Raw genomic sequence first — 144,179 nt, forward strand, 5'->3', positions numbered from 1 at the left:
AGTTACTGGCCAGGTCCACCTAACCATGGACACGTGGACAAGTGCTTGCGGGCAGGGAAGGTACATCTCGCTGACGTCACACTGGGTTAATATAGTGGAAGCCGGGACCCAGTCAGACCTTGGGACAGAAAATGTCTTTCAGATGCCGAGGGTTGCGGCCCCTGGGCCAATCAGGGTTGCCCTCACATTCTACAGCTCCTGCACCTCCTCCTCAGCCTCCATCTCCGAAATGCCCACATCAGTCAGAAGCTGGAAGCACTGCCTCGGCCAAGCGGCAACAGGCTATGCTGAAGCTAATATGCATAGGTGACAAACCCCACACTGCTGAAGAGTTGTGGACAGCTCTGAAAGAGCAGGCAGATCTGTGGCTGTCACCGCTGAATCTACAGCCAGGCATAGTCGTGTGTGACAATGGCTGGAACCTGGTGGCGGCTCTAAAGCGAGGCAGGCTCACACACTTACCATGCCTGACCCATGTGCTTAACCTAGTGGTTCAGCGGTTTCTCAAAACCTACCCAGATCAGCCTGTCAAAGAACGACACGTGTGCCCACTTTAGAAAGTCTGCTCCAGCTTCCGCCGCCCTTGCCGTGATTCAGCAGTGTTTGCAGCTTCCAGCTCACCGACTGGTGTGCGATGTCCCCACACGTTGGAACTCAACCTTGCAAATATTGGGAAAGATTTGTGAACAGCACAGGGCAGTTGTTCAGTACCAGCTTCAAAACTTCCGTCAGGATTCAGGTCAGCCTCCGCACATAAGAGCTGAGGATTGGGCATGGATGTCAGACATCTGTGCCATCCTCCAAATCTTTGAGGACTCCACCAATATGGTGAGCGGCGATGACGCCATAATTAGCGTCACCATCCCGCTTCTCTGTCTTCTGAAATGATCGCTGCTCACAATTAAAGAGGAAGGTGGAGCACGATGATATGGAGCAAGAAACCATACATAGTGATTACACACAACACAGCCTCATCTCATCCCAATGTGGATTGGGTGACAATGAGGAAGAGGAACAACAGGAGCTAATTTCCTGCGCTATAGTTGGTACTACCAGCAGAACTGTTATACCGTCTGTTCAGTGTGGATGGCCTGAGGAGAGGGAGGAGGAGAGCATGGTTAGTCGTCTTGGTGAAGACGCGGAAGTCTTGCCTGTTAGAAGTCTGACACACATGGCTGAGTTTATGTTACGCTGCCTTTCCCAAGTCATTACTGGTTGGTGACACTTCTAAATCCACGCTACAAGGAGAACTTTCTATCTCTTATTCCCGCGACAGACAGGTCTATTAAAATGGGGCAGTACCAGAAGGCCCTTACTGTGGAATTATTAGAAAAATTCCCATCTGAAAACGCTGGCGGCAGAGGGCACACTTCCTTCGACAACTAAGGAGTACAGGCGAGAGAGAGACATGAATACGATCCAGCAGAGGCAGGGGAACACTGTCAAAGTTCTGGAACAGTTTTTGCAGACCCTCCCTTCACACAGGCCCTGATGCGCAGGGTAGTCTCAAAAGGAGGGATAATGTTATGAAGATGGTGAAGGAGTACCTTGCCAACCGTACCAACGTCCTCCGTGATTCCTGTGTGCCTTATAATTATTGGGTATCCAAGCTGGATACGTGGAATGAACTGGCTCTCTACGCCTTGGAGGTCCTGGCTGCCCTGCCACTTGCATTTTGTCAGAGCGGGATTTTAGTGCCGCTGGTGGAATTATAACTGATAGGCGCATCCACCTGTCAACTGAAAATGCTGACAGGCTGACTCTTATAAAAATGAACAAGGGCTGGATTGGGCCAGACATCTCAACACATCCAAATGATAGCAGCATAACAAACTCAAATCCAGTGTCTTTTTTTTGGGAGGTGTATTCCCATGCACCTCTTCACACCCACACATGGGTATACACTTCCTGATTTTGTCTATTTGCTCTTGTCCTCCTCCTTCTCCAGCACCATATCACCATGTCTACGTCTCTTGCAAGCGGAATTGGAGTGCCTCCAAAGTTTTAGCAGCCATTGCTTCACTGCATAGGCAATAACAGTATGGGAGACCCACTTCCTATTAATGGCAACATTTTTTTAATAAGGCCCTCCTGTGCGTCTCTTCCAAGGGGCATTGGAATGTGTCCAAATCTTTGGCAGCCGTTGCAGTCACTGCATACACAAGAACAGCATGGAAGACCCACTCCTTTATAATGGGAACATGTTGTTACGGAGGCCCACCTCTATGTGCCTTCAAATTACTATTGGGGTATTTCCTGAATTTAGGCAGCAATTGTACTCACTGCATACGCATTAACTGTGTAGCAGACCCGCTCCTTTTTAATGGGAACATGTTGTTACTGAGGCAAACCTCTATGTGTCTTTAAATCGGTATTGGGGTTTTTCTCAAATTTTGGCAGCCCTTGCATGGGCATTACCACTATAGGAGACCAGCTCCTTTATAATGGGAACATTTTTTTTACTGAGACCCTCCTCTAGGTCTCTTCAAAGGGGTATTGGGGTGCGTCCAAATTTTTGGTAGCCCTTGCAGTCACTGCATACGCAATAATAGTATAGGAGACCCACTCGTTAATAATGGGAACAAAGCATAGCTGATGGCCCTCTAACAATAGTGAGGGCCGACTGCTGGACCTTTAAGAATAGTAAGGGCCGCCTGATAGCCCTACAAAAATAGGCTTTGTGACTTTCAGAGTCCCTCCACCATAAATGAAACCGGATGTGTCTAATCATGTCTCACACACCACATGGATAGCTAAGGTAGTAAAATGTTAAAATTACATTTACTGGTGAATGTATTTTTCACCGTTGAAAGCAATGCAAAAGTGGAAAAACGCTACGTGTGAACATAGCCCAAGGTATGTAGGAGCGTTTTTGTTTTTGGTTATTTATTTTGCCTTATATACAGTGGGGGGGGGGGGGGGGGGAGTATTTAGTCAGCCACCAATTGTGCAAGTTTTTCCACTTAAAAAGATGAGGTCGGCCTGTAATTGACATCATAGGTCGACCTCAACTATGAGAGACAAAATGAGAAAACAAATCCTGAAAATCACATTGTCTCATTTGTAAAGAATTTTTTTTCAAATTTTGGTGTAAAATAAGTATTTGGTCAATTACAAAAGTTCATCTGAATACTTTGTTATATATCATTTGTTGGCAATGACAGAGGTGAAACGTTTTCTGTAAGTCTTCAGAAGATTGGCACACAGTGTTGCTGGTATGTTGGCCCATTCCTCCAAGCAGATCTCTTCTAGAGCAGTGATGTTTCTGGAGACTGTCTAGGCCACTCCAGGACCTTGAAATGCCTCTTAAGAAGCCACTCCTTCAATGCCCTGGCGATGCGCTTGGGATCATTGTTATGCTGAAAGACCCAGCCACATTTCATCTTCAATGCCCTTGCTGATGGAAGGAGGTTTGCACTCAAAATCTCCTGACACATGGCCCCATTCATTCTTTCATGTGCACGGATCAGTCGTCCCCCTTCTCTGCGTGGGGGGAGTGAACAGATGGAGGGCTTACTCAGGAGTTAGGGCGAGGGTGGAGGCCCGGCACCCTCACAGGTATCCTGGGGAATAGGGCAAGCTGGGGTGCCCCCTAGTGTTAGGGACAGAGTAGGAGCCCCTGGTCACCCGATAGGTGTGTCGTGACACTTACATTGGACTCGTTACTCGGGTTGAGCATTCCAATTTGCTCGACTCGAGCAATGAGTGCTTGCTCATCACTAATTTTCAGCCATTTTTCCTTGGAGAATTCTTCCAGTTCTGTGAGATTCTTGGATCGTCTTGCATGCTCTGCTATTTTGAGGCCTAGTCACAGATTTTCAATGACGTTCAGATCAGTGGACTGTGAGGGCCATTGTAAAACCTTCAGCTTGCACCTTTTGAGGTCGTCTATTGTGGATTTTGACCTGTGTTTAGGATCATTATCCATTTGTAGAAGCCATCCTCTTCAGCTTTTTTACAGATGGTGTTATGGTTGCATCAAGAATGTGTTGAAATTTCATTGAATCCATTCTTCCCTCTACCCGTGAAATGTTCCCCGTGCCATTGGCAGCAAGACAACCCCAAAGCATGATTGATCCTCCCCCATGCTTAATGGTTGGCGAGCTGTTCTTTTCCTGAAATTCTGTGCCCTTTTTTCTCCACACATACCTTTCATCATTGTTTCCTCAATGCATCAGGCTTGTTTAGATGATCTGTTGCTACTTCTGATGCTGAATTTTATTGTGAGGACGCAGGAGAGGTTTTCTTCTGATGACTCTTCCATGAAGATCATATTTGTGCAGGTGTCTCTGAACAGAACAATGTACCAAAACTCCAGAGTCTGCTACTTCTTTCTGAAGGTCTTTTGCATTCAAGCGGCAGTTCTGATTTGCCTTTCTAGTAGTGATGAGCAAGCGTGTTCTGTTAACCCTTTCTGCGAGCATGCTCAGGTGTTTTTTTCGAGTATCTTCGGCGTGCTCGAATGCTAAATGTTTCCCACTCCCCACGACAGCACCCATGGAGAGAGGGATCCGCCCCGAGGACAGGAAAATACTACGGATTTAAAAGGCGGAGCCCTCTACTATGCCTCAGTGGTTTCCTGTCCTCAAGGAGACCCTACAGCTCCTCAGGCGCTGCCAGGGGAGTGAAGATTTACCTGGGCAATGCAGCTCCCTTGTCAGTCCGGGTGTCCATGCTCCTGTGGGGCATGCGGCGTTGTTCCGGATACCAGCCGGCAAGTTGCACGTCGCTTGGGAGAAGCATCTCCGGCCGGCGTGACGTCAGTTCCGGGGGCACGGCCTATCGTGGCAGAGTGCTTCCCCGGAATCCCCGCCGGCGTCTTGCGTCACATACGGTGGCACGATGCTTTGCTGGGAGCCGGCCAGTATTGGGTCCCGACTTGAGTGGTTGGTGCGTCCCCGGGCAGGAGCGTCATCTGGGGGCACGGCCCGAGGGGCATAGTGCTTCTCCAGAGGACATCATGGGGCGTATCACTAGGGGGGGAGGGGGGGAGCAGGAAGAGGATATAAGCGCCCCCCCTACCTCCATTCAGTGTTGCATCCCAGGAATGGAGGACACAGCTCAACCTGTAGAACCCATGGAAGCAGCCCCTCCGACCTCAGTAGTCCTGCGTCAGGTGGGGTAAGTCAGGGGTGAAACCCTGGGAAAAACTTTGTTAAAAGTACACTTTTTCTATGCATTTCCTTTAGGGAAGGCCTAGGAAGACTCAAGCCAAATTGAAACATAAGGAATGTGGATTACGCAAATGTAAACTAGAGTCAGCTTACACCAAAAGACTAAGTAAGGATTGTATAGAAAGAACTTTGTCAGAGGAGTCTGCCTCACTAATGGATAACATGCGGAGCATAATTAGGAGTTGAGTTAAAAAATCGTTCAAAGGGTTAAAAACTGGTTCAACAGCAAGAGAGGCCAGTGGAAACTCTAGTGCAGAGGACGAGGGGGAAAGAGACCAGATAGGGAGTTCCAAGTTAAGTCCCTCACCGTCATCATCCTCTTCAGATAACGAGGGGGACTACTCATGTTTCCCGCCTGAAGAGATTAGTAGGCTAGTGAAAGCCGTGAGGACTACCATGAGAGTGGAAGAAGTGAAGGAGCCCAGATCCGTACAGGATCAGATGTTTGGGGTTCTAAAGAGTAAAAATCATAAAATGCTTTCCAGTCCACAAAACCATCTTCCAGCTGATCCAAAGGGAATGGGAAAAAAACAGACAGGAAGGCTTATATTCCAAAGCTGATGAAGAGAAAATACCCTTTCGGAGCAGAGTTCTCAGAGACCTGGGACAAAGCACCCAAGATAGATGTGGCAGTCTGCAAAGTCTCCAGGAACTCCTCCCTCCCACTGGATGATGCTGGACTCCTAAAAGACCCTCTTGATTGGAAAGTAGAGAGTTTTCTAAAAAGAGCTTGGGAGACAGGGGCCGCAGCATTTAAAGTGAACATAGCGGCAACATACACTGCGAGATCTTAAAGCATGTGGCTGGCTCAATTACAAGACCAGATCCGGAATAAGTGACCCAAAGACGAGATACTAGCCTGTATACCCAATTTAGCCAAAGCGGCAGACTCCCTTGCGGACGCCTCGGCAGACACAGTACGTCTAACAGCCTGAACCTGTGCCCTGTCAAATTCAGCTAGAAGAGCCCTCTGGTTCAAAAACTGGAAGGGCGACTTCAACTCAAGGTCCAGGCTTTGTGGTATTCCCTTCGAGGGGAAGTACGTTTTTGGGTCCTCTCTTGACAAAATTCTGGACAAAGAAGGAGACTCTAACAAAGGGTTTCCCCAGTTAAGCACACCAAAATTTAAGAGGCCTTTCCGCACGTTCAGAAAAGGTGGGGTGGGCGAAGCCGAAAGACTCGAAATGGAAGGAACCAGAAATAAACAGGGGAAAAACTTCACAAGGGGATCGTTTTTTGTCCAGGTTCCCAAAAAGAGCAAGAAGACAATGACACCCTTCTCCTCAAATGGCCAGTAGGCCTGCTCTGTGCCTTTCCCCCTCTACATCTAATTCCTGCGATTCTCAGGAAAGCAGGTATGGAGAGGGCCGAGAGAATTCTAGTGGCACCTTTTTGGCCCAGGAGAAAATGGTTTTCCTGGGTTCGTCACCTATCGGTGGCAACTCCGTGGGTACTCCCAGAGATTCCAGATCTCCTTTCCCAGGGTCCCATTCACCACCCTGACGTAAAGAAGCTGCATTTGACGGCTTGGCGCTTGAGCGACAACTTCTGAAAGCTAAAGGGTGCTCAGGGAGAATGATTTCCACATTAGTTAAAGCAAGGAAAAAAACAACATCAACTATATATTATAGAATATGGAGTAAATTTCTATTTTTTTCAGGAATAAAGCCTTTAAAAAAACAAGGGGTACCATATGTGGAGATTTTGGAATTCCTGCAAAAAGGTTTGGAGATGGGGCTAAAAAAGAGCACCCTTAAGGTTCACTCTGCAGCTTTAGGGGCCCTTTTTGGAGGAGACATCTAGTCCCACCGCACAGTAGTAAAATTCTTTAGAGCACTTAGCGGATCGGAATCTGTTCCAAAACCGAGAGCAGCCCCCTTGCGACTTAAACCTAGTCCTCAAAGCTCTTACTAAGACTCCCTTTGAGCCCATATCAGATTGTTCTCTTAAAAATTTGTCCCTTAAAACGGCACTCCTGGTGGGTATTACATCAGCTAGACGGGTAGGAGAGATTCAGGCCCGATTAGTAAATCAGCCCTTCACTCAAATCCTATCAGATAGGGTTATGCTTTCCCCGGACCCTGCCTTCCTTCCAAAGGTAGTGTCCTTTTTTCATAGATCACAGGATATAGTTTTACCGTCATTCTGCGAGAGCCCTAAAAATGAGGGAGAAAGGGAGTTCCACACCCTAGATGTCAGATGCCTACTGCAATACTTGGAATCAACCTAGATTTGGAAAACTACCTCCCTTTTTGCTCTCTTCCAGGGTTCCTGGAAGGGCCAGGCTGCGTCCAAAGGGTCCATAGCGAGATGGGTCAGGAGGTGGATTGCTCTGGCATATACCTCGGGGGTGGGGGGGGGTTTCCCCTCCTGATAAGATTAATGCACACTGCACAAGGGCTGTCTCTACTTCATGGGCGAAAAGAGCAAATGCTTCTCTGGAGCAGATTTGTAGGGCTGCCACGTGGTTTTCACCCTCCACTTTCTTCAAGCACTACAGGGTGGATCTGGGTGTTGGTGATCTATCCTTCGGTAGGAAAGTCCTACAACCGGTGGTCCCTCCCTAGGTGGATTCCTTTGTATTCTCTCCATGGGTGCTGTCGTGGGGAGTGGGAAAAATGATTACTTACCGGTAATCGGATTTTCCATGACCCACGACAGCACCCTCACTTATTCCCTCTTCTTTTCACCCTCATTATGGTGGAGGATGCACGTGTTAATCACAAGGTGTCGCAGTAGTAGAATGCATGCATTTATTATCTGTTTATACCTTCCATTCTGGAGTTGCCATAATTGGTGGACTCCACTCTGAAGGTGAAAGTTATATGTATGTATTGTCTAAACTAACCAACGGAGTTCCTCTGATGCCCGGAAAACCACTGAGGCATAGTAGAGGGCTCCGCCTTTTAAACCTGTAGTGGTTTTCTGTCCTCGGGGCGGATCCATCTCTCCATAGGTGCGGTCGTGGGTCATTGAAAATCTGATTACCGGTAAGCAATCATCATTTTTTAGTCACTCCGTGTGCATGATTTGCAACTGTTTGACAGCTTTAATACATGTGAGGAATGCCTATCTGTGAGTTCGGGGTCCCTGCCGGTCCGCACTGTGAGTTCGGGGTCCCCGCCGGTCCGCGCTGTGAGTTCGGGGTCCCCGCCGGTCCGCGCTGTGAGTTCGGGGCCCCTGCTGGTCCGCACTGTGAGTTCGGGGTCCCCGCTGTGAGTTTGGGGCCCCTGCCGGTCCGCGCTGTGAGTTTGGGGTCCCTGCCGGTCCGCGCTGTGAGTTCGGGGCCCCTTCCGGTCCGCGCTGTGAGTTTGGGGTCCCTGCCGGTCCGCACTGTGAGTTCGGGGTCCCCGCCGGTCCGCACTGTGAGTTTGGGGCCCACAGCCATCTGACCCTTGTGATGGCCCCTCCGGTTCAGTGCCTTTACCTCACAGCACCGCAGCCCGTACACTACACGCACCCCTACGTGTGACTTGGACTGTGCCGCGCCCCCTCTCCTCGCAGTGGTAAAGGCCGCACATCACGTGCTCCGCCTCACTTTGCTCCCAGGCGATGGGGCGGCACAGTAGTAGAGCAGGAGGAGCCTGTGTTGTCAGTCACATGACCGTGACGTCATCAAGATGCTTCTCTGAAAGCTCGGTGCGACAGTGAGGTGAGGAGCGGTAATCACCCGGGCAGTCCCCGGGGTGGGGCGGTGTCTGCCCGACACAGCAACCCGTGTAATGCCGGACTGTGCTGGAGGGAAGGGGCGCTGCACTCATACCGAGGCACAGTATGGGAAAAACCACCCCCCGCACTACACATGGTTTCATCCAGACACATCACCCAATCATATCCCTGCATTCATAATGTGGGACTTCTATAAACTGCCTCCTGATTGGCTGCAGCACTGTGTAATGTAAAGTGACCAGGCGGCTGCTTCTGTGGTCATGTGACTCCCGTCATGGCGGTGCTCACGCTCTGTATTACTTCCCCTCTATCGCTGTGGTCATGTGACTCCCGTCATGGCGGTGCTCACGCTCTGTATTACTTCCCCTCTATCGCTGTGGTCATGTGACGCCCGTCATGGCGGTGCTCACGCTCTGTATTACTTCCCCTCTATCGCTGTGGTCATGTGACGCCCGTCATGGCGGTGCTCGCGCTCTGTATTACTTCCTCTCTGTCGCTGTGGTCATGTGACGCCCGTCATGGCGGTGCTCGCGCTCTGTATTACTTCCTCTCTGTCGCTGTGGTCATGTGACGCCCGTCATGGCGGTGCTCACGCTCTGTATTGCTCTCTCTCTGTCGCTGTGGTCATGTGACTCCCGTCATGGCGGTGCTCGCGCTCTGTATTACTTCCTCTCTGTCGCTGTGGTCATGTGACGCCCGTCATGGCGGTGCTCACGCTCTGTATTACTTCCCCTCTATCGCTGTGGTCATGTGACGCCCGTCATGGCGGTGCTCGCGCTCTGTATTACTTCCTCTCTGTCGCTGTGGTCATGTGACGCCCGTCATGGCGGTGCTCACGCTCTGTATTGCTCTCTCTCTGTCGCTGTGGTCATGTGACGCCCGTCATGGCGGTGCTCGCGCTCTGTATTGCTCTCTCTCTGTCGCTGTGGTCATGTGACGCCCGTCATGGCGGTGCTCGCTCTCTGTATTGCTCTCTCTCTCTGTCGCTGTGGTCATGTGACTCCCATCATGGCGGTGCTCGTGCTCTGTATTGCTCTCTCTCTGTCGCTGTGGTCATGTGACTCCCGTCATGGCGGTGCTCGTGCTCTGTATTGCTCTCTCTCTGTCACTGTGGTCATGTGACGCCCGTCATGGCGGTGCTCGCGCTCTGTATTGCTCTCTCTCTGTCGCTGTGGTAATGTGACGCCCGTCATGGCGGAATTCGCGCTCTGTATTGCTCTCTCTCTGTCGCTGTGGTCATGTGACGCCCATCATGGCGGTGCTCGCGCTGTGTATTACTTCCTCTCTGTCGCTGTGGTCATGTGACGCCCGTCATGGCGGTGCTCGCGCTCTGTATTGCTCTCTCTCTGTCGCTATGGTCATGTGACGCCCGTCATGGCGGTACTCGCGCTCTGTATTACTTCCTCTCTGTCGCTGTGGTCATGTGACGCCCGTCATGGCGGTGCTCGCGCTTTGTATTACTTCCTCTCTGTCGCTGTGGTCATGTGACGCCCGTCATGGCGGTGCTTGCGCTCTGTATTACTTCCTATCTGCTCGCACTCTGTATTACTTCCTCTCTGTCGCTGTGGTCATGTGACGCCCGTCATGGCGGTGCTCGCGCTCTGTATTGCTTCCTCTCTGTCGCTGTGGTCATGTGACTCCCGTCATGGCGGTGCTCGCGCTCTATATTACTTCCTCTCTGTCGCTGTGGTCATGTGACGCCCGTCATGGCTGTGCTCACGCTCTGTATTACTTCCCCTCTATCGCTGTGGTCATGTGACGCCCCTCATGGCGGTGCTCACGCTCTGTATTGCTCTCTCTCTGTCGCTGTGGTCATGTGACGCCCGTCATGGCGGTGCTCGCGCTCTGTATTACTTCCTCTCTGTCGCTGTGGTCATGTGACTCCCGTCATGGCGGTGCTCGCACTCTGTATTACTTCCTCTCTGTCGCTGTGGTCATGTGACGCCCGTCATGGTGGTGCTCACGCTCTGTATTACTTCCTCTCTGTCGCTGTGGTCATGTGACGCCCGTCATGGCGGTGCTCGCGCTCTGTATTACTTCCTCTCTGTCGCTGTGGTCATGTGACGCCCGTCATGGCGGTGCTTGCGCTCTGTATTACTTCCTATCTGCTCGCGCTCTGTATTACTTCCTCTCTGTCGCTGTGGTCATGTGACGCCCATCATGGCGGTGCTCGCGCTCTGTATTGCTCTCTCTATCGCTGTGGTCATGTGACGCCCGTCATGGCGGTGCTTGCGCTCTGTATTACTTCCTATTTCCTCGCGCTCTGTATTACTTCCTCTCTGTCGCTGTGGTCATGTGACTCCCGTCATGGCGGTGCTCGCGCTCTATATTACTTCCTCTCTGTCGCTGTGGTCATGTGACGCCCGTCATGGCGGTGCTCACGCTCTGTATTGCTCTCTCTCTGTCGCTGTGGTCATGTGACGCCCGTCATGGCGGTGCTCGCTCTCTGTATTGCTCTCTCTCTGTCGCTGTGGTCATGTGACTCCCGTCATGGCGGTGCTCGCGCTCTGTATTGCTCTCTCTCTGTCGCTGTGGTCATGTGACGCCCGTCATGGCTGTGCTCGCGCTCTGTATTGCTCTCTCTCTGTCGCTGTGGTCATGTGACGCCCGTCATGGCGGTGCTCGCGCTCTGTATTGCTCTCTCTCTGTCGTTGTGGTCATGTGACGCCCATCATGGCGGTGCTCGCGCTCTGTATTGCTCTCTCTCTGTTGCTGTGGTCATGTGACGCCCATCATGGCGGTGCTCGCGCTCTGTATTGCTCTCTCTCTGTAGCTGTGGTCATGTGACGCCCGTCATGGCGGTGCTCGCTCTCTGTATTGCTCTCTCTCTGTCGCTGTGGTCATGTGACTCCCGTCATGGCGGTGCTCGCGCTGTGTATTACTTCCTCTCTGTCGCTGTGGTCATGTGACGCCCGTCATGGCGGTGCTCGCGCTCTGTATTGCTCTTTCTCTGTCGCTGTGGTCATGTGACGCCCGTCATGGCGGTGCTCGCGCTCTGTATTACTTCCTCTCTGTCGCTGTGGTCATGTGACGCCCGTCATGGCGGTGCTCGCGCTCTGTATTACTTCCTCTCTGTCGCTGTGGTCATGTGACGCCCGTCATGGCGGTGCTCGCGCTCTGTATTACTTCCTCTCTGTTGCTGTGGTCATGTGACGCCCGTCATGGCGGTGCTCGCTCTCTGTATTACTTCCTCTCTGTCGCTGTGGTCATGTGACGCCCATCATGGCGGTGCTCGCGCTCTGTATTACTTCCTCTCTGTCGCTGTGGTCATGTGACGCCCATCATGGCGGTGCTCGCGCTCTGTATTACTTCCTCTCTGTTGCTGTGGTCATGTGACTCCCGTCATGGCGGTGCTCGCGCTCTGTATTGCTTCCTCTCTGTCGCTGTGGTCATGTGACGCCCGTCATGGCGGTGCTCGCGCTCTGTATTACTTCCTCTCTGTCGCTGTGGTCATGTGACGCCCGTCATGGCGGTGCTCTCTCTCTGTCGCTGTGGTCATGTGACGCCCGTCATGGCGGTGCTCGCGCTCTGTATTACTTCCTCTCTGTCGCTGTGGTCATGTGACGCCCGTCATGGCGGTGTTCGCGCTCTGTATTACTTCCTCTCTGTTGCTGTGGTCATCTGACACCCATCATGGCGGTGCTCGCGCTCTGTATTGCTCTCTCTCTGTCGCTGTGGTCATGTGACACCCATCATGGCGGTGCTCCCTCTCTGTATTTCTCTCTCTCTGTCGCTGTGGTCATGTGACGCCCGTCATGGCGGTGCTCGCGCTCTGTATTACTTCCTCTCTGTTGCTGTGGTCATGTCACTCCCGTCATGGCGGTGCTCGCGCTCTGTTTTGCTTCCTCTCTGTCGCTGTGGTCATGTGACGCCCGTCATGGCGGTGCTCGCGCTCTGTATTGCTCTCTCTCTGCTGTGTGGTCATGTGACGCCCGTCATGGCGGTGCTCGCGCTCTGTATTACTTCCTCTCTGTCGCTGTGGTCATGTGACGCCCATCATGGCGGTGCTCGCGCTCTGTATTACTTCCTCTCTGTCGCTGTGGTCATGTGACGCCCGTCATGGCGGTGCTCGCGCTCTGTATTGCTCTCTCTCTGTCGCTGTGGTCATGTGACGCCCGTCATGGCGGTGCTCGCGCTCTGTATTACTTCCTCTCTGTCACTGTGGTCATGTGACGCCCATCATGGCGGTGCTCGCGCTCTGTATTACTTTCTCTCTGTCGCTGTGGTCATGTGACTCCCGTCATGGCGGTGCTCGCGCTCTGTATTGTTGCCTCGTCTTGGTCACCGCTTCCTTCTTCTCCACAGATGTGCCGGCCGCTGGTTGCCCGCCTGTAACCGGCCGTCTCGGCAGGATGGAGGCGGCGGGCAGTGCGTTGTGCTGTCCGGACTGTGGGAGGAGATTCAGTCAGCGCTCCGGCCTGAATCGTCATCAGAGATCGCGCTGTAAGCTCAGCGGCAATTCTGTGTCCTCCAGGGCTGCGCCCGCTAGAGCCCCACCGCCCCACAAGTGCAGCGCCTGCCAGGAAACGTACGAGAGCGTCAGCGAGCTGCGGAGACACATGAGGAGCCACAGCGCGGAGGAGGAGCGCTACATGTGCTGCCAGTGCAGCCGGACATTCAACAGTAACCTGTCCCTGGCGCGGCACCAGAGGACGCACAGTGCCGAGCGACCCTTCACCTGTCCGCAGTGCGGCAAGAGCTTCAAGACCAGCGCCGTCCTGCTCCGCCACCAGAGCGTGCACACCGGTGAGCAGCCGTACCAGTGCGACGTGTGCACCAAGGGCTTCTCCCAGAAGAACAGCCTCATCGTCCACCTCCGCACACACGCCGGCCAGCACCCCTACACCTGCTCCTCCTGCGAGCGGAGGTTCTGCTCCAAATCTGACCTGATCGACCACGAGCGAAGTCACCGAGAGCCGTTGTCCCATGAAGGTGCTGCCCGTCACTACGTCTCGTGTTATGTGCACAGCTGCCCGGAGTGTAATACATTATAATCTTCTCCTACCGCAGGCTCCAACTCCACCGAGGAGGATGACGAGGATTTCATCAAGCTGAAGATCATGGATGTCTCATCCGATGACCTCAAAGGGCCTTTGACCTCGTCGTCCTCCGAAGATGATGATGATGAGGAGAAGAGGAAGGAGCTGCCGGAAGCGGCAGACAGGATGATGGGGGTGAAGGAGGAGAAGGACAAGGACATAGGTAACGGTAAAATGCATGATGGGGGTTATGCGGGCTGGACCATGGAGGGCGGTGGCTGCCGGCTTTACAATATCTGACCTATGGTCTCTGCTTCTGTGTCCTCAGCGCAGGGATCTGAGCCACCGCCACCACCGCACAGTGAGGATTTGGGGACGAAGAGGTCGGGGACAGACGGCTCCACCTCAGATGAGAAGAAGCCACCGTGGATAAAGCAGCAGATGGACTCCGGGAACATGCAAGGAAATCTGCTACTAGATCAAGATGGCAGCGGCCCCGGCAGTGAGGGGGTTAGTGGTAAGTGGTACGGTGTCCTGAGCATCCAAACACATTGCAGCTGTGGATGTAGTGCTGTATTACAGTGTAAGTGCAGAATAGTGACCGCAGCTCTGGAGGATAAGACACTATGTAACAGCAGAATAGTGACTGCAGCTCTGGAGGTGACTGCAGGATAAGACATGATGTAACAGCAGAAATAGTGACTGCAGCTCTGGAGGTGACTGGAGGATAAGACACGATGTAACAGCAGAATAGTGACTGCAGCTCTGGAGGTGACTGGAGGATAAGACCTGATGTAACAGCAGAATAGTGACTGCAGCTCTGGGGGTGACTGGAGGATAAGACCTGATGTAACAGCAGAATAGTGACTGCAGCTTTTGAGGTGACTGCAGGATAAGACACGATGTAACAGCAGAATAGTGAGTGCAGCTCTAGAGGTGACTGGAGGATAAGAAATGATGTAACAGCAGAATAGTGACTGCAGCTCTGGAGGTGACTGGAGGATATGACATGATGTAACAGCAGAATAGTGACTGCAGCTCTGGAGGTGACTGGAGGAAAAGACACGATGTAACAGCAGAAATAGTGACTGCAGCTCTGGAGGTGACTGGAGGATAATACATGATGTAACAGCTTTTGAGGTGACTGCAGCTTTTGAGGTGACTGCAGGATAAGACACGATGTAACAGCAGAATAGTGACTGCAGCTCTGGAGGTGACTGGAGGATGAGACATGATGTAACAGCAGAATAGTGAATGCAGCTCTGGAGGTGGCTGGAGTATAAGACACGATGTAACAGCAGAATAGTGACCGCAGCTCTGGAGGATAAGACACGATGTAACAGCAGAATAGTGACCGCAGCTCTGGAGGTAACTGGAGGATATGACATGATGTAACAGTAGAATAGTGACTGCAGCTCTGGAGGTAACTGGAGGATAAGACATGATGTAACAGCAGAATAGTGACCGCAGCTCTGGAGGATAAGACACGATGTAACAGCAGAATAGTGACTGCAGCTCTGGAGGTGACTGGAGGATAAGACATGATGTAACAGCAGAATAGTGACTGCAGCTCTGGAGGTGACTGGAGGATAACACACGATGTAACAGCAGAATAGTGACTTCAGTTCTGGAGGTGACTGGAGGGTAAGACACAAGGTAACAGCAGAATAGTGACCGCAGCTCTGGAGGTGACTGGAGGATAAGACACGATGTAACAGCAGAATAGTGAGTGCAGCTCTGGAGGTGACTGAAGGATAAGACACAAGGTAACTGCAGAATAGTGACTGCAGCTCTGGAGGTGACGGGAGGCTAAGACACAAGGTAACAGCAGAATAGTGACTGCAGCTCTGGAGGTGACTGGAGGATAAGACATGATGTAACAGCAGAATAGTGACTGCATCTCTGGAGGTGACTGGAGGATAAGACACGATGTAACAGCAGAATAGTGACTGCAGCTCTGGAGGTGACGGGAGGATAAGACACGATGTAACAGCAGAAATAGTGACTGCAGCTCTAGAGGTGACTGGAGGATAAGACATGATGTAACAGCAGAATAGTGACCGCAGCTCTGGAGGTGACTGGAGGATAAGACATGATGTAACAGCAGAATAGTGACTGCAGCTCTGGAGGTGACTGGAGGATAAGACATGATGTAACAGCAGAATAGTGACCGCAGCTCTGGAGGATAAGACACGATGTAACAGCAGAATAGTGACTGCAGCTCTGTAGGTGACTGGAGGATAAGACATGATGTAACAGCAGAATAGTGACTGCAGCTCTGGAGGTGACTGGAGGATAAGACACGATGTAACAGCAGAATAGTGACTGCTACTCTGGAGGTGACTGGAGGACAAGACATGATGTAACAGCAGAATAGTGACTGCAGCTCTGGAGGTGACTGGAGGATAAGACACAATGTAACAGCAGAATAGTGACTGCAGCTCTGGAGGTGACTGGAGGATAAGACACGATGTAACAGCAGAATAGTGACTGCAGCTCTGGAGGTGACTGGAGGATAAGACATGATGTAACAGCAGAATAGTGACTGCAGCTCTGGAGGTGACTGGAGGATAAGACATGATGTAACAGCAGAATAGTGACTGCAGCTCTGGAGGTGACTGGAGGATAAGACATGATGTAACAGCAGAATAGTGACTGCAGCTCTGCAGGTGACTGGAGGATAAGACACGATGTAACAGCAGAATAGTGACTGCAGCTCTGGAGGATAAGACACGATGTAACAGCAGAATAGTGATTGCAGCTCTGGAGGTGACTTGAGAATAAGACACGATGTAACAGCATAATAGTGACTTCAGTTCTAGAGGTGACTGGAGGATAAGACACAATGTAACAGCAGAATAGTGACTGCAGCTCTGGAGGTGACTGGAGGATAAGACATGATGTAACAGCAGAATAGTGACTTCAGTTCTGGAGGTGACTGGAGGGTAAGACACAAGGTAACAGCAGAATAGTGACCGCAGCTCTGGAGGTGACTGGAGGATAAGACACGATGTAATAGCAGAATAGTGAGTGCAGCTCTGGAGGTGACTGGAGGATAAGACACGATGTAATAGCAGAATAGTGAGTGCAGCTCTGGAGGTGACGGGAGGCTAAGACACAAGGTAACAGCAGAATAGTGACCGCAGCTCTGGAGGTGACTGGAGGATAAGACACGATGTAACAGCAGAATAGTGACTGCAGCTCTGGAGGTGACGGGAGGATAAGACATGATGTAACAGCAGAATAGTGACTGCAGCTCTGGAGGATAAGACACGATGTAACAGCAGAATAGTGATTGCAGCTCTGGAGGTGACTTGAGAATAAGACACGATGTAACAGCAGAATAGTGACTGCAGCTCTGGGGGTGACTGGAGGATAAGACACGATGTAACAGCAGAATAGTGACCGCAGCTCTGGAGGTGACTGGAGGATAAGACACGATGTAACAGCAGAATAGTGACCGCAGCTCTGGAGGTGACTGGAGGATAAGACAGGATGTAACAGCAGAATAGTGAGTGCAGCTGTGGAGGTGACTGGAGGATAAGACACAATGTAACAGCAGAATAGTGAGTGCAGCTGTGGAGGTGACTGGAGGATAAGACACAATGTAACAGCAGAATAGTGAGTGCAGCTCTGGAGGATAAGACACGATGTAACAGCAGAATAGTGACCGCAGCTCTGGAGGTGACTGGAGGATAAGACACAATGTAACAGCAGAATAGTGAGTGCAGCTCTGGAGGATAAGGGATGGCCGATCAGTGGTTAACCCCCTTCATCTTGCAGGGACGTCTCCATCTGCACATTGTCTAGTAAAGCCTGAAGCTGTCTCCGGAGATCCTCAGCACGGCGAGTGGAAGCCGCCTTTACCGGGAAATAAAGGACCTTGGAAGGTGGAGAGTCAGGACCCCAAGGACGATGGGGGCATCATCTGCCCGGACTGCGGTAAGACCTTCCGGTCTGCACTACTGTTCACGGAGCACCAGAGGATGCACGCCGGGGGGCAGCCCTTCCCCTGCATTGAATGTGGCAAGAGCTTCAGCTACCGCTCCACCCTCCTCCGTCACCAGAAGTCTCGCTGCATGAACGAGAACATGAAGGTCCCCAGTGTGAGCCGGGTCCTCACCGACACCTCCGAGCTGGTCCAGAAATGTGGCATCTGCACCCAGAAGTTCCGGGGCCTGAGCGAGCTGAGGAAGCATCTGGCGAGTCACATGAACGCCGGCCGGTACACCTGCCAGGACTGCGGCCGCGACTTCAACTGTAACTACTTCTTAGTGAGACACCAGAGGACACACACGGGAGAGCAGCCCTTTAAGTGCAAGCTCTGCTGGCGAGGCTTCTCCCAGAGGGCGAGCCTGGTCATCCACATCAGGACCCATACTGGGGAGCGGCCGTACATCTGCTTCGTCTGCGGCAGAGCCTTCTATTCCCGCTCGGGTATGCTACGGCACCAGCGCAGCCGCCACGACATCATGAAGAACTGGAAAGGTAAGTGCTGGCGGAGAGATGCCGCTGCTGCCCGAGTGCTGGACGGGGTGTAGTGGTACGCGGGGATCGGCCTGTGGGGAATGTTGGTCATTTGTTGATGGCGGGGGTCATTATTTTGCTCAATAGTAATATCGGCGCAGGCTTCTGGTTGTAGGTTAATCGATAGATGGCGACAGTGACTCAGTATTTTTATTTTGCAGGTGATAAAAAAAGGACACCAGCGAGTAACAAGATCGCTCAGGCGGGCGACGCGCACCCTGCGAGGACGGACCACTTACCCGACAAGACCCTCCCGGTGACCCCTGCTGTAGAAGGTCCTGTTCTGGATAAGAAACCTGACCTTCAGGACGATGGGAAGGATATGAACGGTGGCGGTGATGCTCAGGGGTCACGGGAGACTGGTTACGACTATCGCACCTTCCTCGCAGCGCAGGAAAGTCTGCTCTATAACGTCAGCATTCGTTCCTTAGAGTCCCGGCCCGGCTACAGATGTGGCGTCTGTCAGGTGCTCTGCCAAGACTCTGGAGAGATGAAGAGGCACCTGAAGAGTCATGGCGGGGATCAGCGCTACTTGTGTCGCCAGTGTGGCCGCACCTTCACCAGTAACTTTTACCTGGTGCGGCACCAGAGGACACACACCGGCGAGCGCCCCTTCACTTGTGTGCAGTGTCACAAGAGCTTCAAGTGCAGCTCCGTCCTTCTCCGCCACCAGAGGATCCACTCCCCCGATCAGCCCTATCAGTGTGAAGTGTGCACCAAGGGCTTCTCCCAGAAGACCAGTCTCATCATCCACCTGAGGACCCACACCGGTGAGCGCCCCTATAGCTGCTGGATCTGTGGACGGAGCTTCTGCTCCCGCTCTGCACTGATGCGTCATGAGCAAAACCACCTTCTCCAAGGACAAGGTGCGTGTGATACCAGGGTCATAAGCACGCGTTCATTCCACGCAACCTCATTCATAACACGCCTGGATCCCTGGCCCAGCTAGCAGGTGCACCAGCTCCCTGGCCCGGCTGGCGGGTGCTCCGGCTCCCTGGCCCAGCTAGCAGGTGCACCGGCTCCCTGGCCCGGCTGGCGGGTGCACCGGCTCCCTGGCCCGGCTGGCGGGTGCGCCGGCTCCCTGGCCCGGCTGGCGGGTGCTCGGGCTCCCCGGCCCGGCTGGCGGGTGCTCGGGCTCCCCGGCCCGGCTGGCGGGTGCTCGGGCTCCCCGGCCCGGCTGGCGGGTGCACGGGGCTCCCCGGCCCGGCTGGCGGATGCACGGGGCTCCCTGGCCCGGCTGGCGGATGCACGGGGCTCCCTGGCCCGGCTGGCGGATGCACGGGGCTCCCTGGCCCGGCTGGCGGATGCACGGGGCTCCCTGGCCCGGCTGGCGGATGCACGGGGCTCCCTGGCCCGGCTGGCGGATGCACGGGGCTCCCTGGCCCGGCTGGCGGATGCACGGGGCTCCCTGGCCCGGCTGGCGGGTGCACGGGGCTCCCTGGCCCGGCTGGCGGGTGCACGGGGCTCCCTGGCTCGGCTGGCGGGTGCACAGGGCTCCCTGGCCCGGCTGGCGGGCTTCAGTATTTACTATTTTACTTTTTAGCGTAGTTTTAGCATCTTTAGACTGTTGACACCAACAGATGAGGTCGGGGGGTGAGAAGGATTGGGCAGTTTATTCTCATTGCTCGCTCCTTTTGATTCCTGGGTGATGAGCTTTCTTGAGATGTCGGGCAGTTTCTTCTCGCCTCATTAATAGGACTCGGACAAGCTGAGGGCTCGTGTCTATGTGGAGGAGGGGGATGATATTGTGGTCTCGTGAGTATTTTTGTAATTACTAACACCTAATGGTGGTCTAATATAAAACTAGTCCTGGTGGTCTAATGGGTTAATTTAATACCATCCCTGGGTCTAGTAGGATAATGTAATCACGCCCCTGGTGGTCTGCTGTGTTAGTATCCAGTACCAGCGCTTGGTCCATTAACACCCTTGGTGGGATCGTGGGTTAGTATAGCAGCCTGGGGGTCCAGTAGGTAATGTAAGTCCAGCCCTGTTGGGTTAGTGGAGTTTTAGCTTCGCGCCATATTTTCGGTGCTGTGGTTTGTATGTCAGTCCGTTATGTCATTCCCGCTGGGCCGTATCATGGTGACTGCTGCGTCATGGTTTTCTTTTACCCTTCTCAGGTTCAGCGAAAACCGGCAAGAAACGCGACAAACGGGAAAAGGAGAAACCACCTGTGAAGCAGGAGCCCGAGTACCTGGAGCGCGATGGGCAGCCGTCACATACCGATGAAGGCAACGGGCCCCAGGAAACACATGGGGGAGAACAGAATAGTGATGGCAATCATGGAGACGTTAAAACTGAAGCCGCGAGCGAGGAGAAGTCGCCGCAGAGGGAGCGGGAAGGGTGCAGCAATTGCATCTGTCCAGTCTGTGGGAAGTTCTTCCGTTCTGAGTCTCTTCTCCATGAGCACCAGAAGATACACGAGGACAGCCCCTGCTTCGTCTGCGCCGACTGCGGGAATCGCTTCGGGCACCGTTCGTCTCTCCTCCGCCACCGAAACTTGCACTGCAGACAGCAGCCGGGAATCGTCTACCCCGAGCCGGTGATCTCCGTCTCTCCCGGGCAGCAAGTCCATAAGTGCGGCATCTGTCACCTGAACTTCTCCAGCTCCAAGGATCTGAGGCGACACCTGAGGAGCCACAAAGGAGACGGGACGTTCATGTGCCGCGAATGCGGCCAGACCTTCAACTGCAACTTCTCGCTGGTGCGTCACCAGAGGACACACACCGGTGAGCGACCCTTCACCTGTCTACAGTGCAACAAGAGCTTCAAGTGCAGCTCCGTCCTGCTCCGCCACCAAAGGATCCACACCGGAGAGCAGCCGTACCAGTGCGACGTGTGCCTGCGCTGCTTCTCCCAGAAGCCTAGCCTCATCAACCACCTGCGGACACACACGGGAGAGCGCCCCTTCAGCTGCCAGGTCTGTGGCCGGAGCTTCTGCTCTAGGTCCGCCCGCATGCGACACGAGCACACAAATCACCAACATGACTCTAAGAACAAGGAGGTTGCGGGGTCTGAGGCATCAGGCGGAGGGGTCGGAGAGCCGCCGCCCCCGCTGTGATGTCATTCGACATGAACTCCACTTTTAGATCTAGGTTATACTTTTATTTAAGACTTTTTTTTTTTCTGTTGTTTCAAAAAATGTAAACCTGAATTGTCTCATTCTGAGGGGTGGGTGGTCCCTCTCCTCGTACAAAGCAGCCCTATTTCAGAACAGTCATCCTAAAACTGCTCCGCAGCACAGGATGGGGGGAGCTGCTGCTGCTGCCGCACATGCTCCTTGCTTCAGCCTCGGAGTGCACAAATCTCCACATCACATCGAGTAACTGTGCAACTCTCAACTCCGGATGTATTGATCCAATGACATCAAGTCCACTCCGCTCACATCCAGAGCTGCTGTTGTCACAGTGCAATGCATTTGAAAGCTCAGATGAACTAGCAGCTCTGGAGTATAAGACTTTAGGTAACAGCAGAATAGTGACTGCAGCGCTGGATGTGACTGGAGAATACAACTTAAGGTAACAGCAGAATAGTGACTGCAGCGCTGGATGTGACTGGAGGATAAGACACGATGTAACAGCAGAATAGTGACTGCAGCGCTGGATGTGACTGGAGAATACAACTTAAGGTAACAGCAGAATAGTGACTGCAGCGCTGGATGTGACTGGAGGATAAGACACGATGTAACAGCAGAATAGTGACTGCAGCGCTGGATGTGACTGGAGTATAAGACTTAAGGTAACAGCAGAATAGTGACTGCAGCGCTGGATGTGACTGGACTATAAGACTTAAGGTAACAGCAGAATAGTGACTGCAGCGCTGGATGTGACTGGAGTATAATATTTAAGGTAACAGCAGAATAGTGACTGCAGCGCTGGATGTGACTGGAGTATAATATTTAAGGTAACAGCAGAATAGTGACTGCAGCGCTGGATATGACTGGAGTATAATATTTAAGGTAACAGCAGAATAGTGACTGCAGCGCTGGATGTGACTGGAGTATAAGACTTAAGGTAACAGCAGAATAGTGACTGCAGCGCTGGATGTGACTGGAGTATAAGACTTAAGGTAACAGCAGAATAGTGACTGCAGCGCTGGATGTGACTGGAGTATAAGACTTAAGGTAACAGAAGAATAGTGACTGCAGCTCTGGATGTGACTGGAGTATAATATTTAAGGTAGCAGCAGAATAGGGACTGCAGCGCTGGATGTGACTGGAGTATAAGACTTAAGGTAACAGAAGAATAGTGACTGCAGCTCTGGATGTGACTGGAGTAGACGACTTAAGGTAACAGCAGAATAGTGACTGCAGCTCTGGATGTGAGTGGAGATAAAGACCAGATGGAACTTTGGAATAATAAAGGGAAGGGTGTCCAGACTTCTGAAATATTTTCAGTATTCCTACTTTTTCGGTGAAACACTCAGTCTAGAAGAGTGGCCTGAGCCTCGACTCCGTGGTATCATTTGCATTAAGATGAATGTGCTCCATTTCCCAGCATGTTACTTTAATGGCTGCCATGTGTCACCATGCACATGATGGGGTCTGAAGCTCTGCCCCCTGTGGGGGATGGGCTCTGTGCTAGACGCTGGTTCACACACAGGAATTAGTTCGTTGGTTCAAAACAAACAGGCGGTTTATTAAAAATCATAAACCGTCAACGTTAACAAAATCAAAGGTGCAAAAAAGTATAACGGCACAAAAAGGGAACAAAACATCCAGTCCATATAACGCACGGCCTCGGTCGTTTAAATGCCAGTCCTTTTCTCTCAGCCTGCGGCAGGGTCGGAGCAGCACATACAAGGCTCCCCACCTTGCAGAGAGACAGCACCATCTGCCTTAAATCAGACATTTCAAGACCAGGACTGGAGGTAAGTGAGCAGCCGATCCCACCCAGCTGCTCTTAAAACGCGGGCCCGTTAAACACCTCTGAGCACTATGTGTGCTGGAGCCTGCTTCTCCAGCTTCTCCATTACTGAGGCTTGGCAATTCGGGGACATATACCTCCTGTCCAGCTGCCACCTTACACCCCATAGCGATATGTCAATCAGCACAACGTATTCTCTGATCATTATAGTGGTCAGTGGCGACACAAAGACCAGAAGAAGGTCGGCTCCTTGGTGCAGGCTACATGCACCTACTGGCCCAGAATTAACACCAGATGACCTTAAGGTCCACATCGGAGGCAGACACCGATCCCAGTTTTCCAGACCTTGTTTTTGTTAATTTTGGCCACTTTATGACCCCCTGTGTGAGACAAGTGAACAGTGCGGAATCTATTACCTTGTCTCGCCTCTCTCCCTGATATCAGGACCACCCTACGTTAAGTCCTCAGATCTGCTGGTGGTCAGTTCGTGTCCTGTACTGCTGCCTGCACGTCTCCACCGTCCCAGCACATTAGAGGCCCTCGAAAGATGCGTCTTAGGTTGAGTCACGGTCATCTTCTACCCAGATGGTTCTGACTGAACCCCGCCAGGATTGGCAATAACCTCTTCCTTGGCCACCATTCTCCCTTCGAACCCAGACGCATGACAAAGACAAGTAGAGGCAGCTGTGAACGATGGAGAAAAGTGACATTCTAGAGAAACTATCCACCACAACTTACTGTAAGTAGTGGTAAACTCTTCTGGCACCTGAAGGTCGGTTACAAAGCTCCATGGATTTTTTGCATGAGGGTTCTTGTTCAAAAGGCAATGACTGCCAAGAATGAAGACATGAACTTAACATTAAGACTTGAATGAGGTGTATTTAGAAAAAGATGCAAAAAACGAGAGAAATGAAAGAAAATTTCAGTTATTTGACTCCTAGGCGGCCCGAGCGGAGTGAAGAAGGGACTCGAAAGCAGTGTTTTTTTTAGACCTGAGATCTTACCTTAGGAGGAAAATCAAGAGACATAGAGATGGCTACCAAAAAAAACCATTCAGGTTTGATAGTATGAATGGAGGTATTCTTTGTAATGTCTAATGTGTTGTTGAAAGATCCAGAGGCGATGCGAGTCCAGCAGTTTTTTCCTGCTAGATGGTAGGTGAGTACAACCCCTGGCAAAAATTATGGAATCACCGGGCTCGGAGGATGTTTATTCAGTTGTTTAATGTTGTTGGAAAAAAAGCAGATCACAGACATGGCACAAAACTAAAGTCATTTCAAATGGCAACTTTAGGGCTTTAAGAAACACTAAAAGAAATCAAGATTAAAAATGTGGTACTCAGTAAGGGTAATTTTTTTTAGACCAAGCAGAGGAAAAAAATTATGGAATCACCCTGTAAATTTTAATTTCCAAAACTAACACCTGCATCAAATTAGATCTGCTTGTTAGTCTGCATCTAAATAGGAGTGATCACACGTTGGAGAGCTGTTGCACCAAGTGGACTGACATGAATCATGGCTCCAACATCAGAGATGTCAATTGAAACAAAGGAGAGGATTATCAAACTCTTAAAAGAAGGTAAATCATCATGCAATGTTGCAAAAGATGTTGGTTGTTCACAGTCAGCTGTGTCTAAAATCTGGACCAAATACAAACAACATGGGAATGTTGTTAAAGGCAAACATACTGGTAGACCAAGGAAGACATCAAAGCGTCAAGACCGGAAACTTAAAGCAATATGTCTCCAAAACAGGAAATGCACAACAAAACAAATGAGGAACGAATGGGAGGAAACAGGGGTCAATGTCTGTGACCGAACTTTAAGAAACCGCCTAGAGGAAATGGGATTTACATACAGAAAAGCTAAACATAAGCCATCATTAACCCCTAAACAGAAAAAAACAAGGTTACAATGGGCTGAGGAAAAGCAATCGTGGACTGTGGATGACTGGATGAAAGTCCTATTCAGTGATGAATCGTGAACCTGCATTGGGCAAGGTGATGATGCTGGAACTTGTGTTTGGTGCCGTTCCAATGAGATTTATAAAGATGACTGCATGAAGAGAACATGCAAATTTCCACAGTCATTGATGATATGGGGCTGCATGTCAGGTAAAGGCACTGGGGAGATGGCTGTCATTACATCTGCAATAAATGCCCAAGTTTACATTGATATTTTGGACAGTTTTCTTATCCCATCAATTGAAAGGATGTTTGGGGATGATGACATCATTTTTCAAGATGATAATGCATCCTGCCATAGAGCAAAAACTGTGAAAACATTCCTTGAAAGAAGACACATAAGGTCAATGTCATGGGCTGCAAATAGTCCGGATCTCAATCCAATTGAAAATCTTTGGAAGTTGAAGAAAATGGTCTATGACAAGGCTCCAACCTGCAAAGCTGATCTGGCAACAGCAATCAGAGAAAGTTGGAGCCAGATTGATGAAGAGTCACTCATTAAGTCCATGCCTCAGAGACTGCGAGCTGTTATTAAAGCCAGAGGTGGTGCAACAAAATATTAGTGATGTATTGGAGTGTTCTTTTGTGTGGTTTTTTTCATAATTCCATAATTTTTTCCTCAGAATTGAGTGATTCCATAATTTTTTTCCCTCTGCTTGGTCTGCAAAAAATTACCCTTACTGAGTACCACATTTTTATCTTGATTTCTTTAAGTGTTTCTTAAAGCCATAAAGTTGCCATTTGAAATGACTTTAGTTTTGTGCCATGTCTGTGATCTGATTTTTTTTCAACAACATTAAACAACTGAATGAACATCCTCCGACCCCGGTGATTCCATCATTTTTGCCCGGGGGTTGTATAAAGCAGAACAAATAGATGAAAAGCAACTATTTTACCAGATGAGGATTCAGTTTGGGAATGGATTGAATATATTCCAGGTATTTCGTCAGTAAAAATAATCACTGGAAACGTAGTACCTTCCAGAAGATGCGGCCACTCATCTAAGGCGGATATTAGGGCCAGATATGAATAATGTCCGAAAGAACAATTTGCTATGCTATGGCATAAGGTTTTTAGTCTCATGAAGTGTAAAATAGAACAAATCCAACATCTATGGAGGAAGCATCAACCTCAAGAAAGAACAGCTTGTAGGCATCTGGCGATGTAGCACCAGAGCAGAGGAGAAACAAGACTGGTATTGCGGATTCTGGTCACTTTCTAGGATTCATGCCTTTTTGAGTAAGAACCATATGAGGAGAAACTATTTGGGAATAGAAGCCTCCAGGGATGATAATGTAACCGTCCGGCGCTCAAACTGGCACTTTACAAGTTTGGCTTTTTAAATTATTTAGTTTGCAAAACTGAACAACGTAATGGACGAGTCCAGATCTTTAGAGAAAATTAAAACGTCATACAGACATCATACAAGGGTCCATCGATTCAGAACATTCTGGAAAAACTTTTGTCTCCAAAGTCCTGAAACACAGCAGGAGCAAGAGGCGTAGACTAAAGGGCATGACCAGATATTTGTAGTGCTTGTCACCTCCATAATACAAGTCAATTTTTTGAAGATTCCGTTTAGTAAAGATGAAGGCTCCCTTCATCCGGTGAAAGAGGTCAGGTATGAAGGGCAAAGTATAGCTACCTCTCCCTGTGATCTTGCTCAGCTCCCAGTAATAAATACATGGTGTGAGGGATCCATCCTTCTTTATGAAGAAGGACCCCGCTCCAGCAGTTGATGTCGATTTCTGAATAAAGCTGCTCCCTAGATTCTTATTTCCCTAAGCCTTGGTGTCTAGCAAAGACAATGGATACACTCTTCCTTGATGAGTTCTTGCCCAGGAAGAAGAGAAATTGCATAGTCCTAAGGGCCAGGAGGTAGCAACTTCTCTGCTGTTTGCTTAAAAAAAATAATCTACAACGTCCTGGTATAGCGATGGAGCATTGGACACCAAGGAAACAGAACTAAGAAATGCAACAGGAGGTCAAGGAATATCCTTGATGTAATGCTGATCACAAGAAGAATCCCTTCTGGTAATCAGACTAGTAGACCAGTCGAAGGTAGGAGAACGTTGTTGTCACTGCAGTCCCAAGATTACAATAGTCTCCATGAGGAGAGTAGCCAAAAAAAGAAATGTCTTCAACATGAAGAAGTCCCACTTGGAGAGTCACCCTCTCGGTGTAGGAATGTAGAAGGCCGCCTGGTATATTGAAACCACTTGTTAGGAGTTTTAATGGAAATTGTAGCGGGGGGGGGGGGGGGAAGGAAAAATTCAGCTGTGTAGAAAAATAAATGAAATCTTCGACAGCGCTTGAGTTCACAAAAGTCTGTGTAGGGAAAATAAAAGACTTAGAAGGGGAACTTGACGCTTTTCTTGGGCAGACGACATGGTAAGGTTCCATAGGTTTGGGTAAAACCTCCATGGGACAATACTTGAGAGAGGCTGTTAATAGCCAGTGATCCTGCTACTTTTCACTGCATCTATCTTGGATATGAAAATCTACACTGGTGGCAAGAGTAATCAGATGATCAAAAGAAGGCGGCAGATTCATCCTGGCTATTTCATCCTGTATGAGTGAGTGAAGGCTGCAGAGGCGGGATGGCAGCGGAGCAAGGAGGGCTGTAGGGGCTAGATAGCAGCAGGAGCAGCAAAGCTTGTAGAGGGGATGGCAGCTGAAAGAATGAAGGCTGTAGAGGAGGGATGATAGCTGGAGCAAGGAAGGCTGTAGAGGAGGGATGATAGCTGGAGCCAGGAAGGCTGTAGAGGCTGGATGATAGCTGGAGCAAGGAAGGCTGTAGAGGCTAGATGATAGCTGGAGCAAGGAAGGCTGTAGAGGAGGGATGATAGCTGGAGCCAGGAAGGCTGTAGAGGAGGGATGATAGCTGGAGCCAGGAAGGCTGTAGAGGCTGGATGATAGCGGGAGCAAGGAAGGCTGTAGAGGGGATGGCACCTGAAACAATGAAGGCTGTAGAGGAGGGATGATAGCTGGAGCAAGGAAGGCTGTAGAGGGGATGGCACCTGAAACAATGAAGGCTGTAGAGGAGGGATGATAGCTGGAGCAAGGAAGGCTGTAGAGGAGGGATGATAGCTGGAGCAAGAAAGGCTGTAGAGGAGGGATGATAGCTGGAGCCAGGAAGGCTGTAGAGGCGGGATTATAGCTGGAGCAAGGAAGGCTGTAGAGGAGGGATGATAGCTGGAGCAAGGAAGGCTGTAGAGGCGGGATGATAGCTGGAGCAAGGAAGGCTGTAGAGGAGAGATGATAGCTGGAGCAAGGAAGGCTGTAGAGGTGGGATGGCAGCTGGAACAAGGAAGGCTGTAGAGGAGGGATGATAGCTGGAGCAAGGAAGGCTGTAGAGAAGGGAGGATAGCTGGAGCAAGGAAGGCTGTAGAGGAGGGATGATAGCTGGAGCAAGGAAGGCTGTAGAGGAGGGATGATAGCTGGAGCAAGGAAGGCTGTAGAGGTGGGATGGCAGCTGGAACAAGGAAGGCTGTAGAGGAGGGATGATAGCTGGAGCAAGGAAGGCTGTAGAGAAGGGAGGATAGCTGGAGCAAGGAAGGCTGTAGAGAAGGGAGGATAGCTGGAGCAAGGAAGGCTGTAGAGGCGGGATGATAGCTGGAGCAAGGAAGGCTGTAGAGGCGGGATGATAGCTGGAGCAAGGAAGGCTGTAGAGAAGGGAGGATAGCTGGAGCAAGGAAGGCTGTAGAGAAGGGAGGATAGCTGGAGCAAGGAAGGCTGTAGAGGCGGGATGATAGCTGGAGCAAGGAAGGCTGTAGAGGCGGGATGATAGCTGGAGCAAGGAAGGCTGTAGAGGAGGGATGATAGCTGGAGCAAGGAAGGCTGTAGAGGAGGGATGATAGCAGGAGCAAGGAAGGCTGTAGAGGCTGGATGATAGCTGGAGCAAGGAAGGCTGTAGAGGAGGGATGATAGCTGGAGCAAGGAAGGCTGTAGAGGTGGGATGGCAGCTGGAACAAGGAAGGCTGTAGAGGCGGGATGGCAGCTGGAGCAAGGAAGGCTGTAGAGGCTGGATGATAGCTGGAGCAAGGAAGGCTGTAGAGGAGGGATGATAGCTGGAGCAAGGAAGGCTGTACAGGAGGGATGATAGCTGAAGCAAGGAAGGCTGTAGAGGCTGGATGATAGCTGGAGCAAGGAAGGCTGTAGAGGCGGGGTGGCGGCTGGAGCAAGGAAGGCTGTAGAGGCTGAATGATAGCTGGAGCAAGGAAGGCTGTAGAGGCGCGATGGCAGCTGAAGCAAAGAAGGCTGTAGAGGCGGGGTGGCAGCTGGAGCAAGAAAGGCTGTAGAGGCTGAATGATACCTGGAGCCAGGAAGGCTGTAGAGGCTGGATGATAGCTGGAGCCAGGAAGGCTGTAGAGGCTGGATGATAGCTGGAGCCAGGAAGGCTGTAGAGGCTGGATGATAGCTGGAGCAAGGAAGGCTTTAGAGGCGGGATGATAGCTGGAGCAAGGAAGGCTAGAGGAGGGATGATAGCTGGAGCAAGGAAGGCTAGAGGAGGGATGATAGCTGGAGCAAGGAAGGCTATATGTTATGCACACGCCCGGGCTAAGCGGCGTGTGCGTGTGATTGGTAGTGATTCCACTGGACCGTGCCGGAGAGTGAATGCCTGGAGGGGCGTGACTAAGTATTCACCCGATCCGACCAGGGTCGCACGACGGCATACGACGCCAGTGCACCAAGGAGGAACCGAGCAGAGGGACCAGGTGCTACTCCAGGACAGACCCCGGACACGGCTGTTGACCCACACAGGGAAATACAGGAACAGGCTGGTAGGGTGGCACACAGACTGGAGGGTATAGGCAGGCACGACTGGTATGCAGGCAGGGGGGTAAAGGCAAGCACAGCTAGAGTGCAGACAGGGAGGCACTAGCAGGTAGGAACACAGGCGGGATAGAACCCAGTACACACCGGGACTCAGGAACAATACAGGCAGAGGGTTACAGGCAAGCACAGCTAGAGTGCAGACAAGGCTGAGCAGGGAGGACAGGGCTCTGTTCACACGGAACAGACAGGAAGGGAAAGACAGAGCCAGATACTCACACAGTACTTGCAGAGACAACAAGCAGGAGTTAGGTACGAGTTCAGACTCTGCAGAAAAAGGAAGGGAACGGACATAGAGGCAAAACAGGTAAAGGACAGGAGAGAGTTCAGACTGGAACTGAGTGTACGGAGGAGACCGACACTGCAGAGGGATACAGGAGCGGGTCTGGGAATACGGCCCCCAGAGAGGCGGAACGAACAGGCAAGGAGCGTGTTCAGACAGGACAGACCAGACACAGGAGCGGGTCTAGGAAATCGGCCACTAGAAGGCGAGAGGAACAGGCTAGGAGCGTGTTCAGACAGGACAGACAAGAGAACACAGAAAGGAGTCAGTTCAGACACGGGAGCTGATACCGCAAAGCAGGAGACATACAGGACTCAGTTCAGACACGGGAGCTGATACCGCAAAGCAGGAGACATACAGGACTCAGTTCAGACACGGGAACTGATACAAAAAGCAGGAGACAAGAGACGGGACCTGGCACCTTCAGAGTGCAAGCACACACTGAAGGAAACACTATGCTCAGGCAGGGATAGAAGGGAGCTGCTGAGCTATATACCAAGTGACAGACAGCAATAGGCTGAGGACGCACAAGGGGTGTGACCCACAGCAGGTACAAAAGGCAGGAAGTGATCGGGCGCCGCCCTTAAGCAGCAGAAACAGACACAAACAGACAGCATGGAGGGAAGCCAGAGAGACATTCTGGACAGGAGATCAAGTGCGCCCTCTTGCACAGTGGGAGATGGACCACCATGCAAGGACGCCGCCAGGTATGTTACAGTACCTCCCCCCTTACGCCCCCTCTTCTTCAGGCCTGCCAGAATCTTCCGCAGGGAATTCGAGGGCCAGTCGTTCACTGGGTTGGAGGGGGACAGAGACTTAAGGGTAATCTCTGCTTCGAGGTACATCTTGTCAAGCTCACAGGAAGAAATAGATGGGTTATCACGTACATAATGAGGAAAAGTCACTGTCTCTTTGTTATCTGGTGGTATCCCGGAGGATTCAGGAAACAACTGGAGGTCCTCCGCCGGGTCAGAAGAGTGCAGAGGCTCAGAGAAAACAACTGCTTCAGAGTACACTAGGTCGGACTCACTGGAGGAAGCAGGCGAGGTATCGGGTACCGAGTATAGGAAAGTCTCTGTCCATTCACCACCAGGTGGCACCCCGAAGGGTTCTGGAGACAGCTGGCGGTCCTCCGCCTGGTCAGAGGGGTGTAGAGACTCACGGGTAACCTCTGCTTCAGAGTACACTAGGTCGGACTCACTGGAGGAAGCAGGTGAGGTATCGGGTACCGAGTATAGGAAAGTCTCTGTCCATTCACCACCAGGTGGCACCCCGAAGGGTTCTGAACACAACTGGAGGTCCTCCGCCTGGTCGGAGGGGTGTAGAGACTCAGGAGTAACCTCTGCTTCGGAGTACACTAAGTTGGACTCACTGGACGAAGCGAGCGAGGTATCAGGTACAGAGTATAGGAGAGTCTCTGTCCTTTCGCTACCAGGTAGCACCCCGAAGGGTTCAGGAGACAACTGGAAATCCTCCGCCTGGTCGGAGGGGTGTAGAGACTCGGAGGTAACTACCACTTTGGAGCATCCTTGGACATGCACACCGGTTAAAGAGAAAGAAGCATCTGATGCCGGGTGCAGGAAGTTCTCCTGTGTGGAGTCTGGATGGGCAGAAGTCTCTTCGGCCAGGAGAACTGGTGCACTACCCACACACATTACCCATTGGGGTTTCTCCGGGATACAGGGAGATGAAGCTTCAGTAGGGACTTCAAGGTTGGGGTCAGGAGGTCTCAGGGAGGACAGACCCTGGCGTGACGGCTTGCCTCTAAGTCTAGCACGTCTGGACTGCCTCTTGAGGTTGAGAGAAGTATTCCGGAAAGCGTAGTCACCCTGTGAGGATTCTGGGTGGGCAGTAGTCTCATTGGGCTGGAGGACTATTGCGCTACCCACACACATTACCCGTCGGGGCTGCTCCGGGATATTGGGAAGTGAAGCTTCAGCAGGGGCTTCAGAGTTAGGGTCCTCGAAGACCATACGAAAAGCCACCAGGAAGGCCTGCAGGTCAAGGATGACAGGATCCCATGCTTCCCATAGGGGGGTGACCCATTTCAAGGCATCACCCGCTAGGTAATCAATCATAAAGGCCACTTTAGCCCAATCGGAAGGAAAATAGAGAGGGTAGGCCTTAAAGTGTAGCATGCATTGCTCCACAAATGCACGACACTGTCTTGGATCCCCATAGTAACGTGGCGGATCCGCAGGAACGAGGGCTGATAGATCCATCTGGACGGGTGCGTAACTCGCCTGGAACTCAGCTAAAGGGGGGAAAAAATTTATTTATTTTATTTTAATGCATGTATTCGCTGGAAAAACTTCTCAAAGAGCGAAGGCCGTGGGGCTCAACGGGAACCATGGCCTGAGCATGCTGTTATGCACACGCCCGGGCTAAGCGGCGTGTGCGTGTGATTGGTAGTGATTCCACTGGACCGTGCCGGAGAGTGAATGCCTGGAGGGGCGTGACTAAGTATTCACCCGATCCGACCAGGGTCGCACGACGGCATACGACGCCAGTGCACCAAGGAGGAACCGAGCAGAGGGACCAGGTGCTACTCCAGGACAGACCCCGGACACGGCTGTTGACCCACACAGGGAAATACAGGAACAGGCTGGTAGGCTGGCACACAGACTGGAGGGTATAGGCAGGCACGACTGGTATGCAGGCAGGGGGGTAAAGGCAAGCACAGCTAGAGTGCAGACAGGGAGGCACTAGCAGGTAGGAACACAGGCGGGATAGAACCCAGTACACACCGGGACTCAGGAACAATACAGGCAGAGGGTTACAGGCAAGCACAGCTAGAGTGCAGACAAGGCTGAGCAGGGAGGACAGGGCTCTGTTCACACGGAACAGACAGGAAGGGAAAGACAGAGCCAGATACTCACACAGTACTTGCAGAGACAACAAGCAGGAGTTAGGTACGAGTTCAGACTCTGCAGAAAAAGGAAGGGAACGGACATAGAGGCAAAACAGGTAAAGGACAGGAGAGAGTTCAGACTGGAACTGAGTGTACGGAGGAGACCGACACTGCAGAGGGATACAGGAGCGGGTCTGGGAATACGGCCCCCAGAGAGGCGGAACGAACAGGCAAGGAGCGTGTTCAGACAGGACAGACCAGACACAGGAGCGGGTCTAGGAAATCGGCCACTAGAAGGCGAGAGGAACAGGCTAGGAGCGTGTTCAGACAGGACAGACAAGAGAACACAGAAAGGAGTCAGTTCAGACACGGGAGCTGATACCGCAAAGCAGGAGACATACAGGACTCAGTTCAGACACGGGAGCTGATACCGCAAAGCAGGAGACATACAGGACTCAGTTCAGACACGGGAACTGATACAAAAAGCAGGAGACAAGAGACGGGACCTGGCACCTTCAGAGTGCAAGCACACACTGAAGGAAACACTATGCTCAGGCAGGGATAGAAGGGAGCTGCTGAGCTATATACCAAGTGACAGACAGCAATAGGCTGAGGACGCACAAGGGGTGTGACCCACAGCAGGTACAAAAGGCAGGAAGTGATCGGGCGCCGCCCTTAAGCAGCAGAAACAGACACAAACAGACAGCATGGAGGGAAGCCAGAGAGACATTCTGGACAGGAGATCAAGTGCGCCCTCTTGCACAGTGGGAGATGGACCACCATGCAAGGACGCCGCCAGGTATGTTACACTATAGAGGCTGGATAATAGCTGTAGCAAGGAAGGCTGTAGAGGCGGGGTGGCGGCTGGAGCAAGGAAGGCTGTAGAGGCTGGATGATAGCTGGAGCAAGGAAGGCTGTAGAGGAGGGATGATAGCTGGAGCAAGGAAGGCTGTAGAGGAGGGACGATAGCTGGAGCAAGGAAGGCTGTAGAGGCTGGATGATAGCTGGAGCAAGGAAGGCTGTAGAGGCGGGGTGGCGGCTGGAGCAAGGAAGGCTGTAGAGGCTGAATGATAGCTGGAGCAAGGAAGGCTGTAGAGGCTGGATGATAGCTGGAGCAAGGAAGGCTGTAGAGGCGGGATGGCAGCTGGAGCAAGGAAGGCTGTAGAGGCGGGATCGCAGCTGGAGGAAGGAAGGCTGTAGAGGCGGGATGGCTGCTGGAGCAAGGAAGGCTGTAGAGGCGGGATGGCTGCTTGAGCAAGGAAGGCTGTAGAGGCTGGATGGCAGCTGGAGCAAGGAAGGCTGTAGAGGCTGGATGATAGCTGGAGCAAGGAAGTCTGTAGAGGCGGGATGGCAGCTGGAGCAAGGAAGGCTGTAAAGGTGGGATGATAGCAGGAGCAAGGAAGGCTGTAGAGGCGGGGTGATAGCTGGAGTAAGGAAGGCTGTAGAGGAGGGATGATAGCTGGAGCAAGAAAGGCTGTAGAGGCTGGATGATAGCTGGAGCAAGGAATTCTGTAGAGGAGGGATGATAGCTGGAGCAAGGAAGGCTGTAGAGGCGGGATGGCAGCTGGAGCAAGGAAGGCTGTAGAGGCGGGATGGCAGCTGGAGCAAAGAAGGCTGTAGAGGCTGGATGATAGCTGGAGCAAGGAAGGCTGTAGAGGCTGGATGATAGCTGGAGCAAGGAAGGCTGGATGATAGCTGGAGCATGGAAGGCTGTAGAGGAGGGATGATAGCTGGAGCAAGGAAGGCTGTAGAGGAGGGATGATAGCTGGAGCAAAGAAGGCTGTAGAGGCGGGATGATAGCTGGAGCAAGGAAGGCTGTAGAGGCGGATTGACGGCTGGAGAAAGGAAGGCTGTAGAGGAGGGATGATAGCTGGAGCAAGGAAGGCTTTAGAGGCTGAATGATAGCTGGAGCAAGGAAGGCTGTAGAGGCGGTGGGATGGCAGCTGGAGCAAGGAAGGCTGTAGAGGTGGGATGGCAGCACAGGTAAGGTGGCCAGAGTATAGTCGTGGATACCAACAAAATGCGCAGGTGGCCTATAAGATATGTGGACACTGCATTAGATGTTTCTACGTTAACTTGGTGCAGTAAAAAGCAGATGTTATGAGCGTGTTCACACAGTTAACAGAGGAGGGAAAGAACTACCAAGGAGAGATGCCGTTCTTGCACCCAACTGGTCCCTGTACAAACTAAAAAAGGCCCTAGCCCCTCAACTAAAGACACCTCCTCGGACATGGCTCCCTAATGGGCCGTTGTGGGGTTTCTCTTACCTCCTGAGGAACTACAGGTGAGGCCACAACACAAATCCAACAAAGGTAGAGGAAAGCGTGAGAGACGTGAGAACCCAGAGTAAGAAACTAAACACGTTCACACAGAAAAGACCGGGATAAATACAGAGAATTTAAAAAAACAAATAGAATAAAAGCTCCCCGACCCCCAAACGTGGAGACGAGGGAAAGGTCCTGGGGAGAGAAACTCAGATGTGCAGCAGGAAAAACAACTGGGGCTACCGGACAAGATCAACCCCTAGCTGAAGAGCTGGAAACCCAAACACCAATATATATGGAATTGTAGTCAGCATGTGAGGTAAGTGATAGAACAGAGCCAAAGGGTAAAATGGAAAACCCGTGGAGAGAAGCCAACCAAGAAAGGAAAACTAAGTCAAAAGAAACCATCAGCATTTAGACTGAGAAGAAAAGGACTGTAGGCCAGCAAAGAGCAAAACCAACCACGTAACAAAGGTCACCGGATTGAGTCCCTTTTGTCTCCGGTACTTCTGCAGTGTCACTCCTTCCTTCCCCTTCAGTGGCAGGTCCTGACCTCCGATGTCGGCCTCCTCGATGGTGGAGGATGATTTCTCAGTACACAGTCCAGGGCCGCCGGAGTCACAAGAAGGCTGATCTACCCATTAACAGGTCAGATTTTTTTCTCTTTTTATGGATGGATGGAACAGCAGCGCAGAAAGGATGTGGGAGCATATACCAGGAAGGGGGACCAGGATTGGGGAGCACATACCAGGATGGGGGGGGCATATATCAGACTGGTGAACCAGGATGGGGGGGCATATACCAGGATGCGGGACCAGGATGGGGGGGCATATATCAGACTGGTGAACCAGGATGGGGGGGGCATATACCAGGATGCGGGACCAGGATTGGGGAGCATATACCAGGATGGGGGGGCATATATCAGACTGGTGAACCAGGATGGGGGGGCATATACCAGGATTGGGGAGCATATACCAGGATGGGGGGGCATATACCAGGATGGGGGGGGCATATACCAGACTGGTGAACCAGGATGGGGGGGCATATACTAGGATGGGGGAGCCGGATTGGCGAGCATATACCAGGATGGGGGGGCATATATCAGATTGGTGAACCAGGATGGGGGTGGGGCATATATCAGGTTGGGGGACCAGGATTGGGGAGCATATACCAGGATGGGGGGGCATATATCATATTGGTGAACCAGGATGGGGGGGCATATACCAGGATGGGGAACCAGGATTGGGGAGCATATACCAAGATGGCAGAGCAGGATTGGGGAGCATATACCAGGATAGGGGGGCATATATCAGATTGGTGAACCAGGATGGGGGGGCATATACCAGGTTGGGGGACCAGGATTGGGGAGCATATACCAGGATGGGGGGGCATATACCAGGTTGGGGGACCAGGATTGGGGAGCATATACCAGGATGGGGGGGCATATATCAGATTGGTGAACCAGGATGGGGGGGCATATACCAGGTTGGGGGACCAGGATTGGGGAGCATATACCAAGATAGAAGAGGAGGATTTGGTTGCATATACCAGGATGGGGGGGGGGACTAGGATGGGGACCAGAATGGGGGAGCATATACCAGGCTGGGGGGGCATATACCATTTCCGGTGACTACCTCTTGAAGCTCATCAAGAGAATGCCAAGTCATGAAAATACAGAAAAATATTTAAATGAGAAGGTGTGTCCAAACTTTTGGTCTGTACTGTACCTCGATAAGGTCACTGCCAGCTCCACAATAACCAGTACAAGTTACACTCACACACCTCCCCTCTGGTGACTCATAACAGGGCTGGACTTCAGAGAACTATAGGATGTGTCTTAGTCTTATTAAATTATGGGATTCTCAACTTTTACGATATCCAGGACTGTGGAGTTGGTAAGCCAAATCTCCATTTCCATGACACTGACTCCGACTCCACCACTCCCTCATACACGGCTCATGTGTAAGTGATAAATTTACTGTAGCACAGATTCATCTCAGCTAAAAGTCTACACTGTGTGCCGAATTATTAGGCAAATGCGTATTTTGCTCACATGATACTTTTTCTACATGTCGTCCTACTCCAAGCTGCATAGGCTTGAGAGCCAACTACCAATTAAGTAAATCTGGTGATCTGCATCTCTGTAATGAGGAGAGGTGTTGACTAATGACATCAACACCCTCTATAAGGTGTGCTTAATTATTAGGCAACTTCCTTTCCTTTGGCAAAATGGGTCAGAAGAGAGATTTGACGGCTCTGAAAAGTCCAAAATTGTGAGTTGTCTTGTCGAGGGATGCAGCAGTCTTGAAATTTCCAAACTTTTGAAGCGTGATCACCGAACAATCAAGCGTTTCATGGCAAATAGCCAACAGGGTCGCAAGAAGCGTGTTGGCCAAAAAAGGCGCAAAATAACTGCCCATGAATTGAGGAAAATCAAGCGTGAAGCTGCCAAGATGCCATTCGCCACCAGTTTTGCCATATTTCAAAGCTGCAACGTTACTGGAGTATCAAAAAGCACAAGGTGTGCGATACTCAGGGACATGGCCAAGGTAAGGAAGGCTGAAAAACCACCACCTATGAACAAGAAACATAAGATAAAACGTCAAGAATGGGCCAAGAAATATCTTAAGACTGATTTTTCAAAGGTTTTATGGACTGATGAAATGAGAGTGACTCTTGATGGGCCAGATGGATGGGCCAGAGGCTGGATCAGTAAAGGGCAGAGAGCTCCACTCCGATTCAGATGCCAGCAAGGTGGAGGTGGGGTACTGGTATGGGCTGGTATCATCAAAGATGAACTTGTGGGACCTTTTCGGGTTGAGGATGGAGTGAAGCTCAACTCCCAGACCTACTGCCAGTTTCTGGAAGACAACTTCTTCAAGCAGTGGTACAAGAAGAAGTCAGTATCGTTCAAGAAAAACATGATTTTCATGCAGGACAATGCTCCATCACATGCATCCAACTACTCCACAGCGTGGCTGGCCAGTAAAGGTCTAAAAGAAGAAAAAATAATGACATGGCCCCCTTGTTCACCTGATCTGAACCCCATAGAGAACCTGTGGTCCATGATAAAAAGTGAGATCTACAGGGAGGGAAAACAGTACACCTCTGGGAGCAGTGTCTGGGAGGCTGTGGTGAGATCTACAGGGAGGGAAAACAGTACACCTCTGGGAGCAGTGTCTGGGAGGCTGTGGTGAGATCTACAGAGAGGGAAAACAGTACACCTCTGGGAGCAGTGTCTGGGAGGCTGTGGTGGCTGCTGCACGCAATGTTGATAGAAAACAGATCAAGCAACTGACAGAATCTATGGATGGAGGCTGCTGAGTGTTATCATAAAGAAAGGTGGCTATATTCATCACTAATTTTTTTGTTTTTGCATATCAGAAATGTTTATTTCTAAATTTTGTGCACTGATATTGGTTTACCTGGTGAAAATAAACACGTGAGATGGGATTATATTTGGTTTTTATTAAGTTGCCTAATAATTCTGCACAGTAATAGTTACCTGCACAAATAGATATCCTCCTAAGATAGCCAAATCTAAAAAAACACTCCAACTTCCAAAAATATTAAGCTTGGAGATTTATGAGTCTTTTGGGTTGATTGAGAACATAGTTGTTGATCAATAATAAAAATAATCCTCTAAAATACAACTTGCCTAATAATTCTGAACACAGTGTAGACCCTGACATCAGGAATAGGACAGACATTTATAGGACATTTCATAACTTTCCAAATTCTTATGAAAAAATATTCCCCACAAACTGCATTGAAAGACTGGACCCAATTTATTATATATTTTAGGAGTTGGTCCATTTTATAACGACTCCACCAAAATGGGCTCTGACTCCACAGCCCTGACTATATCTCCACTCCTGAAGGTCACAGGCGGGAGATAATGTAATTTTTTTATCTTGTTTTTATCTGTTAATACAGTGGTTTGCAAAAGTATTCACTCCCTTGGCTTTTTACCTATTTTGGTACATTAAAACCTGTGTTTAAATATTTTTGTAATCTGATTTGTGTGTGATGCATCAGCGCTAAATAGTCTAAGTTGGGAAAGTGAAGTGAGAAAAATATAGGTGTGAAGACCGAGGGTCTTCCGTGGGCGTAATACTACTCAGACAACACACGGTGAGGGTAATACAGTGTCAATACTTTATTGAACCACAAAATGGACAATAAACACAGAACAGTCCCAGCAAATACCCAAGATGGTGAAAAATTAGAATCTCACCATTCTGCTGGCCATCCTGGGAACAGAACTGCGAATTTGGGTTTTCCAGGGCCAACTACCTCAACCAGTGACCCACCCCCCCCCCCTGCTTTTGGCGGGCCCCCACAGAGAGGAGGTAAGCGGCAAACTTAGGAAGCTGACAGTCCGTTGAGTTACAAGGCCAGTAGACTCGAGGGTCCCACCATGGCCTGTCCAAGGGTTTCCATTTGGCCAGATGACCGACTGGTGCCAATCTGGCTTCTACGAATGTCTCTAGGGTTCCAGGTGACCGGAGGGTCCTACCTGGCAACCCCAAACAACATATCCATGGGGTCAGGTGACTTCATCTTCCCAACCTGGTCTTTCCAAATGTATCTGTGATGAAACAGCTTCTTATCTTAATCAGCCAGATGTCTAGATTTATTAAGCCAAGAGAAATACACTATTGTGTTTGTGTTGACTTGTGAATGTATGTGTTTTTCTGTGGCTGGTCAAGAAGGACATACTATTGTGTATAAACCTGAATGTTGACTTCTCTTGGTTGTGAAACAATGATGTTTGATACTATGCTAATTGCATATTGTACTAAAGCCAGCTAGATGTTGATTTAAAGAGCCCCAGCTGTACCAACTATGTAAATTGATTAAATGCTCAAACAATGAGACCTGAGCCCTGTGGAATAATATCATCCCTAATCCTTCCCCTGTGGATGTGTACTTGAAAGAATAAATGTGAACTATTTAAGGAACAAGGCCTCTGTAGCAGGCAGACTTTACAAAGAGAATCAGAGAGACATTCTTCAGGACAGCAGATGGATAGCATGGCTTTACCCAGAGAGACACAGATTTGGATTCTACATGATTCCAGCCTAAGGGTACACGACCCTGACTGGAAGGATACAGATCTGCTCCATTGACCATCCGAGAACCCATGGATACCTTTGGGGAGACCAGGTTGGGACGATGAAGTCACCTGGCCCCATGGATATGTTGTTTGGGGTTGCCAGGTGGGACCCTCCGGTTGCCTGGAACCCATGGAGACATTCAGAGAAGCCAGATTGGGACCATTCGGTCATCTGGCCCCATGAAAACTCTCGGAGAGGCCAGGATGGGACACTCGGGTCTCCTGGCTTTGTACCTCGATGGCCTGTCAACTTCCTAAGCTTGCCGCTATCTCTGTGGGGGCCCGCCAAAAGCAAGGGGGCCACTGGTTGAGGTAGTTGGCCCTGGAAGTCCCAAAGTTGCAGTTGCTCTATTCCCAGCAGGCGAGCAGAAGAGTGAGACTGTGTAATGTTCCACCATCTTGGGCACTTGCTGGGACTGTTCTATGTGTTTATTGTCCATTTGGTGGTTCAATAAAATATTGCCACACTGTTTTAGCATCACCCTGTGTTGTCTGAGTAGTATCATGCCCATGGAAGACCCCGGGTCTTCACATTTTGGTGATAACAGTGGGATACAACTCAGCCCTGCGGATCTGGGGGAGCTACAAGGGGACTGGTGTTAGCACACACAGTCCAAAGGGCTCCACAACCAGGGAGGCATGTAGACAGACGCAGCACACCATACACAGTGGTTTTCGGATGCTACCATATCCAACCTTGAGAGGAGGACCGGAGAGGATATACAGCAGCAACAAGAAAACAGCAACTACAGCTGTGCCAGCTTCAACGGATTGAATACCAGGCCACTGACATGCATCGGATTTAATTCAGGAACCTCAGGTTGCCGAGGACAGGATGTGTGGGCGCAATGGATAAGAGTTGGTTGTCGTTAATTACAAGTGTTTTTTTTCGCAAGGAAGACATTGAATATGCTCTGAGGAAACTGGATGATGCAAAATTTTATTCTCATGAAGGTGAGACCTCTTACATTTGTGTTTGTGCTTAAAGACATGCTGATGGACTGTCTCCAGTAAGTGGAGAAGGGTGATTGGGATCCTATCATGTCTGGCTAATTAAGATGGGGGAGCAATGTGACGAAACAGCTTCTTATCTTAATCAGCCAGACATCTATATTTGTTAAGCCAAGAGAAATACACTATTGTGTTTGTGTTGACTTGTGAATGTATGTATTTTTCTGTGGCTGGTCAAGAAGGACATACTATTGTGTATAAACCAGAATGTTGACTTCTCTTGGTCGTGAAACAATGATGTTTGCTACTATGCTAATTGCATATTTTACTAAAGCCAGCTAGATGTTGATTTAAAGAGCCCCTGCTGTACCAACTATGTAAATTGATTAAATGCTCAAACAATGAGACCTGGGCCCTGTGGAATAATATCATCCCTAATCCTTCCCATGTGGATGTGTACTTGAAAGAACAAATGTGAACTATTTAAGGAACAAGGCCTCTGTAGCAGGCAGACTTTACATAGAGAATCAGAAAGACATTCTTCAGGACAGCAGACGGATAGCATGGCTTTATCCAGAGAGACACAGATTTGGATTCTACATGATTCCGGCCTACGAGTACATAGCCCTGACTGGAAGGATACAGATCTGCTCCATTGACCATAAGAGAACCCATGGATATTTTTGGGGAGACCAGGTTGGGACGATGAGGTCACCTGGCCCCAAGGATAAGTTGTTTGGGGTTGCCAGGTGGGACCCTCCGGTCGCCTGGAACCCATGGAGACATTTGGAGAAGCCAGATTGGGACCCGCCGGTCATCTGGCCCCATGGAAGCTCTCGGAGAGGGCAGGGTGGGACCCTTGAATCTCCAGGCCTTGTACCTCGATGGACTGTCAGCTTTCTAATCTTGCCGCTATCTCCTCTCTTTAGGGGCCCGCCAGAATCGGGGGGCCACTGGTTGAGGTAGTTGGCCCTGGAAGTCCAAAAGTTGAAGTTGCTCTATTCCCAGTGGGCCAGCAGAAGGGTGAGACTGTAGTGTACCATCTTGGGTATTTGCTGGGACTGTTCTATGTGTTTATTATCCATTTGGTGGTTCAATAAAATATTGCCACACTGTTTTACCATCACCCTGTGTTGTCTGAGTAGTGTTCTGCCCACGGAAGACCCCAGGTCTTCACAGTATCTATGGGTTCTCTGATGGTCAATGGAGCAGATCTGTATTCCTCCAGTCAGGGCCATGTACCGTTAGGCCGGAATCATGCAGAATTAAAATCTGTGTCTCTCTGGATGAAGCCATGCTGATGTCCAGAAGAGTCTGACTGATCTTTGATTCTCTCTCAATTCTCACTGCTACAGAGGTATATGTCCCTTAAGTAGTTACAACTGTTCTTTCAAGCACACATCCACAAGTCAAAGATTAGGAAGGGTATTCTTCCACAGGGCTCAGGTCTCATCGTTTGAGCATTTAATCAATTTACATAGTTGCTATAGCAGAGAGCTCTGGTAAATCAATATCTAGCTGGCTTTAGTATAATATGCAATTAGCATATTATCAAAAAGTATTGTTTCCAGACTAAGAGAAGCCAACATTCAGGTTCAAACACAATAGTATGTCCTTCTTGACCAGCCCCAGAAAATCACATACATTCACAAGTCAAAAAACCTACCTCTTGAAGCTCATCAAGAGAATGCCAAGAGTGTGCAAAGCAGTCATCAAAGCAAAAGGTGGCTACTTTGAAGAACCTAGAATATAAGACATATTTTCAGTTGTTTCACACTTTTTTGTTAAGTATATAATTCCACATGTGGTAATTCATAGTTTTGATGCCTTCAGTGTGAATGTACAATTTTCATAGTCATGAAAATACAGAAAAATCTTTAAATGAGAAGGTGTGTCCAAACTTTTGGTCTGTACTGTACATGTCTGCTTTACATCAGCACAATTTTGGAAGCAAAATTTTTTCTTTAGTAGGGAGCTATTAGGGTTAAAAGTTGACCAGCGATTTCTCATTTTTCCAACAAAATTTTCAAAACCATTTTTTTTAGGGACCACATCACATTTGAAGTCACTTTGAGGGCCCCTGATGTGCCTAAATAGTGGAAACCCCCCACAATTAACTCCATTTTGGAAACTAAATCCCTCAAGGATTTTATTAAGGTGTACAGTGAACATTTTGAACCCAGAGGTACGGCACAGAATTTGATAACATTAGGTCATCATATTGAATAAGTTGTCATTAGTCTTGAGCGCAAGTGCTCGCTACTTGAGTTTGCATCGGGTACTCAGGTATGCACCATGTATCGCGGGTACTCGAGTGATATGTTAGAATTCCCGCCCCGCATGTTTCACGGTTGTTAGACACCCAAAAAAAACCACGCAGGTATCACTCGTGCATGGCAGGCAATCCCAGCAAAGTTTTTTTTGGCCACGAAGCATATGCGGCGGAGACCTGAGCATGTCACTCGAGCACCCGAGATAGTCAGTGCATACCCCGAGCACCCGATGCAAACTCAAGTAGCGAGCACTTGCGCTCAACACTGGTCGCCATATTGTCATCATTTTTTTTTTCTCTACTTTTGAAAAAATCCTAACCCAACCCTAACCCTAGCTCCACCCTAGCCCAACCCTAACCCTATCCCAACCCTAACCCTAGCTCCACCCTAGCCCAACCCTAACCCTATCCCAACCCTAACCCTAGCTCCACCCTTGCCCAACCCTAACCCTATCCCAACCCTAACCCCATCCCCAACCCTAACCCCATCCCTAACCCCATCCCCAACCCCAACCCTAACTCCAACCCTAACCCTAGCGCAACCCTAACCCTAGTCCGAATCCTAACCCTACCATAAGCCTAGCACAACCCTAACCCCAACCCTAATACAACCCTAACCCTAGTACAACCATAACCCTAGAGTTTATTTTTTTTACGCTGTTCCTTGTGCGGTATAAGTGATGAGATTACTTTATTCTTCGGGTCGGTGCGATTACAGTGATTCCAGATTCATATGGGGTTTTTATGATTGACAGCTGTCACACACTAAAAGACGCTTTTTTTTGCAAAGACTAGTTTTTGCATCACCATATTTTGAGAGCTATAATTTTTCCATATTTTGGCCGACAGTCATGTGACGGCTTGTTTTTTGGTGCCATTGTTGGGCATGTGACATTTTTTGATCGCTTTCTATTCCGATTTTTGGGAGGCAGAATAACCAAAAAACAGCAATTCCGGAATTGTTTTTTTTTTTATGCCCTTCTGCGTGTGGTAAAATTGATAAGGCAGCGTTATTCTTCGGGTCAGTACGTTTACAGCGGTACCACATTTATATCTTTTTTAATGTTTTGCCGCTTTTACACAATAAAAACTATAGAAAAAAGAATTTGTTTGCATCGCTTTATTCTGAGAGCTTCATTTTTTGGCTGATGGAGCTGTATCGCGGCTTTTTTTTTGCGGGACAAGATGACGCTTTCAGCGGTACCATTTTTATGTACATTTGTCTTTTCGATCGTGTGTTATTCCATTTTTTGTTTGGCGGTATGATGATAAAGCACCGTTTTTTGCTTCGATTTTTTTTTTACCGTTTTCACTTATGGGGTTAACTAGTGGGACAGTTTTATAGGTCAGGTCGTTCTGGATGCGGGGATACCAAATATGTGTACTTTTATTGTTTTTTTGTTTTTTTTCATAATAAATAAATATTATGGGGATTATTTTTTTCATTTTTTTATATTTTTACAGTTAGTATTTTTTTTTACTTTTACACATTGTCCCACTATGGGACTTTCACTTTTTGCAGCCTGATCGGCTGTATAGCATAGAGATGCAGCAGCTTCCTGTTCCATGCGGCCTGTCAGCGCTGCACACAGAGAGACATTACTTTGGTCGCGCACTGAGCATGACCAAAGTAACGTCCTGCCTTCTGGTGACCCGGATGTGTCCCACTTGTTGTTGATTCTTCCCCCAAAAAATTGAATTTTATATCTTTATGTTTGAAGCCAGAAATGTGGCAAAAGGTAGAAAAGTTCAAGGGGGCCAAATACTTTCACAATGCACTGTATATTTACCTTTTTTGCGATGAAGCCCCTAAAAATTTCTGGTGCAAGCTATTACCTTCAAAAGCCCCTTGCTTAGAGAAAGGAAGTCCACCTGTGTGCAATTTAACCCCTTTACCCCCAGGGTGGTTTGCACGTTAATGACCAGGCCAATTTTTACAATTCTGACCACTGTCACTTTATGAGGTAATTACTCTGGAACGCTTCAACGGATCCCCCTGATTCTTAGATTATTTTTTCGTGACATATTGTACTTCATGATTGTGGTAACATTTCTTTGATATCACTTGCGTTTGTGAAAAAAAATGGAAATTTGGCGAAAATGTTGAAAATTTTGCAATTTTCAAAATTTGAATTTTTATGCCCTTAAATCAGAGAGATAAGTCACACAAAATACTTAATAAATAACATTTCCCACATGTCTACTTTACATCAGCACAATTTTGGAACCAATTTTTTTTTTTCTATTAGGGAGCTATAAGGGTTAAAAGTTGACCAGCGATTTCTCATTTTTCCAACAAAATTTACAAAACCATTTTTTTTTTAGGGACCACATCACATTTGAAGTGACTTTGAGGGGTCTAAGTGACAGAAAATACCCAAAAGTGACACCATTCTAAAACCTGCACCCCTCAAGGTGCTCAAAACCACATTCAAGAACTTTATTAACCCTTCAGGTGCTTCACAGGAATTTTTGGAATGTGGAAGAAAAAAAATTAACATTCAACTTTTTTCACAAAAATGTTACTTTAGACCCAATTTTTTTTATTTTCACAGGAGTAACAGGAAAAAATAGACCCCAAAATTTGTTGTGCAATTTCCCCTGGGCTCGCAGATACCCCATATGTGGGGAAAAAACACTGTTTGGGCGCGCGGCAGGGCTAAGAAGGGGAGGAGCGCCATTTGACTTTTTGAATGTAAAATTTGCTTGAATAATTAGCGGATGTGCCCCTGATGTGCCCCTGATGTGCCTAAACAGTGGAAACCCCCCACAAGTGACACCATTTTGGAAACTAGACCCCTCAGGGAACTTATCTAGATGTGTGGTGATCACCTTGAACCCCCAGGTGCTTCACAGAAGTTTATAACATTGAGCCGTAAAAATAAAATTTTCACATTTTTCCCACCAAAATGTTTTTCAGCCCCCACTTTTGCATTTTCATAAGGGTAACAGGAGAAATTACACTATGCAGTTTGTTGTGCAATTTCTCCTGAGTTAGCAGATACCCCATATGTGTGGGAAAACCACTGTTTTGGCGTGCGGCAGAGTTCGGAAGGGAAGGAGCGCCATTTGACTTTTTGATTGTAAAATTTGCTTGAATAATTAGCGGATGTGCCCCTGATGTGCCTAAACAGTGGAAACCCCCCACAAGTGACACCATTTTGGAAACTAGACCCCTCAGGGAACTTATCTAGATGTGTGGTGAGAACCCTGAACCCCCAGGTGCTTCACAGAAGTTTATAACATGGAGCCGTGAAAATAAAAATCATCAAACTGTTTCCCACAAAAATGATCTTTTACCCCCAATTTTTTTTATTTTCACAAGGGTAAAAGGAGAAAATGGAACCTAAAAACTTTTGTGCAATTTCTCCTGAGTACGTCAAAACCCCATATGTGGGGAAAATACAGTGTTTGGGCGCACAGCAGAGTTCAGAAGGGAAGGAGCACTGTGTGACTTTTTGAACGCAAAATTGGCTGGAATCAAGAGCAGACGCCATGTCGCGTTTGGAGAGCCCCTGATGTGCCTAAATAGTGGAAACCCCCGACAAGTGACCCCATTTTGGAAACTACACCCCTCAAGGATTTTATTAAGGTGTACAGTGAACATTTTGAACCCAGAGGTACGACAGAATTTGATAACATTAGGTCATCATATTGAATAAGTTGTCATTAGTCTTGAGTGCTCGCTACTTGAGTTTGCATCGGATACTCGGGTATGCACCAAGTATCGCGGGTGCTGGAGTGACATGCTCAAGTCCCGACCCCCATGTTTCACGGTTATTAGACACCCAAAAAAAAACACGCAGGGATCACTCGTGCATGGCAGGCGATCCCAGCAAAGTTTTTTTTGGCCGCGAAGCATATGGGGCGGAGACTCGAGCATGTCACTCGAGCACCCGAGATAGTCAGTGCATACCCCGAGCACCCGATGCAAACTCAAGTAGCGAGCACTTGCGCTCAGCACTGGTCGCCATATTGTCATCATTTTTTTTTCTCTACTTTTGAAAAAATCCCAACCCTAATACAGCCCCAACCCTAATACAACCCCAACCCTAGCTCCACCCTAGCCCAACCCTAACTCTATCCCAACCCTAACCCTATCCCAACCCTAACCCCATCCCCAACCCTAACCCTAGCGCAACCCTAACCCTAACCAAATCCTAACCCTACCATAACCCTAGCACAACCATAACCCCAACCCTAATACAACCCCAACCCTAGCTCCACCCTAGCCCAACCCTAACCCTATCCCAACCCTAACCCCATCCCCAACCCTAACCCTAGCGCAACCCTAACCCTAACCAAATCCTAACCCTACCATAACCCTAGCACAACCCTAACCCCAACCCTAATACAACCCCAACCCTAATACAACCCCAACCCTAGCTCCACCCTAGCCCAACCCTAACCCTATCCCAACCCTAACCCTATCCCAACCCTAACCCCATCCCCAACCCTAATCCTAGCGCAACCCTAACCCTAACCAAATCCTAACCCTACCATAACCCTAGCACAACCCTAACCCCAACCCTAATACAACCCTAACCCTAACCAAATCCTAACCCTACCATAACCCTAGCCCTTCCCTAACCCTAGCACAACCAAAACCCTAGAGTTTATTTTTTTTACACCGTTCCTCGCGTGGTATAAGTGATTGGACGACTTTATTCTTCGGGTCGGTGCGATTACAGTGATACCAGAATCATATCGGGTTTTTATGACTGACAGCTGTCACACACTAAAAGACGCTTTTTTTTGCGAAGACTAGTTTTTGCATCGCCATATTTTGAGAGCTATAATTTTTCCATATTTTGGCCGACAGTCATGTGACGGCTTGTTTTTTGCGGGACAAGTTGACGTTTTTATTGGTACCATTTTTGGGCATGTGACATTTTTTGATCGCTTTCTATTCCGATTTTTGGGAGGCAGAATAAACAAAAAACAGCAATTCCGGAATTGTTTTTTTTTTTTCTATGCCGTTCCGCGTGTGGTAAAATTGATAATGTAGTTTTATTCTTCGGGTCAGTACGTTTACAGCGGTACCACATTTATATCTTTTTTTATGTTTTGGCGCTTTTACACAATAAAAACTATAGAAAAAAGAATTTGCTTGTATCGCTTTATTCTGAGAGCTATAACTTTTTTATTTTTTGGCTGATGGAGCTGTATGGCGGCTTGTTTTTTGCGGGACAAGATGACGTTTTCAGCGGTACCATTTTTATTTATATTCGTGCTTTTGATCGCGTGTTATTCCATTTTTTGTTTGGCGGTATGATGATAAAGCATTGTTTTTTGCTTTGTTTTTTTTTTACCGTGTTCACTTATGGGGTTAACTAGTGGGACAGTTTCAGGTCGTTCTGGATGCGGCGATACCAAATATGTGTACTTTTTATTGGTTTATTTTTTTTTTTTTTCATAATAAATAAATATTATGGTTACAATATATTTTTAGTTTTTGGGGATTATTTTTTTTATTTTTTATATTTTTACAATTATTTTTTTTTTTTTCACTTTCCTACCCTTTTTTTTTACTCTTACACTTTGTCCCACTATGGGACTTTCACTTTTTGCAGCCTGATCGGCTGTATAGCATAGAGATGCAGCAGCTCCCTATTCCATGCAGCCTGTCAGCGCTGCACACAGAGAGACATTGCTTTGGTCGCGCACTGCGCATGACCAAGGTAACGTCCTGCCTTCTAGTGACCCGGATGTTGTCATGACGACCTCGGGTCATCATGACAACATCCGGGAGCCACTGTAGACATCGCTGGAGGCCGGAGAGGCGGTAAGTACCGGCGCTTACCTCCTCCCTTGCCCCCCCAATGCTGCGATCAACTTCAATCGCAGGGGTTAATGTGCGGGACTGCTCCCGGCACATAGCACTGGGTGTCAGCTGTGACAATCAGCTGACAGCCGGCAGCGATCGCCCCGCACCGCTTGTGTGCGGGACCGATCACATTATGCGTAATAGTACGTAGCTGGTCCGTAAGTCCCAGGGCGCAGATACGTACTATTACTGATATCGTCGGAAAGGGGTTAAAGGAACATGCCTCCTGTTTGCCTCTCATCACACCTGAGTGAGATCTGTGGGTCCCAACAGGGAACGAAGGCCCAAAAGGGAGTGGGGTGTTCAAGGTCCAAAGGGGCGGTGGAGGTGGTGCCCAAGGTCCCTACGGGTAATGTGATCTGCTGGAGGTGCCACGGCCCAGGCCATATAGCCGCCCATTTTCCCCTGAACCCCGAGCAGATAGACTGCAGCATAGGACGCCGCTGTTCATATTACGCGTATCCGGCCTGCAGTGTGCACTGTCTATCCAGTGATGGGCACAAGCGTGTCCCATGAAGGTGATGGGGCGGCAGGTAACGGCGCTGCTAGACTCTGGGAGTCTGGTGATCCTTGTGAGGGCCACTCTTCCTCACCAACTGATCCCGGGAAAAAAGGTCGGCACACGGTACATTCATGGCGATGCTAAGGACTATCCGATGGCCAGAGTGGATATTGAAACGGCCCACGGTACTGAGCCCCACGAGGTCGGCGTCGTTCAGGACTTATTGCACCCTATAATTATAGGCCGAGACTTTTGTTTATTTTGGGATCTGTGGGGGAAGGGTTCAGGGTTCGCTGGCGCGGTTAAAAAACCAGGTAACCCTGAAGAGGTATCACTACACCCAGAGTCAGACGGATTTTCTTTTTGTGTCCTTGTGGGGGATGAGGAGGTAGTGTCCCCTGAGGCCGACATTCCAGGGTTAGGGGTGACCAGCGGGAATTTTGGGTCTGCCCAACATAGGGACCTAACTCTGAAGGAAGCCTTCAGTAATGTCACGGTCATAAATGGGGTGGCACAGGAGCCAGGGGCTGACACAAAGTTTCCCTATTTTATGATAAGTGGTAAATTGTTGTACCAGGTGTGACAAAGTCATTGGTAAAGTGCTGGAGGAGAGATATGTTTCGCTGAGGCTGTTGGCGTCAGTGAACTAAAACCATTAAGTTTCCTCCAGCATGTTATTTGTTGAGAGGGGTTAATTCTATAGTAAAAGGGAGTGTTTTTTTGTGAATGACTATTGTGAAGGGTGGGAGGTCATTCATCATATCTCCCTGCTCAGGGTGTGGTCTGGGGGAGTTTAAATACTTGACCAGCTGAGGCAGAGTTCAAGGTCTGGAGAAGTAAGCTTCAGAAGGGGGCTTGTGTCTGAACCATGTGGAGTTGCTGAACTCTCAGCAGGCGAATCCCTGCTACTCCAAGGACTGTGTTTTATGTGTTACCATTTTTGCTTTGTTTTCCTGTTTTGCCCAGCGGGCTGTGTTTATTTTTATGGACTAAAGGTTGGTTTATGCAGCATTATAATAAATCAACCAAAGATTTAAAGAGACGGCATGCCTGTGTCTACCTCCGTGTGCAGCCGAGTGAGCGATCTACCACACAGGTCACGAAAGTGAGGGAAGAGCTGGTGGAACAGTTAATAGTGCCGGGTCCCTATAGACGGAAGGTGTTGGACATGTCCCATTCGCATATCTTGGGGGGACATGTAGGGGTGAAAAAAACGCAGGAACAGATTATGCAGAGGTTCTATTGGCCCATGTGTCACCGGGAAATATTAAAGTATTGCAGGTCCTGCCCTACGTGCCAGTTAACCGCCCCCACCTCTCACTTTCAAAGTCCCCTTGTGCCATTGCTCATTATTGAAGTGCCGTTCGAGAGAATTGCCATGGGCTTGGTTGGTCCCCTGGTTAAATCTGCTCGTGGGCATCAATACATATTGGTCGTCCTGGACTATGCCACACGCTATCCGGAAGCAATTCCCCTAAGAAACTCCTCCGCCAAGAGTATAGCCCGCGAGTTGGTCCACGTTTTTTTCCGGACAAGTTTACCAAAGGAGATCCTGACTGACCAGGGATCTCCCTTTTATGAGTAAGGTGATGAGGGAGTTGTGCAAGGTCCTGCAAATCTCCCAATTGAGGACTTCAGTATACCATCCTCAGACAGATGGCCTTGTGGAAAGGTTTAATAAAACTCTGAAGAGCATGCTGAGGAAGGCTATAGAAAAAGACGGTAGAGACTGGGACTGTCTCCTACCGTATCTGTTGTTCTCCATCCAAGAGGTTCCACAGGCCTCTACGGGGTTCTCGCCGTTCGAACTCCTGTATGGCCAACATCCACGGGGTCTCCTGGATGTAGCAAAGGAAACCTGAGAAGCTGAGGTCACACTCCACAAGAGCGTCATCGAGCACGTCGTTATGATGCAGGAGAGGATTGCGAAGGTGATGCCCATCATAAAAGAACATCTCCTCCAGGGAGAAGGGGCGCAGGCCAGGATCTACAACCGCTCAGCCAGAGTGAGGCGATTCAATCCTGGTGACAGAGTCCTCCCAGTTATTTCATATTCCCAGTTATTTCATATTCCCAGTTATGAAGGTCTCCGCAGGAATGCTAGTCTGTCTGACTTCAAAAGATGCTATTGCCCAGGATGGCGTTCACAGGGTGACAAGCCAGGAGAGAATTGAATACAGGTCAGCTAGGATATATACCTTTGTAGTGCAAACGCCTATTCCTGACGAGAGTATAGGGGAGCTAATTGAATCATGGCAATGAAGAATAGCTAATTGAATACCTCTGAAGTCAGGGGAAGCTCCTGTGTTAGATCAATTGCTATGCGCACCTTACAATGAGAATATTGCTGGGAAATGGATTATGAAATGTCTGATAGAAGGGAAGAGGAGATTACATGTAAATCGCCTATTTTCTGCCCTGCCCAAGTTACGAATAAATGTGTCCCTCTGAGAGAGAGAAGGAGTCTTCTGTTGAGGGTCACCTGTCGCTGCAGATGTGCAGAAAGACCAAGGAACCGCTCTGGACCCATGACAGCACCCTTCCTGCCGTGTCCAGAGACCTTTGATGAAAGTGTGGTATATTCACTTTTATTCCTTTTTATTTTAATGTATCGTATTACTGCTTCCTTACTGTATTTGTCTGACTACTGTATATATATATATCTTGTAACTGCTTGTATATATTGTACCTAGCATCGCTCTTTTGAGTTTTGTGACAATTGGTGGCAGCGGTGGGATATTGTATGATCCTGCCGGTGTCACCCTGACAAATTGGTGGCAGCCGGTGGGATTTGGATATCTGTGAACTGAGCTCGGTGCTAGTTAGTAGATCAGACATAGTATACAGTGAAAGCGTGTGTGCGATACTATACCCTTCCCCCTCTTAGTTTTCTGTCCTATCTTTTATTTGGCTACGGTCTCTGGTGGATGGCATACTGCCTCAGAAGCAAAGGTTCCCAGATGAGTGCTACCAGAGGGTACGCTGAGCAGATGGAAGGTGGCAGTATGGTGCCAGTCGCTGACCAGACTGAGGTGTCAGAGGAGGGTGGAAGTGCCCCTGACACCCACGAAAATCCTGGACATTCTGTTATGCAATCCACAGCTCCAGCTGGAGGGGCCAGTAACCCGGCCCTGGACGCTCTTATGCAGGCCTACCTCCAGGCTCTGAGAGATGGACAGCAGGAGCAGAGCCAGGCCGTGCTCCACATGTGGCAAGCTGAGCGAGATGCCCAGGAAAGAAAGGAGGAGAGGCAGTACCAGCTAGTTAGCCCAGCTGCGGAGCCGGCAGGACCCACCGGCTCAAACAGCACAGACTCCAGCAGCCCCAAAAGCTAAGCTGCGCTCAGAGGATCTATCTGTCCTGGAATAGGACGGAGACCTGGACCTTTTCCTGAAAGGGTTTGAACAGGAGTGTCTCCAGTACCAGGTACCCAAGGCAGACTGGGCACGCACCCTGTCCACCAGGCTAAGAGGGAGAGCCCTGGACGCTTTCTCGTCTCTCCCTGCAGCCCAGCACCAGGACTATGACCTCATTAAAGCTGCGCAGATCCTGAGGTACCGTCTCACGCCTGAGGTGTACAGAGTGAAATTCCGCAGCCTGAGGAAATGACCGACCGAGAGCCACCTAGAGACTCTGCTCCAGATGAGTGTCCAGCTTCACAGATGGGCAGAGGGAGAGATAGACAATCCCGACGAAGCAACCATGGATCTGTTCCTCAAGGAGCAATTCTTAAACATTTGCTCGGAGGAAGTGCAACAATATGTCCTGGACCGGAAACCCCAAGATGCCAGAACTGCTGCGGAGCTAGCGGATGAGTACGTCGCCAAAAGGACGTCGTAGAGACCCGTCAGCACCGGCTGGAGGGGGGGTAAGACCAATCCTGTTGCGGGTAACCCTGCAGTTCCCCCTGAGACTACCCCCGCCCGAAAACCCATGGGCCCCATTGTTCCCCCTTCAAAGCCCCAGGGAGGACCCCCTCGATGTCACGCCTGCAACCAGCCGGGACATTACAGGGCGAACTGCCCTAGCCGGAAGAGGAACCCCCCTACTTCCCAAACCCCAGCAGCGGGTCCAACGGTTTATGTGGTGGGGAGAGGTGGGGCCAGGCCCAATGACAATCTCCAGCAAGTGACTGTGTGGAATAGTGGTTATGGGACTAAGGGACACGTGGGCCGATGTGACCCTAGTACAGCCTGAACTGGTACCCCCGGAGAGTATCATCCCTGGAAACACGCTGACCGTCAGCGGGGTTGGTATGGAGAAGATAACTCTACCCATGACTTGTGTGCATCTGGATTGGGGTGTGGACAAGGGGCTGGTAGAGGTCGGGGTTACATCTCGTCTCCCTGCTAATGTCTTGTTGGGTACAGACTTGGGGCCTCTCACCTCTCAGTATGGGAAGAGAGCAACCCCACTGCCCCGTGGTAATGTATCTGTAAGTGATATTATACTTTGTGGTACCATACATGCTGATCCTTGTAGTGACGTGCCAGCTGACAGGAGTGCAGCTGGGGGGGATTTAGCCCCCCTTTCCGGCTCTCTCAGCTGACATGTCCAGCTCTGAACTTTTCAGTGAGAATGCCAATGTAATTCATTGTCGTGCTAATGAACTCTCTGGCTTGGCTGAGGAGCTGGTGGGGGCCTTGCCTGCCCCTCCCAACTGTCAGCTTGCACATGATCCCTCCAGCAGCTCAAAACCTAGTGAACCTGTCAAGTGTGTATCACCTGTTGGGGCAACCCACAGTGACCCCACAACCCATCCAGGTGAGGGAAGGGGACCGGGACTCCCTGAGGAGACCCCGGGCATTGCTGTGGTCACCCGCAGCAGGAGGGCTCAGGAGACAGAGGCCGCTTTGCACCCTGACTCCTCCACCCCATCACCTGGGTCTGGGACTGGGCCCACTGGTGTTAATCCCCCAGCGCCGTTCCCTGAGGGGTCCGGCGAGAGTGCGGCCTTCAGGTCCCTGTTAGCGGGCTCCAGCCAGGAGTTCCAGGCGGCTGTCCAAGCCGACAGCAGCCTGGAAGCCTTGAAGGAACGCGCAGGTAAGCCCCCCTTGGAGACAGACAAGGACCGCTTGTTCTGGGACCAAGGGAGGCTGTATAGGGAAACACTGCCCACAGATGGACAGGAAGGTTGGCGTGGCGAGAGGCACCTAGTGGTACCTCAGCCGTACCGGGCTGAGTTGTTACGGCTCGCGCATGAAATTCCGTTGGCTGGTCACCTAGGGGTCGCTAAGACCAAGGCTCGGCTAGCCCACTTGTTTAATTGGCCTAAGATGGGGACAGCAGTAGCTGCCTACTGCCGTGCGTGTGTCACCTGTCAGAGGATGGGGAAGGCATGGCCAGGCCCTAAAGCCCCATTGATACCTCTGCCCATAATAGGTGAGCTTTTCAAGCGGATCGCTGTGGACCTCATAGGGCCGCTGCCCATTCCCAGCAGCTCCGGGAAACGCTACATACTAACGGTAGTAGACTACGCTACTAGGTACCCAGAAGCTGTTACGCTGTCCTCCATCCGGGCAAACGTAGTGGCCAAAGCCCTGGAAATCTTCACCCGTGTTGGTTTCCCCCAGGAGATGCTCACGGACCGAGGGACCCAGTTCATGTCTGACTTGATGCAGAGCCTGTGTAAGCAAACAGGGGTGCAACATCTGGTGTCCAGCCCATATCACCCCCAGACTAATGGCCTGTGTGAACGGTTCAATGGCACGTTGAAACAGATAATCCGAATGTTGGTCGAGTCCCAGGGACGCGACTGGGAGCGACACCTCCCACATCTGTTGTTTGCTTACCGGGAAGTGCCTCAAGCCTCGACGGGGTTCTCCCCCTTCGAGCTCCTGTATGGAAGACGGGTACGGGGACCCCTCGCTCTCGTGAGGGAATCCTGGGAGGAAGAAGTAGCCACCCAGGGCGTTTCAGTCGAGGAATTTGTCTTGCGATTCTGTGACAGAATGCAGGCTCTGACGCAGCTGGTGCATGACAACATGGTCCAGGCCCAGGCAGAGCAGAAGCGCTGGTATGACCAGAATGCTCGAGAGAGGACATACCAGGAAGGGCAGAAAGTATGGGTCCTAGTCCCTGTGCCCAAGGACAAGCTTCAGGCAAGATGGGAGGGCCCTTATGACGTGCATCAGCAGCTCAGCAAGGTCAATTACCTGGTCACAATTGACCCGGTCCGGAACAGGCAGAAGGTCTTCCATGTCAACATGATGAAAGCGCATCATGACAGGGAAGCCTGTGCCTTTCCGGTATGCAGTGTGCCGGAGGAAGGGGAGGAGGAGGACCTCATGGATCTGCTCGCACATGCCCGTGCGGGAGGATCCATGGAGGATGCCCCCATGAACATCCTTCTGTCTGAGGACCAACGGTCCCAGCTGAAGGAGGTCATGCGCCCATTCCCTGGCCTCCTCTCGGGAAAGCCCGGGCGGACCAAGCTGGCAGTCCACAGAGACACGGGGAATCACGCCCCTATCCGGCGAACGGCATATCGCGTCTCCTTGGAGGTACAGGAGCAAATGCGGAAGGAGATTGCCGAGATGCTGGAGCTGGGGGTGATCCGCCTGTCCACCAGCGCATGGGCCTCACCTGTAGTCCTCGTACCCAAAAAGGACCGGACGACCCGGTTCTGTGTGGATTACAGGGGGCTCAATGCCATTACCGCCGATGACGCGTTCCCCATGCCGCACATCGACGACCTGCTTGACCGGTTGGGCAAGGCTCAGTACTTGACCATCATGGACTTGAGCCGAGGATACTGGCAGATTCCCCTGTCCCCAGAGGCACAGGAGAAATCAGCCTTTATCACTCCTTTTGGACTGTATGAGCCCACCGTCATGCCATTTGGCATGAAGAATGCCCCCGCCACTTTCCAGCGGATGGTCAACACATTGCTGTCAGGATGCGTACCTGGATGACATTGCCGTATTCAGCCCCACTTGGGAGGAACACCTTCGGCACCTGTCAGAGGTGCTGGGGCGGATCCACCGTGCAGGCTTGACCATCAAGCCGGGAAAGTGTCAGATGGGCATGACCGAGGTCCAATACCTGGGACACCGGGTAGGTGGGGGGAAACAGAGACCAGAACCCGGGAAGGTGGATGCAATCACGACCTGGCCCACCCCAAGGACCAAGAAACAGGTGGTGTCTTTCTTGGGTACGGCCTGGTACTATAGGAAGTTCGTACAGGACTATAGTGCCCTGGCCAAGCCCCTGACAGACCTCACCAAGAAGAAGCTGCCGCAAGCTGTCAACTGGACAGCGGACTGCGAGCGCTCCTTCCAGGCCTTGAAAGCTGCCCTGGCGGCAGCCCCTGTACTCCAGGCGTACGATGACTCCCGGCCGCTTGTAGTACAGACTGACGCCAGCACCTACGGACTCGGTGCGGTGCTGAGCCAACCTGACTCGACAGGTCAAGAGCACCCTGTTCAATACCTCAGTCGGAAACTTCTGCCGAGGGAAGTGGCCTACTCTACGGTGGAGAAGGAATGCCTGGCGATCGTGTGGGCTCTGCAGCATCTGCAGCCATACGTGTAAGGGCACCATTTCACCGTGGTGACGGACCACAACCCCCTCACTTGGCTATCTCGAGTAGCCGGTGAGAACGGAAGGTTGTTGCGTTGGAGCCTAGCTCTCCAACACTACAACTTTGATGTTCGGTATAAGTCCGGCCGGGCCCACGGTAACGCAGATGGGTTATCTAGGCAAGGGGAGGCAGCTGAAGTGCTTGCGGATGATGACCAACGAGGTCTTCCTCCGAACGCACTCTAAAAGGGGGAGGTGTGGTGAGGCCAGGGACTAGAAATTCATATTCCCAGTTATTTCATATTCCCAGTTATTTCATATTCCCAGTTATGAAGGTCTCAGCAGGAATGCTAGTCTGTCTGACTTCAAAGGATGCTATTGCCCAGGATGGCGTTCACAGGGTGACAAGCCAGGAGAGAATTGAATACAGGTCAGCTAGGATATATACCTTTGTAGTGCAAACGCCTATTCCTGACGAGAGTATGGGGGAGCTAATTGAATCATGGCAATGAAGAATAGCTAATTGAATACCTCTGAAGTCAGGGGACGCTCCTGTGTTAGATCAATTACTATGCGCACCTTACAATGAGAATATTGCTGGGAAATGGATTATGAAATGTCTGATAGAAGGGAAGAGGAGATTACATGTAAATCGCCTATTTTCTGCCCTGCCCAAGTTACGTATAAATGTGTCCCTCTGAGAGAGAGGAGGGGTCGTCTGTTGAGGGTCACCTGTCGCTGCAGATGTGCAGAAAGACCAAGGAACCGCTCTGGACCCATGACAGCACCCTTCCTGCCGTGTCCAGAGACCTTTGATGAAAGTGTGGTATATTCACTTTTATTCCTTTTTGTTTTACTGTATAATATTACTGCTTCCTTACTGTATTTGTCTGACTACTGTATATATATATATCTTGTAACCGCTTGTATATATTGTACCTAGCATCGCTCTTTTGAGTAAATAAATATATAACATTTATAAGCTTGCTTCACATTATCCTAAACCCGGAACTCACGGAAGTTGTGAGGAAAGATCAGGGGCACGTGGCTCCGATTGGTTTTGTGACAGTAAGGTGATGAGGGAGTTGTGCAAGGTCCTGCAAATTGAGGGCGTCAGTATACCATCCTCAGACAGATGGCCTTGTGGAAAGGTTTAATAAAACTCTGAAGAGCATGCTGAGGAAGGCTATAGAAAAAGACGGTAGAGACTGGGACTGTCTCCTACCGTATCTGTTGTTCTCCATCCAAGAGGTTCCACAGGCCTCTACGGGGTTCTCGCCGTTCGAACTCCTGTATGGCCAACATCCACGGGGTCTCCTGGATGTAGCAAAGGAAACCTGAGAAGCTGAGGTCACACTCCACAAGAGCGTCATCGAGCACGTCGTTATGATGCAGGAGAGGATTGCGAAGGTGATGCCCATCATAAAAGAACATCTCCTCCAGGGAGAAGGGGCGCAGGCCAGGATCTACAACCGCTCAGCCAGAGTGAGGCGATTCAATCCTGGTGACAGAGTCCTCGTTCTGATTCCTACCGTGGAAAGCAAATTCTTGGCCAAGTGGCAAGGGCCGTATGAGGTGGTGGAAAAAGTTGGTGAGGTGAACTACAAGGTTCATCAACCGGGATGACGTAAGCCGTACCAGATATACCACGTCAACCTCATCAAGCCATGGCAAGACAGAGAGGCTGTGGAAGCCCCATGCTTGCTAGGCAAGCCAGAAGGTGACGTTGGAGGAGTCGAAATAGCGGAAACGCTCATGAAGGCTCAAAAACAGCAGTGTCGGGAGTTGCTGCAGAAGAACAGGGACCTGTTCTCAGAATTGCCGGGCTGCACAAGGGTCATAGAACATGAGGTTCAGACGGAGTCACATGTGCGGGTGAACTTGAAGCCCTATCGGATACCTGAGGCCTGTCGAGAGGTAATCTCCAAAAGAGGTGGCTCATATGCTGAAACTCGGGAGTCATTGAAGAATCCAAGAGCGGTTGGTCGAGCCGACTGTCTTGGTCCCAAAGCCCGATGGTGAATGGAGGTTCTGCAAGGACTATTGAAAGTTGATCGGAGTCTCCAAATTCGACGCATATCCCATGCCACGCGTTGATGAGCTGATCAAGCGACTTGGGCCTGCAAGGTACATAACCACCTTGGATTTGATGAAGGGATATTGGCATATCCCCATGGCACAGGGAGCCAAGGAAATGACTGCGTTTTCTACACCAGACAGATGCTTCCAGTATGTCCGGATGCCGTTTAGACTGCAGGGGCCCTGCCACCTTCCAAAGAGCAATGGATCGAATCCTTGCACCTCATAAGAAATACGCCGCGGCATACCTGGACGATGATATCTTCAGCCCAGACTGGGAGAGTCATCTGGAAAAGGTCCAGGCCATGTTTGATGCCCTAAGGAAGGCGGGGTTTTCAATAAACCCGAAGAAATGTGCCATGGGGAAAGAAGAGGCCAAATATCTCGGATATGTATTGGGTAGAGGCGAGATTAAACCACAGATCAGTAAAGTGGAGGCAATCCAAACCTGGCCAAGACAGCAGTAGAAAAAGCAAGTTAGAGCCTTCCTGGGAATTGTGGGATACTACAGGAGGTTCATCCCAAACTTCGCCATGATGGCAGCACCCCTGACTGACCTTCTTAAGGGGACAAAATCAGCAATGGCCAAGTGGACTGCAGAGGCGGAGACGGCCTTACAAGAGATGAAAGTGGCTCCGTGTAGGCAACCGGTTCTTGTTGCCCCCGACTTCAAGAAAGAGTTTGTACTCCAGACACATGCTTCAGATGTCGGTTTAGGAGCTGTCCTTTCCCAGGAGATACACAGGGAGGAGCACCCTGTCCTCTACCTGAGTAGTAAGCTGTCCTCATGCGAGAAAAATTATTCCATCATAGAGAAGGAGTGCTTGGCCATAAAGTGGACAGTGGACATCTTATGGTACTATCTGTTAGGCCGACTATGCCCCACTCAGATGGATGAGGGAAAAAAAGGGGAAAAATGCCAGGGTCACCTGCTTGTTTTTAGCCCTACAGGATTTTAACTTACATGTAGAACATAGAGCAGGGAAGCTACATGGTAATACCGATGCTCTATCGAGAATCCCCTGTCTGGTAGTAGAAAGTGCCAAGCCCCATGGCTTTAGGCAGGGGGGGTATGTAAGGTGGCTAATGGTCGCATAGTCGATGGGAGGTATGTGTCACAGAGATGGTTGGTCTCTGTGAAGTGACCCAGAGTGTTTCTCTAGTGCATGTAGCACTAAGAGGATGGTTTGGTGCACCTGGGAGCCGGGTTACGGGTAGTTTAGAGAAATAGGCGGGTCTAGCTACCCACATACCTCACCTCTGGGTGTGGTTACTAGCCTATATAGTGGAGGCTGTTGTTTGGCACATGGTCTGTGTTTGGAGGGAGAAGACCTCCTGTGTGTTGTCTCCAGACCGAGCTGTGTGCTGGATGCTATCCAGCCTGTGTGCCCACAGGTTTGGTTTACCAGACACTTTGCTTAAAGGACTGTTTTCTTTTGCTTTTGCCTGGACTAAAGGCTGTTTTGTTTGCATTTTGCTTTTGACATTTATGAAGCCAAAAAAAGCTATGAATATTTAAAGGAACATGCCTCCTGCTTGCTTATCGCACCTGAGTGAGTACAATCCCTACAACTTTATTATTCAAGGTAAGCTTAATCAGTGCTTATATCCATGGCGAATGTCCATCAAGCCACAAAATAAATTTAGGCCTTCTTGTCCAATACCTAAAAGTCGAAAAACAAACACAATGCCTTGTGAATAATTGGCAAGAAATCGATGGGAACGTCATTACAGCAGCACTTGATGTTAATTTCAATTCCTCCACTTCGATGTGGCGTCCGGGAGACTTTTACATTCCTTCTCAGTTTTGCATATTACGAGTGATTGCCATTGTCGAAACTGTGAAAAAATTCAGAATACAGTAATCAAATTCTCTCGAAACGGGCAACTCAGTATTTTTCGAAGTTCTGCCGACTTTCTCGCAAACTGTGATTCCTGCGCGCTTGTGTGTTGGTTGCCTCGAAATATATCCGTTTTTTTAGAATTATATGGACACGCTATAACCTCTCGACCCTTTTATATCCATTTCCATTAAAACTGTATACATTCACCACTAGATCTCTGATCGGTGTGAGATGATTACTAAGGGTCATAACACTGAGGACTGGAAGCACAGACGCACACAAGGCCGACGCAATGCTCCACTGTGCCCCGCGGGGTCCGAGCGCGCGCCGGACATCGCTCCCTATAAGGAGCTAGAACTTTTTTAATATTGAGAATCGAGTTAAATCGTTTTGCAGCTATATTCTCCACATTAAAAAAAAAAAAATCAATTTTTCTGATCCACTAAATTACAAGACCCCCTTAAGGCACTCTCCCCTGTAGGGAGGTGCCTAGGTAACTTCTGTATCTAGATAGTCTTCAACCTACTGGTCTATTGTCCGGTCTCTATTCCTGAACCCGTTCTGTGATCCGGTACTAGTACCTGTCCAGTGACCCTGAGCCCGTCCTGTCTGAACTAGTTGTTCTGTCCCAACCTAAACCTGTTCTGTCTGAACCGGCACCAGTATCCATACTGCCAGTGATCCGGTCCTGCCTGACACTCCGAGTCCGTACCCGTGTCCTGACCCCTGGGTTCAGCAGCTGCAGCGCCGGGGACTGCCCTGGAGTGGTACCTGGTGGCTACCTGCAGCTCAAGCCTTTCTCCACCAGAGGCTCCAGTGAAGAGCAGGTAGCCACCTAGCTACAACCCTCCAGGGTGAGCCCGGCCTGGGGGGTCGGGGGCCACACCACCAGCGTGACATACGAGAACATCTGAGGTGATCACAAGCTGTTAAGGGGACATCTAAGCAGGACGCACACTGTTACGGGGACATCTGAGGAGGACGCACACTCTTACAGTGATATCTGAGAAGGACGCACAATTACAGGGACATCTGAGGAGGTCGCACACTGTTACGGGGACATCTGAGGAAGACGCACACTCTTTCGGGGACATCTGAGGAGGACGCACACTGCTATGGGGACATCTGGAGCAATTGCACGCTGTTACCGGGGACATCTGAGGAGGATGCACAGTTACAGGGACATCTAAGGAGGACACACACTGTTACGGGGACATCTGGGGCAATAGCACGCTGTTACCGGGGACATCTGAGAAGGACGCACAGTTACAGGGACATCTGAGAAGGACGCACAGTTACAGGGACATCTGAGAAGGACGCACAGTTACAGGGACATCTGAGGAGGACGCACACTGTTACGGGGACATCTGAGGAGGACGCACACTGCTATGGGGACATCTGGGGCAATTGCACGCTGTTACCGAGGACATCTGAGAAGGACGCACAGTTACAGGGACATCTGAGGAGGACGCACAGTTACAGGGACATCTGAGAAGGACGCACAGTTACAGGGACATCTGAGGAGGACGCACAGTTACGGGGACATCTGAGGAGGACGCACAGTTACGGGGACATCTGAGGAGGACGCACTGTTACGGGGACATCTGAGGAGGACGCACTGTTACGGGGACATCTGAGGAGGACGCACTGTTACGGGGACATCTGAGGAGGACGCACAGTTACGGGGACATGTGAGGAGGACGCACAGTTACAGGGACATGTGAGGAGGACGCACAGTTACAGGGACATCTGAGGAGGACGCACAGTTACGGGGACATCTGAGGAGGACACACTGTTACGGGGACATCTGAGGAGGACGCACACTGCTATGGGGACATCTGAGGAGGACGCACACTGCTATGGGGACATCTGGGGCAATTGCACGCTGTTACGGGGACATCTGGGGCAATTGCACGCTGTTACGGGGACATCTGAGATGGTTGCGCTCTGATATTTTTCTATCTACTGGCTTACATAGTACATAGATATATTTTTCCTCCACAGAGGCATGAATTGTCTGCCTCAGGCCCCGGCCTGCGATCTGGTCCTCTGTGCTGCTGTGGCTGAGGATCAGCTTCAATCACCTCCACAGTCACGTGTGTGGCGTAGTCAAGCGCCCCCTGCCGTCACCTCAGCTAACTGCCAGCGGAACCATAAATCCGAGCTCAGTTGTCCGGGGTAATGCATTCACAGAACACCTCTGACGCTAGGCATGCCGGACATTGTAGTCTCACGGCTAAGAGCTGCCGCAGTTCGCCGGAAGTAGGCGGGGCGGTTCGGCCGGTGAGGCCGCAGCAGGAGGAGGGAACGGCAGCCACTGTCACTGCCAGGATCCCGAGACTCCGGCGCCCGGAGCTTGGTAGGAGGAGGAGGGATGTGAGGAGCGGCCGAACAGGTAACTGCAGCGGGGAGGAGGCACAGGGTCCTAAGAACGCGGGAAGCCGCTGCCCATAGCAACCAATCAGATTATTGCTTATATTCTCAGACCCGCCCCAGGAAATGAGCGCTGTGATCTGATTGGTTGTCGATTGCCAGTCTGAACTATTGATTCCTTTTTCCATAGGGGAGGACGGAGTACAGGAGACACAGCAGGACGGGTGAGAAGGATCCCCCTAGCGCCCCCTGCAGGCGTCGAACACGGGGGAGAAGTCTGCAAGTAAATGGTCGCTATGGGCAACAAAGGACGAATCACAGCTCAGCTTTCATTGCTCTAGCACAGAATAGGGAATGAAAGCTGAGCTGTGATTGGTTGCTATGGGCAACACTAAGGAATAATCGACCTGTGACTGGAGTATAACGGTGTATTGAGGGAGCTGTACCTGCAGCTTTGGCTGTGACTGGAGTATAATAGTGTAATGATGGACCTGTGCCTGCAGCTCTGGCTGTGACTGGAGTATAATATTGTATTGAGGGAGCTGTACCTGCAGCTCTGGCTGTGACTGGAGTATAATAGTGTAATGATGGACCTGTGCCTGCAGCTCTGGCTGTGACTGGAGTATAATAGTGTAATGACGGACCTGTGCTTGCTGCTCTGGCTGTGACTGGAGTACAACGGTGTAATGATGGACCCCTGCCTGCAGCTCTGGCTGTGACTGGAGCATAATAGTGTAATGATTGACCCCTGCCTGCAGCTCTGGCTGTGACTATAGCATAATAGTGTAATGACGGACAAGTGCCTGCAGCTCTGGCTGTGACTGGAGTATAATAGTGTAATGATGGACCCCTGCCTGCAGCTTTGGCTGTGACTGGAGTATAATAGTGTAATGACGGACCTGTGCCTGCAGCTCTGGCTGTGACTGGAGTATAATATTGTATTGAGGGAGCTGTGCCTGCAGCTCTGGCTGTGACTGGAGTATAATAGTGTAATGAGGGAGCTGTGCCTGCAGCTCTGGCTGTGACTGGAGTATAATAGTGTAATGAGGGACCCGTGCCTGCAGCTTTGGCTGTGACTGGAGTATAATAGTGTAATGACGGACCTGTGCCTGCAGCTCTGGATGTGACTGGAGTATAATAGTGTAATGACGGACCTGTGCCTGCAGCTCTGGATGTGACTGGAGTATAATAGTGTAATGACTGACTCTTACCTGCAGCTTTGGCTGTGATTGGAGTATAATAGTGTAATGACGGACCTGTGCCTGCAGCTCTGGCTGTGACTGGAGTATAATAGTGTAATGGTGGACCTGTGCCTGCAGCTTTGGCTGTGACTGGAGTATAATAGTGTAATGACGGACCCGTGCCTGCAGCTCTGGCTATTACTGGAGTACAACGGTGTAATGATGGACCCCTGCCTGCAGCTCTGGCTGTGACTGGAGTATAATAGTGTAATGACGGACCCCTGCCTGCAGCCCTGGCTGTGACTGGAGTACAACGGTGTAATGATGGACCTGTACCTGCAGCTCTCGCTGTGACTGGAGTATAACGGTGTAATGATGGACCTGTGCCTGCAGCTCTGGCTGTGACTGGAGTATAACGGTGTAATGATGGACCTGTGCCTGCAGCTCTGGCAGTGACTGGAGTATAACGGTGTAATGATGGACCTGTGCCTGCAGCTCTGGCTGTGACTGGAGTATAACGGTGTAATGATGGACCCGTGCCTGCAGCTCTGGCTGTGACTGGAGTATAGTGTAATGATGGACCCGTGCCTGTAGCTCTGGCTGTGACTGGAGTATAGTGGTATGATGGACCCCTGCCTGCAGCTCTGGCTGTGACTGGAGTATAACAGTGTAATGTTGAACCCCGTCTGCAGCTCTGGCTGTGACTGGAGTATAGTGTAATGACGGACCCGTGCCTGCAGCTCTGGCTGTGACTGGAGTATAGTGTAATGACGGACCCGTGCCTGCAGCTCTGGCTGTGACTGGAGTATAATAGTGTAATGACGGACCCGTGCCTGCAGCTCTGGCTGTGACTGGAGTATAACGGTGTAGTGATGGACCCCTGCCTGCAGCTCTAGCTGTGACTGGAGTATAGTGTAATGACGGACCTGTGCCTGCAGCTCTGGCTGTGACTGGAGTATAGTGTAATGACGGACCTGTGCCTGCAGCTCTAGCTGTGACTGGAGTATAGTGTAATGACGGACAAGTGCCTGCAGCTCTGGCTGTGACTGGAGTATAATAGTGTAATGACGGACCCGTGCCTGCTGCTCTGGCTGTGACTGGAGTATAGTGTAATGACGGACCCGTGCCTGCAGCTCTGGCTGTGACTGGAGTATAGTGTAATGATGGACCCCTGCCTGCAGCTCTGGCTGTGACTGCAGTACACCTCGGCTCACTGATGTCCTTCCTGCAGGGGGTGCCGTGCTGTCATGGAGGATAAGGGGATGGAGCCGGTGAAGGTGGAGGCTTTGGAGGAGGTGGAGGTGAAGTGTGAGCCGCCGGTGGAGGTGGACTGCCTGCTGGACTACAACCTGGGGACGCAGCTGACGGTGGAGCAGGAGATCCAGATCGGGGACGGGCCGCCATCTCTGGACTATGATAGCGGCTTCTTGTCCAGAAAAACTCCCAAACCGCGGCAGAGGCGAGTGTCCGGGCAGCGCAACTACACCTGCGCGCGGTGCGGTAAAGACTTCCTGCGCTGCAGCGACCTGGTGAAACACGAGAAGACGCACACGGAGGAGCGGCTCTACACCTGCAGCATCTGCGGCAAGAGCTTCCGCCGCCACACGTCGCTGCTCATCCACGAGCGGATCCACACCGGGGAGCGGCCGTACCAGTGCACGCAGTGCGGCAAGAGCTTCGTCCAGCGGCAGCACCTCACCACCCACCTGCGCACCCACACCGGCGAGAAGCCATTCCAGTGCATAGAATGCGGAAAAGGCTTCCGGTGGAGATCAGAACTGCTGAAACATCAGAAGATCCACACGGAGAAGGTGAGGACCCACAGACACATCCCAACGGTTCCCGACAGACCGGACCCAACGATCCCCAGACACATCCCAATGGTACCTGTCAGACCGGACCCAACGATCATCAGACACATCCCAACAATACCCGACAGACTGGACCCAACGATCCCCAGACACATCCCAACGGTTCCCGGCAGACCGGACCCAACTATCCCCAGACACATCCCAACGATTCCCGATAGACCGGACCCAACGATCCTCAGACACATCCTAACGGTACACGACAGACTGGTCCCAACGATCCCCAGACACATCCCAACGGTACCTGACAGACCGGACCCAACGATCCTCAGACACATCCCAACGGTTCCCGACATACCGGACCCAACGATCCCCAGACACATCCCAACGGTTCCCGACAGACCGGACCCAACGATCCCCAGACACATCCTAACGGTACACGACAGACCTAACCCAACGATCCCCAGACACATCCCAACGGTTCCCGACAGACCGGACCCAACAATCCCCAGACACATCCCAACGGTACCTATCAGACCGGACCCAACGATCCCCAGACACATCCCAACGATACTCAACAGACCGGACCCAACGATCCACAGATACATCCCAACAATACCCGACAGACCGGACCCAACGATGCCCAACAGGCACATACCAGCGGTCGCATAAAACAGTAAAGCCAGCTCACCTGTGGTGGTTCGTGCACAGAAAATGTTCTGATCAAAATGTGATGAATGCCCAAGAAAAGTAAAGGTTTCCAGGTAAAAACATGCATTTAATAAATTCAGTTAAAACGGAAATCCATGAGAAACCGGGTGGGGGGTAGATGAACAATGCAACGCGTTTCGAATGATCACAGATCAACCAGTAATAAGAGAGTATAGTAATAAATCAAGTTCACAGCAAAAATACACCTAAAATGTAGTTTATTAATATCATTAAAAATTCAAAATCTTCAAAACCCTCAAAAAAACAAACAAGAAAATACCAATAACAAAGGCCAGTAAAAAATCCCAGCCAATTACATACAGCTAAATGGGGAGGGGGCAATGCCGTAAGCTGACCCCTGATCTATTCCTGCCTATCAGCAGAGGTCGGCGTCCTCTTGGACGCAAATGGCGACCCCGCTTCTCGGCGGCTTTCCCTAAAGGACCCTAGAAGGCCCTACACAGAAGAAGGTGATGGGAACCAAGTACAAATGTGAGGGACAAGTGAAGGTCCCAGCACCACCCAGGACATCACAGCCGACCGCACGGTACCTGCAGCGTCCAGGTGTGTCAGGTATAATGCTCCGAGTCCTCGTTATATGACACCTTTTTGTCCTGCCTTCATTAGATGTTCATAAAGAGATCACAGGACAAGAAATATGGCCAGAAGATTGAGGCAGGAATAATTATATCACTACAGCTGTGGTCTTAGGCGGGATCCCACTGTGGACTATTCACACAACCGTCCTTGCTGAGGCCTTTAGACTGAAGTTGATTTCCAATAACGAATATAATTTCATGAATGAAAGGCTCCCCATGCTGGCGACCTCCTATGCGCTACCTAAAGTGCTCGAGGGGTTGCGTCTGCTCGAGGGGTTGCGTCTGCTCGAGGGGTTGCGTCTGCTCGAGGGGTTGCGTCTGCTCGAGGGGTTGCGTCTGCTCGAGGGGTTGCGTCCTCTCGAGGGGTTGCGTCCGCTCGACGGCGTCCCATTGTGCCAGGGATGAATTCCAGCTCTCAAAATTGCAGCATCTATATGGACAAAATTCTTAGGCCCTTATTGGTGGCGCTGCCCTCATACATAAGAGATACCTCCGACTTGCTATTCCAGCTGGAGGGTATAATCTTAGGCGGGATAGCCATCATCCCCCTGCCCTTAAACAGGGCATACCTAAGGGTCAATACCTTCGAGTTAGGAGGAACTGTACCTCACTCCCTTGATTCCATGACCAGGCCCGGGATCTTCGTAAGAGATTCATGGATAAGGGTTACCCGATGGGGACTCTAAACGAATCCTTTAAATTCGCCGCATCATGTGAAAGAGCAAATTTATTGAAACCGAAAGGAGAGAGAGAGGGGACATAAATTTGATCCTATGAATTAGCGGTACTTTTGACGACAGGGCAAGGGAGGTGAGAGAGGTTCTTGAGCACCACTGGACCATCCTGAGGGCGGACCCTGGACTGGCCGATCTGATACCCCCCCCGCCCCCCATCCAGCTATCACCTTCAGAAGGGGGAGATCAGTTAGGGACCAATTGGTTCATAGTTGCTATACCTTCCCCCAAAAAATCACCCACGTGGTTGGAGAACAGGAGCAATGGCACCTTTTAGGTGTAAATATATCAAAATCACCGTCTCACTTATGAGCGGACCTACCAGTGCCGACCACTCGCTGGCTGCCGCACCTCGGGTGTGATTTATCTTTTTTAACGCTCCTGTTCACTAGAATACGTGGGGAAAACGAGACGTGAACTTAGGAGGAGGGTGGGAGACCACATTGGGGACATTGTCAATGCACGGGCCAGCCCTGTCTCCAAACATGTGAGGGAACAGCATGGGGGGAGGTTTAATAGCTTTACACTTAGTGTAGTAGAAATGGTCCTACCATCCTGGAGGGGGGCAACTGGGATCAGAGGATCCTCCAGAAGGCGGCTCAGTGGATTTATAGGATGATCAGCACTAAACCACTAGGTCTGAATGATCAATTACAGTTTGGCCGTTTTATTTGCGTTCCCATCTTCCCTGGGGGACGTTGTCCTGTTGTGTCACTGAATACGATGTCTTTGACCCATTTCTGATAATGTCTGTTTTATTGCCTACTAACCCAGATGGGTATTGGCTGTAAAGTATACACTACCGTTCAAAAGTTTGGGGTCATTTAGAAATTTCATTATTTTTGAAAGAAAAGCACATTTTTTTCAATGAAGCTAACATTAAATGAATCAGAAATCCACTCTATACGTTGTTAATGTGGTAAATGACTATTCTAGCTGCAAACGTCTTGTTTTTATTGCAATATCTATATAGGTGTATAGAGGCCCATTTCCAACAACCACCACTCCAGTGTTTTAATGGTACATTGTGTTTGCTAACTGTGTAAGAAGGATAATGGATGCTTAGAAAACCCTAGTAAACCCTTGCACAAGTATATTACCCCAGCTGAAAACGGTTTGGCTGATTTGCGAAGCTATAACATTGACCTTCCTTTGAGCTAGTTGAGAATCTGGAGCATTACATTTGTTTGTTCTATGAAACTCTCAAAATGGCCAGAAAAAGAGAACTTTCATGTGAAACTCGACAGTCTATTCTTGTTGTTAGAAATGAAGGCGAGAAATTGCCAAGAAACTGAAGATTTCCTCCAACGGTGTGTACTACTCCCTTCAGAGGAGAGCACAAACAGGCTCTAACCAGAGAGGAAAGAGAAGTGGGCGCCGCGCTGCACAACTGAGCAACAAGACAAGGACATTAGAGTCTCTAGTGTGAGAAATTGACGCCTCACAGCTCCTCAACTGGCAGCTTCATTACATAGTACACGCAAAACGCCAGTGTCAACGTCTACAGTGAAGAGGTGACTCCGGGATGCTGGCCTTCAGGGCGAAGTGGCAAAGAAAAAGCCATATCTGAGACTGGCTAATAAAAGGAAAAGATTAATATGGGCAAAAGAACACAAACATTGGACAGAGGAAGATTGGAAAACAGTTTTATGGACAGACGAATCAAAGTTTGAGGTGTTTGGATCACACAGAAGAACATTTGTGAGACGCAGAACAGCTGAAAAGATGCTGGAAGAGTGCCTGACGCCATCTGTCAAGCATGGTGGAGGTAATGTGATGGTCTGGGGTTGCTTTGGTGCTGGTAAAGTGGGAGATTTATACAAGGTAAATGGGATTTTGAATAAGGAAGACTTGCACTCCATTTTGCAGCGCCATGCCATACCCTGTGGACAGCGCTTGATTGGAGCCAATTTCATCCTACAACAGGACAATGACCCAAAGCACACCTCCAAATTATACATGAACTATAGGGAAGAAGCAGGCGGCTGGTATTCTATCTGTAATGGAGCGGCCAGCGCAGTCACCAGATCTCAACCCCATTGAGCTGTTGTGGGAGCAGCTTGACCGTATGGTGCAAAAAGTGCCCATCAAGCCAAACTTGTGGAGGGGCTTCAGGAAGCATGGGGGGGGAAATGTCTCAAGATGACCTCAGCAAATTAAGAGCTAGAAGCCAAAGGTCTGCAATGCTGGAACTGCTGCAAAGGAGCATTCTGTGACCAAAGCAAAGTGTGAAGGAGAAAATTATTCTTTCTAATAAAAATCATTATTTCTATCCTTGTCAATGTCTGGATGATATTTTCTAATCATTTTGTAACTCATTTGATAAATAAAAGTTTCATGGAAAACACAAAATTGTCTGGGGGACCCCAAACTTTTGAACGGTAGTGTATGTCCTTATAAACTGGACAGTTGAGTTGGGGATGAAGATTTCCCCTTCCTTTCCCTTGAAACCTGTACAGGTGCTGCTCTGGTGTACTGATCCCCCCTATACCCTGTACTATGTGTTGTGGAGCGTCTCTCCTGCTGTGCCACCTTCTTCTGGTGACCTGGTCATCCCTGAACGCCTTAGAGGAGGTGCCCACATTTATGCCACCTCTGCCTGAGCGCCATAGGATATAATGGAGAGGTACCTAGATGTGAGCCGCATGATTGACAGTGTGCCCACCCCTTTCTGCTCTGGGAGGATAGCCCAACCTGAGGCCGCGCGGTGAGTGACACGCTACACCGTGTCTAGCCTCCCCCTGATACACATCAGAACTCTGTGGGAGACACGTCCTCTGGGGGGTTCAGCTCAATGGTTGGGGCGTCCTCTCCCTGAATGACGCGCACTTGCGTGCCAGACCTCTCTCGGGTGCCTTCCTTTGGTGGAGTGCGTCAGCGGTGACCACCAATGCTGGTGAAGAGGCGGATTCCGCTGGCGCACACATTGAGGCGTCCATCTGCAGTCAGGGGTAGCGTGCGGTCCAGGTTTCCCTTGCGATACAGGCAGCGAGGACCTGGAGAGCTTCCAGGCTCTGGCATGACGGGCTCCTTTCAAGTGACCTCGCACCCAGGAGACCTTGAGTGGCCCATGAAACACAGGTGAGCAATCACCTATATGATTTATTAGGGAGAGTGGTCAGTCCTTCGCCTGACCTTCTTGTAGGTGGGGGATAGTGCGGCTTGTTGCCATTTAATAATACCTCCAATAGCAGTGGGATATTAGTCCCTGGGGGTGCACGGAGCACTTGATTACCACCACCGCAGCATTGTGGAGGAGCACGAGGCACCTTACTGAGAACGCCAACAATATTCATCCAAGATAAGGTTTCTATCCATTACTTACCCTGTATTATTAGTCTATATGGTGTGTGGCTCCTGATGAGCTGATTTGCAGGAGAGACGCACACCTGCGACACACACCTGCGACGCACACCTGCGACACACACCTGTGATGCACACCTGCGACGCACACCTGCACGTGTATTTGACCTTGGCACTTCTTTTTTGACTAATGATCACATCTGATGCGTGTGATAATGTGTGACATCTTTCTGACATCACGGTCATGACTACAGCTGATCGGTAGAAGCCGTAGTGATATAATTATTCCTGCCTCAATCTTCTGCCCATATTTGCTGTCCTGTGATCTCTTTATGAACATCTAATGAAGGCAGGACAAAAAGGAGTCATGTAACAAGGAGGAACACTCGGAGCATTATACCTGACACACCTGCACGCTGCAGGTACCGTGCAGTCGGCTGTGATGTCCTGGGCGGTGCTGGGACCTTCACTTGTCAAAAACAGACAGCATAGCCAGAACAATAGACAGAATTTTTCGAAAATAGCAAAAGGCAATGGTACTCACCAGCCAAGGTTTCAAGAAAAAATGCACACCAGGACACGGCCGGCCCCCTTTTGTTAGAAGGAGGTAATACAGGTGCAGAATACTAATGAACAATCGCCCTCACTCACTCTCACTGGAGGGGCGACTACCCAGCATTAAAACCTTGGCTGGTGAGTACCGCGACCTTCACTTATCCCTCACATTTGTACTTGGTTCCCATCACCTTCTTCTGTGTAGGGCCTTCTAGGGTCCTTTAGGGAAAGCCGCCGAGGAGCGGGGGCGCCATTTGCGTCCAAGAGGACGCCGACCTCTGCTGATAGGCAGGAATAGATCAGGGGTCAGCTCACGGCATTGCCCCCTCCCCATTTAGCTGTATGTAATTGGCTGGGATTTTTTACTGGCCTTTGTTATTGGTATTTTCTTGTTTGTTTTTTTGAGGGTTTTGAAGATTTAGAATTTTTAATGATATTAATAAACTACATTTTAGGTGCACTTGATGTGTGAACTTGATTTATTACTATACTCTCTTATTACTGGTTGATCTGTGATCATTCGAAACGCATTGCATTGTTCATCTACCCCCCACCCGGTTTCTCATGGATGTCATTTTGAAATGAATTAATTAAATGCATGTGTTTTTACCTGGAGCTGGAAACCTTTACTTTTCTCGGGCATACCAGCGATCCCCAGGCACATCCAAAAGATATCTGACAAACCGGACTTGACTATCCAGTCACATCCTAACGATACCCAACAGACCGGACCTGACGTTCCACAGTCACATCCCAAGAATACCCAACAAACCGGACTCGACGTTCCACAGTCACATCCCAAGAATACCCAACAGACCGGACTCGACGTTCCACAGTCACATCCCAAGAATACCCAACAGACCGGACCCGACGTTCCACAGTCACATCCCAAGAATACCCAACAGACCGGACTCGACGTTCCACAGTCACATCCCAAGAATACCCAACATACCGGACTCGACGTTCCACAGTCACGTCCCAAGAATACCCAACAGACCGGACCCGACGTTCCACAGTCACATCCCAAGAATACCCAACATACCGGACTCGACGTTCCACAGTCACATCCCAAGAATACCCAACAGACCGGACTCGACGTTCCACAGTCACATCCCAAGAATACCCAACAGACCGGACCCGACGTTCCACAGTCACATCCCAAGAATACCCAACAGACCGGACTCGACGTTACACAGTCACATCCCAAGAATACCCAACAAACCGGACTCGACGTTCCACAGTCACATCCCAAGAATACCCAACAGACCGGACTCGACGTTCCACAGTCACATCCCAAGAATACCCAACAGACCGGACTCGACGTTCCACAGTCACATCCCAAGAATACCCAACAGACCGGACTCGACGTTACACAGTCACATCCCAAGAATACCCAACAGACCGGACTCGACGTTCCACAGTCACATCCCAAGAATACCCAACAAACCGGACTCGACGTTCCACAGTCACATCCCAAGAATACCCAACAAACCGGACTCGACGTTCCACAGTCACATCCCAAGAATACCCAACAGACCGGACTCGACGTTCCACAGTCACATCCCAAGAATACCCAACAGACCGGACTCGACGTTCCACAGTCACATCCCAAGAATACCCAACAGACCGGACTCGACGTTCCACAGTCACATCCCAAGAATACCCAACAGACAGGACCCGACGTTGCACAGTCACATCCCAAGAATACCCAACAGACCGGACTCGACGTTACACAGTCACATCCCATGAATACCCAACATACCGGACTCGACATTCCACAGTCACATCCCAAGAATACCCAACAGACCGGACCCGACGTTCCACAGTCACATCCCAAGAATACCCAACAGACCGGACCCGACGTTCCACAGTCACATCCCAAGAATACCCAACAGACCGGACTCGACGTTCCACAGTCACATCCCAAGAATACCCAACAGACCGGACCCGACGTTCCACAGTCACATCCCAAGAATACCCAACAGACCGGACCCGACGTTCCACAGTCACATCCCAAGAATACCCAACAGACCGGACTCGACGTTCCACAGTCACATCCCAAGAATACCCAACAGACCGGCCCCGACGTTCCACAGTCACATCCCAAGAATACCCAACAGACCGGACTCGACGTTACACAGTCACATCCCAAGAATACCCAACATACCGGACTCGACATTCCACAGTCACATCCCAAGAATACCCAACAGACCGGACCCGACGTTCCACAGTCACATCCCAAGAATACCCAACAGACCGGACTCGACGTTCCACAGTCACATCCCAAGAATACCCAACAGACCGGACCCGACGTTCCACAGTCTCGTCCCAAGAATACCCAACAGACCGGACCCGACGTTCCACAATCACATCTCAACGATACCCGACAGACCGGACCCGACGTTCCACAATCACATCTCAACGATACCCGACAGACCGGACCCAAAGATCCACAGGCACATCCCAACGATACCCGACACTTCGCAATGATACCCGACAGACCAGACCGAACGATCCACAGACATATCCCAACAATATCCGACAGACCGAACCCGACGATGCGCAAGGCACGTCCCGACGATGCGCAAGGCACGTCCCGACGATGCGCAAGGCACGTCCCGACGATGCGCAAGGCACGTCCCGACGATGCGCAAGGCACGTCCCGACAAGACCTGACAATCCGCAGCCCCATGTAAATGCTGTTTGGCCGACCTGTGCAGTCAGACACGTCAGACAGATGAATCGATCCCAGATGCTCCCGAGCTGAATGTTCTGGTTTCCACCTCCAGTCCGGCGTGGGATTCGACGATCTTGCCGCCTCATTTTCCAAAGAAGAATGGATGGAGCTGGAGGAATGGCAGAAGGAGCTGTACCGGAACGTGATGAAGGAGACATCAGAGACCTTGATATCCCTCGGTGAGCCCCGGCCAGGGCGGAGTGGTGGTAGGGGATGTCCACTGTCTGACACGTGGTTACATCTTACACAGTGGCACTGCAGGTTGTCGCTTCTCAGCCCCCTCCCGCTTCGTGACTTACAGCTTTCTGTCCGTCGTGGTGCGGGTTTCCAGAGCTTAATCAGGAGGCGGCACAGCCTCGAACAGCAGCGACCGGTTAAAGGGCTTCTCTACTCCTGGGCAGCTCCTGCTTCATCACTTCGAAGCCCATTTACAATAGTCCATCTCCACCTGCTGCTGCAGCGCTGTTCTAGTGATGTCAATGCCAGTATTCTCAGCCGGGCATGAGACATTGAGTTTCGCGGACCCCGGCCACCACAGTGTCGCGTGCCTCTCTGCGAATCGCAGACCCCGGCCACCACAGTGTCGCGTGCCTCTCTGCGAATCGCAGACCCCGGCCACCACAGTGTCGCGTGCCTCTCTGCGAATCGCAGACCCCGGCCACCACAGTGTCGCGTGCCTCTCTGCGAATCGCGGACCCCGGCCACCACAGTGTCGCGCGCCTCTCTGCGAATCGCGGACCCCGGCCACCACAGTGTCGCGCGCCTCTCTGCGAATCGCGGACCCCGGCCACCACAGTGTCGCGCGCCTCTCTGCGAATCGCGGACCCCGGCCACCACAGTGTCGCGCGCTTCTCTGCGAATCGCGGACCCCGGCCACCACAGTGTCGCGCGCCTCTCTGCGAATCGCGGACCCCGGCCACCACAGTGTCGCGCGCCTCTCTGCGAATCGCGGACCCCGGCCACCACAGTGTCACGCGCCTCTCTGCGAATCGCGGACCCCGGCCACCACAGTGTCGCGCGCCTCTCTGCGAATCGCGGACCCCGGCCACCACAGTGTCGCGCGCCTCTCTGCGAATCGCGGACCCCGGCCACCACAGTGTCGCGCGCCTCTCTGCGAATCGCGGACCCCGGCCACCACAGTGTCGCGCGCCTCTCTGCGAATCGCGGACCCCGGCCACCACAGTGTCGCGCGCCTCTCTGCGAATCGCGGACCCCGGCCACCACAGTGTCGCGCGCCTCTCTGCGAATCGCGGACCCCGGCCACCACAGTGTCGCGCGCCTCTCTGCGAATCGCGGACCCCGGCCACCACAGTGTCGCGCGCCTCTCTGCGAATCGCGGACCCCGGCCACCACAGTGTCGCGCGCCTCTCTGCGAATCGCGGACCCCGGCCACCACAGTGTCGCGCGCCTCTCTGCGAATCGCGGACCCCGGCCACCACAGTGTCGCGCGCCCCTCTGCGAATCGCGGACCCCGGCCACCACAGTGTCGCACGCCTCTCTGCGAATCGCGGACCCCGGCCACCACAGTGTCGCGCGCCTCTCTGCGAATCGCGGACCCCGGCCACCACAGTGTCGCGCACCTCTCTGCGAATCGCGGACCCCGGCCACCACCGTGTCGCGCGCCTCTCTGCGAATCGCGGACCCCGGCCACCACCGTGTCGCGCGCCTCTCTGCGAATCGCGGACCCCGGCCACCACCGTGTCGCGCGCCTCTCTGCGAATCGCGGACCCCGGCCACCACCGTGTCGCGCGCCTCTCTGCGAATCGCGGACCCCGGCCACCACAGTGTCGCGCGCCTCTCTGCGGACCCCGGCCACCACAGTGTCGCGCGCCTCTCTGCGGACCCCGGCCACCACAGTGTCGCGTGCCTCTCTGCGAATCGCGGACCCCGGCCACCACAGTGTCGCGCGCCTCTCTGCGAATCGCGGACCCCGGCCACCACAGTGTCGCGCGCCTCTCTGCGAATCGCGGACCCCGGCCACCACAGTGTCGCGCGCCTCTCTGCGAATCGCGGACCCCGGCCACCACAGTGTCGCGCGCCTCTCTGCGAATCGCGGACCCCGGCCACCACAGTGTCGCGCGCCTCTCTGCGAATCGCGGACCCCGGCCACCACAGTGTCGCGCGCCTCTCTGCGAATCGCGGACCCCGGCCACCACAGTGTCGCGCGCCTCTCTGCGAATCGCGGACCCCGGCCACCACAGTGTCGCGCGCCTCTCTGCGAATCGCGGACCCCGGCCACCACAGTTGTCGCGCGCCTCTCTGCGAATCGCGGACCCCGGCCACCACAGTTGTCGCGCGCCTCTCTGCGGACCCGGCCACCACAGTGTCGTGCGCCTCTCTGCGAATCGCGGACCCCGGCCACCACAGTTGTCGCGCGCCTCTCTGCGGACCCCGGCCACCACAGTGTCGCGCGCCTCTCTGCGAATCGCGGACCCCGGCCACCACAGTGTCGCGCGCCTCTCTGCGAATCGCGGACCCCGGCCACCACAGTGTCGCGCGCCTCTCTGCGAATCGCGGACCCCGGCCACCACAGTGTCGCGCGCCTCTCTGCGAATCGCGGACCCCGGCCACCACAGTGTCGCGCGCCTCTCTGCGAATCGCGGACCCCGGCCACCACAGTGTCGCGCGCCTCTCTGCGAATCACATCGTCGTCATCACCGGAATGACTGAGCGTAATAACCCGGCACTGAGCTGTGCCTCTCACCACCGTGTTCTGTTCTCACAGGGGAAGGTTTGGTGGAGAAGGCGATCGGTGAGAAGTCCCCGGAGGAGCTGGAGCCGGCACCCAGCCTGGCAGCGGACTGTGACAGTAACTTACCCCTGTGCCCTGAGGATGCGGTGGCGTGCAGCAACCCCCTGGCCAGAGGAGAAGGACCGCTGGGCCAGACCCTGGACATCGCCGAGGGGAAGGCATTCACAGACGGCGTGGACAAGATCCGCATGAAGTTTCTGAACCGCACAAACGGCAGCAGCTCGGAGCGGGCACACGCCTGCGCCGAGTGTGGGACCGTCTTCTACAACAAGCGGACGCTGAAGGCTCATCTGCGGAGTCACCTCGGGGAGCGCTCCTACATCTGCAATGTCTGCGGGAAGTGCTTCCGCCGCCACACGTCGCTGCTCATCCACGAGCGGATCCACACCGGGGAGCGGCCGTACCAGTGCACGCAGTGCGGCAAGAGCTTCGTCCAACGGCAGCACCTCAACACCCACCTGAAGACCCACACCGGCGAGAAGCCCTTCCAGTGCGGCCAGTGCCCAAAAGGCTTCCGATGGAGGTCCGAGCTGGCGAAACACCAGAAGATCCACAAGGAGGGTGAGGAAAAGGTGGGTGTCAGCGGCTATGGAGCGGGGGCCTCTGTGTGTGTGTGGGGCACCGTGTATGGATAGCTCCATGTTTTTGGGGCTCTGTGTATGAGGGGCATGGTGCGTGGGGTCCGGCATGTGAGCGGCTCAGTTCGATGAGGTCAGTCTCGTGATTCTCTTGTGTCGCTCCCTGGGATACTGACAAGCCCCAGATTGACTAGAACCTGCAATCGTGAAGCCGCGGCCCCCCGACACAAGAACTTGCATCTGTGGGGGAGTTTGAGGCGTCTGTCTATGGGTGTTGGGGCTTCAGTGTTTTGTAGGGTGTGTTTCTGTGAGGTTTTGGGGGGGTGTCTGTCGTTGGGGCTTCTGTGTGTGTGTGGGCCGGTGTTGTTGGCTCCTGCCGGTAACTCCCAGATTCTTCGGTCCCGCCAGGCTTTGTGTAACCTCCGCTCGCTCGGGATGTCGGGATAAGCCGCCTGTGTTGTGTTTCAGGTTGCTGACACGTCCATTAAAGAGGAACAAGGAGACTCTGATACCTGTCAGGACAGAGAAGCAACCAGTGCAGGTGAGCAGCGGCGCCGGGACATACCACTGCGTATGATGTGAATGGAGCGCGCCGCCTGGCCCCGTGCAGCACGTACAGGGTCTGCAGGGGCACAGAGCAGGGGCGGAGGGAGGACGGCTGCCAGTGCTTGGACCACTGGAAAGTGTCCAGCCCCAGAGAGATCGCCGCCGGTCTACCGAGGGGTCGGTGCCGCTCTCCTCACCTTATGTTTCCCCTTTCTCAGACTCTGATCCTCCGGCCACAACCCCCTCAGCCAAGAAGAAGAGTGTGGGCCGCCGGCGTCCTCGTAACCCCAAGGTGGAGAAGATACACGCCTGCGCGGAGTGCGGGAAAGTCTTCTACAACAAGCGGACGCTGAAGGCGCACCTGCGGGGTCACCTCGGGGAGCGCTCCTACATCTGCAACGTGTGCGGCAAGTGCTTCCGGCGTCACACGGCGCTGCTGATCCACGAGCGCATCCACACCGGGGAGCGGCCGTACAAGTGTCTGCAGTGCGGCAAGAGCTTCGTCCAGCAGCAGCACCTCACCACCCACAAGAGGACGCACACCGGCGAGAAGCCCTTCCCTTGCCACATCTGTGGGAACAGCTACCGCTGGAGGTCCGAGCTGCTGAAGCACCAGAGGGTCCACGAGGAGAAGCAGGTACCCGGACCCCTGTCACCCCCACCATCAACAGCAGCTCCTGTCTTGTGTGCATGAAACCTTATCATAGTGCCACCACTTTACCTGTGTTGCCCAGTGCCCCGCGGATATATAGACGTGGTGCCATAGCTCGTGCCACACACGGCACCCTCTGATATCTGCTCGCGCTCCTCTCTGTGTGAATAGCTTCTTGTCTTTGTTTTCCAGACTGCGGCAGGCGGCTCCGAGAGCGGCCAGCGAGGTAAGCGCTTCGTGCCTGGTGTGTCGGGGGGTTCATGGTTGTTTGCCGGCTCCTGATTGGTTTCTCTTTACTTTCCAGAATCCTCTGGGAGGAAGCGGCGACGAAAGCGCGAGGCATCAGGAGGGGCGATGTGCTCCCTGGAGAGGGGCAAAGCTCTGGGGAAGCGGGCACGGCTGCTTCTGCGGCAGCGGGCACAGAAAGCAGATCGGGCGCTCTCCTGCCCGGACTGCAGCAAAACCTTCCTGAACAAGCGGACGCTGCGCACTCACCAGCGGGTGCACACCGACGAGCGCTCCTACATCTGCAACGTGTGCGGCAAGAGCTTCCGCCGTCACACCTCTCTCCTCATCCACGAGCGCATCCACACCGGGGAGCGGCCGTACCAGTGCGCCCAGTGCGGCAAGAGCTTCGTGCAGCGGCAGCACCTCACCACCCACCTGAAGACGCACACCGGCGAGAAACCCTTCCAGTGCGGCCAGTGCCCCAAAGGCTTCCGATGGAGGTCCGAGCTGGCGAAACACCAGAAGGTCCACGAGGAGGAGGTAACACGGCAGCTTACACAGCTGAGGGTTTGATGCAGTGTATCAGTGTGGACTCCAGACTGATCGCTCATACCTACATTGTAACAAACCCTCAACTGTGTTAGGAGGACAAAGCCAGATTCAGCCCCTGAGTGTAAGCAATAACACATCCCATGTACTGACCCTGGGAATTGCCACAGTCCATTAGAAAACTCAGGTCTGATTTACATGGGACTGCCTAGGAATCGGGGTCTGTGTGTTCAGTGACCCCAGTTTTCTTTTCTGTAGGGTCTTCTGTCCGTGGCCGATTCCACCTGCAAGACGAAGAAGGAAAACTTTCTAGGTGAGATGGTGACACCAGCGGGTAATTGCGGCCCACTAAAGGAGGAGGGAATATCTCGCCGACACCTGGGAAGGGAGGGATCCCACCGACTTCCAAGGAAGAGACTGCTCACCCTGGAGGGGTCCCGCTAACACCTGCAGAGTAGGGAGGCGGTAGGAGGGGTGAAATGCTGCTGAAACCCGGTGTTAGGGATTTATGCACACGCATGATCCCGATTACTCACTAAGAAGTTATCGGCAAGCAAGCAGTGAGCGTATGGCGTACACGCCTCCGAATTCCAACGCATGGAATATGTGTATACACTCCCGTACGATCACTGCCAGCTTCACGATAACCCAATAAGATTATTCGCTGCCACCACCAATCAGTTTAGTTTTTTAAAAGATATAAAATCCACTACAGGTCTGATTGGCTGCCTGCTTTCTGGTAGCGTATATGGCTTTGGGTGAGGAACGATTACAGAACAGAAGAAACAGAACTATTAAATTTTATATTTATGCCAAAAGGGAGGCAGAGTTTAGGGGACAATACGTATACAGTCACACATAATAAAAGGGATTAATAGAAGAAACTTACTAGACCGATCGCAGAGATGATTGAGTTTAGCTGGAGGGGAGGCGCTCCAATGGACTGTTATGGAACGGGACCCCTGCTTACACAAATATGTATCCCCCAGCATGATTATAGACCTATATTCAGCTTGATCTTTTATGCCAAAGAGGGGCCCTGTCCACACACTCCCCTGTGATGACCTCATGGGGGCTCGTCTCTGCCCTTCATGGTTTTATTAAATTTCCAATTTCTTCGATCGCAGAAGTTAGCAAGTGATGTCATCTTTTTTTATTGCGATGTTACCTTTACTTCGAGACCACACATGACATGACTGCTGTCCGTTATTTTTGTGTTCTTGCGTTACAGCTCACCAGGAGGGCTCACAGATACGGAAAAATATGCCTACTGTTCCTTAGCTAACCCTGCCGCTAAACATAGGTGTCCCATCACAATCAGAATTATAGAACTTCCTGTATTGCATATTTCCAGTCGGTGCCTATGAGTCTGCTTGATGTCTGGTGATTAAAGGAGTGTGCAAATGAGAATGACACTGCTATTGTACGTAGTGTGATTGCTTCCCTTTGAAGTCTTAACGTGATGTTTCCCGTCCCTTTCAGTCTCTGTTCAAAGGTGTCTATTCGTCACCCATGTCTCTCCATTTGGTATGGTAACTAGCCTGGATAATTGAGTTTGCCACTTCTTGTGTGTACTGCCATTTGCATAGAGACAGCTCCTTAGATTGCTAGCTCTTGTCCGATGCAAATGGTATAGGGGAGGGGGTAGAGTGAGAGGGATTTCAGAGGGAGAGAGAGAGATTTGTAATATTTTCTATGACACCCGGGGAGGAGGGGGAGTTATCCCGCTGACGCTGGGAGGGTCCCCTCCTCTCTCCATGTTAATGCCTTGTGCCCCCCGCTGATCTTCTTCTCTGTCTCCCCCCTTAGATGATGACTGGAGGGCCATCACTGGTGCTCAGACCCCAAAGAGCCGAAAACCCAATGGGGAAGCTTGTGAGAAGGTGGTGAGCCCGTGCCGCACCGCGCAGGAAGTGCTGCACCCCTGCACCCAGTGTGACAAGACGTTCCTGAGAAGCAGCGACCTGGCACGACACCAGAGGACCCACCTGGGAGAGCGGCCATACGTCTGCAACCAGTGCGGCAAATGCTTCAGACGCAACACGTCGCTGCTCATCCACGAGCGCATCCACACCGGGGAGCGGCCGTACCAGTGCGCCCAGTGCGGCAAGAGCTTCGTCCAGCGGCAGCACCTCACCACCCACCTGAAGACGCACACCGGCGAGAAGCCCTTCCCCTGTACCCTGTGCGGAAAGAGCTACCGCTGGAGGTCCGAGCTGCTGAAACACCAGAGGGTCCACAGTAACGAGGTGAGACCCCCATATGTACCTGATGATCGCCCGTCTCCTCCATCATCAGTATGTGGTGACCGCCCATCTCCTCCATCATCAGTATGTGGTGACCGCCCGTCTCCTCCATCATCAATATCTGATGACCGCCTGTCTCCTCCATTATCAGTAACTGATGATCGCCTGTCGCCTCCATCATCAGTATCTGGTGACCGCCCGTCTCCCCCGTTATCAGTATCTGATGACTGCCTGTCTCCTCCATCATCAGTATCTGGTGACCGCCCGTCTCCTCCATCATCGGTATCTGGTGACCGCCCGTCTCCTCCATCATCAGTATCTGATGACCGCCCGTCACCTCCGTCATCATCTGGTGACCGCCCGTCGCCTCCGTCATCCGTGTCTGGTGACCGCCCGTCTCCTCCGTCATCCGTGTCTGGTGACCGCCCGCCCCCTCCGTCATCCGTGTCTGGTGACCGCCCGTCGCCTCCGTCATCCGTGTCTGGTGACCGCCCGTCGCCTCCGTCATCCGTGTCTGGTGACCGCCCGTCGCCTCCGTCATCCGTGTCTGGTGACCGCCCGTCGCCTCCGTCATCAGTGTCTGGTGACCGCCCGTCGCCTCCGTCATCTGTGTCTGGTGACCGCCCGTCGCCTCCGTCATCCGTGTCTGGTGACCGCCCGTCGCCTCCGTCATCCGTGTCTGGTGACCGCCCGTCGCCTCCGTCATCCGTGTCTGGTGACCGCCCGTCGCCTCCGTCATCCGTGTCTGGTGACCGCCCGTCGCCTCCGTCATCCGTGTCTGGTGACCGCCCGTCGCCTCCGTCATCCGTGTCTGGTGACCGCCCGTCGCCTCCGTCATCCGTGTCTGGTGACCGCCCGTCGCCTCCGTCATCCGTGTCTGGTGACTGCCCGTCGCCTCCTTCACTTCTCGTCATTTGTATGGTTCTAGTCAGGTGTAGGAATGAGCACTTATGCCAGGAGGGTGGAGGGTGAAGGTCTGAGAATATCCCACAGCCCGGCCCTTGTGAGGTCATCACGGGGGGTGTGTGGGGGTAACTCGGGTGCTCATAAAAGGTCAAGGTAAATTAGGATCTGTGTCCCTGTAGAGAGATGCTCATCGGTGTATGCACGATCCTGTTCACTGGACGTTTCCAATCAAAGTTCTCTCATTCACTAAACCCGATCATCTCTGTGAGCAGCGCAGTAAGTGTCTTTCGTTGATCCTTTTTATTTTATGTAACTGTATATTCTGTATTATTTTGTCCCCTTTGTAAAATCTTTTGTATATTTTTTATAAACACCGTCTATCGTTCTAGATTAAATATAAAATTTAATAGTTCTGTTCCTTTTGTTCTGTAAACCGCACCCCAAAGCCATACGCTACCTGAAACCAGGTAGTCCAATTGGCCTTTATAAACCAGGTCCAATCGGCCTGTATAAACGATTGGTGGTGGCAGTCTTGGGCTATTGTGGCAGTTAGCAGTGACCGTACCAGGGGTATATGCACACAAGTATTCCATGCATTGGAATCCGGAGGTGTATATACCATATGCTCACTGTTAGTTTCCCAATAACTGGCATATTAGGGGAAACAGCCTGCGGCCTCCTCCATCAATCGTCAGTTAATCATGTAATTGTCCGGATGATAGGGGGCAGCAGAGAGCTGTAGTGACAGAAAGATAACAGCAGTTGGATCTGCGTGACCTCCCAGACTGTGATTTCCTTGACACTCTGCTACAAGGGTGAGGTTGTGGAAGACAGATTCATGTTACAGGTCATACACAATGGCAAGACTAAGCGGAACGAGAAGAAACAAGGTAGTTATACAGCATCAGCGAGGCGTCTTCCAGGGAAAGTTTCCACAGCAGACTGAGGTTTCACGATGTCCTGTTCAAGGTCATATAAAGAAGAGCCAGTAAATGGACAGCGTGGAGGGCTGTCGACGCAGTGGTCGGCCAAGGAGTGCGGCAGATGAGGCCGATCTACCGACGATGTCCAGCAGTGCCATCAGCTCGGAACCGCCACCGACCCGCTCCACTCATCTGCTGATCCGAGAAGTTTGGCCAGAAGTCGCCTTCATGGAAGAACTGCAGCCAAACCCCAAAGCTTCTAAAAGGAAATCTGTGCAAGTGACTGAACTATGAACAACACATAGGAACCGGGGGCAGATAACGTCAGCCGGCCCCCCACCGAGGGGAAAATGGGGGATAGTCAGCTGCATTTCAGTTATGGATTTGGTCAGGATTTATGGTGTCCTCAATGCTGAGAAATCCCATAGAATAGATACTGACCCATCATGACGTACCACCTGCCTTGCTCCAGATATACTCGACAGCCGGACAACGACCCCCAACATCCTGCACAAGAACAAGGAGTCCTGAGGGTGATGATCCGGAGCCCTGATCTCCAATCATCCCGCCTGTCTGGGATCACATGAAGAGACAGAAGGATCCGCACCAGCCTCATACACAGAAGATCTGGGGTCAGCTCTCCAAGATGTTTGGCACAAACTCCTGCTGAGATCCTCCATAACCAGTGTACAAGTGACCAGATACTGATGATGGAGGCGACGGGCGGTCACCAGATACTGATGATGGAGGCGACGGGCGGTCACCAGTTACTGATGATGGGGGCGACGGGCGGTCACCAGATACTGATGATGGGGGCGGCGGGCGGTCACCAGTTACTGATGATGGGGGCGACGGGCGGTCACCAGATACTGATGATGGGGGCGGCGGGCGGTCACCAGATACTGATGATGGAGGTGACGGGCGGTCACCAGATACTGATGATGGAGGCGACGGGCGGTCACCAGTTACTGATGATGGGGGCGACGGGCGGTCACCAGATACTGATGATGGGGGCGGCGGGCGGTCACCAGTTACTGATGATGGGGGCGACGGGCGGTCACCAGATACTGATGATGGGGGCGGCGGGCCGTCACCAGATACTGATGATGGGGGCGGCGGGCCGTCACCAGATACTGATGATGGAGGTGACGGGCGGTCACCAGATACTGATGATGGAGGTGACGGGCGGTCACCAGATACTGATGATGGAGGCGACGGGCGGTCACCAGATACTCATGATGGGGGCGGCGGGCGGTCACCAGTTACTGATGATGGAGGTGACGGGCGGTCACCAGATACTGATGATGGAGGCGGCGGGCGGTCACCAGATACTGATGATGGAGGTGACGGGCGGTCACCAGATACTGATGATGGAGGTGACGGGCGGTCACCAGATACTGATAATGGAGGTGACGTGTGGTCACCAGATACTGATGATGGGGGTCAGGTCTTGGCTCTGATTACATTTCTTTCTTGTTTCTCGTTACATCTTGTGACTTGTTAGTAGGTGATATCTTTAACCCTTCTTTGTCTGAAGTTTGTAACTGCAGCACTGTCTCTGCACCTGTAACTCGTTTGCACAGTAGTGAGTGTAGCCCCTCCCCCTGCTCCTCTGTGATGTCACTGTGGGCGGTGCTTCTCCTCCTCTAGGCTGCGGTCACCTTTGATGATGACGTCGCTGTCTGCTTCTCGGATGACTGGAAGGATTTGGAGGAATGGCAGAAGGAGCTGTACCGGAACATGATGAAGGAGAGCGCCGACTCGCTGGTATCACTGGGTGGGTGATGGGGGCCGCTCTGACGGCTGACACATGGGGGCCTGCACACTTCTTACATCTCGCTGCTTCAGACGTCGCAGGTTGTAATCAGGGAAGGTCTCTGTTACTCTATGACTTGTACTGTAGTCACCCCCAAAGCTGCAATCAGTGACCTCATGTCTACTTCTCCACTCACATCCACAGCTGCAGATCTTTTTGTCGCTGCCATCATCCCTGTACTGGCAGGGTCCTGATGTAACAGCAGAATAGTGACTGCAGCTCTGGAGGTGACTGGAGGATAAGACATGATGTAAAAGCAGAATAGTGACTGCAGCTCTGGAGGTGACTGGAGGATAAGACACGATGTAACAGCAGAATAGTGACTGCAGCTCTGGAGGTGACTGGAGGATAAGACATAATGTAACAGCAGAATAGTGACTGCAGCTCTGGAGGTGACTGGAGGATAAGACAGGATGTAACAGCAGAATAGTGACTGCAGCTCTGGAGGTGACTGGAGGATAAGACACAATGTAACAGCAGAATAGTGACTGCTGCTCTGGAGGTGACTGGAGGATAAGACCTGATGTAACAGCAGAATAGTGACCGCAGCTCTGGAGGATAAGACATGATGTAACAGCAGAATAGTGACTACAGCTCTGGAGGTGACTGGAGGATAAGACATGATGTAACAGCAGAATAGTGACTACAGCTCTGGAGGTGACTGGAGGATAAGACCTGATGTAACAACTGAATAGTGAGTGCAGCTCTGGAGGTGACTGGAGGATAAGACCTGATGTAACAGCAGAATAGTGAGTGCAGCTCTGGAGGTGACTGGAGGATAAGACACAATGTAACAGCAGAATAGTGACTGCAGCTCTGGAGGTGACTGGAGGATAAGACATGATGTAACAGCAGAATAGTGAGTGCAGCTCTGGAGGTGACTGGAGGATAAGACATGATGTAAGAGCGAATAGTGACTGCAGCTCTGGAGGTGACTGGAGAATAAGACAAGATGTAACAGCAGAATAGTGACTACAGCTCTGGAGGTGACTGGAGGATAAGACCTGATGTAACAGCAGAATAGTGACTGCAGCTCTGGAGGTGACTGGAGGATAAGACACAATGTAACAGCAGAATAGTGACTGCAGCTCTAGAGGTGACTGGAGGATAAGACCTGATGTAACAGCAGAATAGTGACTGCAGCTCTGGAGGTGACTGGAGGATAAGACATGATGTAAAAGCAGAATAGTGAGTGCAGCTCTGGAGGTGACTGGAGGATAAGACATGATGTAACAGCGAATAGTGACTGCAGCTCTGGAGGTGACTGGAGAATAAGACAAGATGTAACAGCAGAATAGTGAGTGCAGCTCTGGAGGTGACTGGAGGATAAGACCTGATGTAACAGCAGAATAGTGACTGCAGCTCTGGAGGTGACTGGAGGATAAGACACAATGTAACAGCAGAATAGTGACTGCAGCTCTAGAGGTGACTGGAGGATAAGACCTGATGTAACAGCAGAATAGTGACTGCAGCTCTGGAGGTGACTGGAGGATAAGACATGATGTAAAAGCAGAATAGTGAGTGCAGCTCTGGAGGTGACTGGAGGATAAGACATGATGTAACAGCGAATAGTGAGTGCAGCTCTGGAGGTGACTGGAGAATAAGACAAGATGTAACAGCAGAATAGTGAGTGCAGCTCTGGAGGTGACTGGAGGATAAGACCTGATGTAACAACTGAATAGTGAGTGCAGCTCTGGAGGTGACTGGAGGATAAGACCTGATGTAACAGCAGAATAGTGAGTGCAGCTCTGGAGGTGACTGGAGGATAAGACACAATGTAACAGCAGAATAGTGACTGCAGCTCTGGAGGTGACTGGAGGATAAGACATGATGTAAAAGCAGAATAGTGAGTGCAGCTCTGGAGGTGACTGGAGGATAAGACATGATGTAAAAGCAGAATAGTGAGTGCAGCTCTGGAGGTGACTGGAGGATAAGACCTGATGTAACAGCAGAATAGTGAGTGCAGCTCTGGAGGTGACTGGAGGATAAGACACAATGTAACAGCAGAATAGTGACTGCAGCTCTGGAGGTGACTGGAGGATAAGACATGATGTAAAAGCAGAATAGTGAGTGCAGCTCTGGAGGTGACTGGAGGATAAGACATGATGTAACAGCGAATAGTGACTGCAGCTCTGGAGGTGACTGGAGAATAAGACAAGATGTAACAGCAGAATAGTGACTACAGCTCTGGAGGTGACTGGAAGATAAGACCTGATGTAACAGCAGAATAGTGACTGCAGCTCTGGAGGTGACTGGAGGATAAGACATGATGTAACAGCAGAATAGTGACTGCAGCTCTAGAGGTGACTGGAGGATAAGACCTGATGTAACAGCAGAATAGTGACTGCAGCTCTGGAGGTGACTGGAGGATAAGACATGATGTAACAGCAGAATAGTGACTGCAGCTCTAGAGGTGACTGGAGGATAAGACCTGATGTAACAGCAGAATAGTGACTGCAGCTCTGGGGGTGACTGGAGGATAAGACACGATGTAACAGCAGAATAGTGACTGCAGCTCTGGAGTTGACTGGAGGATAAGACATGATGTAACAGCAGAATAGTGACTGCAGCTCTAGAGGTGACTGGAGGATAAGACCTGATGTAACAGCAGAATAGTGACTACAGCTCTGGAGGTGACTGGAGGATAAGACCTGATGTAACAGCAGAATAGTGACTGCAGCTCTGGAGGTGACTGGAGGATAAGACACAATGTAACAGCAGAATAGTGACTGCAGCTCTAGAGGTGACTGGAGGATAAGACCTGATGTAACAGCAGAATAGTGACTGCAGCTCTGGAGGTGACTGGAGGATAAGACATGATGTAAAAGCAGAATAGTGAGTGCAGCTCTGGAGGTGACTGGAGGATAAGACATGATGTAACAGCGAATAGTGACTGCAGCTCTGGAGGTGACTGGAGAATAAGACAAGATGTAACAGCAGAATAGTGACTACAGCTCTGGAGGTGACTGGAGGATAAGACCTGATGTAACAACTGAATAGTGAGTGCCGCTCTGGAGGTGACTGGAGGATAAGACCTGATGTAACTGCAGAATAGTGAGTGCAGCTCTGGAGGTGACTGGAGGATAAGACACAATGTAACAGCAGAATAGTGACTGCAGCTCTGGAGGTGACTGGAGGATAACACATGATGTAAAAGCAGAATAGTGAGTGCAGCTCTGGAGGTGACTGGAGGATAAGACATGATGTAACAGCGAATAGTGACTGCAGCTCTGGAGGATAAGACACAATGTAACAGCAGAATAGTGACTGCAGCTCTGGAGGTGACTGGAGGATAAGACATGATGTAAAAGCAGAATAGTGAGTGCAGCTCTGGAGGTGACTGGAGGATAAGACCTGATGTAACAGCAGAATAGTGAGTGCAGCTCTGGAGGTGACTGGAGGATAAGACACAATGTAACAGCAGAATAGTGACTGCAGCTCTGGAGGTGACTGGAGGATAAGACATGATGTAAAAGCAGAATAGTGAGTGCAGCTCTGGAGGTGACTGGAGGATAAGACACGATGTAACCGCAGAATAGTGAGTGCAGCTCTGGAGGTGACTGGAGGATAAGACATGATGTAACAGCAGAATGGTGACTGCAGCTCTGGAGGTGACTGGAGGATAAGACACAATGTAACAGCAGAATAGTGACTGCAGCTCTGGAGGTGACTGGAGGATAAGACATGATGTAAAAGCAGAATAGTGAGTGCAGCTCTGGAGGTGACTGGAGGATAAGACATGATGTAACAGCGAATAGTGACTGCAGCTCTGGAGGTGACTGGAGAATAAGACAAGATGTAACAGCAGAATAGTGACTACAGCTCTGGAGGTGACTGGAGGATAAGACACGATGTAACAGCAGAATAGTGACTGCAGCTCTGGAGGTGACTGGAGGATAAGACCTGATGTAACAGCAGAATAGTGACTGCAGCTCTGGAGGTGACTGGAGGATAAGACACGATGTAACAGCAGAATAGTGACTGCAGCTCTGGAGGTGACTGGAGGATAACACATGATGTAAAAGCAGAATAGTGAGTGCAGCTCTGGAGGTGACTGGAGGATAAGACATGATGTAACAGCGAATAGTGACTGCAGCTCTGGAGGTGACTGGAGAATAAGACAAGATGTAACAGCAGAATAGTGACTACAGCTCTGGAGGTGACTGGAGGATAAGACCTGATGTAACAGCAGAATAGTGACTGCAGCTCTGGAGGTGACTGGAGGATAAGACACAATGTAACAGCAGAATAGTGACTGGAGGATAAGACCTGATGTAACAGCAGAATAGTGACTGCAGCTCTGGAGGTGACTGGAGGATAAGACACGATGTAACAGCAGAATAGTGACCGCAGCTCTGGAGGTGACTGGAGTATAAGACACGATGTAACAGCAGAATAGTGACTGCAGCTCTGGAGGTGACTGGAGGATAAGACACAATGTAACAGCAGAATAGTGACTGCAGCTCTGGAGGTGACTGGAGAATAAGACACAATGTAACAGCAGAATAGTGACTGCAGCTCTGGAGGTGACTGGAGTATAAGACACGATGTAACAGCAGAATAGTGACTGCAGCTCTGGAGGTGACTGGAGGATAAGACATGATGTAACAGCACAGAAGTGACTGCAGCTCTGAAGGATAATCCGGGGTGTACCTTCTGATTAGTGAGGTCGTGTTTCCGGGGTGGATCAATTGGAGGTGGATCACTTGGGGAGGAGGGGGTCTGTCTGGGTGGATCACTCAGGGAGGAGGGGGGGTCTGGGTGGATCACTCGGGGAGGAGGGGGGTCTGGGTGGATCACTCGGGGAGGAGGGGGGTCTGGGTGGATCACTTGGGAGGAGGGGGTCTGGGTGGATCACTTGGGAGGAGGTGGGGTCTGGGTGGATCACTCGGGGAGGAGGGGAGGTATGTCTGGGTGGATCACACGGGGAGGAGGGGGGGTCTGTCTGGGTGGATCACACGAGGAGGAGGGGGGGTCTGTCTGGGTGGATCACTCGGGGAGGAGGGGGGGTCTGTCTGGGTGGATCACTCGGGGAGGAGGGGGGGTCTGTCTGGGTGGATCACTTTGGGAGGAGGGGGGGTCTGTCTGGGTGGATCACTCGTGGAGGAGGGGGGGTCTGTCTGGGTGGATCACTCGGGGAGGAGGGGGGGTCTGTCTGGGTGGATCACTCGGGATCTGATCCTGACTCTGCTCTCCTTTTTGCAGGCGAGGTCTGGATCAGTAAGAATGGGAAGGAGCTGACCTCGGAGAAGACTGTGGAGGAGCTGGCGATGTCCTCTGACTGTAGAGACCCCCTCCCGCTGGGAGCAGAGGCGGTGTGTGAGGTGAGAGACTTCCCCGGGGATGAGCCGCACTCCTCCGGCGACGTTCTGCGGGGCTTCCGGCCCGGCCTGCCCTTCCTGGAGCAGCGGCCTCTGCCGCGGGAGAAGCTCTTCTCGTGTAATCAGTGTGAGAAACGCTTTGCTCGGAGCTCGGATCTGCTGAAGCATCAGAGGAGCCACCAGGGCGGCGACAAACCGAACTTATGTAACGAGTGCGGCAAAATCTTCCGCCGCCGCACGGCCTTACTCATCCACAAGCGCATTCACACCGGGGAGCGGCCCTATAAGTGTAAGCAGTGCGGCAAGTGCTTCGTCCAGCGGCAGCACCTCACCACCCACGTCAAGACCCATACGGGGGAGCGGCCGTACCCCTGCACAGAGTGCGGCAAGAGCTACCGCTGGAGGTCCGAGCTCACCAAACACCAGAAGGTCCACGCCGACGTCCTGAGCTCAGCCATGGAGTACACACAGGGCTGAGGGGGCAGGAGGGGATGATGACTGCCGTTACTGCCTCTGCAGAGCGTACCCCAGGGGGGATACATAGGGCTAGTGTCACACGTCACATCTCAAGATGACGTCAGAAATTCAGAGCGAGGACCCTGGAAGTCCACATGGACGCTGCACATCATCTCCGGGGTCTCGGGCCCCCTCCAGAGCTGGGTGGAGCGGATCTGCCCAGTGTACAGGAACCATTGGTGCTGTTCTCATTATGTCAGACACTAACCCCCCCCCAATAACTAAGTGTCCCCCCGATTGTGTAATACACGACGGTCACCCTCATGTGCCAAATGTCACTGGTGTCAGGGGCTGCCGAGGGGGCACGGTGCTACTGGGGTCCCGGGTGCTCTGCTGCTAGGGCCTGAACGGCCGGCAACCAGTATTACGATTTCTACATCTGCTGGCTGTAGCCACATCCGAAGCTGCGTTCACTTATGTTCTACTCCAGTCACAGCCAGAGCTGCATTCAGTTATGTCCTACACTGGTCACAGCCAGAGCTGCATTCAGTTACGTTATACACTAGCCACAGCCAGAGCTGCAGTCCCATTATCATGGTTCACTGTTATCTCTGTATCTGCACAACTTACCTGCTGCATTTTGTTTACACCATTTACCAGAATTGTGAGTGCAGCTCTGGATGTGACTGAAGTATCTGACCTCACTCAGGATCAGGGTTGGGGCGTGGTCATCAGAAGAGGCGTGGCTTGTGGGGTCTGCTTCTGTGTCCAGAAACTAAATGCAGATTTAGCTGGGACTGGAGGGTGGGTGTGCGGCTGCATGCGTGCTGGAGGGTGGGTGTGCGGCTGCATGCGTGCTGGAGGGTTAGTGGCTGCATCCTGTGACACTATATGCTTGTTGGACGGTGGATGTGCAGCTGTGTTGGATGGTGGGTGTGCTTCTTCATGCTGTGATGTAAGTGTGACTGCATTGTGAGTGTGACGCTTCATGCATGCTGGAGTGTGAGTGTGCAGCTGCGTATGTGCTGGAGGGTTAGTGGCTGCATCCCGTAGTGTGAATATGTGGCTGTGGGTGGGTGTGCAGATGCGTACGTGACGGTGGGTGGGTGAATGCATGCTTGCTGGAGGGTGTGCTGCTGAGTGCGTGCTGGTGGGTGGGTGTGCGGCTGAGTGCGTGCTGGTGGGTGGGTGTGCGGATGCGTGCGTGTTGGTGGGTGTGCGGATACATGCGTGCTGGTGGGTAAGTGCGGATGCATGCGTGCTGGTGGGTGGGTGTGTGGATGCGTGCGCGCGTGCTGGTGGGTTTGGTGTGCGGATGCGTGCTGGTGGGTGGGTGAGCTGCTGCATGCGTGCTAATGGGAGGGTGTGCGGATGCAACGCGTGCTGGAGGGTGTGCGGCTGAGTGTATGGTGGTGGGTGGGTGTGCGGATGCGTGCTGGTGGGTGGGTGTGCGGCTGCATGCGTGTTAATGGGTGGGTGTGCGGACGCATGCGTGCTGGAGGGTGTGCGGCTGAGTGTATGGTGGTGGGTGGGTGTGCGGATGCGTGCGTGGTGGGTGTGCTGGTGGGTGGGTGTGCGGCTGCATGCGTGCTGGTGGGTGGGTGTGCGGATGCGTGCGTGCTGGTGGGTGGGTGTGCGGCTGCATGCGTGCTAATGGGTGGGTGTGCGGATGCGTGCGTGGTGGGTGGGTGTGCGGATGCGTCCGTGGTGGGTGGGTGTGCGGACGCATGCGTGCGTGCTGGAGGGTGGGTGCGTGTGCGGCTGCATGCGTGCTAATGGGTGGGTGTGCGGATACGTGCGTGGTGGGTGTGCTGGTGGGTGGGTGTGCGGATGCATGCGTGCTGTTGGGTGGGTGTGCGGATGCGTGCGTGCTGGTGGGTGGGTGTGCGGATGCGTGCGTGGTGGGTGTGCTGGTGGGTGGGTGTGCGGATGCATGCGTGCTGGAGGGTGGGTGTGCGGATGCGTGCGTGGTGGGTGTGCTGGTGGGTGGGTGTGCGGATGCGTGCGTGCTGGTGGGTGGGTGTGCGGATGCGTGCGTGGTGGGTGTGCTGTTGGGTGGGTGTGCGGATGCGTGCGTGCTGGTGGGTGGGTGTGCGGATGCGTGCGTGGTGGGTGGGTGTGCGGATGCATGCGTGCTGGAGGGTGGGTGTGCGGACGCATGCGTTCTGGAGGGTGTGCGGCTGAGTGTATGGTGGTGGGTGGGTGTGCGGATGCGTGCGTGGTGGGTTGGTGTGCGGCTGCGTGCGTGCTGGAGGGTGTGCGGATGCGTGCGTGCTGGTGGGTGGGTGTGCGGATGCGTGCGTGCTAATGGGTGGGTGTGCGGACGCATGCGTGCTGGAGGGTGTGCAGAGGCGTGCGTGCTGGTGGGTGGGTGTGCGAATGCGTCCGTGGTGGGTGTGCTGGTGGGTGGGTGTGCGGACGCATGCGTGCTGGTGGGTGCGTGTGCGGCTGCATGCGTGCTAATGGGTGGGTGTGCGGATACGTGCGTGGTGGGTGGGTGTGCGGATGCATGCGTGCTGGAGGGTGTGCGGATGCGTGCGTGCTGGTGGGTGGGTGTGCGGATGCGTGCGTGGTGGGTGTGCTGGTGGGTGGGTGTGCGGATGCATGCGTGCTGGAGGGTGGGTGTGCGGCTGCATGCATGTTAATGGGTGGGTGTGCGGACGCATGCGTTCTGGAGGGTGTGCGGCTGAGTGTATGGTGGTGGGTGGGTGTGCGGATGCGTGCGTGGTGGGTGTGCTGGTGGGTTGGTGTGCGGCTGCATGCGTGCTGGTGGGTGGGTGTGCGGATGCGTGCGTGCTGGTGGGTGGGTGTGCGGATGCGTGCGTGCTAATGGGTGGGTGTGCGGGTGCGTGCGTGGTGGGTGTGCGGACGCATGCGTGCTGGAGGGTGTGCGGAGGCGTGCGTGCTGGTGGGTGGGTGTGCGGATGCGTCCGTGGTGGGTGTGCTGGTGGGTGGGTGTGCGGACGCATGCGTGCTGGAGGGTGTGCGGAGGCGTGCGTGCTGGTGGGTGGGTGTGCGGCTGCATGCGTGCTAATGGGTGGGTGTGCGTGGTGGGTGTGATGGTGGGTGCGGATGCGTGCGTGCTAATGGGTGGGTGTGCGGATGCGTGCGTGCTGGTGGGTGGGTGTGCGGATGCCTGCATGCTGGTGGGTGGGTGTGCGGATGCGTGCATGCTGGTGGGTGGGTGTGCTGGTGCGTGGGTGTGCGGATGCGTGCGTGCTAATGGGTGGGTGTGCGGATGCATGCGTGCTGGAGGGTGTGCGGAGGCGTGCGTGCGGGTGGGTGGGTGTGCGGATGCGTGCGTGCTGGTGGGTGGGTGTGCGGCTGCATGCGTGCTAATGGGTGGGTGTGCGGATGCGTGCGTGCTGGTGGGTGGGTGTGCGGATGCGTGCGTGGTGGGTGGGTGTGCGGATGCGTGCGTGGTGGGTGTGCTGGTGGGTGCGTGTGCGGATGCGTGCGTGCTAATGGGTGGGTGTGCGGATGCGTGCGTGCTGGTGGGTGTGCTGGTGCATGCGTGCTAATGGGTGGGTGTGCGGATGCATGCGTGCTGGAGGGTGTGCGGAGGCGTGCGTGCTGGTGGGTGGGTGTGCGGCTGCATGCGTGCTAATGGGTGGGTGTGCGTGGTGGGTGTGCTGGTGGGTGCGTGTGCGGATGCGTGCGTGCTAATGGGTGGGTGTGCGGATGCGTGCGTGCTGGTGGGTGGGTGTGCGGATGCGTGCGTGCTGGTGGGTGGGTGTGCGGATGCCTGCATGCTGGTGGGTGGGTGTGCGGATGCGTGCATGCTGGTGGGTGGGTGTGCTGGTGCGTGGGTGTGCGGATGCGTGCGTGCTAATGGGTGGGTGTGCGGATGCATGCGTGCTGGAGGGTGTGCGGAGGCGTGCGTGCTGGTGGGTGGGTGGGTGTGCGGATGCGTGCGTGCTGGTGGGTGGGTGTGCGGCTGCATGCGTGCTAATGGGTGGGTGTGCGGATGCGTGCGTGGTGGGTGGGTGTGCGGATGCGTGCGTGCTGGTGGGTGGGTGTGCGGATGCGTGCGTGGTGGGTGTGCTGGTGGGTGGGTGTGCGGATGCGTGCGTGCTGGTGGGTGGGTGTGCGGATGCCTGCATGCTGGTGGGTGGGTGTGCGGATGCGTGCGTGGTGGGTGTGCTGGTGCGTGGGTGTGCGGATGCGTGCGTGCTAATGGGTGGGTGTGCGGATGTATGCGTGCTGGAGGGTGTGCGGAGGCGTGCGTGCTGGTGGGTGGGTGTGCGGATGCGTGCGTGCTGGTGGGTGGGTGTGCGGATGCGTGCGTGGTGGGTGTGCTGGTGGGTGCGTGTGCGGATGCGTGCGTGCTAATGGGTGGGTGTGCGGATGCGTGCGTGCTGGTGGGTGGGTGTGCGGATGCGTGCGTGCTAATGGGTGGTCGTGCAGATGCATGCGTGCTGGAGGGTGTGCGGAGGCGTGCGTGCTGGTGGGTGGGTGTGCGGAGGCGTGCGTGCTGGTGGGTGGGTGTGCGGATGCGTGCGTGCGTGCTGGTGGGTGGGTGTGCGGATGCGTGCGTGGTGGGTGTGCTGGTGGGTGCGTGTGCGGATGCGTGCGTGCTAATGGGTGGGTGTGTGGATGCGTGCGTGCTGGTGGGTGGGTGTGCGGATGCGTGCATGCTGGTGGGTGGGTGTGCGGATGCGTGCGTGCTGGTGGGTGGGTGTGCGGATGCGTGCGTGGTGGGTGTGCTGGTGGGTGCGTGTGCGGATGCGTGCGTGCTAATGGGTGGGTGTGCGGATGCGTGCGTGCTGGTGGGTGGGTGTGCGGATGCGTGCGTGCTAATGGGTGGTCATGCAGATGCATGCGTGCTGGAGGGTGTGCGGAGGCGTGCGTGCTGGTGGGTGGGTGTGCTGGTGGGTGGGTGTGTGGATGCGTGCGTGCTGGTGGGTGGGTGTGCGGATGCGTGCATGCTGGTGGGTGGGTGTGCGGATGCGTGCATGCTGGTGGGTGGGTGTGCGGATGCGTGCATGCTGGTGGGTGGGTGTGCGGATGCGTGCGTGGTGGGTGTGCTGGTGCGTGGGTGTGCGGATGCGTGCGTGCTAATGGGTGGGTGTGCGGATGCATGCGTGCTGGAGGGTGTGCGGAGGCGTGCGTGCTGGTGGGTGGGTGTGCGGATGCGTGCGTGCTGGTGGGTGGGTGTGCGGATGCGTGCGTGGTGGGTGTGCTGGTGGGTGCGTGTGCGGATGCGTGCGTGCTAATGGGTGGGTGTGCGGATGCGTGCGTGCTGGTGGGTGGGTGTGCGGATGCGTGCGTGCTGGTGGGTGGGTGTGCGGATGCGTGCGTGGTGGGTGTGCTGGTGGGTGCGTGTGCGGATGCGTGCGTGCTAATGGGTGGGTGTGCGGATGCGTGCGTGCTGGTGGGTGGGTGTGCGGATGCGTGCATGCTGGTGGGTGGGTGTGCGGATGCGTGCATGCTGGTGGGTGGGTGTGCGGATGCGTGCGTGCTGGAGGTGGGGCTTGGTGCTGCGGTGTGGGTGCGCCGTTGTAGTGAAGGATCGATGTCAGTGGCGGCTTCTGGTCTGTGTTGGGTAATGATACAGGTTACAGACCCCACCCTGCGCCCCTGAGGTTGATCACCGCCACGCTGCTGTCTTCAGGGGCCCCAGCCACCCGTCTGCCTCGTACATGACGCCTCCATTTTAACCTTGTAAATCTGATTATCCGACATCGTTTCTGTTCTGTTTGTGATTTGTCTGTAAATTTCTTGAATTTGTCCTGCATATTGGTGTCTTCAGTTTTTGGGCAGAAAGTGATGTGATGCTGATGATGAGGGTCGCTGTCCTTACCCCGCGGTGCCAGTCATCCCGCTGCTCATCAGCTCTTTCCATCCTGCCAGCATCGGTCATTGCTGTCTCTGTGTCGGTGGTGCCAGGCTTCCTCTCCACCAGTGATCGTCTCTGCTTTGGTCATTGCTCATTCTACACTCTTTGGACCAGAGATGAAGCTGAAGCCTCATGTGCCCTGGCGAATGATCATCTGGGTCTCGCTCCTGTGTGGACATGGGCACATTAGTTATGATTGTGGCAGCGATCTGTCCCTAAAGCTAGGAGGGATAGCTAACACTAGAGAAGACCGAGAAAGGATTCAGAAGAATCTAGATAAGCTTGAACAGTGGGCAGCGACTAATTGAATGGTATGTAAGATTCTACATCTGGGCAAGAAAAACAAAAATAACATCTATAGAACGGGAGGAATAGAACTAAGAAACAGCCGGTGTGAAAAAGACTTAGGTATAGACTGAACATGAGTCAACAGTGTGATGCAGCAGCAAAAAGGCAAATACAATTCTGGGATGTATTAACAGAAGCATACAGTCTAGATCACAAAGTAATTATCTCCTTCTACTCCTCCTTGCTCAGACCTCATCTGGATACCGTGTCCAGTTTTTTAAAAAAAGACATCGAAAAACTGGAGTAAGTTCAGATAAGAGCTACCAGGATGGTGAGCGGACTGCAAACTATGTCCTACAAGGAAAGACCTGAGAATGTTTAGCTTGTAAAAAAGAAGACTGAGAGGAGACTTAATAGCTGTCTACAAATATGTCAAGGGCTGTCACATTGTAGAAGGATCATCTTTATTCTCATTTGCACAAGGAAAGACTAGAAGCAATGGGATGAAACTGAATGGGAGGAGATACAGATTAGATATTAGAAAAAACTTTTTGACAGTTAGGGTGATTAATGAGTGGAACAGGCGGCCACGAGAGGTGGTGAGTTCCCCTTCAATGGACGTCTTCAAACAGAGGCTGGACAGACATCTGTCTGAGATGGTTTAATCCTGCATTGAGCAGGGGGTTGGACACGCGGACCCTGGAGGTCCCCTCCAACTATAGCATTCTAGGACTCTATGTACAGGGGTATATAGTATATACAGGGGGATGGACACGAGGACCCTGGAGGTCCCCTCCAACTATAGCATTCTAGGACTCTATGTACAGGGGTATATAGTATATACAGGGGGATGGACACGAGGACCCAGGAGATCCCCTCCAACTATAACATTCTAGGACTCTATGTACAGGGGTATATAGTATATACAGGGGGATGGACACGAGGACCCAGGAGGTCCCCTCCAACTATAGCATTCTAGGCCTCTATGTACAGGGGTATATAGTATATACAGGGGGATGGACACGAGGACCCAGGAGATCCCCTCCAACTATAACATTCTAGGACTCTATGTACAGGGGTATATAGTATATACAGGGGGATGGACACGAGAAACCTGGAGGTCCCCTCCAACTATAGCATTCTAGGACTCTATGTACAGGGGTATATAGTATATACAGGGGGATGGACACGAGGACCCAGGAGATCCCCTCCAACTATAACATTCTAGGACTCTATGTACAGGGGTATATAGTATATACAGGGGGATGGACACGAGGACCCTGGAGGTCCCCTCCAACTATAGCATTCTAGGATTCTATGTACAGGGGTATATAGTATATACAGGGGGATGGACACGAGGACCCAGGAGGTCCCCTCCAACTATAACATTCTAGGACTCTATGTACAGGGGTATATAGTATATACAGGGGGATGGAGACGAGGACCCTGGAGGTCCCCTCCAACTATAGCATTCTAGGCCTCTATGTACAGGGGTATATAGTATATGCAGAGGGATGGACACGAGGACCCAGGAGGTCCCCTCCAACTATAGCATTCTAGGACTCTATGTACAGGGGTATATAGTATATACAGGGGGATGGACACGCGGACCCTGGAGGTCCCCTCCAACTATAGCATTCTAGGACTCTATGTACAGGGGTATATAGTATATACAGGGGGATGGACACGCGGACCCTGGAGGTCCCCTCCAACTATAGCATTCTAGGACTCTATGTACAGGGGTATATAGTATATACAGAGGGATGGACACGAGGACCCAGGAGGTCCCCTCCAACTATAGCATTCTAGGACTATGTACAGGGGTATATAGTATATACAGAGGGATGGACACGAGGACCCAGGAGGTCCCCTCCAACTATAGCATTCTAGGACTCTATGTACAGGGGTATATAGTATATGCAGAGGGATGGACACGAGGACCCAGGAGGTCCCCTCCAACTATAGCATTCTAGGACTCTATGTACAGGGGTATATAGTATATGCAGAGGGATGGACACGAGGACCCAGGAGGTCCCCTCCAACTATAGCATTCTAGGACTATGTACAGGGGTATATAGTATATACAGGGGGATGGACACGAGGACCCAGGAGGTCCCCTCCAACTATAGCATTCTAGGACTATGTACAGGGGTATATAGTATATACAGAGGGATGGACACGAGGACCCAGGAGGTCCCCTCCAACTATAGCATTCTAGGACTCTATGTACAGGGGTATATAGTATATACAGGGGGATGGACACGAGGACCCAGGAGGTCCCCTCCAACTATAGCATTCTAGGACTATGTACAGGGGTATATAGTATATACAGAGGGATGGACACGAGGACCCAGGAGGTCCCCTCCAACTATAGCATTCTAGGACTCTATGTACAGGGGTATATAGTATATACAGGGGGATGGACACGAGGACCCTGGAGGTCCCCTCCAAGTATAGCATTCTAGGACTGTATGTACAGGGGTATATAGTATATACAGGGGGATGGACACGAGGACCCTTGAGGTCCCCTCCAAGTATAGCATTCTAGGACTGTATGTACAGGGGTATATAGTATATACAGGGGGATGGACACGAGGACCCTGGAGATCCCCTCCAACTATAGCATTCTAGGACTCTATGTACAGGGGTATATAGTATATACAGGGGGATGGACACAAGGACCCTGGAGGTCCCCTCCATCTATAGCATTCTAGGACTCTATGTACAGGGGTATATAGTATATACAGGGGGAGGGATGGACACGAGGACCCTGGAGGTCCCCTCCAACTCTAACATTCTGAGAGTCTATGCTGTACATTATAAAGAATGGTGCAATATATAGATGTATAACTATACTACTGCTGAGCAAAGACCAATGATGCCAGTGTACAGGAATAATGCCACCATGCCATGATCATATTGTAGGAGTTTTTTTATTCCTGTCTTCCATCTAGCCTATACCATCAATGACTTCCACCCACTGACTTGTATATGCACCTTTTGGTGTCCAGACATCTTCAGCTCCTCACTTTTCCAGCATACTTCTATCTTTTCCCAATCTATACTCTCTCCATCCTTCTGCTGGTGTGGTGCCCCCTATTACTGCGCCTGCTGTGTGGTCTGATGCCCCTTATTGCTGCGCCTGCTGTGTGGTCTGATGCCCCTTATTGCTGCGCCTGCTGTGTGGTCTGATGCCCCCTATTACTGCGCCTGCTGTGTGGTCTGATGCCCCTTATTGCTGCGCCTGCTGTGTGGTCTGATGCCTCTTATTGCTGTGCCTGCTGTGTGGTCTGATGCCCCTTATTGCTGCACCTGCTGTGTGGTCTGATGCCCCTTATTGCTGCGCCTGCTGTGTGGTCTGATGCCCCTTATTGCTGCGCCTGCTGTGTGGTCTGATGCCCCTTATTGCTGCGCCTGCTTTGTGGTCTGATGCCCCTTATTGCTGCGCCTGCTGTGTGGTCTGATGCCCCTTATTGCTGCGCCTGCTGTGTGGTCTGATGCCCCTTATTGCTGCGCCTGCTGTGTGGTCTGATGCCCCTTATTGCTGCGCCTGTTGTGTGGTCTAATGCCCCTTATTGCTGCGCCTGCTGTGTGGTCTGATGCCCCTTATTGCTGCGCCTGCTGTGTGGTCTGATGCCCCTTATTGCTGCGCCTGCTGTGTGGTCTGATGCCCCTTATTGCTACGCCTGCTGTGTGGTCTGATGCCCCTTATTGCTGCGCCTGCTGTGTGGTCTGATGCCCCTTATTGCTGCGCCTGCTGTGTGGTCTGATGCCCCTTATTGCTGCGCCTGCTGTGTGGTCTGATGCCCCTTATTGCTGCACCTGCTGTGTGGTCTGATGCCCCTTATTGCTGCGCCTGCTGTGTGCTCTGATGCCCCTTATTGCTGCGCCTGCTGTGTGGTCCTTTGCCCCGTATTGTTGCAACTGCTGTGTGGTCTGATGCCCCTTATTGCTGCGCCTGCTGTGTGGTCTGATGCCCCTTATTGCTGCGCCTGCTGTGTGGTCTAATGCCCCTTATTGCTGCGCCTGCTGTGTGGTCTGATGCCCCTTATTGCTACGCCTGCTGTGTGGTCTGATGCCCCTTATTGCTGCGCCTGCTGTGTGGTCTGATGCCCCCTATTACTGCGCCTGCTGTGTGGTCTGATGCCCCTTATTGCTGCGCCTGCTGTGTGGTCTGATGCCTCTTATTGCTGTGCCTGCTGTGTGGTCTGATGCCCCTTATTGCTGCGCCTGCTGTGTGGTCTGATGCCCCTTATTGCTGCGCCTGCTGTGTGGTCTGATGCCCCTTATTGCTGCGCCTGCTGTGTGGTCTGATGCTCCTTATTGCTGCGCCTGCTGTGTGGTCTGATGCCCCTTATTGCTGCACCTGCTTTGTGGTCTGATGCCCCTTATTGCTGCGCCTGCTGTGTGGTCTGATGCCCCTTATTGCTGCGCCTGCTGTGTGGTCTGATGCCCCTTATTGCTGATCCTGCTGTGTGGTCTAATGCCCCTTATTGCTGCGCCTGCTGTGTGGTCTGATGCCCCTTATTGCTGCGCCTGCTGTGTGGTCTGATGCCCCTTATTGCTGCGCCTGCTGTGTGGTCTGATGCCCCTTATTGCTACGCCTGCTGTGTGGTCTGATGCCCCTTATTGCTGCGCCTGCTGTGTGGTCTGATGCCCCTTATTGCTGCGCCTGCTGTGTGGTCTGATGCCCCTTATTGCTGCGCCTGCTGTGTGGTCTGATGCCCCTTATTGCTGCACCTGCTGTGTGGTCTGATGCCCCTTATTGCTGCACCTGCTGTGTGGTCTGATGCCCCTTATTGCTGCGCCTGCTGTGTGGTCTGATGCCCCTTATTGCTGCGCCTGCTGTGTGGTCTGATGCCCCTTATTGCTGCGCCTGCTGTGTGGTCTGATGCCCCTTATTGCTGCGCCTGCTGTGTGGTCTGATGCCCCTTATTGCTGCGCCTGCTGTGTGGTCTGATGCCCCGTATTGTTGCAACTGCTGTGTGGCTTGGTGACTCCTATTACTGTGCCTGCTGTGTGGTCTGATGCCCCTTATTGTTGCGCCTGCTGTGTGGTCTGATGCCCCTTATTGCTACGCCTGCTGTGTGGTCTGATGCCCCTTATTGCTGCGCCTGCTGTGTGGTCTGATGCCCCTTATTGCTGCGCCTGCTGTGTGGTCTGATGCCCCTTATTGCTGCGCCTGCTGTGTGGTCTGATGCCCCTTATTGCTGCGCCTGCTGTGTGGTCTGATGCCCCTTATTGCTGCGCCTGCTGTGTGGTCTGATGCCCCTTATTGCTGCGCCTGCTGTGTGGTCTGATGCCCCTTATTGCTGCGCCTGCTGTGTGGTCTGATGCCCCTTATTGCTGCGCCTGCTGTGTGGTCTGATGCCCCGTATTGTTGCAACTGCTGTGTGGCTTGGTGACTCCTATTACTGTGCCTGCTGTGTGGTGTAACTCAGGGCTGTGGAGTCAGTATAAAATGGACTGACTGCTAAAGTATATAACACATTGGCTACAGTAGTTTAATGCAGAATGTGCTGTTTTCATAAGAATTTGGGAAACTTATGATATTTCCTATAAATATCTGTCCTATTCCTGATCTAAGTAGTGAGGCCGGGCTGTGGAGTCTGAGTCGGCAGTCAGGGAAATTGAGGACTCCAGTCGGAGGTTTGGCTTCTCGACTCCACAGCCCTGGGTGTGATGCCCCCTATTACTGCAACTGCTGTGTGGGGTCCCCTATTACCTTGGTGCCCCTATTGCTGCACTTGCTGTGTGCCATGGTTCCACCTGTTACTGCGCCTGCTGTGTGGCGTGGTGCCCCCTGTGATGACACAGTGTCAATCTGGCCACTGGTACATGGGTAAATTATTCTTAATTATGCCAGATGAACTGTTCCTTTGTTCAGTAGGTCAAGGGACATGAGCCATTGTTTCATGCGAGACTGTAAATTGATCTTTGTATGTTAATTTGTGGAATGCTTCTGATTGCGGATTGCATCAGCCCCCGGCAGTGTACTAGTCTGCACAACTTAGAGGAAAAATATGCAATCTAATTGAACAATCCCCCAATCCTATGGGATAATGCCCTGAAATGAGAGCTGTGGGTTATAAAAGGGCCCTGCTCCTGTCACCAGTGTGATTCTACAGGGCATCAGCCCAGGAACCACGGTTCCAGCTGGTGGGATACAGATCTGCTCCACTGCGCATCGCTAAACCCACAAAGTTATTTGGAGAACCCAGGTTGTGACAATCAGGTCACCTGGCCACATACTCTGCTCAGTCAGCTTCCTGCTGACAGCGCCTGCTGTGTGGCCTGCTGCTCTTATAGCTGTGTCTGCTGTGTGATACTCCCTATTTTTGCGCCTTCTTGTGTGGTGCCCCATATTGCTGCACCTGCTGTGTGGTGCCCCATATTGCTGCACCTGCTGTGTGGTGCATTCTGTTGCTGTGCCTGCTGTGTGGTGCCCCCCTATTACCACTCCTGTGTGGTGTAGTGCTCCTATAGCACCTGCTGTGTAGTGTGGGGCCTCCTATAGCTGCGCTTGCTGTGTGGTGACCCTATTGCTGCACCTGCTGTCATGTGGTGCTCCTATTACTGCACCTGCTGTTTGGTGTGGTGCCCCCTATTACCACGCATGCTGTGTGTTTTGGTGGCCCTATAGTTGCAGCTGCTGTGTGGTTCCCCCCCTATAGCTCCCCTTGCTGTGTGGTGCCCCTTATTGCTGCTCCTGTGGTGTGATTCCCTCTATTACTGTTGCTGCTCTTCCTCTGTGGTGCTCCCTATTGCCACACAGACTGTGTGGCTTAGTACCCCTATAGCTGTGCCTACTGTGTGGCTTAGTAACCCTTATAGCTGCGCCTGCTGTATGGTGTGGAGTCCCCTATTGCTGCGCCTGCTGTGTGGCATGGTGCCCCCTCTTACTGCGCCTGCTGTGTGGTGTGGTGCCTCCTCTTACTGCGCCTGCTGTGTGGTGTGGAGTCCCTCATTGCTGCGCCTGCTTTTGGCGTGGTGCCTCCTCTTACTGCGCCTGCTGTATGGTGTAGAGTCCCCTATTGCTGCGCCTGCTGTGTGGCATGGTGCCCCCATTACTGCGCCTGCTGTGTGGTGCCCCCTCTTACTGCGCCTGCAGTGTGGCGTGGTGCACCACACTTGATTGATTGAAGCATAATTTGCTTATGTTGGGTATAACCTGCCTGTTAATAGTCCCTATTATTCCCTTCCTTGCCGCTCTCTGCAGAAACCCAACCCCTGATGCCAGAGAGTATTGTGTAAGATGACACAGCATGGCAGCTTTATTTATCTGCACACTGTGGGACATTTAATCTAAGTCCTGATGAAGGATCACAAGGCAGGGAGAGGGGTAATTAGGAAATGAAGAGCAGGGGAGGGAATAACATGACTGAAATATGGACACTGATATCCCTCAAAAATAGTGCCACATTGACAGATCCATAAAAACAATGGTGCCATATTATGCTCCAGACGGAAAAGCACCCCCACAGATGGTGATCTCCTCCGTGCGGCTCCACATTAAAGTCCCAGATGTAGCCCACATAGTACTAAAGCCCAGTGTTGTGGGCCTTACAAAGTAGTAGTCATTTTTTGCACATCGCAGTAAAAATTCCCTTCTTTCTGCACCCTCTAAATTAATGATGGCCCCTTCAATCCCGAAATAGTAATAAATACCCCCTGTGTTCCCCCATGCAATAAAAATGCCACTTCAGTGCTTCCTTGTAGGTAATGGGGGTAAATATTATTTTCTGCGACCCCCTAACTCCGATCCCACAGTGACCAAAGCATATGATGCCTCTTCTGGGCATTCTAGTGAGCAGATGGCGGGACTCGGGTGACGTCCTGGTGCTGCGATACCGATGTCCTGTGTTTGGTACTGGCATTCAGTGGACCGACAAGATGGAGGATGGCGCCGTGTTCTGCAATAGGTAAAATCATAAAATGGTCCTGAGGAACGGGAGGGCTCCCCAGACTAAGGGACCCTGTCCTAATGGCTACCATTGCAGCCCACACAGCTATCCCATTACTCTGGGAATTGTCATCTTCCATCAGATGATTGATCCAGTCATCACCTCAGTTCTGGTTCTTCTCACCTTTGGCCATCGATGAGGTCGTTTAGTATCTCCTCTCTGATCATATTCCATAGAATCATATCCTTCATTTTCCAGCTTTCTTAAATCCAATCACAACCTCCTCGCTGATCGTCTCCTCTCCGCTCATTATCTCTTCTCCTTTTTTGATAATCTCCTCTCTGCTTAATTTTTCCCGCTCATCGTTTCTAAATAATCTCCATGCGCCTAATTTCTTTGCTCATCATCTTCTCTCCAGTCTTTTACGCTCTAATCATCTCCTCAATAATTACTCCCACTCATCATTTTATCAATCATCTCTCTCAAAAGTTTTTCCGATTATCTCCCCTCTGCACCTTGTGTCCATCCTGATCATCTCTTCTCCATTCATCTCTCTAATCATCTCCTACCCGCTCATGACTACCCCTCCAGTTATAGTCTCCTCGCCGATCATTACCACCTCTCCAGTCATAATCTCCTTTCTTCCCCGATCAGTACCAGCTCTACAGTCATAATCTCCTCTTTCCGGTCATAACCACTTCCCCAGTCATAGCCTCCTCTCTTCCCCAGTCATAACCACCTCTTCTCTTCCCTGATCAGCACCATCTTTACAGTCATAATCTCCTCTTCCCCGATCAGCACAAACTTTCCAGTCTCTCTTTCCTGATTATGAGACCCGGTGTCACGCAACCCAAAGGGAAGAAGGAAAGGAAGCCCAGACTCTAGGGAAAGGAGGGGAGTGGAGACCTAGGCTGGTCTAGTGTCACCCTGTCTCCACGAACGTCCCTATATTGGTTCTTCACCAATCGCCGCACACGTACCTCGCCCTGTCTTTCCCAGGCATTAGGCTCAGGCTAGGGAAGGGAGGGGATGATCACTAATCGATCCCCACTGAACACTAAAGACAAGGGGGGACAAACAAGAGAAAATCGCTTAGCTTCAGTCGACTCCAGAAAAAATGCTCAATCCTTCACAAGGAGTAATGAATATCGCCGGCACTTCCCTCGCACACAGCAGGTATTTATACACCCAGGCCAGGGTGTTAATTAGCCAGAGAATGGTAGCCGCTGGGTCCTAGAGATACAGCTTCTAAGAAGTTGTCTGTAATGCCAAATGAAGAAATCTCCTGCAACCAACTGCAGGGTCACTGTCTGTCACTTATAGCACACACATGACAGTACCCCCTCCTCTACGAGTGACCTCAGGACCGGGTTTCTCAAGATAAGAGGTGTGAAATGAACAAACCAACCTGGGAGCATTCACTTTTGATGCTGAAACCCACATCCTGTCCTCTGGACCATAACCCTTCCAGTGCACCAAGTATTGTAGAGAATGACGTTGGAGACGAGAATCTACAATCCTCGAAATCTGGAACTCCAAATTACCATCAACCATTACTGGGGGCGGTGGTAGAGGTGAGGGCTCAAGAGGTTCCACATACTTCTTGAATAAGGACCTTTGGAACACATTGTGGGGCTTAAGGGCTTGAGGAAGTTCAAGCTGAAACGCTGCTGGGTTAATGGTGGTGGTTATTTTATAGGGACCAATAAACCTAGGTCCCAGCTTCCTAGAAGAAACTTTCAATCTTATATTCCTGGTAGACAACCACACAGTCATTCACATTGAGGTCCGGACCTGGCAAGCGTTTTCTGTCAGCCATACGTTTATACCTGTCTCCCATGATCTTTAAATTACTCAGAACACCCTGCCACACCGAGGAGAGCGACGAAGCAAAACGTTCCTCCTCAGGAACTCCTGAAGCTCCTCCCCCACTGAAGGTACCAAACTGTGGGTGATAACCTTATGCACCGAAGAACGGTGACCTGCCAGTGGATTCTTGACGATGATTATTAATGGAAAATTCTGCCAGTGGTAAGTAGGATGCCCAATCCTCCTAATTTTCAGAGACGAAACACTTGAGGTAGGTCTCCAAATTCTGACTGACATGCTCGGACTATCCATTCGACTGAGGGTGGAAGGCAGAGGAAAAGGACAGCTGCACCCTCAGTCAAGAACAGATGCCTTCCAGAACTTGGAAATAAACTGGGTCCCCCGAGCTGACACCACATTGGAGGAAACCCCGTGAAGCTTCATGATCTCATTTATGAACACCTGAGCAAGTGTGTCAGGGACATATTAACAGAATATTAGCCCCTTCTCCCATGCCCTCTGCTGTAGTGTTTGTCCAGAGATGACAATTATACAGTGTCTTACTGCAAATTATCACCACTTGTCAGCACCGAGCTGTCCCATTTTCCTAAGCACAAAAGCCCCAATTAGCACACGCCTGGGAAATAGCTTATGCAAACGATGCCAGGCAAGGAGTGTTATAATTTTGTTAGGAAGCAAGCATCTTGTCTCTGAAAGACGCAGGAGGTAATTAAAACGCAGGCTAGCACTAATTTGCATGTAACCATGAGGCTGCTTCCCGAGCCTCAAAGGGAAATTTGCAGACGCACTGACTCTGATATGAAATATGAAATCTTGTGAGTTCCATAGGTCTGACAGTAACGGGACCCATATGTTTAGTGACCAAATCAGCCCAGGAATGTATAGTTAGTTTTCCAGGGCTGTAACCAAATCAGGGAGCTGTAGCGCAAAAACACCAGAGTAGCAGACTGCAGCTATGCGTTGTGTGGTCTCTAAATAAAGATAAAATCATAAGGGAAAAAATGACGTAGTTTGGAAGCTTCTGCGATCAACAAGCGATGAGTTATCGCAGAAGTTAGCGTTTTTAATAAAAATGTACAGGCTGGAGACTGGCCCACATGATGTCACCACAAGGGGCGTGTGGCCAGATCTCCCCTTAGGTATAAGAGAATCCATGGAGAAGACAGGAGCACTCATTGCCAGGGGGGAATAAGAATTATAAGCACACTTGGATCTGAAGGATCTGATGGTGAAGGACCAGTTTCTTCATCTTTGCCCAGTGGAAGTGAGACAGTTTGTGCTTGACCAGGAGCCGAGGGAAGCCGCCAAAGCAGCCCAGATCTCAGATGCCTATGAGGCCAACCGCACACCAGAGGTGCGGAAGTCAGCCATCGCCAGCTGGAAAGGGGGTAAGCCTACAACCTCCCCCAGTGGCCCTCAGCGGGTTCTGCCCCATCTTCCAGCACCTGGACTGCATTTAACTCCCGTAAGTGCTATACTTGAGACCAAACGGGTCACATCAGCTTTGTCTGCCTGGAGAGGCAAAAGATGAACCCCACACCTGAGGCCCCAGGGCCTACTGCAGTGATTCTTTTTGTGGGTAGAGCGGTTGGCCGGGCCCGGGAGAACTTACAACCCGTTACCGTGGGCAACACTGTCACTGTCGGCCTCCAGAAGTTTGACAGCCTTTTTTCTGACCATGTGTCCCTCCCATTCAGTCACAGGTAGTTTTAACTAGCTCTACCAGCCCATACATTGTAGGTTAAAAGCCCAAGCAGAGACATATTGTCCATACAGGCTTACAGCCCAAGAGTGGCATATCCAGTGGTAGCATAGCGTAGTTTCCCATCATACGAAGGTGACCTTGTCGTGGTTGATGGGCACACATAAATTGGCCAAATTATGCGCAAAAAACCTTCATTTTTCAAAATGACATTAGTCTAGATACAATATTTCTTATATTTTCATGTATGGAGTGCCGAAGTTCTTTTTGCTATGCAGAACACACCCTGATCCGCCCTGAGTTTGTGTTACCAGAGCAACTCATTCCTGGGAAGAACCTGACTGTCACCAGGTTTGGGGGTGTTCGCAGTCCCATACCGATGGCCTGAGTTTTCCTGCATTGGGGTGCGGGGATGGGGTTAAGGCAAGTGGGGGTCTTGGAGAATCTCCCCACTAATGTGCTATTGGGAACCTACTGGGACAGTTGGTTGCCCAATACATCCCTGACAAGCCTCCCAGATCTGATGTGTCACGTAATGCCGCTGTCAAAAATGTCAAGGTGATGTCTATTAAAAGTGTGTGTTGCGGTAAAGTGGAACTCAGCCGCCTCACCCCGCGGGGTGATGCTGCTGAGGATCCCCTAAAACGAGCCAGCATAAGTGCTAGGTGCAAGGGGAGCAGGCACGGACACCAGGAAGTAGGTCGTCTCGTGCAGGTGACCAGTGTCACACCAGATGGTAACATGGTCGGTGGTAGCTGCCCCATGACTAGCATGTCTCCAGAGGTGATGTGGAAGGATGGGGAGAAACACGGGGATCATAGGAAAAGTGGTCCCGTGCCGACGACCAGTGTCACGACGGACTGTGACATGGCTGGTCACAGCTCCCCTCTTGGGGATGACCGGTAAAAAGGTAGGCTGCATAACCAGGCAGGGTAGGAGGAAGGTGTGGCCCCCTGTCTGTCAGGAGTATAGGAGGAAGGTACCCATAGCCTGTCAGACGTGTGGAGAAAATGTATCCCAAACCGGTCAGGGTGATCGGAAAGCTGGATCCTCAGGTTGGTGGGCAAGTGAATTTGCGGCTTGTCGGAACAGCAGGAAGGGTGGGCTTAAAGGGGCGATCTATAAAACACCCCTTACGCCACCTCAAAGAGAGGGAGATGTAAGCGAAATAATGTCAGGGACATATTAACAGAATATTAGCCCCTTCTCCCATGCCCTCTGCTGTAGTGTTTGTCCAGGTGCCAAGTGTGTCCATGGCCTAATTGGGATAGGTAGCGGAAGAAGAGTACCAGACGGATGGGTATGCGAAACCTTAGAACACGCGCAAATACTATAAGCAGCTACGTGTTCAATCACATCCGCGATTGCCTTACCACCTGGATAACCAGCAAGCACAGTTATGAGGTTCCTTAATTACTTAGCGGCGCAGATTAGATGGTACAAATAACCTTCCTGAAGGGCAGGAGGCAGGGGCGTCCCCCTGAGCTTCCAACACCTCACCCTCCAGTTCAGGATACAGGGTTGAAATAACTACCTCTTTCTGTAATATCGGGGCAGGGTTCTCATGGTCACCACCACCAGGGAAGCTCCGGGACAAAGCATCAGCCTTGACATTTTTGACCCCTGGACGAAAAGTGACAACAAAATTGAACCTAGTAAAAAACAGGGGCCATCTGGCTTGCCTAGGGTTGAGACGTTTAGCTGACTGGAGATATGACAGGTTCTTATAGTCAGTAATAACAGTAATAGGATGGACAGCCCCCTTCAACCAATGTCACCATTCTTCAAACGCCAATTTGATCGCCAAAAGTTGTTTATTGCCCACGTCATAATTTCAGCTGAAGACAATTTTTTAGAAAAGAAGGCGCATGGATACCCTTTACCAGGGGACTTACAACACAGCCCCAACCCCGACATCCGACGCATCAACCTCCACAATAAAGGGTTGGGAAACATCGGGTTGATTGAGTATAGGTGCAGTGGCAAAATGATTCTTTAAGGAAGAAAAAGCCTGGAGGGAGGCATCCAACCATTTGGAAAATCAGACCCCTTAGTCACGGCAGTAAGGGGTTTCACAATCACTGAGTAATTTTGAATGAATTTTCGGTAAAAATTAGTAAAGCCCAAAAAACGTAGAGCCTTCAGGTTCTCAGGACGTTCCCCATCAAGGACTGCGCAGATCTTCTCCGGATCCATCTGAAAACCCGAAGACAACAAGTACCCCAAAAACTGCACCTCCTGAAGAGTGAAAACACATTTTTCCAGTTTGCCATAAAGTTTGTTATCCCTTAATATCTGGAGCACCTGCTTAACATGCCCCCGATGGGTCTCAAAATCAGGTGAGTAAACCAAAATGTCATCCAAATAGACCACCACAAACCTCCCCACCAAATGAGGGAAAATATCATTTATGAAATGCTGGAATACCACAGGTGAATTGGTCAAACCAAAAGGCATAACCAGACTCTCAAAATGCCCTTCCGAGGTACTGAACGCTGTTTTCCACTCGTCCCCTTCTCTGATTCTAACCAGATTGTAGGCTACCCTTAAATCCAACTTAGAGAATACCTTAGCTCCCACAACCTGGCTGAACAAATCAGGAATCAGAGGAAGAGGGTATGGATCACGGATGGTAATTTGATTTAATTCCCAGAAATCTAAACAGGGACGTAGACCGCCATCTTTTTTTCACAAAGAAGAACCCTGCCACCACGGGCGAAGTGAGGGTCTGATATGTCCCTTCTCCAGACTTTCCGCAATGAAATCCTTGTCTCTCAGGGCCAGAAAGATTGTAGTCTGGTCTTTGGTAGTTTAGCTCCGGGGGTCAGGTTAATAGGACAGTCATATGCACGATGAGGAGGCAAATCCTGACAGAAAAAACGTCCTCAAAACCAGAAAGAAAAGCAGGTAATATTTCCGTAGAGACAGTAGCAAGGGAAATATCTAAACAGTTCTCATGGCAGTAATCTCCCCATTCAATTATCTCCCCGACTTGCCAATCCACCAACGGATTATGTTTAACAAGCCAAGGAATACCCAAAATAATCGGTGTGGGAAGATTGTCCAGGACATAGCAAGGGATGATTTCACAATGAACTGACCCCACCCTCAATTTTACATTCTGTACAATCTGAGTAAATGCTTTCTGTGCAAGTGGCGCCGAGTCGGTGGCAAACATGGAAATAGGTTTAGCTAAAATACAGCAAGCAAGACCATGAGTTTTCACAAACTCAGCATCCACCATGCTGACTCCGGCTCCACTGTCAACAAACACAGAAATTTTCTCGGTTTTGCTCTTTAGCACCACTTCTGCTGTCAGGACAAAGCAGTAACTGCAGGTTGGCAACAAATGCACCACTTGTTTATCCAACTCCAGACTACCAAGAGTTAATCGAGACTCCTTTCGTTTAATAATTGAAGGACAGGTCCCAACAAAGTGTCCCTTTTTCCCACAAAGAAAACATACATCTTTTTTCATGCGAATCCCCGGGGAGATGTATGATGCGGAGACACCCCCTAACTGCATAGGTTCCTTCACTTCCCCCAGTACTGGTTCACCCCCAGACTGCTCCCCCGGCAGAGGTACACAACCCCGATAAGAAGACCCCAGAGAAGGTGGTCTCACCCGTCTATCCTGAAGGCGTCTATCAAAACGTATGGCCAATGACATGGCAGCCTCCAAGGACTGAGGGGTTTCAAATACTGCCAAGGCATCTTTCAACCTTTCAGTAATCCCCTCACAAAATTGACTTCTAAGGGCTGAGTCCTTCCATTTGGAATCTGTTGCCATCTACGGAATTCCGAACTGTACGTCTCCACTGACCGATTCCCCAGCTGAAGGCGGCATAGCCTAGACTCAGCCAAGGAGACTCGGTCAGGGTCATCAAAAATGAGGGCCAGAGCCCCGAAAAACCCCTCCACAGACTGGAGACAAACCGAGTCCTGCGGTAAAGAAAACGCCCACGACTGAGGATCTCCCTGCAGTAGAGAGATCACAATTCCAACCCGCTGCTCCTTATTTCTGGAGGAGTAAGGATGGAGTTTAAATTACAGTTTGGAGGGCTCCTTGAAAACAAAAAACCTGTCCCTACCTCCTGAAAACCTGTATGGGAGGGCAACTTTGGGTTCAGGCTGGACAGGCCTACCTGCAGAGACCCCCACATTGGCAACTTTTAGCCTCCAGTGATAGATTGCGCAGCCGCTCTGCAACTGAACCCATACTAAGGGAGAAAGGAAAAAGAAACACGTCGAAAAACAGAAAAAAACACCCAAAGTGTCAGATTTTTTTTTTTCCTTTTCAAAATGTGCTCGGCCGGCGATAATGTCATGCAAGGTGTGGAAAGACTAAGTGCAACACAAAGGGAAGAGGGAAAGGGAGCCCAGACTCTAGGAAAAGGGGGGAGTGGAGACCTTCTAGGCTGATCTAGTGTCACCCTGTCTCCACTAATGTCCCTATATTGGTTCTTCACAAATCGCCGCACACGTACCTCGCCCTGTCTTTCCCTGGTGTTAGGCTCAGGCTAGGGAAGGGAGGGAATGAGCACTAGTTGATACCTACTGAACACTAAAGATAACAAGGGGGGACAAACAAGGGAAAATCGCTTAGCTTTAGTCGACTCCAGACAAATGCGCACATGTCCTCTACCACCAGAGAGGAAGAAGTACTACTCTTGCTCAAGCCTTCACAAGAAGTAATGAATATCGCCGACACCTCCCTCTGGCACACAGCAGGTATTTATACCCCCAGTCCAGGGTGTTAATTAGCCAGAGGGTGAGTCGCTGGGTCCAAGAGATACAGCTTCTAAGAAGTTGTCTGTAATGCCAAACGAATCCAACAACCAACTGCAGGGTGATTGTCACTTCTGACACACCGGTGACACCCAGGGTCTTCTGTGGGCAAAATACCAATCAGACAACACACGGTGAGGGTAAAACAGCGTGGCAATACTTTATTTAATCACAAAACAGACAATAAATAGATAGAACAGTCCCAGCAAATACCCAAGATGGTGGAACATTACACAGTCTCACCCTTCCGCTGGCCCCAAATCAGAGCAAAGTACATATCATGCAACTTTAGAAACAGACTAACCTATAAATTATTGCACAGCTACAAATAATTCAAAATAACTTTATTATGTATAAAAAACATTGATAAAATAAGAAAGGAAACTCGAGCAGGTGGAATAACATGAATGGGGTACAAACAAGGCGAAAATACATAATCAGTAGTAAAAATATAATATAATGATAATTATAATAAAACTACAAATTAGAATATTATTTTTTATTATAGCGCCATTAATTCCATGGCGCTTTATATGTTTAAAAGGGGCATACATAGCAAACAACAAGTGCAATAATTTGAATAAAAAAGAGTCAGCGACAGGTACAGGAGGAGAGAGGACCCTGCCCGCGAGGGCTCACAATCTACAAGGGATCGGTGAGGATACAGTAGGTGAGGGTAGAGCTGGTCGTGCAGCGGTATGGTGGAGCGAGGACCCTGCCCGCGAGGGCTCACAGTCTACAAGGGATGGGTGAGGATACAGTAGGTGAGGGTAGAGCTGGTCGTACAGCGGTATGGTGGAGCGAGGACCCTACTCGCGAGGGCTCACAGTCTACAGGGGATGGGTGAGGATACAGTAGGTGAGGGTAGAGCTGGTCGTGCAGCGGTATGGTGGAGCGAGGAACCTGCCCGCGAGGGCTCACAGTCTACAGGGGATGGGTGAGGATACATTAGGTGAGGGTAGAGCTGGTCGTGCAGCAGTATGGTGGAGCGAGGACCCTGCCCGCGAGGGCTCACAGTCTACAAGGGATCGGTGAGGATACAGTAGGTGAGGGTAGAGCTGGTCGTGCAGTGGTATGGTGGAGCGAGGGCCCTGCCCGCGAGGGCTCACAGTCTACAAGGGATGGGTGAGGATACAGTAGGTGAGGGTAGAGCTGGTCGTGCAGCGGTATGGTGGAGCGAGGAACCTGCCCGCGAGGGCTCACAGTCTACAGGGGATGGGTGAGGATACATTAGGTGAGGGTAGAGCTGGTCGTGCAGCAGTATGGTGGAGCGAGGACCCTGCCCGCGAGGGCTCACAGTCTACAAGGGATCGGTGAGGATACAGTAGGTGAGGGTAGAGCTGGTCGTGCAGTGGTATGGTGGAGCGAGGGCCCTGCCCGCGAGGGCTCACAATCTACAAGGGATGGGTGAGGATACAGTAGGTGAGGCTAGAGCTGGTCGTGCAGTGGTATGGTGGAGCGAGGACCCTGCCCGCGAGGGCTCACAATCTACAAGGGATGGGTGAGGATACAGTAGGTGAGGGTAGAGCTGGTCGTGCAGCGGTATGGTGGAGCGAGGACCCTGCCCGCGAGGGCTCAGTCTACAAGGGATGGGTGAGGATACAGTAGGTGAGGGTAGAGCTGGTCATGCAGTGAACCATGAACAGTAACCACCTCGCTATGGTGGAGCGAGGGTTACTGCAGGCTGTAGGCTTGTCGGAAGAGGTGGGTCTTCAGGTTCCTTTTGAAGGTTTCCACGGTCGGCGAGAGTCTGATGTGTTGGGGTAGAGAGTTCTAGAGTAGGGGGGAAGCACGGGAGAAATCTTATATGCGATTGTGGGAGGAGGAGATAAGAGGGGAGTAGAGAAGGAGATCTTGTGAGGATCAGAGGTTGCATGCAGGTAAGTACCGGGAGACTAGGTCACAGATGTATGGAGGAGACAGGTGGTGGATGGCTTTGTATACCATGGTTAGAGTTTTGAACTAGAGTCTGGGCAATGGGGAGCCAGTGAAGGGATTGACAGAGGGGAGAGGCCGGATAATAGCGGGGGTACAGGTGGATTAGTCGGGCAGCAGAGTTTAGGATAGATTGGAGGGGGGTGAGAGTGTTAGAGGGGAGGTCACAGAGCAGGAGGTTGCAGTAGTCGAGGCGGGAGATGATGAGGACGTGCACTAGTGTTTTTGTAGATTCATGGTTGAGGAATGTGCGGATCCGGGAGATATTTTTGAGTTGGAGTCGGCAGGAAGTGGAAAGGGCTTGGATATGTGGTTTGAAGGAGATATCAGAGTCCAGGGTTACCCCGAGGCAGCGAGCTTGTGGGACTGGGGAGAGTGAACAGCCATTGACGTTGATAGGTCAGATGGGGGGGGGGGGTTGAGTGAGATGGTGGAAAGATGATGAATTCAGTTTTAACCATATTACATTTTGGGAATCTAGCAGAGAAGAAGGATGAGATAGCGGACAGACATTGTGGGATTCTGGTTAGTAGGGAGGAGATATCGGGTCCAGAGAGGTGGATCTGTGTGTCATCAGCATAGAGGTGATACTGAAAGCCATGAGACTCTGTGAGCTGTCCCAGGCCGAAGGTGTAGATGGAGAAGAGCAGGGGTCCTAGAACTAAACCTTGGGGGACACCGACAGATAGGGGGCGAGATGAGGAGGTGCTGTGTGAGTGGGAGACACTGAATGTCCGGTCTGTTAGGTATGAGGAGATCCAGGATAGGGCCAAGTCTGTGATGCCGAGAGATGAGAGAGTCTGGAGTAAGAGGGAATGGTTCACTGTGTCAAAGGCAGATGACAGGTCCAGGAGGAGGAGGACAGGTCCAGGAGGAGGAGGACAGAGTAGTGTCGCTTAGATTTGGCGGTTAGTAGGTTGTTGGTGACTTTAGTCAGGGCAGTTTCAGTGGAGTGGTGCGGATGGAAGTCAGATTGGAGGTGGTCAAACAGGGTATTCATGCACTGTCACTTTATTATATTGGCCTTGTTTATACCTGAATTATTAGTTTTTGTTAGTGCACTGTCACTTTATTGTTAGCATAATTATTTCTGCTCTATATAGAGATCTGTACTGTATTTGTAGCACCATTTGATAGTTCTCTACTTACTATGTGCCGAGCCATATAGTGATATTCTAATTGGTAGTTTTATTATAATTATCATTATGGTATAATATTAATTTTTTTACTACTGACTATGTATTTTTGCCTTGTTTATACCCCTTTCATGTTATTCCACCTGCTGGAGTTTCCTTTTTCTTTATTTTATCAATGTTTTTAATACATTATAAAGTTATTTTGAATTATTTGTACCTTCTGCTGGCCCACCTAGGATAGAACAGCTGCGACTTTGGGACTTCCCGGGCCAACTACCTCAAACAGTGGCCCCCCGCTTTAACCACATAGAGAAGGAAGTGGCAAGCTTAGGAAGCTGACAGTCCATTGAGTTACAAGGTCAGGAGACCTGAGGGTCCCGCTCTGGCCTCTTTGAGAGTTTTCATGGGGCCAGATGACCAGCTGGTCCCAACCTGACTTCTCCGAATGTCTCCATGGGTTCCAGGCGACCAGAGGGTCCCACCTGGTAGCCCCAAACAACATATCTGACGCGCCCCCTGGGCCGTGTGCTGTGCAGGGGAATACCCGGAGCCGGATCGCTGGGGGTTGTAGTTCTCCGTGGCGGTGACCCGGTCCGCGCCCAGGGCGGTCAAACCAGTGGCAGTCTATTGGTGTTATAATTGTCCGACTACGCCACCCGTGGATTGCGGTCAGTGGGGACCGCCGCTGCGCTGCAGACCGCTGAGGCTGATGTTGTTTGCGCAGCTAAGTTTGGGATGACTCCCCACGGGAGAAGTATTGCCGCAGCTAATGTGAGAGATGATGGGAGTGATGGTGTGAGCGTCCCAGTACTAATGGTGCTGGTGCGGCGAGGAACCACAGAGACGAGCAGTTGCAGTTTTCAATGCTTTACTCACGGTTGTTATTCAGGTCAATGCTGCAGGCGATGACTGCCCAAGCCGTGCTGCGTCCACCAGGTGAGGGACTCGGTCAACTCCCAGGCAATTCCAGAGTGTGGTTCAGAGCTCCCTTCTCTTCCTTTCTACTGGCCGTCCCCACCAGTGACCCACCTTTGTCCGGCTTCCTCGGGCCTTCTGTTGGCGAAACCTCTCTCCGGTTTCCCTGACCCTTTGTGGTATCCCTATCTGGTGGATGTAGTGAGGGGTCGCACCAAGATGTGGTCACAACCTCCGGTTTTGGCTGAGGATTAGTCGCCTCCACCAATTTGGGTTCCGGTACCCTGCTCTGCCAACCCTTCACCCAGTATCTCCTCTGGGCATATGGGGTTCCTTCTGCCTTCGTGTCTCTGGGCCTTTCTCTGTGTTCCTTGCCTCCTTTCTCCTCCGTTTCAGTTCCTTTCTTACTTTCCTTTCTGTTCCTTCTCCTCTCTCTCTTTCTGCTGCTTCTGGCCTCCTCTCCAGGCCTGCCTCTGGAGCTGGGCCCAGACTGAGCCACAGCTCCCTGTCAGCCCTCTCTGGCTGAGCTCCTCTCTGAACTGACCACTGACCTAAGATGGTGCCCACCTTATATACCTCCTTCTGACACCCGAGCCCAGGTGACTAGCAACCAATGGGCTCCTACCTATGCCCAGAAACCCACCCCTATCTGCTCCTACACCACTGGGTTTTCCTCCCCCTCCCCACTCCAGACAGGAACAGAAGCTGTCGTGCCTGCACTCTGTCTAGTGGGAGTACCGTTGGTCTGTTCCTCGGAAATGGGGTGTGTGTGGTGCATGCAGCTAACTGAGCCCTGGTCCACACTCCATCCTTACCCGGGAGTGGAATATCACACCTCTGGTCTGAGGTGCAATACCCCTGTAGCAGCCGAGCCCTCGGGGTGCTACATTCCCCCCTGGTAAATCACAGCACGTCCTCGGGCTGGAAAAGAGCAAAGACAATTCAAAAACATGCAATACTTTTTCAAAACTTTTCACATTAGAAACCGGCCGGCATTATTCAACTGCCCTTTATGGGAAACACTTTCTCTTTACTAGACATTATACTGCACTTTTAATATTACTGGAACTCTTTTGTCATATAACATTTTCTAGCAGCATATAAAACTATTCAGCATATCAAACTTTTTCTGGTAAAACATTTTAGTAAATTCTCTTCTTTACTGGCCACTGTGCAACTTGTTGCGACCAGGTGTCCATTTTTCTATTAGGGAGATGGCTGCTCACAGTCCTCAGCCTGGTTGAGGATTAGGGGCACACAGGTAACAGTTCTTTAACAGTTCCATACTAGTCCCAACGGGGACCACACTTCAATCAGCAACAGTTCTTGTACCCTGACGGGTAACTATATACAGTTCCACTTTAGCGTTCATTAGTAATGGTGTCCTCCTTGCGCACCTTCCTCATAATCTTCAGACCCGTCCGGGTCCTCTTGGCTTTCCTCGTACTGGTGGTACTGCAGCTCTTCCTCGGTTAGCCGGTTGACGTGGAGGGTGTACAGTCCTTTTGCACCTGGGGAGTTCAGGCCTTGCGACCGGGCCTGGTGAGGGCCGCCGTTGATGACGCCCGGGATCAGAGGGTGCGACGTTTGGCCTGGGCGCGGGCTGGTGGTGGCGGTGCCCAGGGCTGGAGGGCTTGGCTGCAGGGCTTGTTGCGGGGTCTGGAGCAGGTCGGTGTCTGCAGCGCCCGGGAGTGGCGGCTCCACCAGGGGGCCCGGGAGCAGGCTGACGCTGGCAGCGTCCGGGACAGGGAGACTCCTCTTACCTGCTCCCGCGACCGCTCCTGCATCACGCGTCTTCTCCTGGCGCTGGTCGGGGCCCGCGACGGCTGGGGCACTGCCGATGCTGGGCAGCTTAGTCTGCTGCCGGTCCGCCATCTTGCTGTCCGTTCCTGGTGTCCTGCTCCCCCCTGGTGGACCGTGGCCTACCTTCCGGAGATCCTCTTCTGTAGGCCGCGGCTCCGCAGTCGATCGTCGGGGTTGAGGACCTTGCGTCGCGCTCCTGTGAGGTCAGCGTCGCTCCCTCTCCCCTCCAGGACTTTACGCAGCGTCAGTGCATGGGGCAGAGCTTCAGATCTCGCGCGCTTTCGGCGTCCACGCCCCTCTTCTTCCTGTGTGGCGTCCCGAAGATGGCGTCCGAAGGCGGGAAGCAGCTGCGGATGGCGGGAAGAAGGCAGAAGACGGCGGGAAACGGTCCAAGATGGCGTCTGATGGCGGGAAGAAGGCAGAAGACGGCGGGAAATGGTCCAAGATGGCGTCTGATGGCGGGGAATGACTCCGGACGGCGGGAAATGACTCCGGACGGCAGGAAACTTCACCACAGGAAAGTTCAAAAGTCTTTTTCAGGCACGCAGTACCCGGTGGTTGCGGGCACGAAATCCTGCCGACTACGCCAAAGTTGACGCGCCCCCTGGGCCGTGTGCTGTGCAGGGGAATACCCGGAGCCGGATCGCTGGGGGTTGTAGTTCTCCGTGGCGGTGACCCGGTCCGCGCCCAGGGCGGTCAAACCAGTGGCAGTCTATTGGTGTTATAATTGTCCGACTACGCCACCCGTGGATTGCGGTCAGTGGGGACCGCCGCTGCGCTGCAGACCGCTGAGGCTGATGTTGTTTGCGCAGCTAAGTTTGGGATGACTCCCCACGGGAGAAGTATTGCCTCAGGGCAGCTAATGTGAGAGATGATGGGAGTGATGGTGTGAGCGTCCCAGTACTAATGGTGCTGGTGCGGCGAGGAACCACAGAGACGAGCAGTTGCAGTTTTCAAATGCTTTACTCACGGTTGTTATTCAGGTCAATGCTGCAGGCGATGACTGCCCAAGCCGTGCTGCGTCCACCAGGTGAGGGACTCGGTCAACTCCCAGGCAATTCCAGAGTGTGGTTCAGAGCTCCCTTCTCTTCCTTTCTACTGGCCGTCCCCACCAGTGACCCACCTTTGTCCGGCTTCCTCGGGCCTTCTGTTGGCGAAACCTCTCTCCGGTTTCCCTGACCCTATGTGGTATGCCTTTCTGGTGGATGTAGTGAGGGGTCGCACCAAGATGTGGTCACAACCTCCGGTTTTGGCTGAGGATTAGTCGCCTCCACCAATTCGGGTTCCGGTACCCTGCTCTGCCAACCCTTCACCCAGTATCTCCTCTGGGCATATGGGGTTCCTTCTGCCTTCGTGTCTCTGGGCCTTTCTCTGTGTTCCTTGCCTCCTTTCTCCTCCGTTTCAGTTCCTTTCTTACTTTCCTTTCTGTTCCTTCTCCTCTCTCTCTTTCTGCTGCTTCTGGCCTCCTCTCCAGGCCTGCCTCTGGAGCTGGGCCCAGACTGAGCCACAGCTCCCTGTCAGCCCTCTCTGGCTGAGCTCCTCTCTGAACTGACCACTGACCTAAGATGGTGCCCACCTTATATACCTCCTTCTGACACCCGAGCCCAGGTGACTAGCAACCAATGGGCTCCTACCTATGCCCAGAAACCCACCCCTATCTGCTCCTACACCACTGGGTTTTCCTCCCCCTCCCCACTCCAGCCAGGAACAGAAGCTGTCGTGCCTGCACTCTGTCTAGTGGGAGCACCGTTGGTCTGTTCCTCGGAAATGGGGTGTGTGTGGTGCATGCAGCTAACTGAGCCCTGGTCCACACTCCATCCTTACCCGGGAGTGGAATATCACACCTCTGGTCTGAGGTGCAATACCCCTGTAGCAGCCGAGCCCTCGGGGTGCTACATATCCATGGGGCCAGGTGACTTTATCGTCTCAACCTCATCTCTCCAAATGTATCCATGGGCTCTCTGATGGTCAGTGGAGCAGATCCTTATCTTTCCAGTCAGGGCCATATACCCTTAGGCTAGAATCATGTAGAATCCAAATCTGTGTCTCTTTGGATAAAGCCATGCTACCAAGCTGATGGTCTGAAGAGAGTCTGATCTTCGATTCTCCTTGTAAAGTCTCTTTCAATTCTGCCTGCTACAGAGGTATATGTTCATTAAATAGTTCACATTTGTTCTTTCAAGTACACATCCACAGGGCAAGTGTTAGGGAGGGTATTATTACACAGGGCTCAGGTTTCATTGTTTGAGCATTTAATCAATTTACATAGTTGGTATAGCAGGGGGCTTTTGTAAATAAACATCTAGGCTTTAGTACAATATGCAATTAACATAGTAACAAACATCATTGTTTCAGAACCAAGAGAAGACAACATTCAGGGTTATACAAATACTGGTCTGTCTTTCTTGCCCCACCAAAGAAACACACAAGTTCTAAAGTCAACACAAACACAATAGTGCATTTCTCTTGGCTTAATAAATCTAGATGTCTGGCAGATTAAGATAAGAAGCTGTTTTGTCACACCGATCATCACCACCTCTCCAGTCCTAGCCTCCCCTCTTCTCCGATCACCACCACCTCCTCATTTATAGTCTCCTCTCTTCCCTGTTTATCACTTCTTTTTTTCATCACCACTTCTCCAGTCTTAGCCTCCCCTCTTCTCCGATCATCACCACCTCTCTAGTCCTAGCCTCTCCTCTGCTTATCTCTTGGTCAAAATTTTTACTCTAGTCAGTGTCATTCTCACCTCTCTTCTTAGTTCAGTCACTTTAGTCTCATGCCATATCTCCAAACCATTTAATTATAGAAAACATGGGTTATTATATACAGTGCTCAGCCAGCATGAGAGTACACCTTGCTTTAGTTTTTCAATGTCTTTTTTTAAAATGTGCCCAGATGAGGTCTGACCAAAGAGGAGTAGAGGGGGATAATGACTTCATGTGATCTAGACTCTATGCTTCCCTTAATACATTAAACAACTCTGTTTGCCTTTTTTGCTGCTGCATCACACTAGTGCAGCCGGTGATCTATTCGTACACCCAAGTCTTTTTCACATGTGTTGTTGCTTAGGTTGATAAGAATTAGGTCCAAGATAGTAGATCCTTTTGTTCTCTCTTCTATGCTTTGAAAGATAAAATTGTCAGTGAGAGAAGATAAGAATTTTCTGGACCGGTTACTTTTGCCTGAGAGAGATTCCCAACAAATATCTGGATAGTTAACATCTCCCATGATCACTATGTTATACTTTTTTGGGAACAAAGACATCTGCTGTAAAAAGAGGTCATCCGTATATTCAGTCTGTCTAGGTGGCCTATACTACACACCTATAATAGTGTCCTTTCTGTTCTTCTCTCCCTGTATTCTTACCCAAACAGTTTCTGCAGAGCTACCATTCTCTGCAACTTGGATCTCTGTAGAGATATATGCTTTATTAACATACAATGCAACATCTCCTCCTCTCTTGTTAAGCCTGTTTCTAATAAATATATTTGTAGCCTTCAAGGTTTGTGTACCACCCCACCAAGTTTGAGTGATGCCTATGACCTCTTATCATTCTTCCTGTGTTAGCAGCTCCAACTCTCCTTGCTTGTTTCCCGGTCTCTGTGCATTTATATGGACACATTTTAGTTTGTAGCCCGTTTCTCTATTTTCATTCAGAATTTGTTGTCTTTGTCCTTTATTTCCACTTCTAATAGCAGGTTCTCTATAGAATTCATTGGCTGCATACTTTTTCCTGGCCGTATAGTTCCTATCCCATATTGCTCTAGTTTAAATATCTCTTGATGAGTGTAGCCAGGAGTCTACCAAATATGTGTTTTCCTGTTTTCGTAAGATGCAGCCCATCTCTAGCAAGTAGTCCATCATACAGGTAATTCACTCCATGGTCAAGAAACCCAAATCCTTGCTGATGGCACCATTGACATAGCCAGTTGTTCACCTGTAGAATCCTGTTCAGTCTCCTTGTTCCATGTCCATCCACTGGAAGGATGGATGAGAAGACCACCTGCTCTTCCAATTCCTTCACTTTCTAGCCTAGGTCTTCAAAGTCTCTGCACATACTTTCCAGGTCCTTTTTTGCTATGTCATTTGTTGCGGTGTGTATTAGTGAACATTGGTAGTTGGCTGTAGCACTGAAGAGTCTTGATACCCCTATCAGACACATCTTTGATTTGGGCGCCTCGAAGACGGCACACTTCTTGTGAGGTGATGTCCGGTCAGTAGATAGCGGCTTCTGTTCCTCTCAGTAGGGAATCCCACATGACCACTACTCTCCTTTATTTCTTCACCACAGTGCTTCTGTTTCCTCCTTCAAGAGGCTTCTAATTGCTTACTGGAGTGTCCTTTAAGGGGAAAACACTTTTTTGATGTCCATCTTCATAGTTGTCCTGCGTGAGAGCCTGGTAGCAGTTCTTCAGCGGTATGGGTGCTGACTGCTTCCTCATCCTCCTGCTTCTTTGCGTCTCTCTTCTTTCGCCGGTACATTGAAAGGTGCTTCTCTTCGAACATTCTGAATAGTTATTTCTTCTCTGTCATTCGCTTCTGCAGGATCTCTGAACACTTCTCTTGCAACATTCTAAAGAGATTCTTCTGCTTTTGTCAAGGAAATCCTCATCTTCTTTGATGAGCGTCAGTGTAGCTATTCTCTCCTAAAGACCTTCGCACCTTTTCCTCTAACCGAGTCACAAGCTTGCATTTCTTGCACGTAAAGTTTGTCTTTTCTTCTGGCAAGTCTGTAAACATATATCACACATTACAGCGCACCATATGGGTAATCTCCTCCATGTTAAACAAAATGAATTGTTGTTGAACTGTTGAAAAGATTTGACGATTTCCTTTAAGCAGCTCCATCCAGCTCTACCCAAAGATTTTCAGACTCGCGGTGACTCTTCACTCTTGCTACAATGCCCCGGGAATGACAATGATACAAAACTCACATCTGCTGCATTTCTGAAGAAGAACAGCTAACGACAGCAACTCGGTGGCCAAGTGTCTCCTGGTTTGACAACCGGCCCCATATGGGGAGTTCTGGGGACAAGTTCCACACTCTATCCAGGATCAAGACTCTAGAGCTCGTTCTGGAGAATGGAGAGAGATGGACGATGTAATATATCGCCCCCTTTTCTTTCCAACTAATTTGAGGTAAACTGAAGATTTTGTAATGAAAATTATATTATTAACCTTACTGTCATGTTATGGGGGAAATGTTCTATGGAACTCAGAATTGTCAGAATGTGGAAATTTTTTTTGTGTCCAGTGAGAGATTGATGGATGAGAACCCCCTGCACATTGTAAGTGACCCCCTCCATGGATGAGAAGCCCCCGCACATTGTAAGTGACCCCCTCCATGGATGAGAAGCCCCTGCACATTGTAAGTGACCCCCTCCATGGATGAGAAGCCCCCGCACATTGTGAGTGACCCCCTCCATGGATGAGAAGCCCCCACACATTGTGAGTGACCCCCTCCATGGATGAGAAGCCCCCACACATTGTGAGTGACCCCCTCCATGGATGAGAAGCCCCCACACATTGTGAGTGACCCCCTCCATGGATGAGAAGCCCCCACACATTGTGAGTGACCCCCTCCATGGATGAGAAGCCCCCACACATTGTAAGTGATCCCCTCCATGGATGAGAAGCCCCTGCACATTGTGATTGATCCCCTCCATGGATGAGAAGCCCCCGCACATTGTGAGTGACCCCCTCCATGGATGAGAAGCCCCCACACATTGTAAGTGACCCCCTCCATGGATGAGAAGCCCCCACACATTGTAAGTGACCCCCTCCATGGATGAGAAGCCCCCACACATTGTGAGTGACCCCCTCCATGGATGAGAAGCCCCCACACATTGTGAGTGACCCCCTCCATGGATGAGAAGCCCCCACACATTGTGAGTGATCCCCTCCATGGATGAGAAGCCCCCACACATTGTGAGTGATCCCCTCCATGGATGAGAAGCCCCCGCACATTGTGAGTGACCCCCTCCATGGATGAGAAGCCCCCGCACATTGTGAGTGACCCCCTCCATGGATGAGAAGCCCCCGCACATTGTGAGTGACCCCCTCCATGGATGAGAAGCCCCCACACATTGTGAGTGACCCCCTCCATGGATGAGAAGCCCCCACACATTGTGAGTGACCCCCTCCATGGATGAGAAGCCCCCACACATTGTAAGTGATCCCCTCCATGGATGAGAAGCCCCTGCACATTGTGAGTGATCCCCTTCATGGATGAGAAGCCCCCACACATTGTAAGTGATCCCCTCCATGGATGAGAAGCCCCTGCACATTGTGAGTGATCCCCCTTCATGGATGAGAAGCCCCCACACATTGTAAGTGATCCCCTCCATGGATGAGAAGCCCCTGCACATTGTGAGTGATCCCCACCATGGATGAGAAGCCCCTGCACATTGTGAGTGATCCCCACCATGGATGAGAAGCCCCTGCACATTGTGATTGATCCCCTCCATGGATGAGAAGCCCCCACACATTGTGAGTGAGTCCCCTCTATGGATGAGAAGCCCCCGCACATTGTGAGTGACCCCCTCCATGGATGAGAAGCCCCCACACATTGTGAGTGAGTCCCCTCTATGGATGAGAAGCCCCCACGCATGAATGGTCTCAGGAAGCTTTGCTGCTGGCAGACACAGGATTCATGACAGCGCCACCTTCTCTTCTCTGGACAATCATTCTTCGTGTCGTCCCAGATAGTCTGAAGGGGCTTCATCAGAGAAATAACATTATCCCCGTCCTCTGCAGTCAGATCCCTGACCTTCCTGCAGTTATTTTCTTTGCTGAAGCCCCCCCATCAGGCTGTAGGAACATCTAGAAGAAAGCTTGCAAACCTAAATATGTGTTGGTTGCAGAACTTTTGGCCATGACTGTAGAAGAGATGTGTGAGGTAGCTCTGTCTGTCTGGTTCAGGGTCTATGGGAAGTCGACGATGTTGGTTGGAACCTGCTACTGTCATCCAAGAGGACGACTCTCTGACTTCTTCCAGGGAATGCTGCATCTCGTAGACCGCGTTATTGCACTTTAAGCATTTTCCTATACTTACAGTGGCTTGCGAAAGTATTCACCGCCATTGCGTTTTTCCATGTTTTGCTACCTCACAACCTAGAACTTCATTGTTTTGTTTTTTTTTAGGGTTTGCATCGGTTCATGTAAAGAACATGCCGACAACTGTGAACATTTGGTTTTCTTTTTATTGTAAAGCAAACAACAAATAGGACAAAATAACTGAGCACTTCAGTGTACATAACTAACTATTCACCCCCTAAAGTTAGTACTCTGTAGAGCCTCCTTTTGTGGCAATTACAGCTGCAAGTCGCTTTGGATAAGTCTCCGAGCTTTCCACATCTTGCCACTGGGATTTTTGCCCATTCCTCAAGGCTCCTTCAAGTTAGATGTTTCCTTTGGTGAACAGTCATCTTCAAATCTGACCACAGATTAAGGTCTGGACTGTGACTCGGCCACTCCAAAATTATTCCACATTTCCCCTTAAACCGCTTGAGTGTTGCTTTATCAGTATGCTTTGGGTCATTGCCTTGTTAGAAAGTGAAAATGTGTCCCAGTGTCAAATCACTGACAGACTGAAACAGGTTTTGCTCAAGAACATTCATGTATTTCGCCCCATCCATCTTCCTCTCGACTCAGACCGTTTTCCCTGTCCCTGCGGCCGAAAAACATCCCCACGGCATGATGCTGCCACTACGTTTTACTGTGGGGATGGTATTCTTGGGGTGATGAGCTTTGTTGGTTTGGCGCCAGACATAGTATTTACCTTGGTGGCCAAAAAGTTCAATTTTGGTTTCATCTGACCACAGCATCTTCCTCCATACATTTGGAGAGTCTCCCACATGTCTTTTGGCAAACTCAAAACGAGCCTTACAATTTTTGTCTAAGTAAAGGCTTTTTTCTGCCCACTCTTCCATAAAGGCCACCTTTATGGAGTGTATGGCTTATTGTGGTTGTATGGACAGATACTCCAATCTCTGCTTGGGAACTCTACAGCTCCTTCAGGGTTATCTTTGGTCTCTGTGCTGCCTATCTGATTAATGCCCTCTTTGCCCGGGCTGAGAGTTTTGGTGGGCGGCCTCTCTTGGCAGGTTTGTTGTGGTATCATGTTCTTACCATTTGATGATAATTGATTTGATGATGCTCCGGGGGATCTTCAGATATTTTTTTTATAAATCTACCCTGACTTGTACTTCTCAACAACTTTGTCCCTGACTTGTTTGGAGATCTCCTTGGTCTTCATGATGTTGTTTGGAGATCTCCTTAGTCTTCATGGTGTTGTTTGGAGATCTCCTTGGTCTTCATGGTGTTGTTTGGAGATCTCCTTGGTCTACATGGTTGTGTTTGGAGATCTCCTTGGTCTTCATGGTGTTGTTTGGAGATCTCCTTGGTCTTCATGGTGTTGTTTGGAGATCTCCTTGGTCTTCATGGTGTTGTTTGGAGATCTCCTTGGTCTTCATGGTGTTGTTTGGAGATCTCCTTGGTCTTCATGGTGTTGTTTGGAGATCTCCTTGGTCTTCATGGTGTTGTTTGGAGATCTCCTTGGTCTTCATGGTGTTGTTTGGAGATCTCCTTGGTCTACATGGTTGTGTTTGGAGATCTCCTTGGTCTTCATGGTGTTGTTTGGAGATCTCCTTGGTCTTCATGGTGTTGTTTGGAGATCTCCGTGGTCTTCATGGTGTTGTTTGGAGATCTCCTTGGTCTTCATGGTGATGTTTGGTTAGTGTTGCCTCTTGTTAATGGTGTTGCAGCCTCTGTGGCCTTTCAGAAAAAGTAAAGTGTATATACTGACAGACCATGTGACACTTAGATTGCACACAGGGGGACATCCTGTCACTAAGCATGGGATTTATAAAGGGAATTGCTTGCACCAGAAATTTTTAAGGGCTTTATAGCAAAAGGGTCAAATACATTTGCACATGTCAATTTTTAGTTATTTGATCCCATAAATGTAATTTATGGCTATATTTTTCTCACTTCAACAACTTAGATTATTCAGTGCTGATTAGTGATGATCGAGTATGAATAGTTAACCCTTTCGGGCGAGCGGTATTTTGGCGTGCTCGACATTTCTTTTACTTTCACCTGCAAGCTTTGCAGCTGCAAGTGTTCCGGCTTTTAGACAGCTGTGACACCTGCAGGGATTGCCTGTGCGACATAGTCTATCTTTGATCCTGAAAAGGTTAGAAATCTTCTCCACGTTCTAGCATAAATCTTTGTCATAGTTACCTTCTTACTTTGAAGTAGGGTGGAAACAAGATTAGGATAAAAACCTCTTTCCTTTAACAGTGCTCTCAAATTCCATGCTGTTAAATGAAGGTTGGGTACATGTGGATAGTGCACTGGCCCCTGAGAGGGGAGAGTCGGAAACTCATCCATGAGAACCATGGTCTTCTCAGCCAAAAGGAAGCAACTAAAACAGTCCTTGCTCTGTCTTTCCTGATCTTCCTTACTACTAACGGGATTCGGTGGAAAATGCGTATGCCAGGCCAAAATCCCATGGAATTTACCACCTGGGGACCTTCTCTGGTATTCAGGGAACAGAATCCTTTTACCTTCCTGTTCAATCTGGTGGCAAAGAGGTCTAGGTCCGGAAGGCCCCATATTTGTGCTATTTGGTCGAACATGGACTGATTTAGCTCCCACTCCTCTTAACTTAGTAGATTGCGTCTCAGAAAGTCCGCTCCGATATTCTCTTTTCCTTTTAGGTGAAGAGCCGTCAAAGAAATATGATGACCTTCTGCTAGATCAATAAGCGATCTGTCACCTCCATTAAGGGTCTGGATTGGGTTCCCCTCTGGTGGTTTATGAAGGCCACTGACACCTGATTGTCAGAGAGGATTCTGAGATGATAACCCTGTAGGGATAAAAGGAGTCTTCTTACTGTCATGTCTATTACAAGTAATTCCTTCAAGTTTGAGGAAAGTGCTATCTTGTCCCCTCTCCAGACCCCCTGGACTACTACATCCTCCAGATGAGCTCCCCACCCCTTGGGACTTGCATCCATGGTGACCACCCATGTAACCTTATTTACCTATGGGACCCCCCTGGACAGATTAGAGACATCCAGCCACAAATGGAGGGACTGCATTGACCACAGGGATAACGTCTGTCACCCTCACTTTCAAGTGCCCTTTAAGAAATATGTAATTTTCTAACACATCCCACTGCAAGGCTCTAGAATGAAACTGGGCCCACAGGACTGCCATAGTGCGCGCGGTTAGAGAACCTAGAAGGGACATAGCGCTCTTAGGGGGAACTTGAGGGCCTTTAATACCTGACCTTGAATCTTCTCTATTTTATGGCCTGGGAGATGACACTCCTGCACCTCTGAGTCCAGCAGGAACACTAAAAATTCTTGCATCTTTAGGGGCTTTACTTTGACTTTTTAAGGTTGAACAGTCAGCCTAAATTTTTAAGGTGGACATCACTCCCTCTAGCTGACTACCGCAATGACTGGCCAAATTGCCTACCACCAGAAAAGTCATCCAAATACAGGATAATCAATACATCCTTCTCCTTCAATCACCTTGGTGAAAACACAAGGAGCAATTGCGAGGCGAAATGGAAGGTCTCTAAATTTGAAGTGCTTGACTACCCCCCCCCCCTTCCCCCAATGGCAACTGCAACCCTGAGGTATTGCTGGTGTTCTTTATGTATGGGTACATGGTAGTAAGCATCCTTCAGATCTAAAACTGCCATCAAACAATCCGGGAAGAGCTACTTCATTGTTGACCTTATAGATTCCATTTTGAACGGTAGAATTCTCTGCAATTTGTTTAGGCCCTTCAGATTTATTATCATCCTAATAGAACCGTCTGTTTTTTTTGACTAGAAAGAGAGAGGAGTAAAACCCCTTTCCTTTTTCCGACATGGGAACTTCTAGTAGGACAGCCTTCTGCACCAGATCTGAGACTTTGGCCTCTAGGGCCTGTTGCTCTCCTGACGAAGACCGAGGGGGAGTTACCACAAACTTCGTGCGGGATTGACTGGAACTCTAGTTTTAAACCTGATTTTATTGGGCCAAGAATCCAACCGCTTCTCGATATTCATTCCTAGGCTGGGAAGAAGAAGGAGACCCCCCCCCCACCTGGGCTGGAAGTCATTGGCCTGGCATTTTGATATCCGGGGGGAGGTTCCAAACATAGAGCCTCTACCTTTTCTTCTCCAGTCCTCTCATCTGTCTCAGTCTCTGGAGGGCTTCTTTCAAGTAAACATTCTTTTCCGGAAGGACTGCTGGTAGGCTGGGATGGATAAGTTAGGAAATCCTTTCTTGGCGTCGCCAGCCTCCTCCAACAGTTGATTCAAAGTTGGGCCAAACAGGTATTGTCCCTCACAAGGAATGGTTCACAGCTTTGCTCTAGCCTGAATATCCCCTGGCCAGCATTTAACCACAAGGCCCTCCGAGTTGCATTCGAAAGGGCTTCTGATCTTGCCACTAAACGTACCGAATCATCTGATAAAAAAGATGCTGCCCCTCGCAAAAGTGGGATAGTGGCCAAAATATTGTCTCTTGTTGCTTTGTCTTTCAATTGGGCTTTCAGACGATCCAACCAAATCATTAACGATCTGGCTATCAGTAGCAGCCACTGCCAGTTTTGGAGCTTCGGCTGTCATCTCCCATGTACCTCTATGGAAAATGTCCACTTTTTTTTAATCGAGGGGATCTTTCAAATTTTCCATATCCTCAAAGGGGAGTGAGGTTCGTCTAGAACAGGGGTCTCAAACACGCGGCCCGCATGCGGCCCCTCCGGCTGCTTCTTGCGGCCCGCAGTCACAGACCCCGTAACGATCACGGCTCTCTCCAGCCGCCGCCGACATCAGCGCTGTAGCGCAGTGTATTGCCGCGCAGAGACCGGCTCTCTGCACAGCAATACCAGTGTCAGCCGCCGGCCTATCAGAGGCCAGCAGCTGACCTCTGCGCATGGCAGTGATGTCATACGCCGCTGCGCTGGGACACAGATGTCAGCTGCTGGCCTCTGATAGGCCGGTGGCTGACACTGGTATTGCTGTGCAGAGAGCCAGTCTCTGCGCGGCAATACACTGCGCTACAGCGCTGATGGCGGCTGCTGGAGAGAGCCGCGATCGTTACGGGGTCTGTGCCTGCGGGCCGCAGGTGCATAAAGGACGCCGAGGGAACGGAGGACAGGTGAGAATCTTTTTTTTTTTTTTCTCTGTCATGTGAAATACAGCACAGGGGAGCACTGTGCGCAGTATGGGGGGACGGGGACCCTGACCGCAGTATGGGGGGACGGGGACCCTGACCGCAGTATGGGGGGACGGGGACCCTGACCGCAGTATGGGGGGACGGGGACCCTGACCGCAGTATGGGGGGACGGGGACCCTGACCGCAGTATGGGGGGACGGGGACCCTGACCGCAGTATGGGGGGACGGGGACCCTGACCGCAGTATGGGGGGAACCTGGATGGGGGACCATGGCTGTAATATGGGGGACCTGGATGGGGGACCATGTCTGCAATATGGGGGACCTGGATGGGAGACCATGTCTGCAATATGTGGAACCTGGATGGGAGACCATGTCTGCAATATGGGGGACCTGGATGGGAGACCATGTCTGCAGTATGGGGGACCTGGATGGGAGACCATGTCTGCAGTATGGGGGACCTGGATGGGAGACCATGTCTGCAGTATGGGGGACCTGGATGGGAGACCATGTCTGCAGTATGGGGGACCTGGATGGGGGACCATGTCTGCAATATGGGGGACCTGGATGGGAGACCATGTCTGCAATATGGGGGACCTGGATGGGAGACCATGTCTGCAATATGGGGGACCTGGATGGGAGACCATGTCTGCAATATGGGGGACCTGGATGGGAGACCATGTCTGCAGTATGGGGGACCTGGATGGGAGACCATGTCTGCAGTATGGGGGACTTGGATGGGAGACCATGTCTGCAGTATGGGGGACCTGGATGGGAGACAATGTCTGCAGTATGGGGGACCTGGATGGGAGACCATGTCTACAGTATGGGGGACTTGGATGGGAGACCATGTCTACAGTATGGGGGACCTGGATGGGAGACCATGTCTGCAGTATGGGGGACCTGGATGGGAGACCATGTCTGCAGTATGGGGGACCTGGATTGGAGACCATATCTGCAGTATGGGGGACCTGGATGGGAGACCATGTCTGCAATATGGGGGACCTGGATGGAAAACCATGTCTGCAATATGGGGGACCTGGATGGGAGACAATGTCTGCAGTATGGGGGACCTGGATGGGAGACCATGTCTGCAGTATGGGGGACCTGGATGGGAGACCATGTCTACAGTATGGGGGACCTGGATGGGAGACCATGTCTACAGTATGGGGGACCTGGATGGGAGACCATGTCTACAGTATGGGGGACCTGGATGGGAGACCATGTCTGCAGTATGGGGGACCTTGATGGGAGACCATGTCTGCAGTATGGGGGACCTGGATGGGAGACCATATCTGCAGTATGGGGGACCTGGATGGAAGACCATGTCTGCAATATGGGGGACCTGGATGGGAGACCATGTCTGCAGTATGGGGGACCTGGATGGGAGACCATGTCTGCAGTATGGGGGACCTGGATGGGAGACCATGTCTGCAGTATGGGGGACCTGGAGGGGAGACCATGTCTGCAGTATGGGGGACCTGGAGGGGAGACCATGTCTGCAGTATGGGGGACCTGGAGGGGAGACCATGTCTGCAGTATGGGGGACCTGGAGGGGAGACCATGTCTGCAGTATGGGGGACCTGGAGGGGAGACTATGTCTGCAAGATGAGGACCAGTTCAAAAGGTGTATAGAAAATAAAATGGTATCTCTAAAAATGTCACTTTGTCATGCAAATAATGCGGCCCCCCAAATTAAATGTTTTTCCGTGTGTGGCCCATATGCCCAGCTGAGTTTGAGACCCCTGGTCTAGAATGTCTTGCTACGGCGACATCAAGTTTTGGGGCTTTGTCCCAGATAGATGAGGAAGGCTCCTCAAAGGGATATCTCCTCCTAAATGATGGGGGAAGGAAGCCTCTCTTCTTGGATCTTTTCCATTCACTACGCAGGTGGATCTTGGTGTGGATCTGGTCATTCAATGGAAACGACCTACGCCTCTTTTGATCTCAGCCTCCAAACATAAAGTCCTGTACCGATTTCTAGGGTTTGGACCCAACTATCCCCATTGTGGCCCTAACCACCTTTATGAGTTTGTCCATCTCCTCTATAGGAAAACAGAGATGACCAGTGTTACCGTCTGAGGAGGAGGCTGATGAGGAATCGGAGGAGTGATCATTATTTGAAATGCGAGACACATCTGACCCTGAGGACAACTTGGCTAGTCCTTTTACCCTTCTTCCACCTATAAAGCTCTTCCTGAGAGAGGGATTTAGGGATTCTCCAACTTTCGTCCTGATGACAAACATAGAGGGATACACTACATTTAGAAAGGACAGGAAAGACAAAAAAAGGTGGAGGGGTGTATATTTTCATAAGATCCAACTTAAAACCTGCGCTCAATGACGACATTGGGGGCGCTGCGACAATGTAGAGTCAGTCTGGGTAAATGTACATGGGGATGGCAATAATGGAAAGCTGCTAATTTGAGTTTGTTACAAGCCTCCTAATATAGAGGAACAGGTAGAGGACGAAATGCTGCAACAAATTAAAAATGCAGCAAATAATAATAGGGTCCTTATTATGGGGGATGGTAACTATCCAGATATTCAATGGGACATAGAAGCTTCCAGTTGTGCTAAAAGCTGCAAGTTCTTATCCACAGTTCAGGACAATGACCTCTCTCAGCTGGTAGATGAACCAACCAGGGGAGGTAATCTGCTGGATCTGGTAATCTGCTGGATCTGGTGCTGACAAATAGACCAGATATAATTTCAGATCTACAGGTCCGGGAGCATTTGGGAAACAGCGACCATAATATGGTAAGTTTCCATGTAATATTTAATAAAACATTTCAGAAAGGAAATGCAAAAACCTGGAACTTTAGGAAAGCTGATATCAGCAAATTAAGGGAAGAGCTTAATCGTGTAGACTGGAACCATGTCATAGTAACTGGGGATACCGAGCGTAAATGGGGCATATTTAAGAAAATACTACTAGAATCCTGTAGAAAATGTATACCCTCTGGTAATAAAATGTGCAGGAATAAAAAGAAACCATTATGGATAAATAAGACAGTACAGGGTTTAATAAGACAAAAACAAAGGGCATTCAAAATTTTGAAGGCCGCGAATACAGAAATCGCATTTCAGGAGTATAAAGACCTAGATAAGAAATGTAAAAAAAGAAATCAAGCTGCAAAATTATCTACAGAGAAACAAATCGCCAGGGACATTAAATTTAATCCCAAAATTTTTTTATACATACATCAATGCCAAAAAGAAAAAATCAGATGGTATTGGCCCCTTAAAAGACGATAATAAGATAATTATAGAGGACAAAGAAAAGGCTGAGATATTAAACAGACACTTTTCATCCATGTTCACCAACAAACAGTCTGTTCCAGGGATCTTTCAACAGGGCAAAAATCAATATAACTAGTTTAACACAAAAAGAAGTACACCTGCGTCTGAACAAATTAAACATTGACAAATCCCCCGCCCAGATGGTATTCATCCATGGATACTGAGGGAACTGAGCTCAGTAATTGATAAACTACTGTATCTCTTATTCTTAGACTCTCTTGTAACAGGGGTAGTCCCACAGGATTTGAGGTTAGCCAATGTGGTACCGATTTTTAAGAAAGGTAAGAAGGTGGATCCAGATAACTACCGCCCGGTAAGTCTGACATCAGTAGTGTGCAAAGTTTTTGAGGGCATCATAAGGGATGAGCTGCAGAGTTATATCGCAGAGAATAATATAATAAATGATAATCAGCACGGATTCATGAAGGATCGGTCGTGTCTGACATGTTGGGTTCTATGAGGAGGAGAGTACAGATCTGGATGGTGGATGCGGCTGATGTAATTTATCTGGACTTTGCGAAGGCAATTGATCCTGTACCACATAACAGCCTTATACTGAAGCTCCAGAAGCCGGGACTGGGGGAACTATATGCAGATGGGTGAGGAACTGGCTAAATGATAGGAAACAAAGAGTCGTTATAAATGGTACATTCTCTAAATGGGAAATAGTCAGCAGTGGGGACCGCAGGGATCTGTACTGGGAGCAGTGGGGACTGCAGGGATCTGTACAGGGAGCAGTGGAGACCGCAGGGATCTGTACAGGGAGCAGTGGAGACCGCAGGGATCTGCACCGGGAGCAGTGGGGGCCGCAGGGATCTGTACCGGGAGCAGTGGAGACCGCAGGGATCGGTACAGGGAGCAGTGGAGACCGCGGGGATCTGTACCGGGAGCAGTGGGGACCGCGGGGATCTGTACCGGGAGCAGTGGGGTCAGTGGGGATCTGTACCGGGAGCAGTGGGGACCGCAGGGATCTGTACCGGGAGCAGTGGGGACCGCGGGGATCTGTACCGGGAGCAGTGGGGACCGCGGGGATCTGTACCGGGAGCAGTGGGGACCGCGGGGATCTGTACCGGGAGCAGTGGGGACCGCGGGGATCTGTACCGGGAGCAGTGGGGAGCGCGGGGATCTGTACCGGGAGCAGTGGGGAGCGCGGGGATCTGTACCGGGAGCAGTGGGGAGCGCGGGGATCTGTACCGGGAGCAGTGGGGAGCGCGGGGATCTGTACCGGGAGCAGTGGGGAGCGCGGGGATCTGTACCGGGAGCAGTGGGGAGCGCGGGGATCTGTACCGGGAGCAGTGGGGAGCGCGGGGATCTGTACCGGGAGCAGTGGGGAGCGCGGGGATCTGTACCGGGAGCAGTGGGGAGCGCGGGGATCTGTACCGGGAGCAGTGGGGAGCGCGGGGATCTGTACCGGGAGCAGTGGGGAGCGCGGGGATCTGTACCGGGAGCAGTGGGGAGCGCGGGGATCTGTACCGGGAGCAGTGGGGAGCGCGGGGATCTGTACCGGGAGCAGTGGGGAGCGCGGGGATCTGTACCGGGAGCAGTGGGGAGCGCGGGGATCTGTACCGGGAGCAGTGGGGAGCGCGGGGATCTGTACCGGGAGCAGTGGGGAGCGCGGTGATCTGTACCGGGAGCAGTGGGGAGCGCGGGGATCTGTACCGGGAGCAGTGGGGAGCGCGGGGATCTGTACCGGGAGCAGTGGGGAGCGCGGGGATCTGTACCGGGAGCAGTGGGGAGCGCGGGGATCTGTACCGGGAGCAGTGGGGAGCGCGGGGATCTGTACCGGGAGCAGTGGGGACCGCGGGGATCTGTACCGGGAGCAGTGGGGACCGCGGGGATCTGTACCGGGAGCAGTGGGGACCGCGGGGATCTGTACCGGGAGCAGTGGGGACCGCGGGGATCTGTACCGGGAGCAGTGGGGACCGCGGGGATCTGTACCGGGAGCAGTGGGGACCGCGGGGATCTGTACCGGGAGCAGTGGGGACCGCGGGGATCTGTACCGGGAGCAGTGGGGACCGCGGGGATCTGTACCGGGAGCAGTGGGGACCGCGGGGATCTGTACCGGGAGCAGTGGGGACCGCGGGGATCTGTACCGGGAGCAGTGGGGACCGCGGGGATCTGTACCGGGAGCAGTGAGGACCGCAGGGATCTGTACCGGGAGCAGTGAGGACCGCAGGGATCTGTACCGGGAGCAGTGGGGACCGCAGGGATCTGTACCGGGAGCAGTGGGGACCGCAGGGATCTGTACCGGGAGCAGTGGGGACCGCAGGGATCTGTACCGGGAGCAGTGGGGACCGCAGGGATCTGTACCGGGAGCAGTGGGGACCGCAGGGATCTGTACCGGGAGCAGTGGGGACCGCAGGGATCTGTACCGGGAGCAGTGGGGACCGCAGGGATCTGTACTGGGAGCAGTGGAGACCGCAGGGATCTGTACTGGGAGCAGTGGAGACCGCAGGGATCTGTACTGGGAGCAGTGGGGGCCGCAGGCATCTGTACTGGGGGCAGTGGGGACCGCAGGGATCTGTACTGGGAGCAGTGGGGACTGCAGGGATCTGTGCTAGGACTGATTATTTCTAGCCTCTTTATTAATGACCTTGTGGACGGGATTGAAAGTAAAGTCTCAGTCTTTGCTGAAGGATATTAGAATCTGATCCTGACATTACGATATCGCAGAACGATCAGGATAAGAGACTGGATGGGAAACACTCGGCAGATGAGGTTAATGTAGATGAATGTAGAGTAATGCACCGAGGACGGAGGAATCCTACTGCTGTATATACATTACATGGGAGAATACTCGGGACTACAGAGCAGGAGAAGGACGGGGGATTCTGGTTACAAGTAACTGAGCAGCAGCTCAATGTCAGGCAGCAGCCGCAAAAGCAAACAAGATTTTAGGGTGCATAAAAAGAGAAAAAAAATCCCATGATCTCAATGTACTGTTACCCCTTTATAAATCACTGGTGAGGCCACATGTGGAATATGGGATCCAGTTTTTGGCTCCACATATTAAAAAAGATATTCAGAAGTTAGAGTCAGTTCAAAGGCGGCAACTAGATTATTACACGGGACGGAGGCCTCTCCTACATTACACGGGACGGAGGCCTCTCCTACATTACACGGGACGGAGGACTCTCCTACATTACACGGGACGGAGGACTCTCCTACATTACACGGGACGGAGGCCTCTCCTACATTACACGGGACGGAGGCCTCTCCTACATTACACGGGACGGAGGCCTCTCCTACATTACACGGGACGGAGGCCTCTCCTACATTACACGGGTGTCAGGCAAAAAGGTATTTTTCCCCGAATTTTTAAAAATGAGATATGTCTCAAAGAAAAAGGAAAAACCCCCACCCCCTATCCGTTTGTAAGAGAAGACATAGAACTCACTTTTGCTTTCCCCCAAACCAGGAATCTTTATGACCCGCCATAAAACCTCAGTCCAGAGCAAGCACTGGTACAAACCGGAAAGTCCCTCCAAAAAACCCCATTGTTTAATTGTACAAACGTTTAATGTCGATTTTAATAACATACAGGTCCGACAGAAACATCGGGACCACCTTTTTGGAATGCTTAAATTTTTCCCATTACAATAGTATAACTTGCATAACTGAGGAATGACCGGGAACTGAGATAATGAATTCTGAGCGTCATAGCAATTTCATATTTGAACTCTATCTTCATGAATATTGGTGACGGTCAAGATGATGTCTCCCTCTTGGATGTGGGACCCCCCCCACACCAAGATATGAAATCTGAAGGATTTTTTAGGGTTCTGTAGCAGGGTGGGCTCGCAAAGCCGAGCCCCCGTGGGAGGTACATAATGGGTGTCTCCCAGAGTTTTGGCTGCTTGCTAAAAACCAGATCGGCCATTTTTCAAGCCATTCTTCTCAGGGACGTCGAACGCACGCACATCACGCGGCGTAAGAAGAATCACCTCTAATTTCCGGGGAGCCGTCCCCCCCCCACAGAATCTGAGACCATCACCTTGTGAAGCAGGTTTTGCTATTACTTATCCCTTTTATTTTAATAACTGTTTATGCATACATGTAAATTGTCTCCTTTATAATATCTTGTATATCTTTTGTAAACACTGCCCACCTTTTGGGAGTAAATCATTATTATTTACCAGTTTTGTCCTTCTTGTCCTATGTCGAGCAAACACGTTCCTCACCCGCTAATTCACGTTACCTACCAGGTACCCGATCCACCTGTTAAGAGATCGGTGGTGGCAGTATACCAGTATTTATGTGATATTGTGGTTTGAGGGTGGCTGGTCGGAGGTATATATACGTTCCTGGAAGGAACTGGTGGTATATATACGTCCTGTCACATCACGTGCCGCAATAGTCGACATAAATTAGAGCAGCTGCACCCGTGCTTATCCTCGGTCAATACCGTGTTTGACCAGCAGGATAAGGGGGCGCCAGAGAGCTGCAAGGTCTGACCCAAGTGGGTGTTGTTTTCATGACAACGGGACGGAGGCCTCTCCTACATTACACGGGACGGAGGCCTCTCCTACATTACAAGGGACGGAGGCCTCTCCTACATTACACGGGACGGAGGCCTCTCCTACATTACACGGGACGGAGGCCTCTCCTACATTACACGGGACGGAGGCCTCTCCTACATTACACGGGACGGAGGCCTCTCCTACATTACACGGGACGGAGGCCTCTCCTACATTACACGGGACGGAGGCCTCTCCTACATTACACGGGACGGAGGCCTCTCCTACATTACACGGGACGGAGGACTCTCCTACATTACACGGGACGGAGGCCTCTCCTACATTACTCGGGATGGAGGCCTCTCCTACATTACTCGGGACGGAGGACTCTCCTACATTACACGGGACGGAGGACTCTCCTACATTACACGGGACGGAGGACTCTCCTACATTACACGGGACGGAGGACTCTCCTACATTACACGGGACGGAGGACTCTCCTACATTACACGGGACGGAGGACTCTCCTACATTACACGGGACGGAGGACTCTCCTACATTACACGGGACGGAGGACTCTCCTACATTACACGGGACGGAGGACTCTCCTACATTACATGGGACGGAGGACTCTCATATGATGAGAGGTTGAAAAAGTTGAGCTTGTTTAGCTTAGAAAAACGACGCCTCAGAGTGGATCTCATTACATGTATAATATATGTGCGGTCAGTACAGAGGACGGCACAGGACTTATTCCTTCCAAAGACCACACTAAGGACCAGGGGGAAGAAAGGCGATTCCAGCACCTAAACAGGAAAGCCGGATTTTGGTAAGAACTTACCTGTAAAATCCTTTTCAGCGAAGGAAGGAAGGGAGACACAGATTCTCTACTTCGTGGGTAGGCGGAGCCCCATAGGATAGTCACCTCAGATTGGAAAAAGACGACCGGCCCCTCCAGTATATAGGCTCCTCCTACTCCCATGTTCATCAGTCCGTACACAAGCTAAGGAAGAGCACACCAACCAGCAGAACAACATATCCCCTTCTGAAATTTCAGAAATGAGAGAAAAATGAGACAGGTTATGTAATAGAAACACACAGTCTTAGGCATACCCCATTGGACCTGACAACTGTGTAGAGCTGGCGAAACTGGAAGGAGAGCCGTAGAGCGCTAAACCCAGTCCAGAAGATCGACATCAGGAAGGAGACGCGCTGCATCTAGAAACACAAAAAAAAAACACTTCTGCCCTGGGAGGGTGCTGTGTCTCCCTTCCTTCCTTCGCTGAGAAGGATTTTACAGGTAAGTTCTTACCAAAATCCGGCTTTCAGCAGCAGAAGGGAAGGAAGGGAGACACAGATTCTCTACTTCGTGGGACGTCCTAAAGCAGTACCTACTTAAGGGTGGGAAATAGAGGCAGAAGCTTCCATACCCCAAAACTTAGGCAAGAGAGCAAACCGAGCTAAATAACGGAAAACTAAGTAAAGGGATAACTTAAATTACCGCCGCCTGCAGGACCCTGCGTCCCAGGGCCGCATCGGCTGAAGCACTTACGTCCACCTTATAAAACTTAGTAAAGGTGTGAACGGAGCACCAGGTGGCCGCCCGGCAGAGCTGCGCTGCCGAGGCCCCCTGACGAAAAGCCCACGATGAGCCAATGGCTCTCGTGGAATGAGCTTTAACTTTAACCGGACAAGGCTCGCCCTTGAGCCGGTACGCTTCCAGGATAGCTGAACGGATCCACCGAGCTATCGTGTCTTTGGAAGCACGTTGACCACGCCGACGACCTGCCGGAATTATAAAAAGAGAGTCCGACTTCCGAAAACCTTGGGTGATCATAAGATAGAACTTCAATGCCCGCACTAAGTCCAACGAGTGCAAGGCCCGCTCCCTTGGATTCTTAGGTCCTGGACAAAGAGAAGGCAACACAATGTCCTGATTAATGTGGAATTGTGACACTACCTTAGGCAAAAAATCTTCACGAGTACGAAGCACCACGCGATCCGGAAAAAAATCCAGAAAAGGAGGTGAGCAAGAAAGTGCTGCCAATTCCGATACCCTTCTCAAAGAGGTGACTGCCACCAAGAAGGCCACCTTCCAAGAAAGTAGTGAAAGTTTAGCAGAATCCATAGGCTCAAAAGGCCTATGCTGAAGGGCTTCCAGGACTAGATTAAGCCGCCATGGAGCCACAACTGCCCTCCGTGGCGGAAACTGACGTGCGACTCCGCGAAAAAAAGAGCGCACATCCCTGCGAGAGGCAATAGCCTTCCTAAAAAGTGCGGAAAGAGCAGATACCTGTCCCTGCACCGTACTAACTGCCAAACCCCTGGCCAGACTAGATTGCAGAAAGGCCAAGAAGTTGGGGATGGAAAAAACCCTCGGGTTTCTTGAGGATCCAGAACACCATGAATAGAAAGACTCCCAAGTTCTGTGATAAATCCTGGACGCAGCTGGACTCCGGGCCGCCCGCAAGGTAGCAATGACCTCGGGCGAAAAACCGCGACGGGTCAAGATCTCGGTCTCAAGAGCCACGCCGTCAAACGAAGGGACCTCAGGTCCGGATGACGAATGGGCCCCTGAGTGAGCAAGTCCGGGCGAAGGGGCAGCAGAAACGGAGGTGCCGCCTGAAGAGACACCAGCGTCGAATACCATGTCCTCCGCGGCCAGTCTGGTGCTATCAGAATTATTGATACCCTTTCGAGTTTGATCCGTCGGATCACCAGAGGTAGTAAGGATATCGGCGGAAACGCATAGATCAGCTTGAACTGACCCCACGGGGCCACTAGAGCATCCACCGCCACCGCCTCCGGGTCCCTGTACCTGGACATGAACGTCGGAACCCTGGCGTTCAGCCTGGATGCCATCAAGTCCACCTGAGGAGTCCCCCAACGGGAACACAGCAGAAAAAAACACTTCTGGATGGAGACTCCATTCCCCAGGGTCCACTTGCTCGCGACTGAGGAAGTCCGTCGAGATATTCAACACCCCTGGAATGTGAATTGCAGAGATTGCTGGAACTTTGGACTCGGCCCAGATCAGGATCCGAGAGACCTCCAACATGAGACTGGAACTCCTCGTCCCGCCTTGGTGGTTGATGTACGCGACAGCCGTAGCGTTGTCCGACTGGATCCGGACCGGTAGACCGCTCAATAAGACCGTCCAATGTTGGAGGCAGAGAAATATTGCTCTCAACTCCAAAATGTTGATCAGGAGAGACGAGTCCTTTGGCGACCAGACTCCCTGAATCCAGAGGTTGTTCCAAACTCCCCCCCCAGCCTGTCCGGCTGGCATCGGTTGTCACCACCGACCATCTCGGAGGAAGGAAGGATTTCCCCACGGATAGAGTCTCCAGACGTAACCACCATCCAAGAGGTTCTCGCACCCTGCGGGAGATCATGACCGAGCGATACAGAGAAGTTAGCGATCGATCCCAATGGGTCAGAATAAGGCTCTGGAGATCCCGGGAATGAAATTGTGCAAATGGTACTGCTTCCATAGTTGCCACCATTTGACCCAGAAGGCGCATACATTCCCGAAGGGACATTGACAGCGCCGACCTCATAGCCTGGACCAGAAGACGAAGGTTCGTCTGTTTGACAGGAG

General features: G+C 51.4%; 1 protein-coding gene across 1 annotated transcript; it reads left to right on the top strand.

Annotated features, from left to right (window-relative positions):
* The first annotated feature begins 8,688 nt into the window (after positions 1-8,688).
* On the top strand, positions 8,689-93,989 carry LOC141243168 (uncharacterized). Its single transcript, XM_073668909.1, has 24 exons — positions 8,689-8,826; positions 13,149-13,775; positions 13,854-14,045; positions 14,151-14,339; positions 17,606-18,310; positions 18,511-19,215; positions 20,470-21,406; positions 54,655-54,845; positions 55,464-55,812; positions 56,032-56,329; positions 56,585-56,983; positions 63,719-63,920; positions 64,089-64,122; positions 66,311-66,890; positions 75,579-75,705; positions 78,252-78,850; positions 79,325-79,397; positions 79,621-80,039; positions 80,247-80,280; positions 80,359-80,822; positions 81,090-81,144; positions 82,641-83,080; positions 86,557-86,683; positions 91,928-93,989. Exons 2-24 carry the CDS (start codon positions 13,196-13,198, stop codon positions 92,518-92,520), a joined length of 8,292 nt encoding a protein of 2,763 aa, XP_073525010.1. The 5' UTR covers positions 8,689-8,826; positions 13,149-13,195; the 3' UTR covers positions 92,521-93,989.
* The last annotated feature ends 50,190 nt before the right edge of the window (positions 93,990-144,179 follow it).

Source organism: Phyllobates terribilis, unplaced genomic scaffold, assembly GCF_046119375.1.
Source record: "Phyllobates terribilis strain yellow unplaced genomic scaffold, ASM4611937v1 Scaffold_2__4_contigs__length_985480577, whole genome shotgun sequence".
NCBI lineage: Eukaryota > Metazoa > Chordata > Amphibia > Anura > Dendrobatidae > Phyllobates > Phyllobates terribilis.

Excerpts from the sequence above, each read along its gene's own strand:
- LOC141243168 (XM_073668909.1), top strand. The coding sequence starts at position 13,196 with ATGGAGGCGGCGGGCAGTGCGTTGTGCTGTCCGGACTGTGGGAGGAGA. Across the intron at positions 21,407-54,654 it reads GGAGAGCCGCCGCCCCCGCT|TGAGAATGCCAATGTAATTC; the intron begins GTGATGTCATTC and ends TGAACTTTTCAG. Across the intron at positions 80,040-80,246 it reads GGGTCCACGAGGAGAAGCAG|ACTGCGGCAGGCGGCTCCGA; the intron begins GTACCCGGACCC and ends TTTGTTTTCCAG.